Source organism: Vigna radiata, chromosome 6 (assembly GCF_000741045.1).
Source record: "Vigna radiata var. radiata cultivar VC1973A chromosome 6, Vradiata_ver6, whole genome shotgun sequence".
Classification (NCBI taxonomy): Eukaryota; Viridiplantae; Streptophyta; class Magnoliopsida; order Fabales; family Fabaceae; genus Vigna; species Vigna radiata.
In genome coordinates this window covers 32,007,754-32,151,932 of record NC_028356.1, presented here as the reverse complement: position 1 = coordinate 32,151,932, position 144,179 = coordinate 32,007,754, and the positions used below count along the sequence as shown (strand labels likewise).

General features: G+C 30.4%; 9 protein-coding genes across 13 annotated transcripts; 5 read left to right on the top strand and 4 right to left on the bottom strand.

Annotated features, from left to right (window-relative positions):
- The first annotated feature begins 41,898 nt into the window (after positions 1 to 41,898).
- LOC106763152 lies at positions 41,899 to 43,241 on the top strand. Its single transcript, XM_014647354.2, has one exon. The coding sequence runs from the start codon at positions 42,114 to 42,116 to the stop codon at positions 43,122 to 43,124; it is 1,011 nt and encodes a 336-aa protein (XP_014502840.1). The 5' UTR covers positions 41,899 to 42,113; the 3' UTR covers positions 43,125 to 43,241.
- An 11,400-nt stretch (positions 43,242 to 54,641) lies between these two features.
- On the bottom strand, positions 54,642 to 57,089 carry LOC106765307 (deSI-like protein At4g17486). The gene is made up of 3 exons (XM_014649883.2): positions 56,654 to 57,089; positions 55,847 to 56,134; positions 54,642 to 55,195 (listed from the first exon to the last, which is right to left on the bottom strand). The coding sequence occupies exons 1-3, from the start codon at positions 56,790 to 56,792 to the stop codon at positions 54,975 to 54,977; spliced, it is 648 nt and encodes a 215-aa protein (XP_014505369.1). The 5' UTR covers positions 56,793 to 57,089; the 3' UTR covers positions 54,642 to 54,974.
- A 6,603-nt stretch (positions 57,090 to 63,692) lies between these two features.
- LOC106764071 (uncharacterized protein At2g39795, mitochondrial) lies at positions 63,693 to 66,695 on the top strand. 3 transcript variants are annotated; one of them, XM_014648286.2, is made up of 4 exons: positions 63,693 to 63,960; positions 64,069 to 64,397; positions 64,894 to 65,057; positions 66,429 to 66,695. In XM_014648286.2, exons 1-3 carry the CDS (start codon positions 63,748 to 63,750, stop codon positions 65,051 to 65,053), a joined length of 702 nt encoding a protein of 233 aa, XP_014503772.1. In that variant the 5' UTR covers positions 63,693 to 63,747; the 3' UTR covers positions 65,054 to 65,057; positions 66,429 to 66,695. The 3 variants fall into 3 exon arrangements, with proteins under 3 accessions (XP_014503772.1, XP_014503773.1, XP_014503771.1); XM_014648287.2 differs by lacking the exon at positions 66,429 to 66,695 and adding an exon at positions 65,942 to 66,401; XM_014648285.2 differs by lacking the exon at positions 66,429 to 66,695 and having other exon boundaries at positions 64,894 to 65,251.
- An 11,331-nt stretch (positions 66,696 to 78,026) lies between these two features.
- On the bottom strand, positions 78,027 to 79,458 carry LOC106764173 (zinc finger protein 1). Its single transcript, XM_014648407.2, has one exon. It carries the CDS (start codon positions 79,271 to 79,273, stop codon positions 78,401 to 78,403), a length of 873 nt encoding a protein of 290 aa, XP_014503893.1. The 5' UTR covers positions 79,274 to 79,458; the 3' UTR covers positions 78,027 to 78,400.
- Positions 79,459 to 89,916: 10,458 nt separating this feature from the next.
- LOC106764220 (acidic mammalian chitinase) lies at positions 89,917 to 91,370 on the top strand. The gene is made up of 2 exons (XM_014648466.2): positions 89,917 to 91,058; positions 91,145 to 91,370. Exons 1-2 carry the CDS (start codon positions 89,936 to 89,938, stop codon positions 91,165 to 91,167), a joined length of 1,146 nt encoding a protein of 381 aa, XP_014503952.1. The 5' UTR covers positions 89,917 to 89,935; the 3' UTR covers positions 91,168 to 91,370.
- A 7,387-nt stretch (positions 91,371 to 98,757) lies between these two features.
- On the top strand, positions 98,758 to 99,425 carry LOC106763714. Its single transcript, XM_014647880.1, has 2 exons — positions 98,758 to 99,051; positions 99,225 to 99,425. Exons 1-2 carry the CDS (start codon positions 98,758 to 98,760, stop codon positions 99,423 to 99,425), a joined length of 495 nt encoding a protein of 164 aa, XP_014503366.1.
- Positions 99,426 to 103,006: 3,581 nt separating this feature from the next.
- On the top strand, positions 103,007 to 107,371 carry LOC106763713 (two-component response regulator ARR12). Of its 3 annotated transcripts, XM_022782467.1 has the most exons (8): positions 103,007 to 103,119; positions 103,519 to 103,664; positions 104,084 to 104,236; positions 104,404 to 104,799; positions 105,326 to 105,402; positions 105,489 to 106,345; positions 106,457 to 106,631; positions 106,990 to 107,371. In XM_022782467.1, exons 2-8 carry the CDS (start codon positions 103,553 to 103,555, stop codon positions 107,059 to 107,061), a joined length of 1,842 nt encoding a protein of 613 aa, XP_022638188.1. In that variant the 5' UTR covers positions 103,007 to 103,119; positions 103,519 to 103,552; the 3' UTR covers positions 107,062 to 107,371. The 3 variants fall into 3 exon arrangements, with proteins under 3 accessions (XP_022638188.1, XP_014503365.1, XP_022638187.1); XM_014647879.2 differs by having other exon boundaries at positions 105,489 to 106,631; XM_022782466.1 differs by lacking the exon at positions 103,007 to 103,119 and adding an exon at positions 103,134 to 103,286 and having other exon boundaries at positions 105,489 to 106,631.
- A 1,988-nt stretch (positions 107,372 to 109,359) lies between these two features.
- On the bottom strand, positions 109,360 to 113,660 carry LOC106764433 (brassinosteroid-related acyltransferase 1). The gene is made up of 3 exons (XM_014648719.2): positions 112,946 to 113,660; positions 111,612 to 112,073; positions 109,360 to 110,053 (listed from the first exon to the last, which is right to left on the bottom strand). The coding sequence occupies exons 1-3, from the start codon at positions 113,402 to 113,404 to the stop codon at positions 109,550 to 109,552; spliced, it is 1,425 nt and encodes a 474-aa protein (XP_014504205.1). The 5' UTR covers positions 113,405 to 113,660; the 3' UTR covers positions 109,360 to 109,549.
- Positions 113,661 to 120,690: 7,030 nt separating this feature from the next.
- LOC106764394 (CHD3-type chromatin-remodeling factor PICKLE) lies at positions 120,691 to 131,905 on the bottom strand. The gene is made up of 32 exons (XM_022782228.1): positions 131,759 to 131,905; positions 131,376 to 131,525; positions 131,081 to 131,215; positions 130,253 to 130,390; positions 130,015 to 130,169; positions 129,637 to 129,798; positions 129,078 to 129,298; positions 128,883 to 128,978; positions 128,632 to 128,768; positions 128,345 to 128,557; positions 128,118 to 128,225; positions 127,893 to 127,943; positions 127,720 to 127,819; positions 127,337 to 127,473; positions 127,098 to 127,207; positions 126,709 to 126,847; positions 126,238 to 126,407; positions 126,004 to 126,070; positions 125,807 to 125,929; positions 125,473 to 125,582; positions 125,312 to 125,393; positions 124,616 to 124,816; positions 124,368 to 124,482; positions 124,160 to 124,265; positions 123,987 to 124,061; positions 123,342 to 123,403; positions 122,929 to 123,005; positions 122,312 to 122,442; positions 121,722 to 122,076; positions 121,444 to 121,528; positions 121,265 to 121,338; positions 120,691 to 121,181 (listed from the first exon to the last, which is right to left on the bottom strand). Exons 1-32 carry the CDS (start codon positions 131,903 to 131,905, stop codon positions 121,035 to 121,037), a joined length of 4,179 nt encoding a protein of 1,392 aa, XP_022637949.1. The 3' UTR covers positions 120,691 to 121,034.
- Between the last annotated feature and the right edge of the window lie 12,274 nt (positions 131,906 to 144,179).

Below are 144,179 nucleotides of genomic sequence, written 5' to 3'. Positions count from 1 at the left end.
ATCATGGGTGATACACCCTTTATTTCCCCCCCTTAAATCTCACATCAAATTACAAAATGTTCATTTTTTTTTAATTTTATAATTATATTAATTAGTGTTAATTAAAAACATGTTTTATTTTTTAATCATGGTATGTTTGAGATAACTGTGCATGGAGTATTGATTATTATTTTTGGAATATAAGGATCATGTGTCTAGTTTAACTTACCTACTATTTAATTGTTCTAGTTCTTGGAGATGAGGTGCGTCATGCATAAATCCAAAAGGTAAAAAGGGTTTGTTGAAAGAAAAAGCAATTATGGGAAAAGTTAGTGTGACGTACTGAAAAGCTAAAATACTTTCAAGAAGCACAGTTTGGAGCATAAGAAATGTAAGGGAAAAATGGCTTAGTGGAGTGTGATGTTTTTGTTTGCTATACACAATGACAAGAACAAACCGTGTTAAACATAATTATTACACATGAATATTGGTTTAAAGTAAGCCAAAATCACATTTCTCAAATTTTCACCTCTTCATATTTTCCCATATTTGGTCGTACAATGACTTTGATTCATCATATGATCTTAAACCTCATTTTTTTTTAACATGATCAAACAAATAATCCCATTTCCCCACTCCGTTGACCAAATTACTGGATATTATAGGAAATCTCACCAAACCTAATTTCTTAGAAAATAACGAGTTGACATTAGAAGAAAAAAAAAATAAACGTCTTATATTTGTAAATATTCTTAACTTAACAATTTAATAAAATATAAAACACGCTGATAAAATCTTAACATTTGAATTTTTTTTTTTATATTTTTATAAATAATTATATAATATTTTAAGTGATTGATTCATTAAAAATCAATAATCAATTTTTTCCAAATTATTTATTGAAACAAACAATGGGATAGCAAGTCAAACTCTTAATAATGCAATGAAAAACTGCAAATAATACTTAAAGAAAGAGGACACTAGTGAAAAACGCGGTTTAACGTCAGTTATTTTGGGCTTTTAACGTCTATTCATAAACTGACGTCTAAACCGGTGACGCCAATGGGACGTCCAACATCCTAACCACAAACGTCTATAATGACGTCAGTTAGTGCTCACGAACGACGTCAATAAACGTCGGCACTGGTTTGAATGGACGTCTAAAGGCACTAATTAGACGTCGGGTAAAGCATTAACCGACATCGAAGAACACATATAGACGTCGAACATGACAAAGATCGACGTCTAAGAGCACATATAGACGTCGGTTTTTGCATTAACCAACGTCTAATACAGTGGTTGTGTTTTAGTGCAATTTTGTTCCCGTCTTTGGATAGCCTAGTAGCACAATCTCCTTTTGCTAGTTTCCCCCAAAAACAACTTGCGTCTTTTGAATTTCTTATGGTCCCTTCAACCCAAAACCGAACCTGGGTGGTTGCTTAGTTCCATTTTTCATCCGCAAGAGGAAAAAATCACGGTGAAACGAAAACTAGACAACGACCCAAGGTCGTTTTTAGGTTGAAACGATCAAAAGAAATTCAAAAGACGCCACTATTTACGGGAGCCAGCTAGCAAAGGGAGAATGTGTTACTACGTTATCCCAAGAAAGGAACAAAGTTGCACTAAAACACAACACAAAGAAAGAAAATTTTAATCAGTTGAACCATAAGATAATCGATGAAAGACTAAACAAACGGTAAGCATAAAAAAAAACACGCACCTGGGATGCAATGTCGCAAGAGAGAAAAAGAGAGGAGGAAGATGATAAAGATATCACAAACAACAATAGAATGTCACAACAAAAAGAAGACGTGCCGAAAGGGAGAAAAAAAAGAGTGTCGCGAGAGAAAAAGGAGAAGAGGAAGAGGAAGATATCAGAAACTGAATGCCGCGAAGAGTTTGTGGTCTATTTAAAATGAAATTGGGCGTCGATTTCTCCAGATAGTCGACGTCGATATGACTATAGACGTCAGTTCTGTTACTAATTCGACGTCCAAGTTAACTTTTCAATTGACCTTTTGAATCACACTAGACATCGGTAACAATGGGAACCGACGTCTAGGAAGCTGAAACGATTGACATTTGATTTCCTGTCAGGGATGTTGACGACAGTTGTGATGTAATGATGCACATCATTACTTACAGGCACATAGACGTCGGTGCCCCTTCTAGCCAACGTCTATGACCCTCGAATTTGGTGAATCTAATTAATTACAGACACGTAGACGTCACGTGCACAGATCCCCGACGTCTAAATTGAAGATATTTTATCTTCCCGCCTTCCATTCAGGCCGTAGACGTCGCCTGTTGACTAAGCGACGTCTAAGCGCCTGGGAATTAGATGAAAGCATTAATTGCAGCCTTATAGACGTCGGCCCCCCGTGAACACCGACGTCACGAGACTGTCTTCTGACCTACCTCAGGCCATTAGACGTCTGTTTGCAACAGTTGGGATGTCTACAATATCATAGACGTCGCATTGTCTGGAAACCGACATCTACGTTACCAAGCTATTTACGATAATGCCACTGTCCACTTATATACGTCGAATTATCAACAAACCGACGTCTATTGGGTGACGTGAAACAACATTTTTGCACTAGTGGGATAAGATGTTAATCATGTTATTTGTGCTTTTGTAGCATAGTCTCTATAATCTTTACACACGTTGAGTCATCATCAACAACAAGAACATGCAATCATATGTCTACCATATGGTTCTCCTAACCCTGTGTACCGTATGGTCCTCCCAAGACCACATACCATACGGTCCTCTCAAGACCGACAATCCTAGACGTCTTGCTAGGTTGTCCTTCCAGGTCATCCCTCTAAGACTTCCTCCTAGGCCATCTTCCTAGGATCGACCAACCAGGCCGTCCCCTATGCCCGATCTCCCAGGCTGGCCACCCAGGCTGTCTTCCCGGGTTGCCTACCTAGACCGTGCTTAATGGTAATGACTCATTAAGTCCCTAATGAAGAATAAGGTGTGATTGGACCGTCATTAGGCTGGCGAAAGGTAAAGGCTCATTACAACTAGTATAAATAAATGTCACAGGTATGACTTTAGATATGCATTACTTGTTATGCTAATCACTCGGTTACTTCACTAACTTGAGCATCAGAGTGTCTTTGATAGGTGTCCGCCCACCCGTTGGACAAAGAGAAGGAAAAGTGAACAGCGTAACTTGGACAACATGGAGTGCTTTGAATTAAGAAACATACACTTTCAACACCCAGAACTGTGAAAGAGTACATGAAGTGCTTTGAGTAAAGAACTTTAATCCTATACCCAAAACACTATGGAAACTTATCTATGATATAATTTATTTTATGATCCTCCACCACAATTATTTTATGCAAAAAAGGTTTCTGCTGTTAATTAGCTTGAAATTTCTATAGTTTTTCTTTATACGTATATGAAATCTGAAGTCGGAACTCCTGATAGAATCTATGAAACACAGTTATCAAGAGAAAGAAAAGAAGATTTTATAGAAGAATATCAATAACAGATAGAAGTAAGAGTTAGAGAAAGAGAGAATAATCAAAAAGTTGGTAAACATGTTTGTGAGATTATGTTATGTGCTACGTGAGAGTGTATGCAACACTTATTGAATGAGAAAAATACAGAATCTTGAACTAAATGTGTGGTGTGTGTACAGTGAAAGTTGATTTAAGGACATGAAGCATTGACCCAGTTGTATTATAGAAAATAGTGATAAACCTTCCTTTTTCCTTAGATGCTAGAAAGAACAATATAACAATCACCTATTCAAAATTTTCAGAAAAAATTCAAGCTTTGAGTACATCACAACCAAACAGAAACCTATTATACTTTCCGTCTACAAATTAGAACAAATTACAGATATGATTGTCAAAATTTTCCATGATTCTTTATGTCTTTTTATTACCCACTAAAAAATTTCTTTAACTATCTCATATACATCACATTATTTATCACAATATTTATGACATTATCTTGTAGTTTGGGGAAAATATTAGGTTAAAACTAAATATGATCGCAATTTACTCTAGATTTAAAATTATTATTCAGTTACTATTATAAATTATAAAAATTATATTATTTATGATAAAGTTACTACCTTTTATAGTAATAATGTTTTGAAGGATTATAATAATATTTAAAATATATTTAGAATTTACAAGTATTTATTAGTTGAAAGAAAACAAGATTGTCTTTAGAGAATGAATTCATCATGTTTTAGTTACTAAAATATATTATACACTATGTACATTAGGTTAAAAAACATACTATATCGATAGTAGTACTACTAAGACTAAATATGAAAAAGTAAAAAACAAAATATTTGTTATATATAATTGAAAACCGATATATATAACTAATATTAAGTTAGTAAGAAAGTAATTACTAGTGCAAAAATACTGTTTAACGTCACCCATTAGACGTCGATTTCGTGAAAAACTGACGTCTATTACTGCACGGTGGCATTATCATAAATATATTGGAAAACTAGACGTCAGTTTCGCTGTTAGGCGACGTCTATGACATCATAGACGTCGCACCTGCCAACTATCCAACGTCCAATTGCCTGAGGTATGTGATAAGACAATCAATTCGACGTCGGCTAGGAAAAGGCACCGACGTTCAAGTCACTGACAGGAAATCAAACGTCAACCGGTTCAGCTTTAGACGTTGCACAGACGTCGGATCCCCTGAAAACCTGATGTCGACTGGGCTACAATTAATGTTGTTCACTTAATTCTCAGGCGCTTAGACGTCACATAGTCCAGCGGCGACGTCTAAGGCCTGTCTGGAAGGCGGGAAGACAAAATTTCTTCAATTTAGACGTCGGCTGGGAGGGGCACCGACGTGAACTACCCTGACAGGAAATCAAATGTCAATCTTTTCAGCTTCTTTGACGTAGAATAGACGTTGAATCCCCTGAAACACCGACATCTATAGACGTCGGTTTCTGGAGCAACCGACGCCCCATTTCATTTTTAATAGACCGCAGGCTCTTATCGCCATTCAGTTTCTGATCGTGTCTTCATCTCTTCTTCTTTTTCTCTGCTTCTCCTCTTCTTTTACTCGCTTGCGCACCTCTACTTTCTATCTCTTGTGGCATTGCATTGTGGTTTCTCATAACGTCGTTGTCTTCGTCCTCTCCTTTTTTCTCTCTTGCATCCCAGGTGCATGGTTTTTTTTTTATGCTTTACCGTTTAAACTTTCTTTAGTTTTTTATCGATTATCTTGTCGTTCAACTGATTAAAATTTGGCTTTCTTTGTATTGTGTTTTAGTGCAGTTTTGATCATTTCTTTGGGTAACATAGTGTAACATTCTCCCTTTGTTGGTTTACTCACAAGAAGAGTGACGATCTTTTGAGTTTTCTATGGCTTCTCGACCCAAAATGGAACTTGGGTCCTTGTCTAGTTCTTGTCTCACCGTAATTTTTTTCTTTTGCGGTTGAATAATGGGAAGTAGTCATGGACCCAGGTTCGGTTTTGGGTTGAAATGTCATAGAAGATTCAAAAGACGCAAGCTTTTTTTGTGGGGACACTAGCGAGAGGGAAGTGTTGCACTATGCTATCAAAAGTCTGGATCAAAACTGCACTAAAACACAACGCCTTTGTTAGACGTCGGTTAGTGCATGGTCCGACATCTATAAGGAACATAGACGTCGGTTAATGTCATTTACAACTTCTATATATTCATGTTGACGTCGGTTTAAGCATAGGTGGACGTCTATATAGAGAAATTAGACGTCGGTGTGAGTATAAGCAGACGTGTATGTAAACGTCGTTAACTGATGTCTATATAGACGTCGGTTCAGAGGAATTGCGACGTCCCGTAGACGTCACCCGTATAGACGTCGGTTGTGAAAGTGACGTTAAAAATCCAAATTAACCGACGTTAAATAACGTTTCTGCACTAGTGAATATTACTTAATATTACAACATATACAATATTTATCGTATAATTCTACTTTCTTTCTTATTAAATTAGCTAAAAAGTTGACTTGATGAATAGTTTAAAAATGTCTTACAAGAAGAATAAAAAAAACTTATTGTATTTGACCTAAATCAATAAAACACACAAAAAAACTCTTTCTTTTTTTTAAAAAAAAAGGATTCTTTTTTAAATTTTTTTTCCTACCATTTAAGTAAGAAAAGAGAGGATATATTACTATTCTTATGCATTTTTTCCAAGGTCAGTTGGGTTGTTACTATTCTTGCAATGAATTTTTTCAGTTTGTTTACTGTTCAATTGAACTTGTTGTTTCTTTGCTATGCTTTCATCTCATCACATCAATGAGTGAGCTATTATTATATTATTGAATTAATCAACCAGTTGGAATATATGGTTCAATATTAATTTATCTATTTATGTAGATGCTAAGTGCAAGTAGGCTTACCCTAATATTTATTCTAATTTACAATTGTACTCGAATTCGAACCCGAACCCGAACCCACCGGATAAAATTGTATTCGAAACTCGATCCGCTACTCGTCGGGTATCTGTCTAAAAAAATCTGCGGATTTTTTTCAACCTGCGAATATCCGTTGGATATCCGTTTTCAACCCATGGATTTTTTTCAACTCGCAGATATTCGTTGGATATTTTTGAAGTTTTTAAATGAAATCCAAATTAAATTGCAAAAAAAGAAATATAAATAATGTTTAAAACATATATCCAAATAAATTCAATGGATAAGTAAATAAAAGTTAAAACATAATTCAAATTAATAAAAATTAATAGTGCAACATGTATCCAAATACAAGTAATTTTAAAAATAATTGTTCTAAAAATAAGATTCCAAGATTTATGTTTCTTCTTCCATATCTTCATTTTGACCATTTAATTCCTGAAACAAATAAATACAAAAAGACAAAAGAATAAAACCTAATTTAAGTTTATGGATAAAAATGTAATTTCAATTTTTTAGCGGGTAACGGATATCCGCGGATCGGATAGTATAATACCTGAACCCCACCCGTTTATAAGCGGGTATTAAAATACTCGCTATCCGCGAGTTTCGGATAGTAAATATCCGCGGATATCAACTATCCGTCATGGATTTTATTCGCAGATATCCGCAGACACGGATTTTTTTGTCATCCCTAATTTTATCCCGCATATCTCATGCATATGCAGATGCTATTAACTAATTTAAGTTAATTGTGAATACACTTTAATTGTGAATACAAAGTTTTGTCCTAATAAGAAATGTTAAACTTAATAAAAATATAATTTTATAATTATGATGAAAATTTTAATACCTAGTATTTCTCTGTTGATATTGATAAGTCAATTTTACAAGAAAAAATGGGTTTGGATTAAATATGGTATTGTGCATATTTGAAAATATTTATGCCTTGGATTCCCTATCATAGAGTTACCAAAGTTTCTAGTTTCGATATGAAGTTGAGTTAAATAATAAAACAAACTTTATCATACATATATATATATATATTATTGAAAAAAATACTATTATTAAAAGGTATTGTGTTATAGTTTGCTCAGCAAAAGATGGTATTAATTTTTTGGGTTTTTCTAGCAGACTAGGCTTGGCCTTTAGCCTGTTGATACAGAAAGCTACAAAGTTGCACCGCATGCTAGGCCATCTGGGCCATGAAAATGTGTATTACCATGCTCAGCACACATCTGATACTGAGTATTTCTTTTAGCACCTCTATATTTTCTTTCTACATGTAGAAAATGTTCAATATTTTTTTGGGTTGGAAACATTTTTTATTACGTAATTTGGAATACTTTTTCATAATACATAATCCAAAAATGCAGAAATATATTATCAAATTTCAAATTATATTTCAGATTATAATATAGAATATATTTCCAAATTTTATCATTTAAGCATGGGAATTTTAGACATTTCCGACATCCTATGAAGGTGTGGGAAGAAGACATGAACGTGGAAAAAATAATTACCTAGGCTATTCTATCACATGACATCGAGTTATTATCATTGGATCATTCGCATATATTTAGTTCTGTATTGGAAATTCTCATTCCCAACGTTTTTAATTTTATATTTGATATGTTTAATATTTAAAGTGAATATTCTTATCAATAACTAGTTTTAGACTCTGTTCAAACACGGACCGATGTTGTTTATGTGTTTATTAAAAGAGTTGAAGAAAAAAATAATAAATATTATTAAGTTTATAATTAAGTTTTGAATAAAATTAACTTAAAAGTAATTTATAGGTTTATAATGTTAATATATTTATAAAAATATAAATAGTAGGTTATGTAAAAATAAAAAGAATGAAATATGTGCAAACAAAGAGTGGATTCTCTAAAAGTATAAAATATATTAGAAATACGTAGAGTTGACTCACTAAAAATATAAACTAATATATGATTAAACTTATGTATTGTGAATTGCTAGACTTGTTTAATTATTGAGTTGACAAACTCGTTCAATATATGCTATTAGACTCGTCTAATTAGTATATATGGACACATTCGTCTAATGTATACGGTTAGACTCGTCTAATTAATATATAGACAAACTTGTGTTATGTATATTGCAAGACTCACCTAATCATAAAATTGTTAGATTTTTCTAATGTGTATTAATAGATTCATCTAATACGTGTATGAACATACTTTTCTAATGTATATTGTTAGACTGGTGTAATCAATGTATGAACAAACTTGTCTAATGTGTATTGCAAGACTTGACTGATGATTGTATTGACATACTTGTCTAATGTGTACTCTTAGACTCATATAATCAATGTATGGACTTGTTATACTCATCTAATTAGTATATAGACATATCCGTTAAATATGTATTATTAGACTTATATAATGTTTTTTGTTATACTCATTTAATCAATGTATAAATAAACTCATCCAATGTGTGCAAGAGAGCAATAAATAAATAGACTTGTCGAATGTCTATTAATAGACTCGTCTATTTTTTGTGTTAATAATTTTTTGTACTTGTCTAATGAACGTATAAAATGACTTGTCTAATATTTTTTGGTATACACATCTAATTATCGTATGGACAATCTCGCGCAATTTTTTTTGCTATAATTTTCTAATAAGTGTGTGGAAAGACTCGTCTAATGTGTATTATTAGACTTGTTTAATCAATACATCCATAAAATCACCTATAATATGTATTGCTAATCTTGTTTAGTCAATATATGGACACATTAATATAATGTGTATTGTTAGACTCGTCTAATAAGTGTCTATTCAGACTTGTGTAATATGTATTGCAAGACTCGTCTAATTAGTGAATAGATAAACTTATGTAATGTGCATTAATAAACTCGTCTAATTTATGCATAAGCAAACTTGTCTAATATATACGGCTAGACTTGTCTAATTAGTGTATAGATATATTCATCTAGTATTTATTGTTAGAATTGTTTAATTAATGTATGAACATAATATTCCAAGTATTTGTAGGCTTATTTTATAGTTTGCAAAGTTTAACCACAAAATAAACAAGCTTGTCTAATTTGTATTAATAGACTCATAATTTGTGTATGGAGAAACAAAGTTCTAAATACATATTGTTAGACTTATCTTATCAATGTATGGACAAATTATTTTATTGTGAATATCTAGACTCGTGTAATTATTTTTGTTAGTATAATAAATGTATGTATAAACTCTTCTAGTGTGTATATTTCTAAACTCATATAATATTTTTTGTTATATTTATTTAATGTATTGTTAGACTCATCTAATTAATATATATCTAATATATATTTGTAGATTCAAGTAATGACAATTTAAGTATATTAGTTAATTTAAGTATATTAGTTGTATATTTTAAGCAATTAGTTTGATAGTTTTATTTTTTTTTCAATCACGTTAAAGCTTTAAACTCTACATTTTTCAGTTGAAAATAGTACAAAATGAATTCAAGAAATACAAAATAAAATTTATAATATTAAAAAGTATGATGTTTTTATTATAAATATCTAATTTAAATATTTGAAGTCAATTATTAAGTATAATATTTTAATTTATCCGGTTGCAAATATAATTATTTATAATTTTATGTGAATTTTTATGTATGTACTAAAAATATGAAAAATATTCAACAATAAGAATATTTATATTAAAATAAAAAAGATAAATGTAATTTTTTTAGGATAAAATTGATATTGTCAATAAATATATATTATTTTTTAAACGATATTATTTTAAGAAATAAAATTAAAATATATTTTTCTAAATTTTAATTTATTAAATGATTTTTCTAAAAGTGAACATATATATATATAATATTTAATACTTTAAATATAAATTATTTTTATCTAATGTTAGACTTTTTTTTTAATGAATATACATAATATATAATATATACTTTTAGAATAACATAATATATTTAAAGACAATTAGTTTGTTATTTTTTGTTTTAGTCATTTGAAGTTGAAATAAAAAATGAATTCAGTAAATATAAGACCAAAGCAATTCGAATTTGAATTTGGCATTTTATTATTTTAAAATCTAAACTAATTTTAAAACCAATAAAAATTGATTAGCTTAATACTTTTCTCCTAATAAATCCCGTTCAAACTTATATCTAAACGCTCCTAACTATTTAATCGAAGAAGTTCTTTTTTCTTTATACATGGTTAAGACCTGAGTTATTTTATGCGTAAATAGTCTTTCATTTTATTGACTAAAAATTAATGTCAAGAGCCAATAGTAAAAACAATGAATATCTTTATTTTATAAAGAAAAAAACAAAGTTAAAATGTGACGAATATTTAAGAAAAATAATTAAATGCAGTATTTTTCTCTTGATGTGATCATTTTTTTCTAAAGAAAAATAAAAAGATGGTTCCTTCAATTGCCCTAACATAATCCTCCATGCATGCAATCAAACTGATCACTTGTCACACAGAAGCAAAAAATAATGAACAATTATTATTATATATGTATGTTGTCATTATCAACATTCACCACCCCAAATGGCCAATAATGTAGCCATTAATCCACCTTGAAACTTCTTGATATATATAACATAGTAGACATCGACCAATGAATGAACCAAGACAAGGTTGTCAGGTCAAAAATCATACTTACTTTTCTTCTTTCTTTCACTCTTCAATTGCCCTTTTTCTCATCCTTACCACTGCTTTTCTATTCTTCAACATTATGGATCACCTTCTACTCAAACTCCATTCATCAATGTTTTCCTATTCAAAATTCATGCTAAATCTTTTTCTAATTCTTCAAATTAAAAATAACTTTTTTAGTTTCTTAGATCTATTTAAAATACATATAACATTTTTGCTACGTATTTTTCTCAAAATCATCCTAAATTTTAGAATCTATACCATAACAAAACTCTTAATTCATTAAGACACTAATACAATTTTAGTTTTTTAAATCGGGTTATATGATTCGATTTTGAAGAAACAAAGTATATAAAAATATGGTGAAAATTTTAAATTTCTTGCAAACTTATATACTCCAGTTTCAAATGAATTGAAATCATATATACTTTTCTCCTTTAAGTCAAAAGGTGTGTCTAAATTATTTTTAAAAATTTTCAAAATTTTTGTTATTATTTTAATTATTTTATCGTAAGAAAGTTTGACTCCAATTATACAATAATCGAAGCCACACATTCTTTTTTCTTCAATTTCTCAACAATTTGAGATTGAAAGGTGAGCAAAAATTTTTAAAATTGTCAAAATCTTTACCTTTTTTTTAATTATTTTCTCAGAACAAGAGGATTTGACTTCGAGTTTCATTATAACTGAAGCATAAAGTGTTCTCTAAGGTTATTTTTAACTAAAGTTTTATGAAGGTGTTGTTGTTTTCTATCTTCCGTCATTCTGTGAATGTCATTTTGCTACAATCCTTCAATGTTTTAGCCGTCAAATGCCACCACGTCATCGCTTGACTACTGCTACCACTCTTTATTCCTCTCTTCCCTTTCCTTCCAAATCCCCAACTCTATAACTTCTACTTTACTTTCATTTTGAACTCACGAGAGAGAGGTTTACTCAACTTGTTTTTTTTCTATATTTTGATTTGAAAGATTAATACAATTAATTTTTTTCAAGTTCTTTACAGTAGACATAATTCTTTATTTTGTACTTCGAAGATTTGTGAGGCTTCTGGTTCCAATTTGTTTTGTGCTCTTAAGTTTATGAAAAATTTTAATTTTTATAAATATTTTTAATATATATATATATATATATATATATATATATATATATATATATATATATATTGTGTGTGTGTGTGTGTTAACAACACAAATAGGTTTCGTTCTTCATGGTGGAGACTTGGGTATTCAAATTAAAGAGATGAGGAATAAATTGAAATAAAGAAAAATGAACATCTTTTTCAATCAAAACAAATTTTAATTATTAATATCCATACATAATGAAGTTGTATTATTTTTCTTGTTGTTCAATAAATGGTATAGTTAGGATCCACAGTAATATTAGTATTTTTCTAGAAAACTGTCTAGGACAACATTTCATTATGAAAGTTTTAGTTTTGTTTTAAAAGTTTTAGTTTTGAAACTTTAGTGTAGTTATACATTCTCTGATAATAATAACTTTAGTTTTGATATATTGTCTTTTTTTAATATTTTCTGAACTGTGCTGAAATGTTTTTCATTTTTAAGGTTTTGGTAAATTGTAAATATAAAAAAATATTTAAAAAAATGCATCATTTGACTTCTGTTTGTGCATTAATAGACATGTTAACCCATTGACACAAATTAGACGTTTTCTATTATGATATCCGTCGTTAAAGAACATGAGACTCTAACGTGACCAATGTTTTTGTATGCATGTTTTCAACATAGACGACAATTTGACATCTCCGACTAATACATTAGAATTTCATCCGACATTAAAAGTGAAAAATAATAGACGTCAAAAGTCATTTTTCTGGTAGTGTCTATAATAACAGGAACTTTGGTGAAAGAAAATTATATTCTTTAATATTATGAATCAAATTTTCATTAAAGACACAATTTACAAACGAAAAACAAATATATTCAAAAGTAGGAAAAATGGCTAAATTATATTTCTAAACTTTATTTAATTTGTAATTTTTGATTATGCCCATTAGTTTAAAATAGATATATTAGATCGGTTTTGGAGAGCATATTACATCAGTTTCGCAATCGATTTAATGTGTCAATGTAATATGTTGAAGACTTATTAAATAAATTTTGAAACAACCAGTCTAATACATTTAAGTCGAACACCCACAGGCAGATAGTTATTCAGCAAAAGATCTCCAAAATCTAATTAAAAAGCAACCAAACATTCTAACATTCTAACCAAAATCCACCCTAACATTCTAACAACCAAACAAAAACCCTAGTTAAAGAGGAAGAAATTGTTGAAGTGAAAAAGAAAGCATGTGTGGAATCAATTACATTCGAGAAAATTGGGGAAAAAAATTGTGAAACGAAACTCTATCTTCATAAAACTATAGAACCGAAACTGAGACCATGGAAGTTGACGAGTGTAGAGAAGAAGATTGGCAATTGGAATTTGGCAAAAGAGAGAACGCAAGCGATTTGAAAAATTGGATTTGGTTTTTCAACCACTGTTTCCAGCCCTTAGATGTAATTACAAAGATGAAATTTGAAGTTAAATAAATAATAATGTCTTTAAATACAGTGGTGAGTGGCCTAGAAGAGAAGTGACCTTCGTTATTTTTTCATAAGAAAGAAAAAGAAAAAATGGAGACACGAAAGAGAAGATTAAGTTTGAAAAGTGAAAAGGGTTTTCAAGAAGAAGACATGTTTTATTAATTGTTTTTTTAACCGATCTAATATATACGTACATATCATATCAATTTTTTCTATAACCGACTAATATGTACATATTAAATCAATTCTCCTTATAATTAATTTAAAATACTTTCTGGTATTTACAAACTTGTCACTATATTTTGAATTAAATCAATTATTCTAAAATCAATTTGATATCCTATTATAATATCACCATTTTCTATTAATGTGTTCTTTCTGTATTTACTTTTTCATTTTGGTTTGTGCATATATTTAAAAATGCTCAAAGTTAATCCAATTCTTAACTTTACATGTTTTTTTTTATGTTTATTTTATCTAAAGCTTCAAACCTAACATACTCTTACTAGGAAATAATTTAATTAACTAAAATGTTAAAAGCATGTAAAATGAAGATCACAATGAAAAGAATAAACATATGAAAAGCTAATAAAATAAAGAAACTAAAACCACAAAAAAAAATTAAATACACTATAATTTATCTCAGAAAAATAAATGAGGGTGAAGTAAATCTTTGGTGTTTCGTGGAAGTTTCTGATGGAATACAGGAATATGGATGATTATCCACTCACATTTAATATGGTCTTGGTCGTAGGAAACAAAAGAGGGAACACCAAAATATTAATGAAGGAAGTGTATTGTACGTGTAAACCTAATTTGTATTTTTATGAGAAGGAAGGAACCATGTTCATATATATATAGCTGGCGATCGAAGAGGACAAACTATATCTAAAATCAAGGATCCTTTGTCTCTCTGATTGATGGATCATATGGGTGGTTCCCTTTTCACATTTGCTGAATGATTATTCAAAATTTCAAGACAAGGGTTGTTGTCATGCATGGCACCATCTGAATCCTTCACGAATTTGTGAAATGAAGGATTTGTTGATTTTCATGGTCATGTGATTATAGATAGATGTTTTTTTATGTGATCATAGTCACACTCAGACACAACTATATTACGGTCCACTTGTCTCAAAAGCTAAGGTTGTAACAGAAAAGACGATGCTGTGATTTGAATGCATGGGGTTTAGGTTTTTGCTTTTGGAAAAGTTTATGATTAACCAAAAGTGTTGTTGGAGAGTTATTGAATGATAATCACAAATTATGTATAAAGATATTATGATTATAAGAATAAGGATTAAGCATGAGATAAAAAGGGGTGTTTACTATATGAAATATGATTGGAGTTAATGGTCATTTATAGGCTATTAGTAGGTATATTAGTAGATATTAATGGGTCAGACTACCTTACACGTTACAAATACATGGTATTAATAATGAATAATGATACTTAAACAATATTTTTTTGACAACATTTGAATATTATTTGTGTCATTCTATGATTGGTCCATGGTGGTGTTTATGATTATTGATTGTGGAGTAATTTTGGATCAATCACAAAATGACACACGTAAATGATGTTCAAATGTTGTCAAAAAATTGTTGTCTAAATATCATTATTCATTAATAATTAATTATTGGATTTGATTGCTTAAAAATACACTGTGTTAATGGTTCACCAATGTGCTTAACTGTCACAAACCCTATAAATATACGATGTTCAAGTAATATAATATTAATCTATTATAATAAAATAGAAACTTCTTTATAAAATATATGAGTTGAATGTTGGAATATATTTAGTAAGTCAATCACCAATCGAGAAAGATTACTTGAAAAATTAGACGATTGGAATAAAACTAAGGAAGCACGTTCGATATCTGACCTTTCCAACCGAAATAGAGTGTATTATTAGAAAATAATTGGTTTGAATTATTAAAGTGTAAGAGTGTGTTATTGGTTGGAGTTTGCTTTTGACCTTTGTCTTACGTTGCCTGGTTGCATTCCAGGTGAGGCGTGAAGGGTGGATTTATTAGCTCACTCCATACTCATAAACAACACGCATTCAAACTCACATGCGTCAACTTTCACGACTCACTCAAACTCCTACCATTTTTAGGCAGAAAAATAAGTTATATTCATTACTAAAAAATGCGTTTATACAGTACATTTATGTCGGTTATTCTAATATCCTGTCTAAACACTAAAAACAATATATTAAAGAAGGTCAAGAGAAGATTCAAGCAAAGAAAAAGAGAATTAATTAAAGTTTTCACTACTTATTATTATTGGTTTTAAATTATTTTTTATTTTTAAATTAGAGATTAATTTAAACATTAATTTCTTGATAGATAAAATATTGGTAGCTAATACTGGAAACAAATTTAGACTTCAATTTATAAATTAATTATAAATTTTTTATAATAGAAATTATTTTAAATACTTCTTATAATTTTGTTTTTATAAAATAGTATCTAAGTTAATCTTATTAACTAATTATTATTTAATCTTTTCAGGAAGCAAATTTTCTTTTCAACATAACATTTTTGTTACTCTCTTTACCGCCACAAACCGTTTCCTGCATCTCCCAATTCCTATTTTACCCTTCATAAATATATGAATATATGTTAATTTTTTAAACGAATGTCAACATATGTACACGCATATCAACATCCGATGAAAGATAAACGAATCTCAACATTTGTTTAGGTGTATCGAGAACATCTGACACCTGAAGTTGTAGATCAACTTCATCATAACTATTAAAACTTGTTGGCCTTTCATCCTGGGATGACCTGAAACATCTTCCATTTCCAGCTCACGATCCACATCCTTTAAGATATAATGGCGCTTGTCATTTGGGTAAGGAGTCTGCTGGAGATGCATCAAATGTATCCTTACATAATTTAATTGGGATATCATCATCATATTCGTATTCATCTTCTTCAAATTCATGTGAGGATAAAAAGCCAGGCAGCTGAAATGTTGCATTACTGATACACAATATCCAAGAATATAACGTGAATCAGAAATATAATTATTATTTACAGCAACCAGAAACAAATAAACAGTTATTGGGTTTCGGATTTGCTCTGGCCTTCCTCTCGTCAATCTTGACCGTCACAGGAGTTATTGGGTTTCGAGTTTGCTCTGGTTTCTTCTTGCAGGTCTCGCGAGTCGTAGCGACGACATTGGGGTTTTAGGGTTCTTCTATGGGTTTGGTTTGGGTTCTTGAGATGGTTTTTTTGAGTTCAGGGTTGAAAATGAAGACGTGAGGGAGGAGATGATGGAGAAGAAGACGCTCGCGCAGCAGAGCGATTTAGGTTGCTGAAGGTTTAGCAATGGAGGTTTCTGGTGAAGAAGATGATCGAGACTGCTGTAGATGGTGTGACAGCGACGTAGAGTGGTTCTTGTGGTGCGGCCTGATGCGAGTAGCTCATGGAGAGGTGTTGGTGCGTTAATGGCAGAGGGGACTCGCTGAAGACTGGTGGTGAGGATGGTGGCGAAGGTAGGGTTTGGCGGTGTCAATGGAGGATTCGCGATGACGGTTGAAGATGACAACGATTTGTGGTTCTGATGGTGGTGGCCATGGAGGCTCGCGGCTGACGCCGAGGTTGATGGTGGTGGAGATAGGGTTTAGTGGCGGCAAGGTTGACGACAGCGGCGACAAGGTTAACGGTGATGGAATTAAGGTTTGTGTAGAAGGGAAAGCTTACCTCGCAGATGAGGGGGTGTAGAAAGATTTAGAATTTTAGAAAAGATAAATAAAATTAAATTAAAGTAGGGTAATTTTTGAATATAAAAAATAGTGTGGAGGTGTAGGGTGCATTTGAGGTGGTTGAGTGAGTATTACCCATAGACATTTTATGATAGAAATTTATGTTTCAGAATCATAATATAGAGAGAGAGAAAAAAAAATCATCGTTCACTTATTAATATTATAGATAAGCCAAAAATTCATTATTTGATGACTTAAAATAGTAATTTATCTCCTATTATTTGTGATAGAGAAACAAAAACAACCACAAAAGTATCAAACAAAAAGTATGTTTCCAAATTGCAAGAATATGTGTAGAGTAACAAAAAATAATGAGAATATCTGTTGAAGTTTAAGAGTATTAGAGACAGTTTTCAGATTCATAAAGAATTACAATTATTCATGAAGAGTTATAATCATTCATGAAAAGTTACAATCAAGAAATGTAACTAATCAGAAAAGTTATTATTCATGAAGAGTTACAACCATTCATGAAAAGTTACAATCAAGAAATACAACTAATAAAATCTGGTATCTCTTGGATTTGAAAGATGCCTTATCAACATCTATATAAAGAGATCTTGTGCTCTACTTAAATTCATTCGGTCATTCTCTTAACACATAAATAAATTCCTGAGAATCATATTCTTGTTTAACATTAATACTAAGAGTGAGTGTCATCGTTGTATTTCTTCTTTGTATCTTAAAAGCGAATTTCGTGATCCCCTTCACTCTTATAAGGGACGAAATATTGCTTTTAGAAAAGTGTGTATTCACGCCTAGAAGATTATATCAAGTCTACATTGTTGTTCATTTTGCTTCCCTGAGTCCTTGGAAAATTGTTCCAACATTCTAAAAGCAATATCTTCTCTAAGATGACAATAATTCGTTAGATGTATTCAAACTTTCACAAATTAGACAAGTTTGAAGGTGTTGGTTTCTGACGATGACAAAAGAGCATCCTTCTCTCGACTCTAAACGTAGCCTATGTTCTAAGTTCTCCTCAACCTAAAGAAAGCGAAACCGAGACATTGGAGGAACAACGAAAAAGGAACAAATGGGAGAATGATGATTATGTTTGTCGTTGTCACATTCTAAACGGTATGTTTGATCCTTTATTTCACATATATCAATATATGAATTTTGCAAAAGAACTTTGAAAATCAACAATTATGAATGCTCTCTTGTTTCAACTCCTATGGACCCTAGTTTAAAGATATTATCTAATGGTGGTAAAACAGTTTCACAACTGGAATATGCAAGGGTAATAGGATGTTTAATGTATGCAATGACAAGTACAAGGCCAGATATTGCTTTTGGGGTAAGCAAATTGAGTAGATATGCTAGTAACCCTAGTCTATCACATTGGCAAGCAATACGTCGAGTACTTAAGTATTTAAAGAAAACTATTATTTATGGATTAACATATAGTGGTTATCCTTCAGTTTTGGAAGGATATTTTAATGCAAGTTGGATTACAGATGCAGAAGATCACTCTTCAACTAGTGGTTAAATTTTCCTCCTTGGGGGAGGTGCAATTTCTTGGTCATCCAAGAAACAAACTTGCATTACAGATTCCATTATGACTTCAGAGTTTATAGCTCTAGCCTCGGCAGGAAAGGAAGCCGAATGGTTGAGGAATCTCATGTTTGAAATACCATTGTTACCAAAACCAATATCACTAATAGCAATACATTGTGACAATGCTACAACATTGGCAAAGGCTTATAGTAAAGTATACAATGGCAAATGAAGACATATTAGTGTGAGACATAGTTATGTCCAAGGACTCATCAAAGATGGAATTATTACAGTAGATTTCGTACAAAGAAAGTTTAATTTGGTTGATGGATTTACTAAGGCATTGGCTAAAGATTTCATTTCCAAAATGAAAATTAGAATAGGAATGGAGCCCACAATTAATCACAAGTAAGGGAATCTTAACTTAACGCTTAATATGACATTGAGTCTTAAGTTCAATAAGATTAAATCTCTTATTTGATGATTGAAAGCACAAATAATTATTTCAAGAGTGCTTTAGATTTGTGATGCTTAGGAGGTTGACTAATTCTTTATTGATTTCTTGAATTTATGTTTTGTCACATAAACATGTTTACCTAATAAATCAACCTATGTAAGTGCGAAGTTTGGTCGTTTCAAGAAGTCAAGGGGGCATGACTTTGTTGCACTTATGAATAGATATGGACGCATGAACCTATAATGTCAAGTATAATAGGAATATGTAATTTATCTTATATGCAGAGTATCTTCAAGACTTCATTATGTATTATGTTGGTTCAATCGTTTTGACACCAATAAAATACGAATTCCTGAAATGTGTATTCTACTAAGTGAAAATTCAAGTCTATGTATACTTTCATTTATGTGTATGACTGCAATTATTAAATTGATTTTTGTGTTAAGTAATTATACAATACTCTCAAGTGGTGGAGGATTGTTGGAATTTAAGAGTATTAGAGACAATTTTCAGATTCATGAAGAGTTACAATTATTCATGAAGAGTTATAATCATTCATGTGAAAAGTTACAATCAAGAAATGTAACTAGTCAGAAAAGTTATTATTCATAAAGAGTTACAATCATTCATGAAAAGTTACAATCAAGAAATGTAACTAATCATAATGTGGTATCTCTTGAATTTGAAATATGTCTGATCAACATCTATATAAAGAGATCATGTGCTCTACTGAAATTCATTCGGTCATTCTCTTAACACACAAATCAATTTCTGAGAATCATGTTCTTGTTTAAAGTTAATACAAGAGTGAGTATCATCGTTGTATTTCTTCTTTGTATCTCAAAAGCGGATTTTGTGATCCCCTTCACTCTTATAAGAAACAAATATTACTTTTAGGAAAGTACGTATTCACGCCTAAAATATTATATCAAGTCTACATTTTTGTTTTTCTATATTCTTGAAAAATTGTTCCAACAATATTAATATTTTTAATATGAAAAATATTTAGTGTGAGAAATAAAAATATCTGAAAACAAGTCGATAAATCAAGTTTCATAGTCAAATATGAATATAACAGAATCAAAGAGTACAAACAAATGCTTATAATCAATTAATATATCAAATCAATAATGTTATCAAATAACAAAAAAATATATAAAGCTAAACTAAGACTGATTTCTCTAATCTTAAATATTCAATTAAAATTCCAATTATTAAAACATATAACCTTGTGCTACAAATCTTATGTCAAAGTTTTCAGTCTAATCTATGAACAAAGCAAAAATTTCAAATTAATATACAAAAGGGAATCAGCTAATATATCAAAAACATTTCTCTTTTTTGTTCTTTTCTAAATATCGTAACTTACACATTCTTTTTACCTAAAAACTCTCTCCACTTAAGTTAGATAGTGAGAAATTAAATTAAATTCTTTTAAAGACATAGCTGAGAGTACAAATTTATCTCATTCTGTGCATAATAAGTTCATGTCCTGAAAACAGAGTTGGAAATGGCAACACAAACAAGAATACTCAGTGGAGCTTCAAAGCCAGAAAGTAAAATTTTTCAAAAATTGCGCTAAACGAAGACGCATTAAATATTTTCGAATATTATGATTATAAAAATTAAATAATTATGAAATGATATAGCGTCCGTCTCACACAGGCTTTTTTTTAATTTAATCAAATCATTCAATAAAGTAGCAATGTTTAAAATTAATTTTTAACAGAAATTAAATAATAAATTTAAAAACTAGCGTCTGACGCTATTTTTTTTTTTGTTTGAAATAATTTTTTGTTAATATTGTTAGAGGAAGCTAAATTAACGTAAATATTTTTATTTTAAAATAACTTTTATACTTTAGCGTGAGTTAGCCGTATGAATTTTATGCAATATAAAATTGAAATTTAAAATAGTTAAATCCTTTTCCGTTCGTTAAAAAAGATATTTGTGACGCATTAGAGCTTCATATATAAAATATTTTTATGTCTTTTGCCTTGGCTTGTATCTCCTATTTATGATTTTCTTTCACTCATGAAAAATTATTATATTGTCTAGCATCATATGTCAATAATTATGATCGATTTATACATAAAATATAATCAATTATTTTAATTTATGAAATTAATAATAAAATTCATAAGGTGTAGCATAAAAATTAGTGCTAGTATAAATAAACGATTGTCATTAAATCAATTTCTTTTCAGATGATTCACTTCAACTTAGGGTAATATATTTTTTTCTATTCACAAAAATATTTTATTTTACAGTGATAAGGCCTAAATTCTTTTACCAATTGTATTTATTGTATCTAAGAATTTAATATACATCTTTAAAATCTCAATCCCCTTTTAAAAGGATGAATGTAAATTTTTTCAATTTATATTTAAAAGTTTTCCAACAATTACATGTATAAAATCAATAGTAAGAATTGTATGGGTTCATACCTTATTGTATAATTGATTTACACCTAAAATTCAAATGCAAAGAAACTAGCAGTTGATGTTAATTTTGTCCTTGAAAGGTCATTCAAGTCCAATCAATGAACACCTCGAATAAATCGTAACCTGGGTATAGCTATAATTAAGCAAATAATATTATATGTGTTGAACACGATGTTTTTCCATGACTTTTTGCTTATTTTACATCACAATCCGATTTTTAATTGGTTGTCCCTTCTTTCTTATCACTTCAATCTGTTCAATCCCAATTGGACCATCTTATCGTTTCTTATAGCATCTCATCAGTTTCTGTCTTTTAATAACACTTTATTTGGTTATTTCGTTTTCATACAATAATTTCCAAGTCTTAATTTCAATACATGTACTTAGAGGTGTGATTGATAATTGTTTTATCCCTCTTATTTGGGTGAGTAAATACTAATGCACTCAATGTAAAGGTTTTCTTCTTCTTCTTTTTTTATAATTTTTATGCTAAAAGCCATTAGATAAAATATGTTTTCCATTTTTGTATGGCTTCAATAAATTTTAAGTCTTTAATATTTACTAATTAATCTTTTTAGTAATAAAAAATTATTCTAATTTTGCTTTAGATACTTCATAAATTTGATATTTTAAATTAGGGGTTTGTTAGCTTCTGTACGTTTTTTTTCAGTTGGTACATTTTAGTAATGTGTATCGGATTTTAGTAGACAAAAGTACTCTCATATATTATGAATTCTATGTTTTAAGGTTAAGGGTATTTGGATGATTTTTATTCTCAAAACTAAAAAAAAAACCAAGAAACTCCCGAACCTTTACTCTCCTTCCTCATTCTTTTCAACCATTTCTCTTTCATTTCTTTCACTCCAACCTTTTCTGTTATCTCTAACTGAAAAAATCAGAAACACTTGCCTAACTCTGATTCACATTCCTCACTTATCCAATTTGTTTCTCTCTCATCTCCATACTCTCACTCACCCACACACAGCAACCTACAACACCACAATTTGTTGTTCTTGCTTTGTTCGTTCATTTATTTTCCACTTTAATAACAAAATAATTGATGATGTTGATGTTGATTTTTGATTGGAGGGGTTGTGTTATATCTTTTTCCTTCTTGTAAACAATTTTGAATCTTTTTTTTTCTTCTCCAATCGAACTAACCCGGTTACTTGACTTCTTATATTTACAGTGATTGGTGTATCTACTTCAATGGTACTATTGTTTCGTACCATTATGGAAGAAAATTCTGGTAAAATATACACTTCTTCGGGAATGAAAAAAAATTGATCTACTTTAATTTGGTATTTTGTCTTCAATTCTTTAATTCTTGGATACTCGATTATAAAATTCTCTTTTTTAAAAATGTGATTTATATCAATAGTCTTATATTTAGTAATATCTGAGCTCTGTGTTCGGTATTGAGGATCATCGAAATAAGCAAAAATACTATTTCTATGAAAAATACCATGGATTGGTATTTCAATCGAGATACTAGAAGCTAACATTACTGCTTTTTTGTCTTGTTCTTGAATCGATTGGAATTGAAATGGAATCATGAGTCGATTTCTCTGCCTCTTTGCTAATAAATCCAGAGTATCGTGAAAAATTACAAGATGTATAAAATGACAATGATCTATACATTTGATTTGATGACAATGATCTTTACATTTGATTTGATTATTTTTTGAATAATCTGAAATCCTTCTTTCTTTTTTATAAGAAGGATTGAAAAGAAAAGATTTATGTCTTACTTTATTATTACTTGCTAAAAGGTTATAGGTATCTCTTTTTCATGTAGAAAGATAATGAATGTTCAATTATTTGGAAAAGATATAACACAGCCCTACAATCAAAAATCAACATCAACATAAATTATTTTGTTATTAAAGTGAAAAGAAAATAAACGAATAGAGCAAGAGCAATAAATTGTGGTATTACGGTGTCGAGAGCAAGAGCAATAAATTGTGGGTGAGAGAGTATGGAGATGAGAGAAAAACAAATTGGATAAGTAAAGAAGGTAGATTAAAGTTAGGCGAGTATTTCTAAAAGTTGGGGTTACCATAGGAATGATATAGAAAATGTTGGAGTGAGAGAGATGAAAGAGAAAGGGCTGAGAAGAATGAGGCAGGCGAGTAAGGGTTTGAGGGTTTCTTGTTTTTTTTTTTTTTTATAGTTTTGAGAATAAAAATTATTCAAATACCCCTACCCTTAAAACTTAGAATCATAATATATAAAAGTATTTTTGTCTACTAAAACTCGGTACACATTACTTAAAATATACCAACTAAAAGAAGAGTGTACGCAAGTTAGAAAACCCTTTTAAGTTAAATTATCTCCGAGAATTCTATTCTCAATTGTATATTAATTATTTAAAACATGAGTTATATGATTTCTAACCCTCAGAAATTTGTATGAATTAAATATCTTTTGTCATACGTATATATAAAAAAACATCAGAAAATAATATTGTAAATATTTTTATAATATATAGACAGCACTTTTCCTTAGATCTCAAATATACTCACATTCTCCATAATAATAATTTAAACTAAATATTACAATATCTTGTTATAAGAGTATACGAAAATCAAACTATCACAAAATGTGTTTAAATCCCATGAAGTTAAGTCTATTATATAGTTTTCATCAGTCATTTTATTTCATCTCTTAAGTGATGAGACTTTCAAGATGTATTTTTATCATCCCAACATGATATAAAATAAGTTAAATTTAAAAAAGAAATGTAAAACTATTTTGATGACTAATTAAAATAATTAACATAATAATAAACATGATATATATATATATATATATATATATATATATATATATATATATATATAATATTCTTCAAACACTTGAACGAAAATTTTATGATTTCTTAAATGCTCAATTTAAAATAATAAGTTATTATATATTGAAAACAAAAGTAAAATTGTGTATTGTAAATCGAAAACTTATTAAGTCTATTTATATCTTAAAATCGTACTAATAATATATAGTTTTACAAATTAACTATATAGGTATTTTTACATTCAGAATTTATGTAAATTAAACTTCATTCTTCTATTAAACTGTGTGTATAGAAGTACTTATACTGAGAAAAAAAAAAGTAAGTTTGAATTGCAGTACCGTTGATGTACCGACAGTGGGTTTATAAAAAGGTCGGAAGGAACATATTCATGTGTTCATTAAATTCTGGTCTTCACAAACTATAATATAAAAGGTAATTGTGTGTGTTTTGATACTTGGATTCTATGTTGTTAATTCTTGTAGACCCACATGAATGCAGTACAAACACCTGAGGACTATACATGGATCTCCTCGAAATGAATGATAACTGATTTCCAAGCAATATGTTTCTCGTTCGGATTAGGTCAAAGAAATTGTTAAATTCTACAATGAGTCTAATTACAGCAACACCCTTGCTTAAAAGAATTTTCTTTTTATCAGTAAACAAAATATATTATATAAATATTGGAGTTATGGGATATTTCAATCCGTACACATTTTTATACGAAATAAAAAGAAACACAACAGGGATTGAAAAAATAATTTACATTCTATGTTGGACTTTTCTAGTCTTAACATCAACCTTTACTTTAATACTCATACACTCAGTTTTTTCTACCGAAAGAAACGGCTACAAAATAGTCGGCGGATATTACAAGAAGGATAAAAATGCAAACTGTACACGATCCAGTCACAATAGACAAAACGGTCTGTTCTCCAACACCAACTTTCTTCGTGATCACATGGCTGGAAGGCATGATAAACGATCAACACACAAAGATAATAACATTAATTTTGACAAACTTAAAAGATAAATCAATTAGGTTATTATTAATAAAAAGTTGATTTTGAAATCCATAAATATAAGTTGAAAATAAGGAGGTAAGTGATTATATTTAATATAACATTAATACTTAAGTAGTTTATTTTTTACTGACTTTGATATCGAAATATCTTCTGCAGGTAATCTCTTAACTCTACAAAACAGACAATCAGTTTTATTGAATGACAATTGAAGAGTTATTGTCAATGAGTTTCACCCTATCACATAAGGTTTATGCTCTCATCGTCATATAAATCTTGGAACCGTTTAAAGACTAAGTTCTGTTGTTACTCTCACCACATAATCTATCAATCTCTATATAAGTATAGATGGATATTAGAATGTTATGATAATCTTCAATATTGAATCCTTATATCGATGCATACACTAAAGAAACTTAAGCCTAATCCACCTTTGGTCAGGGTACACCATCCTCAAAGAATTCACATACATAGAGAATTATAGTACTAACATTCTACTATCACTAAAACTACATCATAAACACAAAAATCTCATAAAATAGAATGATTGAAAAACTCTGCTAGTCCCACTCAACGAGAGCCTACACTCGCTCAACGTGTTGGTCCCACTCGCTCAACTGCTAGTCCTCACTCAAAGGATTCCAACTTTCGTCACATAGCCTAACATGCAAATAGAGATCCTACCTCTAAATTCATAGCTTAAACTCAATAATTCATTATAGTTATTCATGAATTACCTCAAAACTACATTTAATTAATTGGATAATTCAAAATAAAGTATCTAAAATTAGTTTCCTTTACTTTTTTAACAATTTAACTACTTTAATGTCAAAGTACCTCTAACTCCACAACATACTCAATCTACAAATAAAAACATCACAATGATGATGAAACCATATCATTATAATAACTTATTAGTAGAGATTCAAATGTCATATGTAAGCACAAGATACTCACTTGCAAGAAGAAAACATATTTGAACCTAGAAAAAAGATAAAAAAAATATCTTAATCAAATAGAAAAAAAGGCTTAAATGCTTACTTTGTCCCCATGTTAAGAGGTGAATTTCTGTTTAGTACCCGGTTTTAAATAAGAATCTATTGAGTCCCAAAGTTTTAAAAATTGTATAAATAAAGTCTCCTCCGTTAAATTAGCATAAACGCAGTTAAGTCCATGCTGACCTGGCTATAAAATCTGACTTTTTTTCTTCTCTCTCATCTATTCTTTCTGCAACGTTCAACTTTTTCTCTTTCTATATTAATGATTTTCATAATTTTCATAAATGAACATTTTTTTTCTTTTTCTCTTTTTGCAATGTGGTGGTGACGAGGGAGAAGTGGTCCTGGCCGGTGGTGATGAGGATGTAGAAGTGGAGGAGGAGGAATAGGGAGATGATGGGAATGGAGAGGTGTGTTGTAGGAAGTGGACCACCACAAGCCACCACCGCAACCTAGCACCACCATTGATCATCATCATCACCATCAAACCCTATTTCGCCTCACCATCAACATAGACCTGCAATCAGAAAAACCCCAATTGCGAAGCCGTCACACTCATCTTCTTCACCAAAAACCTCCATAGCTTCGCATAACCAGGACACCACCGACGCACCCCCTTCTCCATCATTCTCGTGCAACAACCTCCATTGTGAAACCTTCACCAACCTAAATCGCGCCGTTGTTCAAGCCAGACACACCACTCCCAATCTTCTGCGTGAACCAGATGCATCATCAAAGTCGCATGCCTGACACCTACAAGAAGAGAAACCAAACAATCCAGATCCAAAATCACACAACCATCACACCTTTCCTCTCCCTCATAACGCCATCAAAAACGCGAATCATCTCCATAGTAGGGTAAGCAAGTCGCGTCCTCATGACAGCCCAAGAGAAACCCTTTCTCCCTTTTAACTTTGATCTAGGGATTAAGGGTTTATTTTTGCTATTTTGTTATTTATTGTTGTGAGATCTGGTGATGGGTGTTGATGATGGAAGTGGTTGAGTCAAAAGTAATGTGTAGTTTATGGAGGGTCTGAAATTTTGATTTAGCAGGGATTGCAATATGGGCATGGGTATTGGAATTGAAAATTTGTGATGAATTAGTTGAATTAATAGCTAGGGTTGAATGTTTCAGGAAGGCTCTTTGGGTGATAGAAATACGAAGGAGAATCAAAAAAACCTTGATTGGGGAGAGAAAAAGATGGCAGCAATAGCAGAGGAAATAGAAAGAAAATGCAGCCAGGTTAATACGGACTTAACTTCGTTTATGCTAATTTAACGAATGAGACTTTATTTATACAATTTTTACAACTTTAGGACTCGATAGATTCATTTTTAAAACCGGGTACTACACAGAAACTCATCTCTTAACATGGAGATATGTAAACATTTAAGCCTAGAAAAAATGATCGGTTGAATTTGAAGAGTTCATGAGAAAGATTATTCTAACTGTCTTAGATCTTAAAAAATGAACATAAAATGAAAAAACTTGAAAATAAATTATAAAAACTCTAAAAATTTAATTTTAAAATAATAAAACTCTTTTATAAAATTTTATTCATATTTAAATATTTTAATATTAAACCAATCTATTTAAATATTTTAATATTAAATTAATAACACAGTAAGGAATTCGACAAGAGATGACGAGAATTGGAATCAAAGTGAGTTAATAAAATAATATATCTTGAATTGTGTATGCCTATATAATTGTTCCAAAATATGGAACCCATTGGATCATACGTGAGGTGTCTTTAATAAGGAACATATCCAGTGAGAATTGACCGTTATTGTAAAAAATGGAATATTCAATTATAATTATTAGATTATAATTAACAACGTAATTATAATTTTACAGAAGACAAGATAAAAACAAATACTAAACTTTACTGAGTTCAAATTTTGATTCCCTCAATTCTTGAACTGTGATTCTGATTTTTTTTCTTTTTCCATTTGTTTTGTTCGCAATTTTAAAATCTAAATTTTAAGAAAATCAGTAATTTTGGTTTAATCCTCAATCTTTTATTTTCCCCATTTTTTTATATTTTAATTAATTATATTATTTCTTAATGTTACCATAAATGAATTTTTTAGATTTAAAATTAAAATAAAAAATAAAATGTGTAAACATTGAGGATTTCTAGTGCAATTTATTTATTTTAAATAAAGTATATATACTTAAAAATGCCATCATCAAGTACATGGATCAATTAATAAAATTTAAAAAAAAAAAATGTAAGTCTTCAGAAAATTAGTTCGTGGAATAAATCGATGAAAAAAGTTTCACAATATGTTTACTTATTTCTTATTTCAATTAATATTAAGTTGATATAATTACTTTTCTACACTATCCATTAAACGAGAATGTGATCGATTCTTCTTTTTGTCTCTAAATCATGTTAATAATTATTGTGTCATCTATTATAATTAAATATTATAATATGTTAAAGTTATTATATTTTATTAGTTAATTTATTAAAGTGATCTAATGATAAATATATGACTAAATATATATATATATATATATATATATATATATATATATATATAATGTGAAAGATTAATTATGTAAAGATTTTAAACAATATTTTAATTTGATGAGAAATTAAATTAAAAATACTGAAACTTAAGAAAAAATAATCTATAAAAGTTGCATAAAGGAGTTATGGTTTTTATCTATAAACACATACGTATATTTTTATTCAAGGGAATCAAGGTGTTCTACACTTGGAAGATCAAATATATTTTGAATGTACATTGTTCTCAATACCTAATCCACTTCCATATACTATTATGGGGTATTGAAGATTGTTCATTAGTTAAGGGTTTAATTACTCATTAATTATTGATATGATTTTAGTGCATGATCCAACTCAAGAAGAAGAAATTGAGAATTTTACTACGGAATGCACACAAGCATTTAGGGTTTGAAACCCATGAGAGAGATAAAAAAGAGATTGAGGTTTCAAAAGAAAATTAAATCAAAACAAAATTAAAATAAAATAATTTGGATTTTAGAATATAAATAAAAATATATTTTGGTTTTGGTATAAATAAATATTCAAACTTTGGTTTTTGTTTATAATTTTATAGATCTATTTGAATTAAGAAATCATTAAACTGAATCTTTCTTTTTTTAGGTAGTTCATAAAAAAATTTAAATGTTTATGTGAATTTTAATCCGTCTAATGGAAGATTAATATTTGACCGGATTGCATATATATCTATAATGGTAAGCATATGATAATTATAAGGTTTTGTTTATTAATAGTAAATCAATCTAAAGATAGGTTTTTTGTTTTACATGTTTTATTATCAATGTCTGATCATTACATTAAAATACTTTTAGCAATTAATATTATTGTTCAAAAACTTAATATTGATGATGCAGTAGGTGTTTTGAGATGAGTTAGACCATTATTTAAATTTATTTATAATTATTTTTGTGATGTGAGCTTATTTATATTTCTTATGTTTTAAATACAAGAATAATTGCTTCAATATCTGTTAATCTGAATTCAGTTTCAATCCTTAATGAAAAAAAAAATTGAGGACTGGAAGAGAACATGAGAATTGTTATTGGCTGCATGGATCTTGACCTTGCATTAAGGATTGCGAAACCTTATCCTCTTATAGACTTTAATACTTCGGAAGAGAGGAAATATTATGAGAAGTAAGACCTCTCAAATTGCATGAATTTGATGATCATTAAGTATGATACTCCAAAAATCTTTAAGGGTGCTATATATGAAGACATAACAAGTGCTAGAGATTTTCTTGCTGAGATTCAAAAGCATTTCACAAAAAGTGATAAGGCATAAATAAGTGTACTTCTTAAGAGCTTGATTTCCATGAAGTATCATGACATAGGAAATGTGAGAGAATACATCATGGGAATGTCAAACATTGCTTCAAAACTTAAGGCACTAAATCTTGAGATATCAGAAAACTTACTCAAACACTTAATTTTGATCTTTCTTCCTTCAAAGTTTAGACAATTCAAGGTATCTTATAACCAACAAAAGGAGAAATGGTCTCTTAATGAGCTCATTTCCTATTGTATACAAGAATAGAAGAAGTTGAAGCAAGAAAAGACTAAAAGTATTGTTTTTTGCGAGTACCTCTAAAGACAAGGGCAAGAGGAAGATAAATGTTTCATTTGTAAAAAGGTTGGACATTTCAAGAAGATCTGCACAAAATATTACACTTTGCATGCAAAGAAAGATACAGTTATTACTTTGGTTTAACCTGAGGTCAATTTAGCTTACCAAGAAACATTTAGTTGTTAGATTCAAGTGTCACTACTAACATTAATGTTTCAATGCAAGTTTGTCTAAGCTACTGAAAGCCAATTGATTATGAAAGATGAATATATGTTAGAGATGGTAAATTGATGGATGTTGAACTTATATGGCATTTTATATTATTATTATTATTATGTGTTGGTTTTTATTTGGATTTGAAAGATACTTTCATTCATTTAGGCATAATTTTGCTCCAATTTCTTATTTAGACAAATTAAGATATTTTTGTTCATTTGAAAACAATGAATTTAGATTATCTTTAAGTTCAAATATTGTTGGAACTAATTCATTTTTGGTTCATGATAATCTATATATGCTTGATACGGTGGCTTCCTATAATGAATCCTTAAATACGAAATTGCATGGTACTAAGCATAAAGTTGACGATACTAATTCAGGGTCATTGTGGCACAAACGTCTAGGTCACATCTGTATAAATAGAGTTGATCAACTTATGCCAATTGGGATCTTGGATTCCATTGACTTCACAAACTTGGGTGCTTATGTTGAATATGTTAAAGGTAAACATACCAAAACAATGAGATCAGGTGCATATAGAGCAACAAACGTCTTAGATATGATACATACAAACATTTGTGGGTCATTCCCTATACCTTCATAGAATGGTCAACAATATTTTATATCATTCATAAATGATTCCTCTAAATTTGCATACCTATATATTATACATGAAAACTCTTAATTTCTAGATGTATTCAAATCATTTAAGGCTGAAGTTGAGAATGAACTCACCAAAAAGTTTAAGAATGTTAAGTTTGATTGTGGTTGTGAATATTATGGTAGATATGACAGATCATGTGAACAATGTCCGGGGATTTTTGTCAAGTACTTAGAGGAATGTGGAACCGTCCCACATACATTATGTCGGGTTCACCTAGCATGAATGGTGTGGCTGAAAGAAGAAATCGAACTCTTCAGGATATGATAAGAAGTATGATTTGTCATTCCACCTTACTAAAGTAAATCTGGGAAAGGCACTAAAGATTGTAGCTTACATTTTAAATATACTATTAACCAAGATATTGTCATAACACCTCATAAGCTTTGGGTTGGGCGAAAGCCTAGTCTAAAACACTTTCGTGTATGGGATGTCTAATTGAACCAAGGCCTTATAAGCCAAATGAAAAGAAATTGAACTTCTGAACAGTGAGCAACTACTTTATTGGTTATTCTGAAAGATCCATGGGCTATAAATTTTGTGATCCTAAATTAAAGACAATTTTCTAAACGAGAATTTCCACGTTCTTTTAGGATATTGAGTTTGGGGGAGAAGAATAAGGTTAGAGACTTTGTCTTCAAAGAAGAATTGGTGACAATTCCAGATCTAATGAAGCTAGTTCATAACCTCTACAAGAATAAACTCAAGATCCTCAAGAACCTATGTTTCATGAGCCAATATCTTTACAGAGATCTATGAGAGAAAGAAGAAGTGTTATTCAAACTGATTGTGTTATTTCTCCATCAAGCTATGACCTGGTCATCTTCCGTCAAGCTATGCAAGATCCTAATTCAGAAAAATAGATTGAAGTAATGAATAAGGAGTATAAGTCCATGCACGACAATATGATTTGAGAACTTGTCTCATTACCAAAAGGTGTGAAACACATTGGTTGTAAATGGATATTTAAGACCAAGAGGGATTCCAAAGGTAAAGTGGAGAGGGATTTCTTTAAAGAGAATTTCTCTCGAGTTTCATTAAAAGATTATTTTATGACAATCATGGCTCTTATTGCACTTTATGATTTGAGGCTTCATCAAACGGATTCAAGATGACATTTCTTAATGACAACATTAACGAAATGATTTATATGGTGTAACCAGAAAACTTTGTCAGGAGACCCAAAGAATATGATTTGCAAATTGACAAAATCTATTTATGGGCTAAAACAGTCATCTCGTCAATCGTACCACAAATTTCATCAAACAATTCTCTCATTTGGTTTCGAGATAAATGTTATTGATGATTGAGTCTATCACAAATTCAATAGGAGCAAGTACATTTTCCTAGTCCTATATTGTAATGACATATTATTTGTCACTAACAATATAGACATGTTATACGAAACCAAGAGATTTCTATCTAGAAATTTTAAAATGAAAGATCTTGGTGACACCTTTGTATTAAGAATTTAGATACATTGAGATCAATCTCGAGGTATTCTAGGATTATCAAAAAGAAATTATGTCGAAAAGGTGCTTAAAAGGTTTGACATACAGAATTGTAAATCTAGGGATGCTTTAGTTGCTAAGGGAGACAAGTTCGGTCTCAATCATTGTCCAAAAGGAAATTTGGAAATTCAGGAAATGTAGAAGATTATCTATGCTTTAGCTGTAGGAAATTTGATGTATGTCTAAGTATGTATGCGTCCAGATATGACATACATAATTGGGATATTAGAAAGAAACTTAAGCAATCCAAGAATGGATCATTAGAAAGAGAAAATAGTGTTGAGGTATTTACAAAGAACAAAAGGTTATATGCTCTAATACAAAAGTTCAAACCAACTAGAGATTATTGGGTATTCTAACTCAAATTTTGTGGGATGCCACGATAGTTTTAGATCCACTTCAGGTTACATTTTCAAGTTAGTTGGTGGTGCGATTTCTTGGCAAAGTGCCAAGCAAACCCTTATGGCTTAATCCACTACAACTATAGAATTTGTAGCAAGCTGTAAGACATCAAATCAAGGAATATGATCGAGGAATTCTGTCATAGGGGTTCACATTGTGAAAGTAATTGAAAGACTACTTAAGTTTTAATGTGACAACAAATATGTTGTATTGCATTCTAACAACAATAAGAGCTCGAGAAAGTCAGAACACATTGACATCAAGTTTCAGGTTGTTAAAGAAATGATACAAAGTGGAAAATTTTTCCATAAAACATCTAGGGACAAACTTCATCATAGTAGATCCTCTTACTAAGGGACTTCCACCAAAGGTCTTTCATGTGGACGTTTTATAGTTTGAGGAATCTTTGGTTTAGTGGGAGTTAATCACTTTTATGTTTTTTTTTTTATGTTCTATGTTTGATTTTATGTATGCATATTTTGGTTTTATATATATGGTTTTTGTTATTCATATATTATACTTTATATATTAAGGTTATTATATTGATCTCATTAAGATAAAATAATAACGAGTTGAAAATAATCGTGTCATTATATTTTATTAACCAATTTATTAAAGTGGTCTAATTAAGATAAACAAATCTCTCATCGTGCTACTCCAGCCTTGCATTATCTACAACACCATCTACTCCCATACAAGTACGATCATTGCAAGTGGAACCACAACCACAAAAGAAAAGGGTGAGTAACTAAGAACATGACATAGCATATAATTTCAAAGACAACATCATAACATAGACTAAAATAGTCATCACATCACAACACATCTCAGTATTCAACTCATAACTCAAATCATCACCACCCAGACTATCATATTCATAGCATTACAATACATCACAATGTTAAACTCACAACTCAAATCATTTACACAAGCTTATGTTGTTTCCTTGAATTTTGTCGTACCAAACCTGTTTCGCAAAACAGGGTGATTCGAGTCGCCTTCCATCGCAACTTCAGGCCTATCTCCCCGACTCCTCAAGGAATTACGAGTAAAAACTTCGGTTAGGCGCACCTACCGAGCACTATACTCACACAAGCTGAAGTCATTGGGTGAGACATCCAACTCTCTCTAGTTCCCGCGCACGAGGATAGGGTGACACTCGAATCTCAGTCTCCGCATAGAACTCAACACACTATCGTATCGCAATACGAACACCACCGGTTCAACAAAAATTCTAAGAAAATGACAGAACATTTACCCTCACAACTTCACCATCACAACCATACACATATCACCCGCATATACAAAGTCAACCAAAATCATTGACCAACAATTAATTAAAAATACTCAAATTTATTAAAGTGGTCTAATTAAGATAAACTTATGACTAAGGACATAGTGTTGTGAAAGATTAATCGTGTAAAGACTATATGAAGATATTACGTAAAGGAATTATGATCCCCGTGTAAGTATATATACATATTCATGTTTCTTTTTTCTTCATCCGGATTATACAGTTGAAAAGATAAAACTTTTCCATCTATTTTGTCTCCCATTACCAATTTATACACGGTTTCCTGAAGGATATCGAAATTGCTTATCAATTAAAAAGTTTAATTGCTTATCAGTTAAAAAGTTTAATTGCTTATTAATTATTAATGAGATTTAACCAATTATAATTTTTTTTACTCCTTTTTGTTTTTAGATCTTACAATTGTTAATGACAATAATAATCCAATAATGGAAAATGTTTAAGAAACTGCAATTTAAAAATGGAGAGAAACAGATTCAAGGAATTTTTTTTTCTGGAAATAATTAAGTAATTTTGGTTAATTTTTCTTAATTTATAACTTATTTTTATTTTACTTTATTTTTTAGAAAAGGAGATACTCTTAATTAACAAAAATTAAGAGAAAATAAGTCTCTACATACTTGAAATATTCAGTAAATCTTATTTATACAAATTCAGTTTACTAAATAAATCAACATTGTTATATATAAAAATTAAACAATTATAATATAAAATTATATTTACTTTCACAATATATTTTTCAATAATTTTAATTAATTACTTTTATTTCTGCCTACCAAAATTTAATTATTTATCATTAATATTCCAATTTACATCATATTGTTTATTTTTATATTCTACACAATTTCAAGGTATCACTACTACAAAATATGTTTTTAAACTTGCACAATAGACCTCTGTTTATACCAAATCGCTGCCTATCCAGACGCGGTGGCACTTCCGTAATTAAGAAGACCTTATAAGTCTCGGTTCAGATGACATCGGTGCATAACTGGGCTACCACCTCATTTAAAGAGGGAACCAGTGCCTAAACATCACTGAAAAGCTACTAAAAAGGTGATACTGCCTGCAACATTTTTCATTCGCGCTGCTTCCTTTTTCTCTCTTTTCATTCCAGCCCTCTTCGCGCCGCTGCCTTGCCTTCGCACCATTTCTCTTCATCTCTTCATTCCTCTATCATACTCATTGCTTCATTGCCACCACCGTTATTCTCTCCAAGGGCTGCCGCCACCGCAGTTGTTCTCCCCAAGCGCTGCCTTCACCACTGTTGCCGCCGAGATTCCTTCACTTTGTGGGTGTCGTCTTCGTCGCTGCCAGTCCGCTGCGATTCGTTCACTTTTTGGGTGCCGCCTTCGTCCCTGTAGTTGTCATCGTCGTCGCCCCTACTGTCGTCGTCGGCCCCGCTGCTGTTGTCGCCCCTGCTGCCCATCACGGTAAGTCATGCTTTTTGCCCTAATTGTGGAGGCCTCAATGGAGAAATGTCCTTTGACAAGCAAAAACTGAGGGTTGAGAATATGCGATTGAGAGAAGAAGTAAATAACTTTGACCCTTTGTTTCTCCTTGGAAGTTGTGGCTGTGAGATTCTGAACCAGGATGAATATCCGAGATCTTTCCCTAAGGGTAAAAATCGAAGCTTTTTAAAAATTGAAGCTTTCCCTAAGGTCCAACACCCTTAGACGTAAAAATCGAAGCTTGAAGGCATTCAACAGTTGTAATCTTGAGCATTGATGAATTCCGATCAGTTGAGATTATAAAAATTAAAAACACTCTAGTGCCTTGATTGTCTGTGAACTGAGACAGAATTCGAACCCTTTTGACTTGGTTCAAAACCCGAGACATAAAGTTTATCTTTTTTACTTCGTCTGAATATGCATCGGTTGTAGAACCAGTGCCTATAAGCAAAAAGAACCGATGCCATTTCCTTTTACTGTACTAGTGTATTCTTTCAAAAATACATTATTTTGTCTTCAATTTCAATTCTTTAATGCTCTGTTCACTTTAGAAGGATTTACTGTTGCAAATAATTAAGAAGGATGGATTTATGAGATCATGGTTGTTCACTTGGAGGGATCACCAAAGAAGAGTTTACGAAGATTTGTGGGATTTACAATTTTTCATTATCTCGCTCATTTGCTCTGATTTGAGTTGATTTGATGTAAAAATTCAACTTTACCCTCACATTTTTGTGAGTTCTTTCGTTTTTTTTTTTTTTTTTGCAGGTTGAAGATGAAGCATAATGGAGGTTGAAGATGAAGATCAGAGGTTGAAGATGAAGAACATGAAGAAGAAAGTGAGGTTCAATATGCGAAGATGAAGAATTCACTCATGGATTTGGTTCCGGGCTACGCAGTATTCGGTTCCAGTTATAAAACAAATATAACTACTAGGTGTATTCGATTCCTAGGCTCAATAGAGATACAAATCACTAGTGCAAAAACATTGTTTAACGTCACCCCTTAGACGTAGGTTAAGGGTAAGCACGACGTATATTGATGACCGGTGACATTTTCGTAAATAAGTTGGCCATATAGGCGTCAGTTAGATGTCACCCCGACGTCTATAGTATTATAGACGTTGCGGCTCTCTCATTGGACGTCTATATGTATGAAAGTTAGGTGAAAAGTCATTTCTTTCAGACATATAGACGTCCGTTAGGTGTGGGCCCCAACGTCTATATAGCGAAAACTAATGGCTATTCACCTACCTGTCAGACTATAGACGTCGGGGCACCTTCTAACAGACGCCTATATGTCTGCCATTTAGGTGAATAATCACTTTTTTCCGTCTTATAGACGTCGGATCCCGCCACAGTGTCTTCTATATACAATTATAGACGTCTATATATAACACGACTATTACTTTTTAAACCGAATGGATGTCATATTAGTGAGGCGCCCGACGTATAAGATATTATAGGCGTTGGGTTTAAGGCCAACTGACGTCTAATTTCTTGTTAAATCACCGTGCGAACCAGCAGTTTGCGAACAACAGTTTCATCGTCTTTGCCTTTTCTCTCCGCTGCAACGCATTTCCATGTGCATTTGATCTCCTTTTAACCTTTTAAAGTTGTTTTTACTCCGATTAAAGTAATTTTTCATGATTATCTTTCATTTGAACCGATTAAAATGAGTTTTCGTTGTGTTTTGGAGCGGTCTTTCTTGTGTCTTTGGGTAGCGTAGTGCACCTTCTCCCTTTGGTAGTTTCCTCGTAAGAAAAACTTACGTTTTTTAGACTTCTAATGGCATTTCAACCCAAAGACGAACTTGGGTTGTTGCCTAAGTCCATTCCGACCGCCAACAAAAAATAATGCGGTGATACGGTGAGAATACGACAAAAACTGGGTTTGTCACCGTATTCTTTTTCATTGGCGGTCGGAATGGACCTAGGCAACGACCTAGGTTCGTTTTTGAGTTGAAATGTCATTAGAAGTCCAAAAGATGTAATTTTTTCTTACGAAGAAACTAGCAGAGGAAGGAGGTGCTACTACGCTACCCAAAGACACGAGAAAATTTGTACCAAAATACAACGGCCACTTCATAGACGTTGGTTAATGTACCGACTGATGTCTATAGTGCCCTTAGACGTCGATTAATGCAATGTTTGACGGATTTATAGACGTCGGTTAGTGCAATGTCTGATGTCTTTATAGACGTTGAGATTTGCACTAAACCGACGTCTATAGCGACGTCACACTTATAGAAATTCGACGTCCCATGTAAAGACGTCGGTTATAGAGGTGACGTTAAAAGCTCAAAATAACTGACGTCTAAAGCCCTTTCTCCACTAGTGAATTGATGGTTTATTCGGTTCCAACTGATGCCGTATTCAGTTCAAGTGCATTAAAACATACAAACTTGATCTTGTATTCGGTTCCTAGTGTTCTAGATTTGGTTACACTACAACGCTTTAAAGAGGCTTGGATTCGATTCTACAGAAGACCTTGCATCCTTACCCTCTTTCTTTCCTTTTTATTTTTCCTTCATTATTTCTAATACTTATGTTCAAACTAGCAACCAATACAGCACAATATCACAACAAAAACACACTAGTACAAAAATCGCATACAACGTCGAATATTTTGGGTTTTTAACCGCGAATTCGCAAACAACGTCATATCAGGAGACGTTAAATTGGCATCGAATTTTGTCAATACGACATTAAATTAACATCGAATTTCGTCAATATACGACGTTAATCAATTTTTTTTATTTTTTCTAATTATTGTGACCTTTTCTACAACTCTACGAGACTTGAAAAACAGAAAAACAACAAATTTCAATTTTTGGTATTTTATATAGCATGAATTATGAACGTGTAGTATCAACAACAAACAACAATAACCAACAACAAACAGGTTCAATCAAACAACAATAGCAACATCAAACAAGTTCAACCAACAACAACAACAAACAATTTCAACAACAAAAAAACAAACAAGTTCAACAAACAAGTTCTTCAAAACGAAAACGAAAACGAAAACTAACCTTCAAAAGGTGGGTTCATCAGAATAAAGTGTCGTCACCCGTGAAAGAGAAAGCAGAATGCACCTATGAAGGACAAGAGCACGAAAATAATCAGTCAAAACAAACAAAAATTATACATAAAGTAGTTAATTAACATGCATTTGTATCAACTGAAAGAAAGATTACATGTGATGGTCGTCAAACTTTGTTAGAAAAAAGTTTGAGAAGAAAAAAGGGTCTCGTACGTTAAGATAAAGTGAATGAATTTTCAATCCCCTAATCAAATTTTTATTGAACTCACTAACCTTTTGACATCAAACGTTAGAACATTCAAAACTTTATATCATTTTACATCGAATCGGTCATTTTTAGCATTGATTATTCTGTGGTGGGAAGTTTAACATGTGAGGTTATTATACGCTTACACGAGTAACATAAGCGATAACTTAGGTAACCCTTCTTTTGTAAATTAATTAAAACATAGTCATTTTTCCTTTAAACTCTTAAATAGCTTCACGGTTAAAGCATTTGTTAACCTCTTCAATACATGGACGTAGACATCTCAACAGAACCACCAAGGCAATTTTTTTTCGAATAGTAAATCTCAAAAATAATACAATAGAATTTATAACATTTATCTTAAGTATTTATAATTAAAATTTTAATTTTAGATAACTAAATATTATTTTTTATTTTAGTCTTTTATTTTACTAAATTACAATTTTTTACATTTTTAAAATTAATTTTACTAATTAATTTAATTTTTTTTCTTTATAAACATTTTTACAATTAAATATATCATTAACAATTATCATTTTATATTACTTTTATAACTAGGGGTATTTTGGCAATCTTTAACTTCTACCAATTAAACAATATTTTTTATATGTAACATCCGTCAAAACCTACACTAAGTTTTACAACTTTACTTTCAAGTTCACTCTCACTCACTTCCAAATCCACTAAAAAAACAATTAATCCACCTACAAATCTTCTCAAATACATTCACTCACTCTACCTGGAATCAATCATATGAAGAGAACACACCTTAAAAGTAATTGTTTAAAAAGCTCAAAAGTCAGTTATTATTTTTTAATCAGTTTTATGAATTTCAAGTCACACTTTTAACCCTTTTTCTCCCAAAATCAATGTTTCTTTAAATCCCTTCAACTTTTCAGATTTTATAATTTTATTTTTTTATACATTTTAAAAGTCTCTTTAACTAAACAAATACTATACTATATACATGATAGAGGATACCCAATAACTATTTTACCCATTTAATTAATATCCAAATTGGTTTAGTTGTCACAATAGTAGTTTTCAATGAATTTGTCACTCTCTTGCATCCTTTTTGGCACAAAATCCATTGCAGTGACTAGACAATAGAGGAAGGTGCTTGTAAATTGATATTTTGATTTCCTTAGTCAAATTTTTTATTCATTTGGCAATACATAACAATGGTGGGGACTCCATTTTTTCTTCTCTTTGTGGTCCTTTCAACTCAATTTCACATTTTTCCCTCATTCAACCATCTTAATAATCCCTTTCAATTTTGGCAAGGGTCAGAGTCAAACTTCACAAGTCCTACTATTTTGTCATCTTTCACACCAATTTTTCACCTATTTTTTCTAATTCATCTTTTATTAAACCGTATCTTTTGTTTTATACCAAGCTCTTTTAGATATTCCAACTTTTATATATTCTTATAAACTAAAACGAATAAATAAAAACAAAATGCACAGAACAATAAGTTATTTTCAAGATTCTCAACCTCACATTTAGTAATATTTCACAAAAAGATAACCCTACAAAAATTATATCCTTCGAACTACTTTTGTTATACAAAATATTATATCGTACCATGTTATGTTGATATATACATTTATTACTAGTTGACCTAATTATATGTTATTCATAGTTAATTTCATAAAAGAAAAGTAGTATGATAGTAAACAATAGAGTGTGCTACATCAATTACTAGTTTAACTAATGTATAATATGTATGTATATATTCATTAACATATCAACTTGTGTGATACACGACAAACTAATATAATCCTCAACACATTTTTCTTCACTTTTAGTTATAGTTTTACCTTTTCTTATTAGTATTCCTAATGTTTTTCCCTTTGTCTCCTTATTCCTCTTATATCCTGGATTTTGTTTATATGTTTATAAGATTCTTTTTTTAATCCTTTTTGTATATCAAAATAGTATTATCTCTGTTCCAATAAATTCTTTGACTAATTTCATAAGGATTAAAAAAAATCTTTACTTTAATTAATAACATTAACTTTTGTAACTATTCATATTATTATTTAATAAATATTGTCATTAATTTATTAGCCAAAACAATTAAAAAAATCACATGAAATTAGTCTCTAGTTGAATGAATTTTAGTCCAATGAAATAAAGAAAACACATATATGTTTTGACTTTTTGTATTCCAAATTAATTGACACTTTAGAAATTAAAAATTGTAATGCAATAATATTTTAGATTAAAATTAAATACTCTATAAGATTTAATATGGATTGTCCTTAAAATCTATAAATATGAGAAAAAAAAAATATTGATTTATAACATTTAACGATGAATGACTATTAAAAAATTGTAATATATTTTGATAAAAAGAATTTATATTAAAAAAAGACAAACAAATAAAAAGAAAAGAAAAAGGTTGTATATATAGTGACATAATATTGTTAAGATTCTTCTCCCCCAAACAACCGAACCAATTAACTCCCTTTCATACTGCAACCACACACTTCAAATCACCAAAAACCTAACACCAAAGGAATAAACAAAAAAACCTTAAAAACAAAAACACAAACTCAAACCACACTTTCTCATCAAATGTTCTTCTCTTCCCTCTCTTCCTGCTTCCTCTCTTCCAAACCCACCACCCTCCACGACGCCACGCTCTCCACCATCCTCACCACCTTCATCTACCAAACTCGAAACGGCTCCGTTTCGCTCACATGGTCACGCTCCATGTTGGGTCGCTCCCTTCACGTCCACCTCCACAACCACTCCTCCTTCCACCTCCACCTCAAGCCCTGGAACAAAACCGGTTCCAAGAAACTCTCCCACAACACCCTCTTCCTCTGGAACCTTACCAAAGCCAGGTTCGCCTCCGGACCCGAACCTCTCTCCCGATTCTACCTCGCCCTCCTTGTTGACCACACCAACCTCACCCTCCTCGTCGGAGACCTCACCCCAAAAACCAAACCCCACAAACCTAACATCAAGACGCAACAAGTTCTCCTTCTCAAACGGGACCACGTCCACGCGGCGTCACACCGCAGCAGGGTGTACCAGACCAAGACCATACTCGGAGGTAAGGTTAGGGAAATCCAAATAGACTGCGACGCTTGCAGTAGCGAGGAGGAGAGTCTGAGGTTGGTTTTCTGTGTGGATGAGGAGAAGGTCCTGGAAGTGACGCGGTTGAAGTGGAAGTTCAGAGGGAGCGAGCGTGTGGAGGTGGATGGTGCCCACGTGCAGATCTCGTGGGACGTGCATGATTGGCTTTTCGAAAAGGATAAGGATCATGGTTATAGTAATTATGGCAGTGATGTGAGTGGCAACAGTGATGGTGGTAATGGTAAAAACGAGGGACATGCGGTTTTCGTGTTTAAGTTTGAGAATGACGAGGTAGGAGGCGGGAGTGGGAAGGAGGTGGATGTTGGGTGGTCGAGTGGGGAGTGGAAGAATGGAAAGAGTTGGTCGTCTTCTTCGCTGTCGGTTTCTTCTTCTGCTGGGTCTTTTGGAGGGAGTTCCTCTGTCATGGAATGGTCGAGCGTGGAGGAGAACGAATTGGTGGTTCCTTTTGGTTTCTCTTTGGTGGTTTATGCTTGGAGAAAGTAATGGGTTTGATGTTTTTTTCCTTCCCTGAGAAAAGCTTGAGGAATCAAAAGATGGAAATTTTATCTTATGAGAGTGTATAGAAGAATATATATATATATATATGTTGTTTAAATTGGTTATTAATTTTTTTTGAGTTTTTATTATTATTATTTGAACTGGTATGAACTATACAAATCTATCTGCATTAAAGGAAAACTTTGAGATAAAAAATAAAGCGTCTGTATGCATGGAAGAGCATCTGTTGAGAGAGATCAGAGATAAGCTCTTTAGTCAAGAGTTTGATCCTCAAAGTTTGGAAAGATGGAAGGTACTCTGAATGTCCAAAGAAGTTCTTGAAGCTGGTGGAAGATGGAAAAAAGGTTGTTGACATGCTAAATGAAACGTTCTCGATTGAAATTTATTGCGGTTGCTATTTGCACACATTCATTCAGTGAGTAATTTGGCATCGTTAACCAAAGATTAGAGTTGTTGGATGAAGGTTTGACACTTTCAAATTTTGAATGTGTTTGAAGTTTGAGTACTAATGACTAACTAGTTAGAAGTTAGAATTTAAAATTTAGAATGTGGGGTTGTCTTTGCACACTAACAGATTTGTTTGGTGGATATATAACAAGGGAATGGGAATCTATTGGTGGGTTTGTGTACGTGAGATCTAACATATTTGTTTAGAGGAAGGACTTGTTATGTTTGCAATGTAATTTTTTTTAATAATGCTCCATTTAGATTGTTGTCGATTGAATTGCTGAACAAATATGATAAATAATAGTAATAATAATATCATTATTAGTAAGATTGTTATTATTATGTGGGTGGGTATGTGTGTTTGTGATGGAAGCTTTTACTCGTGATGTGCACGCCAAATGTTCGACCAAATGACGGCATATGAGTTAGGAAATTTTCTTTTCTTTGTTTGTGCGTTTGCATTTGGCAGCTCAACAGCGTGTTGCCTAAAGCGACTGGTACAAACGGCCAATTTGGTTGACCCATTCCAACCAATAATCAATTATATGCAATCCAATGGTTCAAATTTGGTTGACGGCACAGAAATTGTGTACTTTTCTTCAAGGGTTAGTATATATCTTTATTTTTTTTCTTTAAATTCCTTTAACGAGTGAAGTTGATACTTCATATTGTTTTACCCGGTGATATTAAAATGGATTCCAACTGGTGAGGTCAATCTGATTCATCACGGATTTAAGTTGGATTGAGTTTGAAAAAAAAAATATAACTTTTTTTATGCGAGGAGAATTGTTCCCTCCACTATCCCAAGTATTCCATACACCTCTTTACTATTTTTTTATTCCAAAAATATTTTACTTTAATTTAACTTTATTTATCTTTTTTAAAATTATAAATCTCCCTACACCCCTTCTTCACTTGCTACGTTAGTTTTTCCTTCTACACAGAAGTCCTAATTCCATTACCACCAACCTTGTCACCGCTGCTACCAACCTTGCTATTGCCAAACCCTATCTCCACCACCATCAACCTCGCCGTCAGTCGCGAGCCTCCATGGCCACCACCATTAGAACCACAAAACGCCATCATCTTCAACCATCACTGTGAATCCTCCATTGACGCCACCAAACCCTAGCGTCGCCACCATCCACACCACCAGTCCTTAGCGAGCTGCCTCCTCCATTAACGCACCAACACCTCTCTATGAGCTACTCGCACCAGGCCACACCATAAGAAACATTTTGCGTCGCCATCGCACCATCTACAACGACGAGATCATCTTCTTCACCAGAAACCTCCATGTGAAACCTTCACCAACCCTGCACTCAGAAAAACCAGCCCAAGAACCCCAAATATCAAACCCAGAACAAAAACCTAAAAACCCAATGTCGTCGTTGCGACTCACAAGACCAGCAAGAAGAAACCAGAGCAAACCCAAAACTCAATCACTCCCGTGACGGTCAGGATTAACGAGAGGAAGGCCAAGGTCGGGACGTCGTTTTCGCTGTTGATGAGTGTCCCTAGCGTCGGAAAGTCGCTGAAATTAAGAGGGTCGTTGGAGAAAGAGGAGCGACCACTGAAGTTTTCTCCGACGCTAATGAAGAAGGAGATTGAGGAGGATTTCATGAAATTGAGGAGCAGACCCTTTTCCCTTGTTAGTGGTTGTCAGAGTTTAGTGCTGATTGCTACAAGGTTTCTAATGAAGTTGAGACTGGCAAGGTATGCACAATTCTTTTATAAAGTTTTTTATTTTTTGTTTGCTTTAATAACTTTGCTCATTCCATTGATTAGATTGTGATTTTTATTTTGTGTGTGGGGTCTGATTTGGCAGAGGTAGCATTGAGGTTAGCGAAAGGCATTTGGCAGCGAAGGATGCATATGAGGCTGAAGGGAGATTTTGGATGGAATTGGTGGTGTTTCCAGGAGTTGGTGGAGTATCTTAATATACTTTAATTTTCTCTGTGCATCCTCCATTCGTAAACGAATATTGACATCCGTTTGTCCTTCAACGGATGTTGATATCTATGCACGAATGTTGACATTCGCTTAAGAATCAAACGCATATTCATATCCGTTTAAATATCATTGAAGAGTAAAATAGAAATTGGGAGGTGCACGAAACAATGTGTGGTTGTGGAGAGAGTAACTCTCTTATGCGAGCTAGTTTTCAACTCAACTCGTTTAGAACCCGACTCACCAACACACCTAATTTAATTTAATTATTTATTATTTTGTATTTCAATATTATTAGTTAACATTTTGTTTATTATATTGTAAATGGTGATAAAGAAGATGTTCAAAAGAGAAAAATATTATAGATTTATCTATTCAAGACTCTAATATTATAAATGGATATGTGATATAAAAATTATCAATATTAAAAACTTATTTGTTCCTCTTTTGTACATGTTTTTATTTTGAATTGTCTTTGGAGTTTAACATTATTTTAAAGTGATGTTTATTTAGATTTGAATTAAAAAAAAATATAATTTTTTATTTAAAAAAAATTATAATTAAATGAGATAGTGAATTAACCCGTTTAATCCATCAACCGGTTCTAATTTTTTTCAGCTTGCTAATAAGTGAACCGGGTTGAGTTGATTTACTAAGTGACCAACCTGTAGTGGGTCGGGTCAGGTCGAACCAGATTACTTGTTTTAACAGCTCTAGTTTTACCCTTTAAAAACTTAAGGCTATTTAAGTTCGTTGTAAAAAAGTAAAAAAAAAAAATTACAAGATTTTACAAATAAGTAGAATATAGATTCGTGCAAAATTAGATGCTTGGTATTTTTAATTATGTTGTTTTAATATTGTTTTCTACAATTTTTTGGTTGAATTAAAGAAAATGATAAATCAATACAAGAAAATAGAAGAAGAAAAAAATGAAGGATCCTGAGAATAATTTTTGTCTATAATATCAGTTAGTTAACTTTTAAAACCTGGATTGTATAGATGCTAAAGTATTAAAAGAAAACATTGTTATGCGTGAAAACTAATTAAAAGAATAGAAATATGAACCTGTTTATACAATCATATGAGTATAAGAAACATACATAAAAACATGCTTAGACTAATGAGGAAAATAAGTGAATAGTGTTTTTTCTCATTACTGAAGTTCGATCAGGTTTCAGTATGTTATGTTTCTTTTCAACTAGAAAGCAGACGGATTTGCAATTAAAGTTGAAAATTCAATACAGAAAAGCACATAAAAAGAGACAAGTTTTTTTTTTAAAATAAACTTTATTCGCACTTATGCAAAGATTTACGGAGAAACAAGGTAAACCTAATAAAATATATACATTGTATTTTTATAATAAAATAATATAGCATAATAAAAATGATAAAATAAATATTATTATTAAATGTGTGTTTTAATTATGAAAAAGTTTTAAAAACACTATATAAATAAAATGGATAAACTTTGTAAGGAAAATTAAAGTGGTATGTGACCCCTCCCCAAAAATGGAAATTTAGGTGAGAAAAAGATGAAAATGATAATTTTGAAAAACATGAGGAAACAAAAAGACAGTGCTTGGTAGGAAACAAGGAAAAAAAGTGGCCCAATAGGCAAGAGGCTCTCTTCTTTCTACCTTACTGGGCCCATGCCTATTCAAAAAAAAAAAGTTTTCTTTTTATGTCAAATAGTTACTTTATAATTTCTTTTGAAATTTATTTTTCAATGTAATATGTTAATTAAAAAACATATCAAATATGTCAATTCAGTGTATAAATTTATTAGAAAATAATGAATCTTTGGAGTTTTCTTTTGATTATTAAAGAAAAAGAAATAAATATAATAAAGAAAATTAAAATAAAAAGTTGAATATTTGATGATAGGATAAAGATGAAAGGTGAAGTTGAGGGAACAGTACATGTACATTAACATGTCTTATCGTTGAAAACAAAATAAAAAGATGAAATAGTTTTCTTTAGAAAATCACTGTCAAATTATATTACATGATCTAACTTCTTAGATTCGCACCACTTACAAATATGAAATATCCACATTATGATTCAAACCAAGGAGACATGTAACATCTACATTTTATCATCTCATTATACGACAAAATTTTAAATATTATCTTCAAATAATTCTCTTCACCAAACACCGTAAAATAAGATAAAATGCCTAATATTTATATATATATATGATTTTTGGGATAATTTTAAAGGATAGAGTCGAATTATAGTTTCTAAATTTTCACTGGGATTTGAAGGTTGTATTGATAAATAATTCTATTGACCATAGCCTTTAAATTGATAATAACCACTTTTGGTATTCAAAAGATTTGCTTTTTCATAAAGTTTTCAGAATGGGTTATTCTAATCATAAACTCAAAAGCTTCATAAAATGAATTACATTAACTAAAAATATTATGGGTTAATTTGAACCATACAAAAGTTTTTGTTTGATTTATTTAGATGGTCTTAAATGGTTTGGTTCATAAACTAAGGAGTCAATTAATTTTAAAAAAAAATTAAATATGTTTTTATTCTTTAATTTTAAGTGAAAAATTAAAATTAGTTTCTTTTCGAAACTTTGATCTAATTTAGTTTCTCAACTTTAGAAATATATAGATTTAGTCCTTTTAATCAAATTTTGTTAAGTTTATTTGACATTTCAAACATATTTCATAATAACTTTTGAATTGTTTACACTATTTAACACATTTTTTCTTCAATATTAATTGAGAAATGCATATGAAACCTCGAATAAACTTATAAAATTTGGTTAAAAGAACTAAATTCATACAGTTTTAAAGATAAGGAATTAAATTAATCTAAAATTTTAAAAAAGGACCAATTCCAATTTTTACTGTAAGGTAAAGAACCAAAAACATATTTAACCTTTTAAAAAAATAATTATATTTAAATAATGTTATACTTTTTTCAATTTTAGTTATATGCATCAAAATATTCTATTAATCTAACTAAAAAACTTATGGCCTGTTTAAGTAAGGGACATGATAATAAATTTCTTAGGTGACCCATAAAGTGTTGTTGTGTGTTACTTTACCATTACATGTGCACACATCATATGAGTGAATAACTTTAAAATAATTTGAGAAAAAGTAGCACAACACTTTTCTTATTTTGTAGAGATCTATTTTAAACCGACAATGTAAACTAGAAAATAACAAAATTCCATATATTTGTTATTTGATTTGATTGTCGGCAAATGCTATGAGTAACACATGCGTGGTCGACAAGTACCTCTCAGTATCAACCTGAACACTAAAAAATAAAACAATCTTTTACTAACAAATTATGCACTTTGGAACATCCTAATGGATTTTTCCAACAATTCACCCAAACATAAATAAAAAATAATTCAAAAATTCATGTTCAATATTATATATATAAAAGAAAAATGGTTGAGTTAATATTGTATTTTTCTGATAATTACCTTTAAAAATTCATGAAAAAAATTATGTTACTTTGTCATTTTAATTTTATTTATTATATATCATTTAATATTTTTATTTTTATTTAATACTAAACTTAAAAGTAAACTTTTTGTTTGTGGAAGAGTTTGTTGACTGAAACTCGTTTTGTAATTGATTACAACTATATCACTACATATGGAGTCTTATCTTTTAATGACGAATGCAAACTGTTTCCAGATAATAAATTATTTAGGTATTTGACTAAAACAGTGCATGCACAGTGAATAATACTACTTGCTTTCTTCTGAAATAGTTTTTGGATAAACACTATTGAATTTAGTTTATTTTCTTCTTTTTTAGTGTCATGATTTATAGAAAATACCTGTTGATTTTATGGGTTACAATTTACAAATCTCTATTGAAAAATTTAACCACTTTAATGCATCTTTTATTATGTTCATTTATAATAGCTTCACTCAAATCAATTGTTATTTATTTATAAGTTTGCATGTTAAATATCACTTCGACTAAAATACACTTAGTATAGAAAATAATTTTATCTTAGTTTAAGAAGGAATAATAAATTTAGTATAACAAATATTGATATTTCGTTTTTAATTTACTAAAAAAAATTCATCAGGTGTATAACAAATGGTTAAAAAAATAATAAATTTAGTATTACAAATATAAAGTTAGTATAACAAAAAAATTTAATTCTTTTAATAATTAAAATATTAAATAGATCTTTAATAATTAGGTTTAATCTCTAATTAGGTTCCTATTTTGGTTCAGAATCTCAAATAGGCTTCCGTCTTGTTCGACATCTCAATTGGATCTTTATTTTTGTAAAATTGACTCAAATAAAGACTTTCTGTCAAATTGATCCAAAGTCGTGAGTGAGGGAAGTACGTGGAATAGTAACAGTGCAGATTTAATGCACATGGCATTAAAAATGTAGTTCAATTTTATTTTTTTAATTTTTGAACTACTATGTACATATCATTTTCTAATACAAAAATTAAAAAAAATAAATTGAACCACATTTTTAATGCCACGTATGTTAAATCTATATTGTCACCATACCACCTACCACCCTCACTCACAACGTTTAATTAATTTGACGGAAAATCTTTATTTGAGTCAATTTTATAAAAATAAGAATCCAATTGAGATGCTGAAGAAGATGGGAACCTATTTGAAATTCTGAACGAAAATAGGATCTAATGAGACATTAAACCTAATAATTATCATTATCAAGTGTATTTATCAACTTTAATATACAATTATCTTTAAAAGAGTATTTTTTTTATTTTTATGAATTTAAATTATTTAATGGTTTCTTCATAGATAATAATATAATAATATTAATTTATTTTAATAAATACATGTACTAATTACCATACTTTAAATACATATTTAATTATTTTAATTATTAGTAAAATTCGAATAAAATTAATGAGATTAAAAATTTTGTACTAACATTATAATTTTTTTTCTTTAATATACTGAAAATATTTTTTTTTTATTTTATTAGTAAACACTAAATATATATTTATAGTCATTGTGATGAAATATTTATCTTTAATTTTATAATATTGAGTTAACTCAATTTCAAAATTTTAAGATAAATATTTTTAATAACTATTTTTGGAGTTATTCTAACCGTTCAGAGAGATTGAATGTATAAATTTTAAGCATAATTATTGCACAAGAGTGAACAAATTCTTATATCAGCATATTAAAGTATATAGTGAAAAATAACCCTTTTCCTTGATTACGTTTTGATAAGTTAAATTAGAATCAAACCACTCATGATTAGGTTGCTTTTTGAGATGATTATAAGTGCTAGACTATTAGTTTTTACCATGTCAAATCATAATTCAACTGAAAAACTTGTAATTTTTTATTTGGCCAAGTTTCAAAAGATCACTTGACTTGGTTTTGATGATTAATCACATTAAAAAATAAAATTAAAAGTAAATATTTTATGAAAATTAGGCAATGTAATTATACAGTCATAATTTGATTCATAATAACTAATTCTTTCTTTTTTCTAAATCATAATTTATCTTGAAGGAACTAATAACTTGACATGAAATAAAATCTTATGAGAAACAATAACAATAAAAAGTTGTAGTAGTTAGTTAGTCTTAATCAAGTTAAGTAATCTCATATGAATCAAGTTATTATTAACTAGAACAAGTTTGTGTCTCTTGTAAGTAATTTTTAACACAATCACCATGAGGATCAATGTGTCTAACCCTTTAACACAATCTCCTTAGCAAGGTACATGAGAGTTCACTGTGAAACACCAAAAACAATTCAAATAATGCTTGAAAAAAAAAATCTACTTTCAAAATCTTTTTGTTAAAATAAGACATGTTTTTTTATAAAATAGCAAATAATCTAGGGTTAAATATGTTTTTATTCCTTAATTTTGAGTGAAAATTGGAATTAGTCTCTCTTCAAGACTTTGGCCTAATTTAGTTCCCCAACTTTAGAAATGTATGAATTTAGTCCTTTTAACTAAATTTTGTTAGGTTTATTTGATGTTTCAAGCATGTTTCACAATAGCATATGGGTTGTTTATAGTGTTTGACACATTGTTGCTTAAATGTTAACTGAGAAACACCTTTGAAACATGAAATAAAGTTAACAAAATTTGATTAAAAGGACTAAATTCATATACTTCTAAAGTTTGGGAACTAAATTAAGCCAAAATTTTGAAGATGGACTAATTCCAATTTTCACTAAAAGTTAAAGGACCAAAAACATATTTAATCCAATAATTTATGTATACAACTATAATCACCTTTAAAGAAGAAACTAACATGTGTATGCTCTAATCTGTCATCAACAAAATCCCTAAACTCTTTTGTATTTATGTTTGTTGAAACACTTTATCAACATGGACTGAATGATCAAGTTCCTTTGTCCACAAAAAAAAATTATAAATTAAACAGTTAGAATTATGTTATAAATGAATAGGAAAACATTTGAAAGAAATTTTACTCCAAACAAATAACATGTTCATGCATTGATGAATATCCGAGTATGTAAACTTCCACGATGGACAATTTTTCTTAGCTATATTTCATTTTTTTCAATAAATAGACATGTTCTACTTTTACAATAGACTTTCCAAATATCATTTCTAATCTAATTATACTTACATTCTTTTAGCTTCTCTAAATATAAGAGTCTATGAGATGCTTGAAGTGAAAATTATTCTTAATTTTATCCTCATCCTCTACCCTTCATAGCACCTTTCTTTTCAAAGTATAGTGAATAGATTACCGTCACTCTCAATCTACACAAATATTGTCCAAATAGACTAAGTATATTAATAATGTTGATATGCCATTATCCATATTAACAGAGAAATAATTAGACGATAAAAAGAACAATTTAAATGTTTGTTTAAAATATTTTCAATTGGGGAAATGTATTATTTTCATGCAAAAACATAGGAGGAATATTTTATACCTTATGATTGTGTGATTCAATGACACAAAGAGGTCATTACAACATCAATGAAACAAAATCAATAAAAAGCCTGAAGATGTACATATAATAACAAAATTAGATCAAATTATTTGGTACAAGAAAGATATCTTACCACAATGCTCATAATGTTTTAATCATGCTTAGAGATGTAAAAATGTGTTTCAACACATAAGCCGAATTATGTAACTTGATGTTTTATGATAGTTTTTAACTACTATTTTTATGATAATGTTTGGTAAAATCGGTGAACACTTTAATTCTACTATAAAATAATGAGATGAGTCAATTTACTTTGATTGTACGATAATAAATGTATAAAATAAATAAAAAATAAAACATTTTTAATTAGGTCAACCCATTAATCTATCAACTTGTAATGAATACAGTTATTTTACAAAATTTTACCTAACAAAAAATAAGTACCTTACTTTAACACATGTGGCTAACAAGGATAAAAATTTTTGATGATAAGGTCAAAACCAGAACCACCTGTCTCGATGGATTGATATTCCCTACCAATAACATAAATGAATTTCATCTTACATTAAGAAAGAGGTGATAGATTAACACATAAAAATATACCTTTTGGGTTTGAGTTCCACTATTAGGGTTTTATACTTTTCAATTTCAGAGCTCATGATTTTTCAGATTTAATGGAAGCTTGGTAGAATCTATTATATGAACACAAAGAAATAACCACAATACAAACATGTATTCGTAAATTTTTGAGCATTTATGAGAAACATTCTTGAAGGAGGAAGAAATGGTGTGTCTGAGACAATGGAACCCCGAAAGAGGTAAATACGGGAGAATATTTTACAAAGGTGGATTTAGAAGTTAAAAACATTAAATGAAGCACTCAGCTAATAGGTTTGCATTGTTGGATTCTTACTCGAGAAGAGTAAGAAAGGAATGAATAAAGAAGAAGGTGACATGTGAGGACATGATTTAGAAATGAAAAAGAAAGGAAAAAGGGTTGTTGGTTGTTATGCTTTCACGCAACGTTTAGCATATCATGTCATGCATGTCCAAACAAAGCATGGGAAACCGAATAATACGCTGCTTATCCTTTACACTACTCCCACACTCCCAAATACAACATGGCCTTTCCATTTTCTACTTTTTCAAGATCATTTCTTCCAATCTTCATGTCAACTTCTTTCCCATTATTTTTAAATCCTAAACCCTAATAAATCCACATACACATGTACCATGTTCGACACTTGAATACTTCTATATATACTAACTCCTTGTTCTTCATATAAATCCTCTTTAGTTATGAAATTACTTTAGAATTAAGGATGATAAATGCTTTAATATTTCATTCACTGCTTTCTTCAATTAATATATAAGAAGAAGATTAGGAAGAGAATATAGCATTGCCCCTATGCAATCATAGAGAAGATCCAAACTCTTAATATATATAATGGGGTGCCCAACTCATTATTGGTAAGCCATTTATGTCATGCCAACTCATATGTGATTATTCGCAAACTGAACATCATCAAAAGCTAACAGGCACAGAAACCAACCTCAGAGATCATACAAATTTAAACACATCATCTATTTCTCCTCGGATGCCAAGACAAATCCAGCTTTCAAAAATGGTGCCTGGAACCTAACTTTTAGCTCACTAATTTTTTAAGGAAAAAATTGTGTTCTTCATCGGTTTACTTTTGGTTAATCGTGTTATCACATTTCTTGTACTTTTTGTACACTTATGAACTTGACCCTCTTAGTGTTAAAAAAACATTTGATTTTAGTTTCTGCTAACTTTATAACACATGATTACTTCATCCAAACACATGTTTTTCAAAGTTTGATGACGAAATTTGTTGATACAAAAGTATAGGGGAATTAACCAAGTTTAGCAGAAATATAACTAAAAAGACTTCTTGTAATTTTTATTAATCACCAATCATCAACCTACAAATCCAGGCAAATTTTCTCACAACAATCGTACAAGTTAGAAAAGGTCCAATCCAAGGCCTAATTTGGATTTGAGTGTTACCAGAAAGCAAAGTTATTATCATATTTCAAGCTATTTTTTGTCTCTTCAACACATATACATCACTGTTGAAAAACATGCAGATTGTGAACCCTGATTAGATTCATCATCTATAACACAAGGTTGATAAATTTGGACTCTGTTAATGCTAGCAAGTACCTCAAACACACACCATCTCCTTTTCATTTACGGTATTTTACACATTGAACACATTTCTATGTTCTACTTCTACATCAGCAGTTAACGTAGATAAAATCTCAATAATACGTATCTCAAAAATCTAGATATGAAGACCCTTTTCTGTTCACTGAAGGAAGAATAGACAACGCAACCATTTCCTTTTTTTTTTTCATTGCCACACAATTAAAGATATACAGCAGAACAGAAAGATGGAGCAGAAGAAAAAGTTGGTTCTCTGCTCATCTTTGGTTTCTAACAGCCTATATTTCAGACATCGACGGAGGAACGTCTCGAAGCTTTCTCGAAGCTTTACTTTACTGTTATGGTTGATGAGGGAGAAGCATTAATTACAGAAGATGGAGGAAGGCAGTGTCTTCGGCTACTAGACAATGGAGGTTTGGGTGAAGCCTCGTACCTGCTGGAATGCGTTCTCACTTTCTTCTTCTCTCCGTCTTGAACCCTGTCTAATGTAACTTGGCGAACCTTTGTTTCATTTAGGCTGGGTGGAAGAACACAGTTGCAGAGAAAACCTTCATATTCAGAAGAAAAACCTACCATTAGAAATCAAGAAAATGCTTCTTTTTCACAACATGCAGCATTGGAACATATGACATTTGCATCCTCACTTTTGACAAAACAAGTACATACATACTTGCAAAAAAAAAAAAAAAAAAAAACACTCCTGTCAACTAATGCAAATGGACAATTCTCAATCAACTAAACTAAATTTTACATTTGAAGTAAATGATCATCATCCCAAAAAGGAATTCAATTGATTTATTCATATCCAACAATAAGTTAAGAGTGTAATTAGAACCCAAAAACAGAAATATAAAACAAACATTAATCAGAAACATAACACTCAAGTTTTAAGTCATAATCATGTATATCTACATATTGGTTGGTGATGTTTAATATGTGAAAAGCAAGAAGAAAATCCTCTTGTCAAGAGAGCTTATATTACTTAAATTTTGAAAGAGGATGAAAAGGGTATGTGTCATTGTAGACTCTAGAGGTTAGGTAGCATACTGATCCCTCAAAGCAAGATCTTTTTCTGATAGCAAAAGAATTCAAGACTAAATCTCTGTGTCACAAATGTTAGAACATCTGGGAAACCTCATGAACACCTGAGTGAAGAATCAACTCATACAAACATGATGAAGAAAGCAAATATCCCTTACCAAGTCTAGCAAGTCGATTCACCCAGCGAGGGGTGGACTTCCCCGTTAGTTTGACACAAACATCATCGCAGAAATGGTTGCAATTTTTCTGGATAAGGTGGTAGGTGTTGCCAGAATAGTCTTCAGCCATCCTCTCCATTAACTCACGAACATCCCTCGCCCCCATATCCGTCGATCCAATGAAAATCGATTTCCTGAAGGTGAATCCAGGACAGCGTCTAGGCTCCACTTCAAAAATCCCGGTCGTGTCACGTTCATGAGCTCCAAATCCATATTCAATCCCATGAACTACAACAACAACAACAACAAAAATTGAAGTCACTAAACCACTCTCCAACTATCCGAAACCCATCACAACAACAAAAAATACACCACCCCATGGTATCAGTACATTACAAGACAACAAAAAGAATGGACATTCATCATCAGTGTACTTTCAGTATTTTTCCCAACTCAAAATCCAGCTGTATCCACTCTTCAATAACAAAATTAACAATTAAACTAAAATTGCATGAAAAGCAGAATTCAACCAACCCAACAAGCTATATATCCTTTGATTAATTTCTCAAAAAGATAGATAAGTTCATTTGCTTAAGATCCTTAATGCAGCTATGAACAATTTTCAAATTAACATTACGCAGCCCATGTTAAATTCCATCGAAAAAATTTAATTTGTATACCAACAAACCAGCTCCACGGATCTAAATTAAAAATTGGCAATACCCAGAAACCGAATTTCCGTCCAATCCCTTTGATAGCAAAGGAAGCTGAATTGAAAAAAACAAAAGGGGTAACTGGGTCGGTTACCTTGAACGCCAGAATGGTAAACTCCGAGGCCAAGCCAATAAGCGTAACCGTTAATCGGTGTGAGATCGTAGACGTTAAGGTAAACCGGGTTCGAACCGGGTTTTTTCTTGCGCGGCACAGGAACGAGTTTACACAACATTGTGAATTCGATGTTATTGTTGTTGTGGTTGTTGTTTGTGTATGGTTATGGTGTGGGGTGGGATGGAAAATTGCAGAGAAAAATCAAGGGCAAAATGGGAAGAGAAAAAAATAGTGGCCCTTGAAATTTTCTCTGGTTCTGTTGATCCTAAATGATGTTGGTGCTTCTCGTTATCATGAGTAATTGTTTTCTTTTTCCCTTCGCTTTCGGAACACGAAGAAGGAGATGATAATGATGATGATGAAGAAGAAGAGGAATGAGAAAAAGAGAATCTTGCAGTGTGTGATTTGGTTCTCTTTCTCCGCTTTTATTCATTTTCTCGTTGCATTATTTAATGTTTCAGAAAAAAAGCTAATCATCACGAGTGAACCTTCTTGTTACAAGATTTCTTAGTAAAATATAATGAAGTTTTATTCAAACACAATTATAAATACATAATTAATTAAAAAAGTAATCAGAAATAAGAAAATAATTCGTAAAAAAAATACTCAATATTTTACTAATTTTAGAAACTACATTTAAATAAATTTAAAATCTGACAGTTAAAATGAAGCCAAAAAAGTAGGTTTTTTTTTTTTATTTAAGATATTTATTGTCTTGAGATTTATATGGGTATGTTTTGCTTTTTCACATGATTCATGAATCTTTCACTTTATCAATAGATTGTAGTAGAAAAAAAATCACCAAAAAAATGTATATGACAGATAAATAGAATTTTTTTTCTTTAAATATATCAATCAATAGTCTTAATTTGAAAGGGACCATTCCTATATACTTTGAAATTTAATAAATATAAATTATATTATTAGTGCCAATTAATAAAAATATTAAAATAAACATATATTTAATTAATATTTATTAACCTCTTTAAATTATTATAAACATAATTTTTAATTAATATTCATTAACCTCTTTTAATTATTCTGAATAAATTAATAATTATTTTAAACATAATTAATTATATTATTTTTATAATTATGATAATTACTAATATTGATTGACCATATAGGTCATACATGGCCACAAAATGGTGTACAGATTTGACTTGTTTTGACCATAAGCAACAGACGTGATTGAGTGACCACTCTCACACGTTAAAGAAACATTTAGTCTCTATTACAAATAATTATCCTCAGTAATTTATATTTTTATGAATATTAATTTTTTTAATTGCTATATTAACAATTCGTATAAAATTAAGAGAGTATACTTCAATTTGTTTCAATAAGACACTCCTTATAATTAACATGGGTTTAATTTATAAATAAGAAAACAACTCTAATATAATTTTAAAAATATCTACAACTATAGGATGCTACTTTATTTTTCACTTAATATATAATTTTTTTTTATAAATTACTATTATATTGCATATAGATATTTAAAATTACTTAACTATTTTCTACAGATCTTATAAATAAAGTGTTCTTTTGTCATTATAAGTTTTTATGGATTTGAGAAAATAAAAAGTTGAAAGTTGATAAAGTATAAATATTTCAATTAAATTAAGTTTTATAAATTAAAAATGAAATATGTTAGCATATAAGTTATTGATTGTTTAAGAAAATTCTTTGACTTTTTTATAAGATGTGAGAGAATTCTTTTTTTCAACACTCTTTTGCTTCTAAATATAGAATTTGAGTTGAGATAAATTTGAATCAAGGTCAATCATAAAAATTTCAACTAAGGTAAGTTTTTATTTATTTATTTATTTCTAGTTGATTTTTTACTTTCTTCTTTTGGAGAAACCTACCGTGAAGTATAACTTTTCATGTGAAGTTGAAGGGAAAGAGAAGCATTCATGTAAATCCAAAATTGTTTTTTGGTGTTTGTTTCTCGAAGTTTAACTTTGTAGAATGATGAGGATTATTTTATACTTCTACGAAACTTAGATTTAATTAAGACTTGGACATAACTAATGTTGCAAAATTCTTGGAAATTGATAAGTCTTACAAATTGTTACAAGTTACAAATATTTGATATTATTGTTCTTAAGAACAAAAGTGTGTGTGAATTTTTATTTTAAAGATGGAGATGAGTATAGTCAAATATTCATCTATCTTATTATTTAAATTCAATTTTAAGTGGATGAGTTATTTTTTTATCTCATATGATACAATATTATATACGAAAGGGTACGATTATTTCTGAGTTTGAATCATTTAGAAACTCAAAATAAAATAAATTATAGAATTAAGACATAGAAGAGAACGCAAGAATCTAGTATATTCATGAGTTAATAAAAATTTACTATAAAGATAAATCTTTAGTAATAACCAAAGCATGAAGACATTACAATCTAGAATATATATGAGTAATGAAGATTCGTAACAAAGAAATTTATTTTTTATAAGAATTTAAAATTTATATATTAACCAACCAAAATATCTAAATATGAATTTAATATTTTTATATATAGACATAAATATTTAAGTCACTTAAAAAACTCTAAAATAAAATTCACATACACCGAATGCAAAAATAACTTGAAAATTTAAAAATAAAAACGAAATTACAATTTTTATATTTTCTATATTGTTCTTATTTCACATATATTATTTTTATATCCATTTGAATTTTTAAAATTTTTATATACTGAACATATGACTTGTCTTAATATTTAATTGTGAAATAAATTTCTTTATATGTTTTTTAGGTTTACTATATTTTAATATTATATATACAGAGTATTTCTGTATTTGGTTTTTACATTTCGTTTTTAATTTTATCCTTAAATAAAAAAAATAAACAAAAATAATTATTTAGTTATATATAAAGGAGATTCTCCTTCTTAAAGTATACATTTTTTCTTCAATTTTATCATTTAAATAGTTTTTTTAAATCAAAATAATTATTTTATTAATTTTAGAACCTATTTTTTTATTTTTTTATTTGACATTTTTTTAATTATAAAACTACGGACAAATTAAATAAAACCATTTAAAAAAGAATTATAAATTTATATACGTTTAAAATATATCTTTGAAGGAGTCTCTATTTACAATATTTAATGTGTTTGGTTTTTTTTTATTATTTTGATTTGTTAGCATTAATATTTATAAATTATAGTAAAAATGAAAGATGTGTTAGTGGAAAAATTACAAGTGCGTCAATTATACGTAGCAAATAATTATATCATTTTTTTTATATGGACTTATGTAACATATAACAATTCTTATAATTTACAATTTAGTTAGACAACAAAGCTTAAAAAAATATTTTTTATATTTTTATCAAACAGTGTATCACAAAATATTAACATAAAGTATTTACAAATGTCAAAACTAGATTTCATCAACTTTATTTACATGCATATACAATCATCTCAATTGAATTCATGTCAATATCAACTAATAAGACTACTCAAATCCTATTCTTAGTAACTTTGAACTTGTGATAATTTATTAAGTTTCAATTCCTTGAATCCTTACTAAATAACCATGAATTAAGTTCATAAAAGTCTTAATATGGAAACATGTTCTATCACTATATACAAGCTTTATTGGTATTAAATTTCAGTTCTAAGTTCAAGAGACATTTTCTAACACTTCAAAAACGATGAATCAAGTCATGGGTGATCAAGCTACAACAAGAACTAAACATAGAAATCAAATACTAACATAGAAATGGAATAACATATCTATTAACATCAATACAAAAGATTGAGTTTATTACATCTAATCTCAGTAAAAGGTTTAACTCTCCATGGTGGAGAATCTAGGGTTTAAAAATTAAAGAGATAGAGAAGAAATTGAAGGCATAAAGAAGATGAAATACCTTTCCCAAGACACCTAGTAGCTACTTCAAGCTTTAATCGCACCTCTCCTTTGCATTTCCACTTCCAATCTATAACTTATCTTCCTCTTCTACCCCAAAAAGGAGAAAACCACCATGGATGAATAAGGAAACCCAAGGAGGAGAGGGATAGCTTCCCAACACCCCCAAGCAGTCTCTCAAAGCCTCTCCCAAGCACCCAAGGGGAACAAAAGTTATGAAGATGAGGAATGTCCCTAACCCTTGCAAGAACCATGTATAAATACCCTATTTTTTACTCATCATCATCGTCATCGTTTGACACCAGCTCGGCATCGTTGGGCGTGTTAATGCTCCAATGCAATCAATTTTTCCAATAAATATACTAGGTAGTTTGTAGTATAAGAAGTGTCATTTCCACAGGGATTTGGTAACACACAAAGTTTAGACTGGATTGATTTGAATAAAATAGTATTTAGATTATACGAAAAGTATGAAAACATGTTTGATGAATAAAAGTGTTATTTTATGGCAAGAAGGACGTACTCAAATAGTTCTGAGTAAAGGATTGGTTTCAATATGAATAAAAGTGTTTTATGGCATTAAGGAAGATTATTTTATTATTTTCTTTTTCCTTTTTTTTTTTCTTTACCCATCATTAGTTATTATTTTCTTATTCCTTAATTTTAATTATTTACTTTTCAAGACGAAATTGGGTGTTGACAATAGTCATCCTAGATAAGGCGTTCAATATAGTTTAAGTTTTCAATATGATAAATATTCTCAGGTTGTAAACAATGTTCGGTTATATTATCAGTGTTCGATCCCAACCCAAAAATGTTCGGTCTAGACCCATAGTGTTCAGTCCAACCTATTAGTATTCGGTTTAAGATAATAGTATTGAACACAAACTAATAGTGATCGACCTAAGCTCTTATTGTTCAGATTAAGTCAATAGGAATCGGTCTAAGACAATAATGGTGGTTATGAGTCATAAGTATTAGGAATAATATTCAAGTGTTCGGTTTTAGATTTAGAATTGGGTTGTTCGGATGTTCGACTTCAGAGAAGTTCGGCTCATGCTTGAGTTATTTCTCTTCATATATTATGCTAAGTTCTTTCGTTCAGTTGTATTCGACAATGATGATTAATTTACTGTTTGGTTTAATTTTACTCATGTATGTATAATGGATGAGGAAGGATGTGGATATTTCAAGTGGTATGGAAGAGAATTCCAAGGAGGGAGTTCTCAGTGATTGGTTATTAAATTGGTAAAGTGTGAATATGGATAGTGAAATTCACGGCGTTCATCCTGAAATTCTAATGATTATCAATTCTCAAGTAGAGATGAGTAAGCCATGTGGTGAGAATGGCAGGAGGCCCTAGTCTAAGTGGGAGTCCTTAGGTGAGGTATAACGGGCTAACCTCGGGTGGCAGTTGAGGGATTTCCAGTTACTACACCACCCGGGTACAAGAATGGCCAGAAACTACATATTCATACAATTTGGATGGTCGAGTCAAGTAGTCGGTCATTGTATGTATGCTATGTTGGATTTTTGTTGGAAATGAATGTTTGATGATTGTATGTTATAATGTTATGATTGAATTGATGATTATGTAATTGTTATGTTTTATGATTAATTAAATTACACTAGCTTACCCTGCATTTTTGTCTTGTCTTCTGCCGTTCGATCATCCTTTTTCTTGCAATGATCATCCTTTGGATGTGAGCAAAAGTTGAAGAGTGTTGCTGGAACAATCCCTAGAAGGCGAGAATCTCGAAGTTTAGTTTAGGACTATTCAGTTAGTAGTTATAAGCCTATCTTTTGTATAATTGTTCGGTATATCTCATCTTTGGACTACCGTTCGGTTTAAACTTAGTGGTAGAACCGTTCGATTTTGTTCATACATTTTGCAACAGACTTATGCTTCTTGTAAAGTTTTAAATTTCAAGTATTTTTAGGACATCTGTAAATATTATTTTAATTCCAATGACTGTCCTATAATATTATTAATGTTATCTCCTATTATAGTATTATGCTATAATTTTTGGGATGTTACATAATACATTTTTAAATGTTATAAATTTAAAGATGATGTTTTCAAATTCTTATATTGTTTTGATTTAAAGAATATAAAACTCTTTATAGAATGATTATTGGAAATAATCAATCTCGAAAATCACAATTTATAAAAAGGAATAAAACATATTTAGTTGATTATGTATATATAATTTTCGAAAAATTAATAGTAATTTTATACTAAACATATTATTATTTATCGCATTAAATAACCTAATAAAATAATGTGATATTTAGATCAATTAATCCTTTAAATAAACAAAATTAGATTCTCATCTTATTTATTAGAACACCTTCATGCACATAAAACCTCTAAAAGAAATGTTATTTTTTGAAAATGGTATTTTAAAAAAAAAGACTTGAAAACAATTATTTTGAACTTAAAAAATTTCCAAAATAAATTGTACGAAACACGATTAAGCTTATAACACATTGCATATGAATTAGCCTGTAAAAACCTAAAGTTAATGCATAAAACTCGTATCTAATAACAATGCTTCTTTTTCTTTTCTTACTTTATTCATACTTTGGCACCAAAGGGCTCTCTCTCTTTTCCATCTTTTTGTCCTTTTTTTTTCTTTTTTGAAGAGAAGCAATAGCCGTTTATTTCCATTGATTGTCCAACCCTATATTATAGTTTCGTGGGTGTTTCTTTCTGCAACCCTTATCTTTCACATGCATCCCCATAGGGGGTATTTAAAAGACCAAAATATCCTTTATCTTTCCGCACTCACATATCTTCAAGCTCTTGCAACTGACACAAATGGCTTCTTACGGTTCCTTCTTTGGAGGAGTTATATTTTTCATAAAAGATATTTTTAATTGCAGATTTGCATAATCTGATAGGTTTCTTGATTGATCCAGACAAAACTTTAAATTAAAGGGCAAGCTAGAGATTTTATTATTTAAGGATGTGCAGAAGAAAAGTATTGGGGTGTAAATATCCCTTTTAGTACAATAGATGTAACGTCCCAAAGTTCTAACACCGAAGTTGTATGGCAAAAGAAAAAAACGCTGCGAAACGATGTCGTATAGAAATCAGCATAGGATTAAAACCCTTCGAATTAAACTTTAAAACCCTTGAGCATTTTCCATCTTCAGCAATTTCGAAATCCGAATAAATGGCTTCTTCTCTCGTCCGAACGCTTCAAAGAGTTTGTACATTGAATCGGAACCCGAGAGCGTTAACCTCACTCGCCGCCACCTCGCGTTGTAGAGCCAGAACCTACGGCGCAGAGCCAGAACCACTGACCAAATCGCCCTTCGGTTCGAACATCATTCGAATACTCCGAAACGAAATCGAGTACCAACAGGAATACGCGCCACCACACCAGGTTAACAAATTTCCAAATAACCATACACTAATTTTATTCCATTCTATCCGTTCAATGAATCGATGTTTTCGTTAGAATTAATGTTTTTAATGCTTGTAATGTTTACAGCCTGATACTAAATTCAATTCTTTTACGGTTGAAGAGAGACGTGGCGAGCAAGTGGTTACGGTTAAAGGGAGGTTTCGGGAACGTGAGGATATTAGAATTGAGGCGACGATGTTTGATGGGTGTGAACATGTTCCTGCGTATGGGGATGATAGTTCTGGAGTGAATGTGCGTCTTCACCTTAGTTTAATTGTGGATATATCGAAGGGGGAAGGTGAAAATGAGTTAGAATTCGTGTGTTCGGCATGGCCTGACTCTTTGAATGTTGAGAAAGTTTTCGTGTTAAGGCGCGGTCGAATGGCGGCTAGGCCTTACATTGGACCTGATTTCAGGTTTGGAAAATGGCATCTACCATTTTGTTTTTGTTCATTGGTTCATTGGCCACAGGTTTCATGTTTACCAAGGTTATAAATTGCGGTCGCAGTTGCAGTTTTGTTTTGATTAGTGTGATATTGTATGAAGTTGGTGACGAATTTGGCTGATGCGGTTGATGACTCCAATAGCTGTGGTGTCGCAGATGGAATTGACTGTCTTTTGAAACTTTGATGCTTACATTTCCATGGTCCTAAGTTGTCTGTCATGATTATGATTTTGTCACGATTCTTGATGTTGAAAATTGTGGAAAAATTAGGTTGAGGTTACAGTATGGTTGCTCAGACCCCAAAAGCCTTGACGTTGCGGCTCTGGGCCTTTTTTTAAATTCTTGGTTGGTGATTACAGCTTGAATTGACGAGGAAAAATTGTGTGAAAGAGCTATATTTGAAGTTATTTGTTATCTTGAAGTTGGTTTGCTTGTGTTTCTCATGTATTTTATTTTTCTTGTTTCAGGGACCTGAGTGCTAAGGTTCAGGAGAAGTTTTACGAGTACTTGGACGAAAGGGGAGTGAATGATGAGCTTGCGGTTTTTTTGCATGAATATATGATGAACAAGGATAGGATTGAGCTTCTGCGGTGGATGGATAGTCTCAAATCTTTTGTGGAAAGATAGACAGGTAAGATTGGCATTTTCCAGCTAGGAATTGTTGTGATTATTGAGATTTGACATTGGCATTTGGCATCAATTTATTTATTTGATTCAAATGCATTAAGAATGTTTCACATTAGGAGGCAAGGGTAGGAAATAATGGAGGTTCTGTTTCCTTTTGTGGTTATATGATGAATGAATGATGACCGATTAAGAGTTGAACTTCAAGGGTGGATGGATTGTTTCAAGTCTTTTGAAAAGTAGTTTGGTAAATCTAGCTAACTAATAGTTTATGTAAACACTTCTAGTCTCGATACTGTAGAAATTAACTTCTGTAAAATTTCGTTTGATTTGTAGTGTTTGCATCATTTTCCTTATTTTCTCAAATCATGCAAGACAACCTTAAGCAATATTGACCCGCAATATGAGTCTTATATGTGCATTTTTTTTTTTCATTTTTTGGAGACTTTAGTGGAAGAAATTTAGAAAATTATCAGAACATTTAGTAACAGTTTAAATCGTTAAATTGTTTTTTAAGAAGAGCAGTGGTTGTAACGGTGATGCTTAATACACTGTAAATTGATGTCACAAACGTAGAGCTTTCATTGGATGTGATTTTATGAGTCAGATAAGATCTAAAATTAATGTTTCCTATCCTCACAAGTGTTAACCAATTTGTCTATTTCGTATTGCCCTTGCATTTATGTTCGGAATCCATAATCTGTTTTCCATTTCTATTGTGCTATGTTTGATGATAGACAGACGGTCACAAGATGACATATCTTTTAGGTGTTGCACATTTTTGTATTTGTGCACATGTGGGGCATAAAATAAACTACGCTTTTCTTAGTTTGCTAATTTTCGAAATGAAGGATGAATTATTGGTGAAATTGTATTTGTTTCATGTCTTAGGCATGATTTTCATATCTAAAACGGTGAGAACGTCTATTGTTAGATGTGAATCGGTCTGAAGCTGAATCATGTCGTATGTTGGAGTGTGGTTTAACCCAAGTTTTTCATGAACGATATGTGTCTACATTTTAAGTAGCGCTTTCTATATATGACGCTATTAGAAAAATAAAGCAGATAGTGCTTTTCCTGAGGACACTACTAAAAAAAGGACACATTGTCTGAATCAAGAAACTACATAGCGCTTGTTCTAAAGCTAGTGTTATGTCTATATATGTATATATTTTGGCAATAGTTCAAGCACAGCACTCTTCAGAGAAAGCATATTAGTGCTTAAACTTGGATAATGCTTTTCTAAACGCTTCTAAAGACTATTTTCTTCTAAACCTTTTTTTTTCGGAAGCACTATCTTGAACGTGTTATCTGAATGCATTTCTGTTGTATTGTTTTTCCTTCTCTTTTACATCTTGTTTATTCATCTGGTAACCAGGGAAGGTTCATCAACTTCATTATCTTCAATCTCGCAATAAAGTATAGATTCTTTAGTTTTTATTGCTCGGGATGAGCACATATTGAGGGGAGAGTTTTAAGGAAAGCTACGGTAAAGAAATGTTTGAACATATATTTATCATAGTTTATAATGAATTTTCTTCTGTTAGGAATGTAAACAACCATATTGACATCCGTATTTGTAACTTATTAAGGACTATTAACATTCAAGACGACAACTTATTCAGACGGTGTTTCGATTTTTTGTTTTCACATCCATCTTATACAAGACGTCTACTAGGAATGCGAATACAATATCATTTAAATAGGTTGTTTATATACTTAAGTGAAAGAAATTCATTATAATTATGATAAATATAGTTGTACCTTATTATGTTTGGTCATTTTTTATGTAATATTGTAACTTCATTTAATTATTTGTTTCGTCATGAATACTCAATTTCACTTCCATAACAAAATAATCATACCACTTAATAGTAAATTATGTTCACAAAATATTATATTTTAAAAATAATTATTTCACTTTACTTAAATACAATTTTTATTCATTTTAAAAATTAATTTTTTTTCTCCTTATAATAATTTTTACAATTATATATATTATTAACAATTATCATTTTATATTATTTTTACTATTAAGGGTATTTTAATAATCTTTAATTTTTATCAATTAAACTATTTTTTTATCTATTATATCGATTAACTCCTACATTAATTTTCAGATACTTTACTTCTAAATTTATTCTCACTAATCTTTAAATTTATTCTCACTCACCTTTAAATTTATTAAAAAAAAAAAAACCATCAACTCAGTCTTAAATTCTCTCAAATTCATCTACTTCCTCTATTCTCACTCACCTTTAAATTTATTAAAAAAAAAAAAAACCATCAACTGAGTCTTAAATTTTCTCAAATTCATCTATTCCCTCTTTCCTGAATCCATTCCATAATCTTCATCCTCAATCAACCCAAATCCAAACAACATGTGAGGATTCAAGATCTCTGCAATCCCTTAAATCTGTTCCCTTTTTAAAAGCGAACATGATAAATCTCACATGTCAATCCTTGCAAATCATCATGAACATATCTATCCATGCAAACGAACACAACGTAAATTCCATGTTTTGGGATTTACAAAAGATATATAAAAATAACTTAAGAAATTGGCTTTTATAGGCAATGATGCTAATTAAATGATGGACTTAAAATAAAGAGACTTTATTAATTTTATTATCTATTGTCCACTAAAGAAGGACATCACATCTTACACGATGAGATGTGCTTTGTGTGATGAACTCATGAAAGTATAGCCCAAGATATTCTATCAAGATTATCTGCCTTTGAGTGTGTAAAAATTTACAGTGCGCTTTGTATGAAAGATGCTTTACTGTATTTACTTTGGAAAATGCAGAACATTTTCATCATTCACGCTTTTTGCCATGTTGGTTGGACCCCTTTTAAGCAATATGAACAAACTACTGTTGAATGCAATAATAAATGGTTAAATGACCAATTTACATTGTCAATTTAGCCCTTGAAAGAATGAAAGAATGAAATCCTGATTTTAGTCCTTGAATATATAAAAGGTCCTGCAATTATACTTTATTGTTATCCGGAATTATTTTATCATTAAGCTATATTAGATATTAACTTGAAATTTTACATATTCAGCGGCTAAATTGGATTTTTTTTTTATTCTTTCAAGAACTAGATAAACAGTATCTTACACATTCAATTCAATAATTTACCCAACAAACGATGGAAAACCAATGTTTTTCGGAGAAATTTAAGACCATTTGATAATCCAGCTTAACCATAACCTGTAATAAAAGTGACCAGTTTCTTCTTGTCTTGTCTTTTAATTTGTTTCAAACTGTAAGTGCATTGCAAGAACACATCTCAACTGAAGAAAAAAGCAAACAAACAGAACGTGTCGATTGGTGTCTAATGGTTTTCTCAATTATGGAAGTTGTTGTTGAAAACCCAAATGTCAACCTTACGAACCATACAATCATTACAAGTCTAAATGGGAGACCATGGATAATGCCTTTTCAGAAGTCAACACCATAGTCAGAAGTGCGTCTTTATTGAGATAATCTGCTCTGTGAAGTTATTATTGTTGAATCTTAAAGAGATTAATTGAATAATCACTTTTAAAGAGAGAAAATTAATTTAAAACTAACTAGGATTGAATAAAAACCCATCAAATTTAAAAGTTATGTCCGATCAAATTGGCATCGTTGATTAATTAAAATTATAGGCAGCATAACTTGTAAAAGGATTGTCATAAAAAGGAAAAAATCTATCATACATAATAGTTTGTGGTTAAATAATACAACCGTTTTATATTTATAAATAAAACTTTAATTAATTTCATTTCATTCAATGACAATTTTATTTATAAAATAGCAGTGAAATTACGTACATGTGTATCAACTTTTTTATTATAATAAAAAATAATAAAATCATTATTATTTTTATTATTATAATTATAAAATTAAGTATAAATAATTTTTATAATTTTTTTTAAGTATGTTTTATTTATTTTGTAGGTGATTTTTTAATTAAAAAGCAGTTAAGATTAAAAAAACAATCAAATAAAAAAAGCGTTAAAATTAAATAAATAATCACTTAAAAGTAATATAGATAAAATAATTATTTTAATTTTAAAAACTATTCAAAAGATAAAATTATAAAACAATAGGTTGCACTGTCATATTACTAAGTACTTTTTTGTGTTTAAAGAGAGAGTAAAGAATTAATAAAATTTCTTAAAATTTAGAGATAAAAAATTAAGTCATGTTTATAGATATTATGTGAATCTATTTTTTATTGAGAATCCATGCATTGATTGGATATAAGTAATATTACAAGAATTAATAAAATTTGTGACGGAATCAATAATCTATATTTATTGACTAATTTATCGATAAGTTTTGTTTTTTCAATTATTGACAGACATATCCGTCAATAAACAAATGTATGTGTAAATATTCATTGATAAAGTATACCAACGATTGAGATCCATTGGTAAGCACTTCAGTGAAAATGATTAGGACTTGGAAAATCAATTTTTTCTCTTCTCGTAGTTTTCCCTCATATCTTTTTGTAAACCTGTTTTGGCCTCATTCTCCAGATAGGCGATCCCCATTTGCAGAGGCAAAAGCTTGTTCCTTCATTCGCAAATGTCATCTCCCTATTTGCTTAGAGTTATTCGCAAAGCCTCCATCAGACATCTACCTTCAACGCCTTGTTCTTAAATTCGTAAAGGTCGTTTTCCTCATTTCCACAAAGGCATTTGCAGAGCAGGTATGTCCATTGTTTCCTTTGTCTATCGTGCCTAAACGATATGTTTTGTGTTATGTTGGGTTGGATTTTCATAGTTGTGTTTGGTTCTATTGAACTATTGTAATTTGTTTGTTTTAATTGAGAATTTGTTTGGATACTTGAGATAATAGTGATGAAAAAATACTTGAGACATGCATTCTAACCAATTGTTACATGTCTGAAATGGAATATGGTTAAAAACTCATAAATTTCACCCCACCTTCATGTGCTTTTATGATGTCGACATGTTTGATACTTTCCTGTGTACAAAATGAATTGCAGGAGAAAGTGGTAATTTAAGAGATATTATTATTCACCATTAGAGGGTGGTAGGCATGTGTTGTAGTATATATCCTTGGTTTTTCAAGCCCTTGTCCCTTGACTCTAATTCCTTTAGTTTCCTTAACATACTCTCCTCTTTCCCTGTAAAGTTCACTCTGATTTCCTTTCCAATTTTCAAAAGCCTATTGTCCTCTACCTTCCCATCTTTTAATGAATACAACTTATTATAGTTTTGAATTGTGATATTGGAAATTGAATTAGTCAAAGTATAAATGGTTGACATGTTTAGAGTAACTTTATCTTTCCCACTTGTTTCACCTACCCATAACTCCCTGCATCATTTGATAAGTAGTGGTCAGATCCAAATCGGCGAGGTTATCCTTAGTAGCATCTAGTGGGCACATCTGACTCAATGCTTCCAAGTAAGTGTTATTCAGAGTTGGATCAACACTTCTAGTTTTGTTGAAATTGTATAATTTGTTGATGAAATTGTTGTGGTGTGCTAGTCCAAACGTACGTGTTCCTGTTCATACATTAATGCTTCATAAATAACCTAGACTTTGGAAAAAAATGATGTTAAATGGCAAGTGTAATAAGTTTAAGGTTTTAAATAGACCATGATACCAAATTTAGTTCATAAAAATATCTCAAGCATTTAACTTTCTAAATTCTCAATCTTTGTGAAAAAATATGAATTTTATTCAACAGTTCTTTATCTAGTTTTCATTTTCTGTTTACTGTATTAAACAATGAAAATTGGTGGATAAACTCCAAATTACATTCTAAACACATAATAATTATAGTCTTGATATATACAAAACTAATGTGTTTACTTTTGTTAGGTTGTCCAATTAAAGGGCATAAGTTAGTTTTTTAGTAGTTTTATGGTTTAGTAGTTAGGTTTGGGACGTCTTGGTGGCTGAATTTGTTCAATTGATGGGTAGTCTATAACAGAGAGGATATGACCACACTAAGCTCATTTAAACTAGACATGTTGCCTATTATTTCAAGGATAGTACCAAAGAGAGAATTTCTTGACACATGTAAGCAAACTCTTTTACAAACTTCAAATTTGTACTATTTTGTTCCTTTTAAACTTCTCTTTCGACTGACACTTTGCATGTTCTTTAGCAAGAAAAAAAATTCTACTAGACTCTCATAAGTCATATTGAAACAAAGATCATGCCCTCCTGATTATGCATCACAAGAAAATATCGATGAAGATGACATCATTAGGACACACTGTTGGGTGGACGTCGTTGTGAAAAAAATAAATGATGACTATATAGGATAAGACGACTTGCTTCCCATTACACTGTTAGAAGAGGTACATTGAAGTGCCAACCTTCTACATCCATCAGTGGTGACCAGGGTTATGATGAACTGAGACAACAACTACAAGCTTGTGATCAAGCTTATGATGATCTCAAACAACAATTTGAGAATCTTCAAAATTTGGTCATGATATTCTTTCCTCCAAACGCACAACCTATGGTACAACAACCTTAGTCCACCCCTACATGTCCCAACAACGACACTCTCTAGTGTAGCACATCCTAGTCCAATCACCTCCCCAACAATTCTAATAACTATGATGATTATTAGGATCTTTGTTAGTTCATGTACATTTAGTTTAACACTTCTACGTTTGTATTATTAACAATATAATTATGTTTTTAATGATACAAATTTCATTATTACTGTATTGGTTGATTAATGTTTAATATATCCGCATTCTTTGGTTTTGATTGCCTTTGATTATATTCAGATTCAATGTGATGGGTAGCAAATGTTGTCTGCTACACTTGAGCCTGTTACGCCATTTACCAACAGATGATCAGTGAATGTTGTTTGTTGATAATTACCAATAGATAATGATCATCGATAATACCGACAACCAAAGTTTGTTGGTAATAATTTTTTAAAAGGACATTAGCAAAGGATTTTAATTCGTTGATATTCCTTCGGAAAACTTTCAATTACCGATGGATTTTAGACGTTACCGATAAGATACATCTGTTGGTAATTTCAATTTTTTTTAATATAATATCCAAATTTTCAATTAGGTTTAAACTTCTTTTTGGTCCCTAAGTTATGAGCGGATGTTCAGTTTAGTTCCCGCTTTTAAAATTGTAAACCTTTGGTTCCTAAGTTATAAAAAATGTATCAAATGAGTCCCTTTTTTTACTTGAAATACTGTTTTTGGTTGTTTCTTTACTTGAAATACTGTTTTTGGTTGTTTAGATTGCTCTTTGTACTTTGACCATGAAAATAAAAAAAAGATTCATTTGATACATTTTTTATAACTTAGGAACCAAAGTTTACATTTTTAAAAGCGGGGACTAAACTGAACATCCGCTCATTACTTAGAGACCAAAAAGAGAGATTTAAACCTTTAATTAAGTATAAGGACAAGCACAGATGAGTATGCAAATACCCATCCCATCTGATTCTAATATCCCTTTTAATACTCATCTCGTCGTATTTAAATTATTAAAGTACTTACATTTTATTAGTTAACCTACCTAATTTATATATATATATATATATATATATATATATATATATATATATATATATATATATATATATATATATATATATATATTGTTATCGTAGTTTTTAAATTTATAACTCTTCTTTTTTTATTTATACATTTTTTTTTCGATCTTCTAACTGTTTAATTTATTTTATATCTATGAAACTCATTTATATTTCAAAGGTAACTTGGTTCTTATTGTAAGATCATCTTTAAATGGTGTATTATTAATTACAATCAATCAAATTATTTTATATTTTGCATCTAAATATTTTTATTTCTTTTTAATATTTTTTTTCTTATTCTTTTTCATATCAATTTCAAATGTTTAAACACAAACATTTCATTTAGGAGGTAATATAAAAAATTTATGTTTTTTATTCTGTTTAATCCTTAATTTTTGTTTTATACGAAGAACTTTTGTTTTAGTAAAAAGGTTTTTATTATCTTTTAATAGTTTGATTTTTTTATATTTGGAAAGTTTTTCCTAAATTTTTAATGTATTTTTCATCTTATCACACAATTAATTACACATTTATTTTCTTTTGTTCAATTTCACTAAATTTTGTATCAAAATATTTTTTTAAGACGCACATTTAATAATTTTTATTCTTTTTTAATATTTTTATTTGTTATTTCCTTTCAATATTTTTAATACTGTTTTTGATTATTTTATATAATTATTTTTATTTTTTAACTCTTTTTATAATTATTACTACAATTGTATAAAGATATTTTATTTACTATAATCATTTTTTATCACCATCCAACATAAATTGAAATTCAAAACACAAAAAATTTATGCTAAATTTCAATTATTATTTGTTTAATATTTATTCTTGGTTAAAAAAAATTTATTATAATTTTTATTAATATATAAAAAATATTTGATTATAATTTGGATAAAAAAATTAAAGAGATATTTAAAACATTTTTAGACGTGGATACTTATCTTTTTGTTTAAATTTTTTAAAATATTTTTTTATTTTTTTCAACTTTATTTCATTTACAAACTTAATAAATATTTTGGTTTTGAATATAAATTATTTGATATTCTATATTAAAATTTATATAATTAAAATCTTTTTCTAAATATTTTATATTAAAAAAACAAATCGTATTTTTCTCATATTAAATATTTGATAGTATCATGGTTTTTTGTCATAATTTTTTTTATTTTTTATAAAAATAATTAATTGATATTAAAATAATAAAAAATCTTTATAATTTTGGATAGAGATATAAATGAAATAAAAATATTCATTTATTTATTTTTGTTATAAGTATGAGAATGGAAGATAAATATGAGGTAATAAAAATTATTCGTGCTAACTTATTTTCTTATATTGTGAAGTTAATGAATTATTTTCCAATGTATTAATATAAATTTTTATAGTAATAATTCAATACTTTTTTTTTTGTTAATAATTTATGTAATATACGTGAATATGCGTACGGTAACCCAGCTGTACGGCATGAGAAAAGCAGGTGTCAGAGATTTAATTAAAAATTAAAAAAAGAAGTTGTGACTAACAGATAATATAGCGTAAATCAAGCAAGCTTTTTATTAAACTTCAAAGTTCAAATATGAAAATATGACAAAATTTTAAATACATTGTATACCAGCTGTTACAAAATTCTTTGCTTTAATCACTGCTTTCACATTCAAACTTCTTAAAGATACTTCCACATTATTCCTCTATGAATATATAATTAAAATATATAAAAGTTTTGTCCTTAATAAAAGTGTATATAATCATATTATTTTATTAGAATATGATTCCCATTTATTTATTTTCTCAAGGTCTTCAAATAAAGTATATAATATTTTTAAGAAATATCTTACACTCATGTTTAATCATTTATACCAGAAATTCTGCTTAAGATATCATACTATTAATTATAAAATTAATATTAAATTATGACATAAATGATTGTAAATCTCAATTTACAAGTTGCTGTAATAATTTTAAAATTCAATTAAAATCTGCTATTAAAAATGACATTAAAATATACTTTAATCAAGTTCTTTAAGTTTTGTGTTATTGATTTTTATTAGCTTCATGATTATGATGTTTCGTTCTTGTTAAGGGTTTTCGGAGAGAAATCATAAAAAAAATACAACAATTAATTTCTATTTTTATATAGTGTTCAACCTTTTTATTTCTAAATATAAAATTTAAATTTTATTTAAATTCTCAATATTTTAAGATAAAAAAGTATATTAAATTTTACATTAACTAAAAATAAAATTTATATATATATATATATATATATATATATATTTTGAGATTTATTTTTTAATATATCTTAAGATGTTGAATATTGAAATGAAAAGTATATAAAAAATATAACTTTAACTCTAAAGTAATTAGAGAGATTATACATACGGAGTCTAATTTACAAAATAATTAACATAATTTGTTTATAATGTTTAATTTTATAATGTTTGTTTTGTTGGAATAATTTTACAAGAATTTAAAAAAACAAAATGAATAATAATGTAGACTTGATATAATTTTATAGACATGAATATATACTTTTTTTAAAAGTAATATTTCGTTTTTTATAAGAATGAAAAAAGTCACATAATCCGTTTTCGAGATACAAATAGAACAATAATACTCACTCTTAGTATTACAAGTTGATTTATATATTAAGTGAATGACAAAGTGTAGATAAAAATCTCTCCTCTCAATGGAGTACAAGATTTTCTTGATTGTAAATTTTTATGAATGGTGGTAAATTATCATGAATAAATTCATAAATCTATTAGTTACATTTTTTTATTATAACGGTGGAACTATTCATGAGAAGTAACTCTTCATCGATGTGAAAACTGTGTCTAATATTGTTAAATTTGAACATGTGTAATATGAATATGACACGTGTACTATTTTGAACCTATGTAATGATGATTTAATAACATTGAGTTTTGTAAATACTATGGTGAGAAAAGAGGTTGGAATGATAAAGAGCCACGTTTGGTAATTATTATTTAAAACGAAAAGCTTTGTCGTTCTGAGATTGGAGTGGCTAAGGATTGTTTAAAATATAAAAGAGAGGAATCTTTCGTAGATATGAAGGTAGTTTTAATGAAAGAGACCATGAAGGACAAAAATGCCTTCGTATACTTTTAAGCATTTTCTTCATACACAATTCTTTACTTATATTCCACGACATTTTCAATCATATTTCACACCTATAGTCCTTTTAAGATTAATTTTACAAATCTTCTTTATTTTGTTGTATTTTTTAATGACGGCTCTTCTAAGTAGTAATTCAGTCTATAATATATTCATAATTAGAGTCACTCTTTTTACCATATCTTTTCACACTCATTTTGTTTCATTCAAACCTCAAACATTTAATCGGACCATAATAATCACATTTATTATAGTTCATTCATTGATCTTATTCACGTACCACTATATATAAAATAACAATGTGAGGTTATTTTACATTACTATACAAATAATTGAAATTAATTGATGTTTATTAAATAAACATAAATAAAAACTAAATAAAATTTTAAAACAAATAAAATTAACAATAATTAAATTTGCGTTAATCTTATTTTTTTTTGACGTCTATTTTAATTATTATCCATTAAGTTGATATTAATCTAACACTAAAACAAATATGTTCAGCAATTAAGAAAAAATTAAAAATAGTGAATGTCAACTTATATTTAACTAACATGTATGTATATGCTAGATTTGTCTTTAATCTTATTAATATTAATCATGTTCTCAAACAAATTAGGTTATAACAAATTCTAAGGGTCGAGTACCAAATTCAAATATTTTTTATCTATTGTTTATTGGGTGTTAAGTACCAAACTAAAATTCTGTTTATTTGTTGTTACCTTATGCTGAATACCAAACTCAAATATTATTTATCTGTCGCCTACTGAGTGTTGAGTATCAAAGTCAAATACTGCTTACGTGTCATCTACTGGGTGTCGAGTATCAAAGTCAATTATCGCTTACATGCAACCTACAGGGTGTTGACTACCAAAACCCAGTGTTGCCTACTAGGACCACGCCTACCTACTGAGAGCCAAGTGTCATCTATTAAGAGCTATGTGCTGCCTACTAGAATTGCATGCTGCCTTGAAGGGCTAATGATGAACTACCCAACCACAAGCCGATTTGTCTAAATGACTCTACCCAACCACAAATCAGTCTATTTGAATGACTCCACTCAGCCACAAGCTAGTATGTTTGAGTGACTCTACGTGGCCACAAGCCAATCAGTCTATATGACTCTACCTAGCCACAAGCCGGTCAGTCTCAATGATTCTACTCGGCCACAAGTCAATATGTCTGAATGACTCTATTTGACCACAAGCCAACCTGTATGAATACTTCTATTTGACAACAGGCCGGCTTGTCAGACTACTTTTACTTTGCCATAAGCTAGCGTTATAAGAACAACTACTAATTGTTTCTACTTGGCCAAAAGCCGACCTGCTTGACTGTTTCTACCCGATAACAAGCTAGTCTATATGACTACTTCTACCCAGCCATAAGTCGACTTGTATGACCATCATTACCCAGCCACAAGCTGGCTCATCCTACTACCTTTCAAATTACTAATGTTAATGAAATATTACTTTGTAGTTTAGTAGAACCTAAATCAAACAACAAACTCATGAGATTAACGGGTCATTAGACCTACTAGACCCATATAGGTGAGATCAACAAACATCATAATTACCTTATGAATAGTATAATCATTGAGGTAAATAATTTACGTTTGTATTTGTAGTATTAACTGTTATCTCATACATCCGACTAATCTTAACATCAAATGTCAGTTATAAATATACTTCTTCTTGATTTTGAAAAAAATGTGAATCTAAAACATTTAATTTGAAGTATAATATTTTTTTTTAAAAAAATTTAAAAAATCTTCACAAAATATACTGTACTATGTAAGATCATAACACAAATATTTTTATTTATTAAAAAGTTAGCGCCTAGTTAACATAGATTAAACCGACTCTATTCTTTAAGTTAAAGTTGACTTAATCAACCTATACCTTTTATATAATATAAAATCTAATTTAAAAATAATTCAATATTTTATACTTTTAAAATTTAACTTTTTAGGTTGGTCAGGTCATCACATCGAGCAACGAATCTAATATCACTAATTACTTTATTTAAGAGAGGATTTATTAAGAGAAATAAATAAATGTAATATGAATCCAACATATAACCATTCACTTAAAATTTTGAAGAGAGTAAGTTTATGAATTTTTTTATATTGAATTATGTCATATTTACTAAATGTGAATATTAAACTTACTTTTGAATTTATAACAGTAACATGGTTGTTTAAAAAGTATAAAATATATTGGTGATTTGTGCACGTGCTCACATAGCATGATGTTTCTTGAATTTGTGATGCTCAACCTATGGAGAAGGTAGCAATATCCCATATTATTTTTCCATTATTATTAAATTTGAAATTGTGATACATGAAAATGCGAATAGTGGTGCCACATACTCAATCCAATCTTGGAGAAAAAAAAAGAAGAACGTTTGGGTACATTTACTTTTATGGAAAGAAAAGGACTCATCAACAAACTCAATAAAAACACCTAACTGGAGTTCAATGATTCTCAAGTCATTTACAAGAAAAGAACTTTGATCCAAATTTACACAAATGTTATTTCACACTGGGGGAAAAATAAAATTGCCAAAATCTTAACTATACTAATCTTAACTATATATAGATATAACCCATGATGTGGTTGCTGAGAGTTCAAAAATCTTGAATTTTCACCTTCTTGTTTAGAGCTTGAGGGATAAATCAAGGTGCTTCATTTCTTCTTGATTATTACCCTTCAAACGAGTTTCAGCACCACCGATTTCCTTATTGCCTGAAGAATTCATCAGGGTGCTAGCCGTTTCAAACCTACCAACACTTGTTTGTGATGATGAAAATGCTGATTTTGTTCTGTGAAAATCAGCCACCGGTAGTTTTGCTATTCCAGGTTGTTGGTCAATGATGGGTCTTGACCAACCATGGTGGTGTGCATAAGAGTTTCCAAATCCACTCACATGATGATGATGATGATGATGATGAGAGGGCTTTTGGATCATGGAGTGTGCTTGAATTCCAAGAGGTCCTCCTCTACTATTGGTAGCACCATAAAGGGGTAGGGAAGCCATGCTCGGATAGTGGGTGTTATTATGCAGTAAGGGAAGGCCAAAGGCCATTATCTGTGATCCAAACCTGTGGCCTCTCTTTGCTATTGACCTCTCCCTCTTGTGTGCATTTTGATGCCCACCAAGTGCTTGTGAACTGTAGAACTTTCTGTGACAGTAGTTGCAAGAGAAGACTCTTGGCTCAGCAGCATCAGAAGCAAGAGGGACTTCTGAAGAAGAATTCCCACTAATGGATGATGAGCCCACATCCAAACAGGTTATGAGATTCAGTTCTAGTGCTTCTGCACTGCAAGAATCATCACCTGAAACATTTAGATCCAATATAACACCATGCTTTGACTCCTTATTTTCTTCCTCTTCTTCCTCAACAGATACCTGTTTCTTCTCATGTGGATGCTGAAGCGGAGTGCTTGGACTAGGAGGTGCCTCTGCACCACCAGAGAAGATGCTTCCTCTGTCACAAAAGTATGCCTCCTTCTTGCTTCTTCCTTCCATTGCAGTTTCCACTCCCTTTCTTTGGTTGGTTAAGGAATTTTAATTTCTTGATTCTTCATGGATAAAACTAGTATATATTGGAGAGAGAGAGAGAGAGAGAGAGACACTTGCTTTTTGCTTTTATTTTTTTTATGTTTACACTGTCATGCACACTGGCCAATCCTATTTGGATCATAAATGTTCATACTATATACCATACCATCATTAATTTTCCATCTTTTTTATTTTCAATACTCAAAATTTTAAGAAAACCAAGCACGCATCACTTAAATAAAGTAATCTCCGAAAAAAGACAAATTCTTGGTTTTGATTATTATATGTCAAATAAACATTACAACATATACAATGATAGTATTTTCATACATCTCTTTCATCCTATTTCTCTCTGTATTTTTTTATTATATCATGTTACTTGATACATCTTTCATTTTATTTATTTTTTTTGTTTTGTTGTTCTTTTTGTCTTCTTTTCTTCACCTCTTGCACTCAAAAAGGGGTCCACTAACATAATTTTTCTAATGGAGTGTTTGTGTTGTTAAAAGATAAAACGAGAAAAGCTAACGTTACAATTTAAACATGTTTGCTATTATTAATTAAAATTTATTATAAGACTAACTAAAAAGAGAAAGGAAAGAGCAACATTTGTGGCATCGTTTTTCAGGAGGAAAATTGATAGGGTTTATTCCTTTTTCTGACTTTGTTTGAAAGTCCTGTGTACAACCCATGTGGATGGATGCGTATACTCACATCCAATTGTTCTGTAATTTTAATACGGTAGGCCATGTCCTTGTGTGAAGAAATTATATCTTATGAACTATATGGTTTGAAATGAACCTAAATGGTAGATGCTCATCACAAATTGTTTTTTCTTTTCATTATTTCAAAAAATACAAAAAAGAAAGTTTAAATCTAATCCATCTTCACAAAGTTAGCTTGAAAGAGAGAAGAATTAATTATCAATAAATTAGTTTTATATATAATTGGTATAAAATTAATAATATATTATAAATTAATTTGAAAAGTGTTGAGATGAGAGAGACATGAATATTGGAAAGAATAATGTTATGGGAAGAAGGTTTTGTTGGTATATTGGAAAACAGTGATAAGTTAGCGTTTGGAGTTTGAGTTAGGGCAGAATGGAGTGACAGGATCACGCGCACCTCAAAAGTACCTTAATCATATGATATAAAACTGATTCACATAGGAGACAAAACCAAACATTGTCTTCATATTCCAAAGTCAGCAAACAAAACTTTCGTAAGTACTTGAAAGTCCATCAACAAAGACACTGTGTCCCCCAGTTGTTGCAGGATGTTTTGCTTGTAATATTATCCCTTTTTATTTTCCTCATCAATGAATTAGGTTATCCCCTTTCTATTTCTAGTTACAACTCATTTTGTATCAATTAAAAACTTTTATTTTTATGTTATTTAATTTTCTTATTTTCTACATAAAACTTTAACTCGTAGTTCAATTCTCAAGAATAAGATAGTATTTTTGTTTTTCTCTTTTGAAAGTATATATAAAATGGTCCCCATAGGGTAAAAAAATGGTATGGTGATGAGTGGTATAGTGTGGCAGAAGAGACAAAATGGCCGACAATTAAAAGAGGAAGTTGATATGGAGTTGCTCTGATGCCCTTGATAGTGGTATTTGGGATGAAGTTAATTATTAGAATTAATATTAATATTATTATTATTAAGGCGGATCTAATCTCTAAGTTAAAGTAATGGATTAGGTAGATAAGTTTGGCTTTTGCAGAGGCATATAAGACTAATTATTGTTACCATATTCGCAAGTCATTTTTGGCAACTTTGGTTAGCAAAAGTCCTAACCCCACCTTAAAGGGCAATGAGTGAGTTTGGGAATTTAAAAGAGAGTAATCCCATTGGCCAAACAACTCAATGACTTCATGTTAGTATATTGTTAGTTGTCTAATCAATGCAATGAACCAAATCTCTTTATCAGATCTCTCTGTCTCTGTAAACAGGTCCACATTTGAAAGCTCTCACACAAAAGAAAATCACAAACTTTCAATCCATCCATAAAAATAATATCTTTAGGATCCACGTGAAAGTACCACAAGCAATACAACTATCATGTTTTTTTCTCTTCTCAAATCTTCTCTTCTTCTTTATGTTTTGGATTGGATTCCATAGATTTTTAGGTAAAAAACACATTTCACTAAACTCAATCACCATTTTTTTTTAACTTATCATTCTTTCCATTCATTTTTAAATTCAAATATGAATTGATTCACTTCAGATTTTATTTTCACTATGCTTGCTATATTTAAGGACAAACTTCAAATTCAGAATAATGATGTTAGAATGGTACATAAAGATGTAGTGTATTTTTTTTAAAGGAAGTTTAAATTTCTATAGTTTAGTTATACTTATTTTGAATGTGATATATTAAATTATTAGATATTTTAGATAAATATTTTATTTTTATTTTCTTACTTTTAGTTAATTTGTTATTTTTTTTTGTATTTTGGATTTAATTTGTTTCTCTTATATTATAAATACAATATTATGTGTATATTCAACACAATGGAAGATTGATCTCATATATAGTTTTTACTATATTGAACATGATATCTAGGGTCTAAAGTTCTTTGAAAAATTTTGTGTCATTCTTGAACACTATAATCATCGTCACTACCGTCGTTATTGGAGCATTAGTTTTGACTAGTGTCGTCTCGACTAAGTGACCATAATATCGTTAAGATTACAGTCATTGGAGTCCAGACACGTTCTCGCGCGTCAATCACTATTCATTGTCACCGTTCTTTCCAATCGTGCATGGCAGCGCATGCGTCATCGTCTAGGTTGGTAAGTCATCTTTGCAAATCTTTATATGGCCTAAAATAGTCTCATAGGATCTGGGTTGGAAAATTTAGTAACGTTGTTCAACAATTTAGTATGACTTGGTGTGAGGCAAATCATTTAATTGTTTATCGTTACTCGAATGCTAGATATGTCTACTTGATAGTATATATTGATGACATCGTTCTTGCAAGCCGTGACAGTCATAACATTTTCAAATTAAACAACATCTTTGTAACTATTTTCAGACCTAAGATTTTGACAAACTTAGATATTCAAAAGAAGAATGTATCTAGAGGCATTAAGACTAAGTTCGTTAATTCAAGTGATTAGTTAGCATATATTTTCACTAAGTCTTTATGGGGGACAATAATTAATCATGTTCGTAACAAGATTGATACATGCAACTTGTATGCATTAGTTTGAGGGTTAGTGTTAGATATCTTAGATTATTCGATATCTTATTTTTATCCTTTATTTTTAGTTACTTTGCTATTATTCATTATTTGTATTTTGGGCTTAGCTCATATCTTTTCTATTATAAATATAGTACCCTATATGTATATTCAACATAAGAGGAGATTAATTCATACATAGTTTTTTACTATATTGAATAGTTGGTATGATTATGGAGTGGATGTTAATTTTTTTTTCATGCTATATATATTTTTTTCTTTGAAAAAGTTATATATTTATTTCATCCTTACAATTTATGAAAGTCATATGCTATGAAGAATGTTTTAAAACTAACTTAACTCCACAAAATTGACTTGTAAAGTAAAATTTGCATTTACTTATATATTGTGAATTGATTTTAGTCAATGTAGAAATTCTAATACACTCCTTCATTCCAAGACATATAAATCTCATACATGAAACTCTATATTAATTGGTGATTTGATAATTAGTAGAATAATAAATCCAACGAACAATAAATTTTACTATAATAGATTTTAATCCATAGTTATGATATTATGTTAAGAAATATACTTTAAACCTAACTTAAAATTGGTTTGTAAAATAAAATTTGTAATATATATATATATATATATATATATATATATATATATATATATATATATATATATATATATATATATATATATATATATATATATTATGAATTGTTTAATTAATATGAGTTTCTTATATCACGTAAATTCTTCTAGAAAAGAAATTGTTTTTCAAAATAAATTATAGTATAATCTAGTGTTTGTTTGAAAGGATATTTTACATTATTATTATAAAGTGAAGAGATGAATAGGTATATAAGATAGTTTAGGAAAAAAAACACAAATTTTCCCAAATAAATGATATTATTTAGTAACATTATTTACTAAATTATAGATGATATTTTTTTTTCTTATTTCTTATTATTATTTTTATCTAAGATTGCTTTTAAAAATAAAGTTTTAAAAACAATACCCCATTAAAAGAAAATTTTATAGTTCCATTTGTATAGTTTACATTAAATTTATGGATGTTTGTAGTAGGTTTATTTTTGGGTGAGGCAAATAGAATAAAATACACTAGGTAGAAGTAGCTAGAATATAGCAATATATTAGGTGTGTATGTACCTAGTAAAATGAAATAATGAATGATGTTTAAAATGTTTGTTTTTTTGTTTGTCTGATAACGACAAATGGAAAGATGAGTGTCACGTACACGAGTAATCAATAACCCTAACATGGCATTCGCTTTATGAGTATTAGATGCTTTTCTTTTCTTTGAAAAAAGCACTTTCTAAACCTTAGTTTGTTTAATTTTGTGCATCATCTCTTACTCATCCAAAAAGTCATTTTCCCAAAGCCCAGTTTGCTTTTCTCTGCATGCAACTTCTGTGCTACTTATGACAACATGAATGGATCTTACCAATTTCTGAAGCAGTAATTTCAACTTCAAGGTATACGTTCGTTTAAAGAAACTTCTCCACAGATCCATCCATATAAAATTAAAAATTATTATATTTTAACACTATCTATTTATGTCATGAGAAGAAAAAAAGAGATTTTGTGACAAAAGTTTACTAATAAATATAATATTTATCCCTATTCATACTTGTGACAAACTTTTTATTTATACAAATAGTATTTATAAAAACGACAAAATTAAAAAATTGTTACAATAATATATTAAAAAATTTACGCGGTTTTAGTCTTTTAGTTGCACCACTATAGGGAAAGCACTCGTTGTGGGTCTCAACTCCAGCAGAACTAGGTAACATAAATGATTATTTACACGTAAAATAAACTAATAATAATGAAATTAACGTTATCAGGATTTACAAGATTAAAATCTTGGCTGTTATGAGAATTTCTCTCCACCTCTAGTGACCATCCACTTTCATTGTTTCATCCCAACAGGTTGGTCTATCTTTCAAAATTTGGAAGCTTCATTAATTTCTTATTTTCTAATACGATTTAGATTTTAATATATGACTTTTTTTTAATTAGGTAAATATCTTACATTAGATTTTAAAATTAAGTAGCATTAAATTAAAATTAAGCATGTGTAACTAGTTTATAAGGGTGACTATTTTAGTGTTATAATTCATTGAATTTATTTTATATATGGAATTTCATTTATTTAGTTGAATCATATATTCATAACAATTTTATTTTGAGGATGTGAAATATTTATAGTGTTAATGAATGTTTCCTTAATATTTCTTACCAAATTTATGTTAGTCTTATTAAGATGTTTGTACATATAGTTTTTTTTTATAAATTAAAAACATTTAGATTTGATATAAATTAAGAGTTAATTGAATTTCTTTTATAGGTTTAAATTTTCGAATGATCTTCATATTTGTCGAAAATCTCAAGTCAATCTTTTTGTTTAAAGCAATCTCAATTGAATCTTAAATTTTGTAAAATCGTAATAATTAAGTCATTTCCGTTAAATGGTCAGAAACGACATCAAATATTCATGACGTGGTACACAATAAACATATTGAGGTGGATCATTTTATCGGGAGATTCTAGAAATTTCAAGGGTTTCCTAACAATATTGAACCGCTTTGCACGGAGAACTATCACCAAACTAGAAATCATGAGTGCGAGAGAAACCTAAACCACACCAGCCTTTGAAATCGCAAAATCTGCCATTGTCAGTGCCGTTCAAGCTCATCGTTGCACCCTCGCCATCTTCACCTTCGTCCAACCCTGTGCCACCACGAAGAACATCAAAAAGCCATCGCGTTATTTCATCTTCCACCTCCAGCAGATTGAACTCATCTTCATTATGCCATCAACCGTGACAAAACCTAAAACGCCAATCTCACAACCTCCATGCACGAACAACGCGAAATCCCAGTGCCTCGCAAGTTGCTCCTCGTCCTCCACCATTTTCGCTCCCTAATTGGACCTGCAACAAAACTAAGGAACTAGAAACTGCAATGTCCATTGCGCCTGAAAACCCTAACTTGCATAATCTTCCATAGGAACTCAAGCTAATCTAGAGAACGCGAATCACGAGTCTTCATCCTCACGCAACTATGGTGAATCCATCAACCTCCAAACAAACCATCAAACCAATTACAACAATAGAAAAAAAAAACCCTAATTGAAACCTGAAATTGCGCATCTTCCTTAATCGTCTCCCAAAAGAGGGAGATTTTGGAAATTTCAAGGGCTACCCAACAACATTGAACAGATCTAAAAAACCTGAGAAAGAGGTTTCGTATGAGATCTAAAATTACCAAAGTTGTTCGTCTCATCTTCGAATTCGAAATCCCTATAATTCCCTTTCAAAATCCCTCAATTCCCTAATTTTTTTAACTACATTGACCAATTACAGGGATTTAAATATTAATTCCACATAATAAAAACATTGACATCAGCATATTTACTATGCAACACATCAGCATCTCTTGACGTCGTTTCTGACCACTTAATGGAAATGACTTAATTGTTATGATTTTACAAAATTTAGAATCTAATTGAGACCGTTTTAAACAAGAGGACCGACTTGATTCCTCAACAAATATGAAAACTATATGAGGGTTTAAATTTTTTTTTTATAATCAAAATGAATAATTTTTTTCTAAAAGGAAAATTCATTGGTTGCCTTGGCCTATAAGGCTTTATGTGAATATTTTGATTCCATGAAATTTTTTAATAAAAACTTTTTGTTCCTGTAAATTTTGTTGATTGTAATCCATATGGGTCAAAACCAAACATGAGGTAAACCAAATTGACAAACCCAATGGATGAAATGTACGAAGAAGAAATTTCAAAAGCCAATGTACAATTAGATAAGCATTTTGAATTTGTACTAGGAAAAATCAATTTCAAGGTATAGAATGAATACGAATAAGAAAGAAAAATATAAACAGAAATTTATTTAATGTCCGTGATTAGATTACCAATAAGAGAGAATACCAATAAGAAAGAATACCAATAATAAGAAAGACTACCATTATGATTTAATTTTTTTATTTACTTTGCAGGATCAAAATCCTTGAAGATATTACTATTTGTTATTTTTTAAATACTCATTTAATGTAATTTTTGTAAAGTAGAATTAGGTATCATTTGACATGTAAACTTATTTAATGTAATTGTTGTAAGTTAGAATTAGGTATTTGACATGTACATGTTTGGATATATAGTTACATATTTTAGTTTTTGTCATTTGAAATGTAATGAATATTTTATATTTATATTTCATGTTTATTTATTTAAATTGATAGTTCTTTTTAAACTTTTTAATGTGGTTTTATCTATTTATTACATGATATTATTCATAGCAACTACTATTATCATAATTTCTAACAATAATAAATATTAAGTGTTGTGAAAATGGTTCATCTCATCTGGCCCATCACGGAGTCAACCCGACTCGACTTATTTATTAGCGAGTCGAAAAAATTCAAATTTGGTCTGGTCCAACTCACCACAAGTTGGTGGAGTAAGTGAGTTGGTTCACTTTATTAGATGTTTTTTTTTTAATAAAAGAAAATTACAATTTTTTTTAATTCAAATTTAAGTAATTTCACTCTAAAATGATGTTAAACTCCAAAAACAATTTAAAATAAAAAAATTAACATACAACTCAAATGTAATTCAAAAACAAACCTAAAAAGTGAATAAATAAGTTTATAATATTGATAATATTGTGTCATTTATCCATTTATATATAAGATTAAGTCTTGAATAGATAAATTTATAATATTTTTTCTCTCTTTAAACATCTTTTTGTTTATTCCCATTTATAATACAATAAAAAGTGTTAACTAATAATATTGAAAAACAAAATAATAAATAATTAAATAAAACTAGGTGGATTGTTGACTCAACTCGGCTTATCACAGGTTCAACCTAGATGAACCGGGTTCCAAGTGAGCTGGGTTGAAAATTAGCTTGAATACAAATTTTCATTTTTTTCAAAACCAACCCGACCAAAACCCATAGAGAGTCAAGTTGACCCGTAGGTTCCAACCTATTTTGACAACACTAATTTTAAATTAATTATCACATAAAATTTGACAATATAATAATTATTATTAGTAACAGTGACAATTAATTTACTTTTACTGACATATATTGTAACAATTTGTTATTATTACTTTTACAAAAAATATACTAATGATAAAAATTGTGGCTTAATGTTTTGGTAGGTCCCTATTTTCATCCAAAATCTCAAATAGATTCTTTTTTTTTTCGACGTCTCCTTATTTTTGTAAAATTGAATCAAATAGATGCTTGTCGTCAAATTGGACAAAAGTTGTTTAGGAGGCCCTAACGTGACATGATGTCAGTATACTTTTAATTGACGTGACATGTTGTTAGTATACTTTTATTTGACGTGGTAGTAAAAACCTAATTGTGAAGTAAAAACTTGGTGGTCGGCCTGGAGTTTGTCCTAAACGTTAGAGCCTCCTAAACGGTGTTTGCCCAATTTGACGACAAGCCTTTATTTATGTGCAATTTTACAAAAATAAAGACCCAATTGAGACGCTGAAAAAGAAAGGGATCTATTTGATATTCTAGACAAAAATAGAGATCTACCGAAAGATTAAACCTAAAATTGTCATTATTTTCTTACATATTTATCATATTTTATTATTATTATTATTATTACACAAAATTAATAGTAACAATTATTTTTATCACAATAAAATTTACTTTTAGTAACATTTAAACTTATTGTTACAATTATAATAGTGACATTAGTTTTAGTGACAGTTTTGATATAGTCACAATTACAAACATATTTTTATGTTTTAGTGATGAATATTTATATCACTACAATCAGTTTTTTTTTTTTTTTATGTAATGTGTATAAATTAAAGAAAAATATGGATGAGAAAATTTTGTAATTATGTTAAATATTTAAAGAATTCTATCATACACTATAATTCTACTAAATTTTGCTATTGGAAAATTAGAAGGTATATATTTTCTACTACTTATGGATTGTTAGTTATTAAGATTATGCTGGAAGGGTAGTGAGTTTTTGAATATCATAATTTTGTAATTTGTAAGTTGGTTTAGTAGTTTAATGCCACAAAAATTGAAACTATTGGGTATTGTTCTGTCATAAATGTAAGATTGTTATGCTTGATATATTTAAGTTGCAGAAAAATAATGTCATCAAGCAGGGTAATTTACCATTTGTCATATTAGTGTCACTTTGTTTCATTCTCCACCATACCATGTCAAATTCTTTCAACTAATTAAGGTGAAAATGTGAAGTTGAGTCAATGTTATAAACTCATATTTAATATAATGATTCAACGTTAATATTCCGGTGAAAAGTCAGTTCAAAAACACACCTTGCACATATTCCGAATCAAAGGAGCATTTTGCACATTAAGTAAAATATGTCTTATTTGAAACTAATAAAAATTGTTTTGACTAAATGATATTTTAGAATCAACATTAATTTTAGATTTTATGTAAATCTAAAAAAAGTATTTAAACCATATCCAATCTAAATTTAAGTAATTAAATTGAATTTAAAATAATAAAAATGGATTTAAATTTGAAACGAATTAATTAAAATAAACTTCAGGTAATTTTCATCATTATTTTGAATTGGAATTGAATATTTGAATTATTTTTATGCCCCAAACTAAAGAAATAATTAACATTGTATAAATAGTACGTGTGAGTAGTCCAAAACCTTCAAAAAAGGACAAAAAGTGTTGCTTTAAATTCTTCAAACCTAGGGAACTTTAGTTTTAAGCTTACAAACTAGTAAAGACAAGAATTCATATTATTTTGATAACTGAGTAGGTGAGTTTGTTGGAGATATTTTTGGTTTCTTTAATTTGGCACTGACCTACATTAGCATCACTGTTTTTCATTTGATATAATGAATCTGTGAGGACTGCAACATCAGTGCCCACACAATGAATGCAGTGAATGAAGCCAAAACCACAAAAACAATGTCATGCCTTTTCACCATAGAGACTATACTTTGTCCTAATAATAAATAATACTTAATTCAACCCACAAACTTAGACTCACAATAATATATAAATAAATTTTGTCTGATAAGTCACCTTTCACAAACGGAGAAGACAATTTGTGGTACTTACGCACTTACTTTTCTCCAATGTAACTTGAGCAATGTTGACATTATCGAACAAAACCTGGTGTTATGATTCTAGACGGTTGACCTTTATTATATTGGTTACCTTGTCAAATTTTGTTTCCATCTGTTTGATCCATTGCCCCAACCAAATATACCCACCAATTGCAAGATTCAATTCAAACTTCAACAAAACCTACCTCACTACAGTTTCAAGACAACATTCCAAAATATAAACACCCACGTCTCGATATAAAAACCTCATTCAACCATCCACACCTTCTTACGACAAAAAATGTCCCTCCAAACACTCATTTTCACACCCCTTTTGCTTCTATTCATCACTATCCATTCTCACGCTCTTCTCGACCCTTCTAATCAGAAATTTGCACCATGCAAGGGAAGTGTTAGAGCTGCGTATTGGCCTTCGGGTGATGACCTTTCACCTTCTTCCATCGACACAAACTACTACACTCACATCTACTATGCTTTCATCCAACAAGATCCTCAATTTTTCCACCTTAGCGTCACCGAATCCGAGAAAAAATGGATTCCACAATTCATCAACGGCCTCCGCCACCGTTACCCGCCTGTCAAAACTCTCTTGTCGATTGGCGGAGGTGGCAGCAACTCCACCGCCTTCTCCCTCATGGCCAGCACCCAACACAACCGACAAGTGTTCATCAACTCCACCATCCACGTGGCGCGCCAATTCGGATTCGACGGTCTCGATTTGGACTGGGAGTTCCCAGAAAACGAGGTCGACATGTCCAACCTAGGTATCTTGTTTCGTGAATGGCATCAAGCTATAACATTGGAAGCACAAGCTTGCAGAAAACCGCGTCTCCTTTTAACCGCCGCTGTTTATTACGCTTCCACCATTAAACTTATCGGTAATGGGCCAAGAACATATCCGGTTCAGGCCATTCGCGACTACTTGGATTGGGCCAGCCCAATGTGCTTTGACTACCATGGGACTTGGGACAATTTTACAGGCTTCAATGCTGCTTTGTATGATCCAAACTCCAACATCAGTACCCGGTACGGAATCGGGTCTTGGATCGGAGCGGGTGTGCCCGGGCATAAGTTGGTTATGGGTTTACCATTATACGGACGGGCATGGGCGCTCCAAGACCCGAATGTTCATGGGGTCGGAGCAGAGGCTGTTGGGGAAGCCACTGATACTGATGGTACAATGGATTATGATGAAATTCTAGTGTTCAACAAAGAAAATGGTGCCACTGTTGTGTACGATGATGTAGCCGTGGCTTTTTACTCTTATGCGGGTACTACTTGGATCGGGTATGATGATGGAGCCTCCATAAAGAGGAAGGTTCAGTTTGCTAGGGCTTGGAGCTTGAAAGGCTATTTCTTTTGGGCTCTCGGAAAGGATAAGGATTGGAGCATCTCAAGACAAGGTAACTCACCATTCTTGTTCTTGTTAGCATATATTTTCATCTTCTTTGTTTCTAATTTAGCCTAATATGTTTCTTTTTCTTTTCAGCTTCAAATGCATGGGGACATTGATGAATCCACCATAGTGTTGTTTGACTAGATAAAATTTCACATGAATCAGAATTTCATTCGATCCTCGTATTAGGATTATGGTGTTCCCTTACTTTAATAAGAATGCCATTGTAACATTTTTTAGTACTTTGATTATGTACCAACAATGAATGAAAAATATATTTCAAATTTCAACTATTTTGCATGAGTTCATCCAATGCAATTTTTTTGCATTATTTTAAAGGTTATTATCAAAATTTGTTCCTCAAAAAGATAGAACCAACCAGAATAAGAGATGGATAAAAATATTTAAAACTGATAATGCATTTTAATGTCTTAAACGGTTGATATAAAAATAAAACAAACAAAAGCATTTAATACATTCAAATCAGAATCTGAAGAGGTTTATGTTAAAATAAATAGAAAACAGTATATTTCAGTTACATTCAGACTTTGTTCAATATAAATATTGTTGTAAACAGTCATTTGAGAATAATGAAAAATTTTTGAGTATTATACAGTTATACCTGAGTGTCTCTTTGTGTGTGAGTTTAATGTTACTTATTGTGTGCGTCTTGTTCTTCGGTGAACGGTGTGTGTGGTGGCCTGAGGTTGCATATGAGTGGAACCTTAGCAGAGCGTCCAAATTACGCCCTTCTTTCTCTAAGTCTCGAACCTTCTTTCATTTGGGCAGCTTCTCTCTCTGTCACATGTGCCTACTTCTTTTAACTTCAGAAAAGGTTATTAAGGGTATTTTGACGCTTCTGCCCCTAAGTTTGAATATGGTATCAAGAGCATAGGTTGTTTTCCTGGGGTGTACTGAGGTGGGTGCTGAGTTGATATCTGGAGGTGTGTGTATCCAGAAATGCATAAAGAAGGGTTCTTTGGCTGTGTGTAGATCAAAGATTCATGTAGATTGTTGCAAGAGAGGATGGCTGGAATTGGAGGACTTCAGGGACCACAACCCATGTTTGATGGTAAGCAATTTGCTGATTGGCGGATCAAGATGTGGGTTGTGTTTGGTTTTCAGGATGTGTTGAAAGTCATTGAAGAAGGAGTGCCTGTGTTGAGTGAAAAGGCAACTCAAGAACAGAAGAAAGAACACAAGATACTCGAGAAACTGGATAGCAAGGCCATATTTTTAATGTATCAATGTGTAAGTCAAAAGATTTTCAACAAAATTTCTAATGCATGGAGTAGAGTGAAACTGTAGCTGTAACGCCCCGCCAACTTACAAGGACTGCCGACTGCCCCCACACATCAACACGAGTGTGCTTTGTCCTCACTCACACACTTTTCGAGAAAACTTCCCGGAAGGTCATCCATCCCATAATTACTCTAGGCTAAGCACGCTTAACCATGGAGTTCTTATGAGTTAGGCTACCGAAAAGCAAATGCATTTGTTGATATGAGTAGCCAAATCAATTCCTTTAAGTTATCCTTCAACTATATAGTCCCATACCTATACAGTCTCTAGATCCCTCTCATTCCGGTGTATGTTCGATTCGTCCACGTGCCACTTCCACTGGAAGTCTGCCAGGAGCCGCTCCTTGTCCATGCCTCTTGCACCGGCGATCACTCCCCATCCTCATTAGTGCCCGGGTGTCACATAGAGCCCCCATAATCAAGGTACCAAACAGTACTTTCTGGTTGTTCTTCATCAACATGAGCCATCAAAATTAATGCTTCAGAGTCTGAATTTTCCTCCTAGGCCAGATTAGCCCTCTTCTTGGATTTATTTTTAGCCCCTTCTCCATCCCAGCACTCTTTAGCATAGTGGCCATATTTCTGGCAGTTGTAACATTTGATTTTTTTTCTTGTCAAATTTCCACTCTTCATCTCCCTTCTTTGATTTCTTTTCTTTTCTAGACTCACTGGACTCTTCTCCTTACTGGTCCTGAGAGTTTTTCCCTTTCTTGCCTCCTTTACCTCCTTTCTTGAAGACCTTTTTCCCCTTCCACTGAGATCTGGCCTACAGGGCCTGTTCCTAACACTGTCTGCGTTCACTGAGGCGTAACTCATGAGCTTCTAATGAATGCAGCAACTCTTCTGTATCAATATTCTCTTTTCTTCGGGTTTCTTCAATAGCAACCACCACATTGTCAAATATGGGGGTTAGGGTCCTCGAAATTTTGTCTACAATATATTCATCTATCATCTTGTCACCACAAGTCCTCATTTTGTTCATTAACTCCTGTACTTTGTCAAAGTACTCAGTTACTGTAAGACCCTAAAAATTATAGAGCAAATTTAATTGGTGATAGTCCCTTGTTGGTTTAATGGTTGAGTTTTAATTTTTGCTTAATGAATAAATTATTTATTTGTTTTATTAATCTATTTAAATTTTTCCTGTAAGTTAGAAATTGTTGTGTTTTGCTTATTAATTATTTTATTATCATGGAGTCTGCGTGCTTAATGGAATTAAGATGTGGTGAAAAAAAAGTTATTGGTGGGGCCATTTTATTTATTTAAAATTCTGGTTAGTGAGAACGTGAAATAAACAAATAAAGGAGAATTAGTTTTTTTAGTAGTTTTATAAGTATCTTTGCCGAAAAGATAAAGGGGTGAACCGTTAAGATTAGTGGAAGTATGGACTATTAAAGTAGGGAAGTGAAGGAAGATTATATTACGTTCTGGTTATATAGTTTGAAAAAAAAAACAGAGAGAAAAGAGGGGTGCGTTGTGAGATAATGGCTAGAAAATCAAAGGAAATAGTTTGAAGTTATTTGAGGCAAGGAAGTGAGCTTGAAAGAGGTGAAAGTTTTGGCTGGTAATCTTGGGTAAAGAAAGGAACATAGGATCATCCAAGGTAAGGGAAGCTTACCAGTATTTTATGTTTGATGATTGATGTTCTTGTGTGAATCTTTGCATGATTTATATTGATATTACTTGCTGTTTAATCAAGATATGATATATCCGGTGACGAATGGTTTCGTGAATCCATATATTAATTTTGTTTGTGTACGGGGACTAACTATATTCATCAAGGTTATTGCATGCATGTACTAGTATGTTTATAAATGTTGTGCGGCTAAATTATGAATGAGTTTGGGTGTATCAGATGAGAAAACTGTTTCATATATTTCAATACTATGCTACATGCGAGGATGAAAATAGAACATGTTTGTGTGTAGTAAATGGGAGAGTCATGATTTCAGTTGAGTTTGCGTAAAGTGAATATATGCATAGATGTATATTGTATGAATTGAATGTAGGCCAATAGTTTTGTGTTCCGTTCTCAGGTTTCATTATTAAATGAATGTATGGAGTACATGGTGTATGGTGTTTTAAAAACTGTAAATGTGTTGTTGGGGTTGCAGTGGAAGGAAACTTAAGATTTCAGTTCGAGATGGGTTATCATAGTTATCATGGTTGCACTGATATAAGGTTAGTAACCCATGTGAAAAAAAAAATGCAATGGTGTGTATGGGGAGCGAAAGCTGAAGGGATGGATATTGGATAAGAGGAGGGCTAGATATAGATAATAGATGAGAGGAAGGATAGATACTGAATGAAAGAGAAATAATTTATTAGGTTTGAATCAACATTATGAGAAAAGTTTAGCTTTGAATTATATAAGGAAGAGAAGAAAGAAGAAACATAGAAAGGAAGTAGAAGTTTTCATTGTGGTTGATGGATGAAGAAAGAAATGCAGAGTGGAAATCTTGCAGAAAATTTGTATCTTGCATCGTTGAGGGATTGAGTGTATAAAGTGAGTCTGTAAAGAAAATATGGGAATGCAATGTATATAGGTGTTGAATTCATAATGGTGTCTGCAAAGTAAAATTTTATAGGACAATATTTATATGTTTTGAGTACAGTAGTATTTTACAGGTTTGGGGTGATTTTGGATGCTACCAATGTGAAAGTTAGATTTTGAAATGATTTTACTGGAAGGATTTATAGATAATATTATATTATATTAATCTGTGAATGATGATTTATTATATTAAATTATGAATTGACGTTTATGATTGAAGTTATATAATATTAGTTTAATTTTGTTATATCACAAGTTATAATTTAGTTACGATTCACGTGGTGATATATTTTAGTATAAGAATATTATATTGTGGTATTATGAGAATAATATTATGCGAATGAATAAATGATATTATATTAGAATAAAAGATAAAAGATATTTTATCCGGTGCAGAGTAGGTTAACATAAGAATTCTTTATATTTTTTTGTAAAGTATGGTTACGTGACTTGAATTTTGAAAGGATGTATGGCAGACGAGAGAAAATAAAAGCGTGGCTAAACCGATAATCTTGTTCGGCTGGTGTATGTATACGTGCATGAGTTTTCTGTATGACCAAGTAGTTTGGTATCTGTTTTTAGTTCAGTACCATATGTGAGTTATGGGCTTGGTATCTGTTTTTAGTTCAGTACCGTGAATTATGCTTATTTTCTTCTATATCATTTTAGCTATGATGGATTTGATACGAATGTATGTAAGGTGATTAAACATGTGTATAATATTTGAGCAGTATCACAAGTACTGATATATTTGAAATATGTACTCTCACCGTATTGGTGTAAAAATCGATGCAGTACCTTTCCTCTTGCGATAGGGTAGAAAGGAAGGTCTCTTCGTCTGTAAAAGGCGGTAGAAGAGACAAGGTTCGAGTGCCACTCTTTCCTCTTTCGAGAGGGTAGAAAGGGTAGGATGTCTCACTTGTAGGTTTTCCAATCGAGCTGAGTATAGTGCCCATTGTGAAAGTAGCGGAGTTTTTACTCATAAGTCTTGAGGAGCAGGGGAGATAGATCTGAAATTGCGGTGGAGGATGACTTGAACTATCCTGTTTTGGTGAACAGGTGTCTTGTTTTGGTGAACAGGTTTTATATGAGAGAGTACAAAGAGACAGTGTGTATCTTTTGTATTTATTGATTTTGGTGTACTTAATTGAATACATCATGTTAACCATATCACTTTGTTAATTAGTAATTGATGTGTTGATGTTGTATTTGAATATGGTAGCTTACCCTTATTGTTTGTGTGTGAATGTGATGATCGTATAACTCGTGTTGTTATACGGGAACAAATGTTGATACAGATGTTCCAGTTGATAATTAGAGCGGAAAGAAGTCGGGAATGGAATGGGGAAAGATTCTCTTTGTTTTTGAACATTTTCAGTTAAATTGAATTATGTTATTTTATTTTCAGTTGACTTGGAAATTACAAGTTTGTAATAAATTTCCTTTTAATGGGATTGTGATGGTTTATTATTTATTTCCTCAGTCTAAGATTTATATGAATGAATTATTTTGTTTTCGCTATCAAAAGAACATATTTTATTTTTCTCATAACTATCAGAAATGGGATGTTACACTCTACACATATGACTAGGAGAAAAGACTGGTTTGTGAAAATGAAGGAAGTGAAGCATGGGAAGATCAGGTTTGCTGACAACAGCAGCTTAAAGGTAGAGGGTTCTGGTAAAGTGGTGTTAAGAGGTGAAGATGACAAAGAAGTAATCATAGAAGAGGTACTATATGTACCTGGGTTGATGACCAATTTTCTTAGTCTGAGACAACTTTTACAAAAAGGCTACAAGATGAAGATGGAGGACAATTGCCTCAACATTTTCAATCAGAGTGGAAAAGAGGTTGTGCAGGCCCAGTTATCTCAAAACAGGACATTCAAAGTGGTGATGGAGGTAGTAAATCATCACTGTTTTACTGCAGTAGAAAGAGAAGAGGAATGGTTGTGGCATCACAGATTTAGGCACTTAAATTTTCAGGATCTATCTATGCTAAGTTAGAAGAAAATGGTGACTGGCTTATCACAGGTAGACATTCCAGGAATTGTTTGCAGAGAATGTGTTCAATGCAAGCAGACCCGAGGTAGTTTTCAGAGGTATTTACCACAGAAAGCTGTAGAGAAACTTGGAGTAGTGTATTCGGATGTATGTGACCCTATGCAAGTAAACACCTGGTGGCAGTAGGTATTTTTTACTTTTCATAGATGATTTGACCAGAAAATGTTGGGTTTTTTCTACTAAAAAGGAAAGGAAAGGTGATGCAACAGTTTCAGAAATTCAAAAATGTGGTTGAAAGACAAAGTGAAAAGAAGTTGAAAACTCTGAGAACAGATGGAGGATGAGACTATATCTCCACTGATTTCAGAGAGTATTGTAAGAAGGAGGGAATTGTTCATGAGGTTATTCCTCCCTACACGCCTCAATACAATGGGGGCAGCAGAGAGAAAATATAGAACAATCCTAAACATGGTTAGGTGTATGTTGAAGAGCAAGGGACTGCCAAAATTCCTATGGGGTAAGGCTATGATGACAACCACCTATGTGTTGAACTTGTCTACAACAAAGAGATTAAATGGATTTACACCTGAGGAGGCTTGGACTGGAGTGAAACCAGATGTTAAACATCTGAAGATTTTCGGTTCCCTATGCTACAAACATGTTCTAGAACAGTTGAGAAAAAAGCTTGGTGACAGGGGAGTTCCATTGATTTTGATAGGATACCATGTTACAGGTGGGTGTAAGCTATATGACCCTATGACAGGTGCAACTTCAGTTAGGAGGGATGTGAAAGTTGATGAAGCTGGAGAATAGAAGTGGGAGTTAGAAGAGAAAGAAGGACCAACCATTGAGTTGGAAAGTGAACCCACAACAGTTTTAGAGGCATGCAGGAAGGAGGAGAGTGTTAGGAAGTCTTCTAGAGTCACCCAGATGCCAACACATCTGAGAGACTATGATCTAGCCTATGATGCAACCATTTCATCAGAGGGAATCTTTGTTCACTTTGCTTTAATAGTAGAAGCAGAACCAGTGGAGTTTGAACAGGCTGTAAAGGATGAGAAGTGGTACAAGGCAATGCAAGAAGAACTTGGTTCAATTGAAAACAACCAGACATGGGAGCTGACAGAATTGCCTCATAACAAGAGACCAATAGCACTGAAATGGATTTGTAAGTCCAAAATAAATCCACAAGGTGTAGTGGTTAGGTACAAGGCCAGATTAGTGGCCAAAAGGTATTTGCAACAGGCTAGAATTGATTATGGAGAGGTGTTTGCACCTTTGGCTAGAATGGAAACAGTGAGATTGGTTGTTCCAATTGCTATGCAGAACAATTGGACCTTACATCAATTAGATGTAAAGTTTGTGTTTCTAAATGGAGACTTGGAAGAAGAAGTTTATGTTGTCCAGCCTCAAGGTTTTGAAGTCAAGAGACATCTTGACAAAGTGTACAGGTTGAAGAAGGCCTTATATGGGCTCAAGCAAGCTCCAATGGCGTGGAACCAGAGGATAGACGGGTTCATGAGTAGTATTGGGTTTGAGAAGTGTGCTTCTGAACATGGAGTGTATGTTCAATGGTATAAACAGAAGGGAAGAGAAGACATGTTGATTGTGTGCCTGTATGTAGATGATTTGTTGATTACAAGAAGCAGTGTTGAGAAAATTGCTAATTTCAAACTTCAAATGCTACAAAAGTTTGAAATGAGTGATCTGGGCCAGCTGAGTTATTTTCTTGGGATTGAATTCACCAAAACTGATGAAGGAATGTTGATGCATCAGTCTAGGTACGCATTGGACATGTTAACTAAGTTTAACATGTTTCGTTGCAACCCTGCTAATACTCTAGCATAAATGGGTGTTAAGCTTGAGAAAGATCCTGAAGAAGAAGCAGTTGATCCTACTGAATATAGAAGAATGGTTGGGAGCCTAAGGTACTTGTGTAATACGAGGCCATATATTAGCTATAGTGTGGGAGTGGTCAACAGATACATGCAGAATCCTAGAGTTTCTCATCTGAATGCTATTAAGAGAATCTTGATATATCTAAAAGGTACCACCAAGTATGGAATTGTGTTGCCTAAAGGTGGATCAAGAGGAGAGGTGGAGTCATTGCTTACTCAGACTCAGATTGGTGTGGAGACAAGGGTGATAGGAAGAGTACAACTGGATACGTGTTCTTTTTGGAAGGAGCACCAATTTCATGGAGCTCCACAAAGGAATCTATTGTAGCTCTGTCATCATGTGAAGCATAGTACATTATCGCGTATGAAGTCACTTGTCAAGCAGCTTGACTGGATTCATTGATGAGGGAATTGAAGATTGAAGTTGAAGGAAAGGTCAGACTGCTTGTTGACAACAAGTCAGTCATTGACCTGACTAAGCATCCTGCATCACATGGTAGGAGCAAACACATCGAGACACGTTTTCATTTCATCAGAGAACAAGTCAGCAAAGGGAAGCTAGAGTGGTATAGTGTAGATCCGAAGACCATACTGCAGATATACTCACTAAAGCGTTGAAAGGAGAACGCTTTCTAACACTTAGAAAGCAAATCAGAGTGAGAAAGCTAGAGATTGGAGCAGATCAAAAGGGAGAGGTCACGAAAACCTAGGGTTTTCGTCTTAGAGTGGAGATCGGCTCAAAGAAAGGAGTTTTCACGATTTTAATCGGTGAAAAACTTTTTCAAAGCAAAAGAAAGGGTTTTTACCGATTATTAATCAGCAGAAGAGGCAGAGGTTCGCCGGAGATGGAGTTTTTCACCGATCAATCAGTGAAAAAGAGGGTTTTCATCAAAAATTTGTTCTTTTACTGTTTTTGTTCAGGAGGAGTGTTAAAATAAAAAGAAAATAGTATATTTCAGTTACATTCAGACCTTGTTCAGTATAAATATTGTTGTAAACAGTCATTTGAGAATAATGAAAAATTTCTGAGTATTATACAGTCATACCTAAGTGCCTCTGTGTGTGTGAGTTTATTGTTGCTTCTTGTGTGCGTCTTGTTCTCCGATGAACGGTGTGTGTGGTTGCTTGAGGCTGCATCTGAGTGGAACCCTAGCAGAGCGTCCAGATTACGCCCTTCTCTCTAAGTCTCGAACCTTCTTTCATTTGGGCAGCTTCTCTCTCTGTCACTTGTGCCTACTTTTTTTAACTTCAGAAAAGGTTATTAAAAATTATTAAGAGTATTAACGCTTCTGCCCTTAAGTTTGAATAGTTTAAAACAGACACCTAAAGAATTATTTTCTCATATAATAAAATTTGAATTTAAAATTATCTTTTAAAAGTTTAGAAGGGTTGACTTTTTTAGGACTTTGACATGTTGATAAAGTTTAAAAAATCAAATTTCCAAATTTTAAAATACTTAATTATATATAAGGATGACTTATTGCCATGTAAGGATTATATGATAGGCATCTTGAGTATTCTCAAGAACTCTTGAAATAATACCAAAGTCGATGTTGCCTAAGTCTGTAAAAAATTTTCTTGTCATTCTTTCTTGTAAACTTTAAGTATGTAGCTTTTATATTTCTCCACTACAAAAATCTTTTCAAAATAATAATTTTATTATTCTAAAAAGTTAAGTAAATTATCATATTATCTAATAAACCAAACTCTAATCCCTATTGAGAAAAATTAAAAGTCTACCATAATCATAACTTAAATGTACATGTTAAATAATTAAAAATGATAATATGATACTCCTTATAAAAAGCCACACTTGAGTTAGATAATTAAATTCATAGTTTTATAATAAGTTTTATCTACGTATATTATTTTATGATAATATGATACTCCTTATAAAAAGCCACACTTGATTATAATAAGTTTTAAATAATTAAATTGTTTTATGAATCAAGAGTTTTAAAGATAGCCTTGGTTTGTTTGTGATCGTAATTTAAACTATCAGCATTGTAAAAATGCTTTGCATTATAGTAACTTGTATATTTTGTTGATGCGACATCATTGTCAATGTTATTTTTGTTAAAAAATTTCAAAATTTATGTTAATATTTACTTTCTTGTATATTTTAAAGAGTTATATTGAGTTATTGTTTTTTTTATCTATCTGAGAAATTAAATTATTTAGAGTAGTAAAAAAATTTTATGTGTAATTTATGCATTTCAAACTAATATAATGAATTTTGAAATAATGTGCTTTAATTACGAAATAAAATATGTTGAGACCAAACCATATTTGACTGAAGTTGAACCATGGTTTGTATGAATGAGCATTGCGCCAACTGTATCCTTATTTAATTAACAATTATATGAAAGAATGATTAGTATTTCAATTTTAACTTTTAACCATTTTGAATTTTATTTTACTTTGACCTCTAATTATTTTAATATTTATTTATTTAAACTTTAATATAATTATTATAATTTTTAAAATATTTTTTATTTTTATATTGGATGATGTACGAGTGGAGACATATCTATAATAAAAAATACATAATTATTTTACTATTATATCTGTTGGATATTAAATCTGTGATATTTTAAAACTATATTACAATCATTTTATAATTATAAAAGAAAATATAATATATTAAAATAAATTAGAAGTGTTTTTAGTAAATTATATATAAAATTAAAAGTAAATTATTAATTAAAAAGTAAAAATATTGTTAAACACGCTATTGTTGATAATACATTAAAATGTAAGATAAATTGTACACGTAACTACCTTATTTATATTAAAACAAAAGAAATGTTATATACTTAAAAGTAATTTAACTATTTTAACTTATATATTATATTTTGTTACTATACTTATCTTTTGTATTATTTTCATTTAGAAAAATATTTAATACAACTAAAACTAAAAAAGAGTATATTTGTCTGAATTTAAAAGTATTAGAAGTTTAAATTAATTAAGATATACTTTAAGTAAAAAGTAGTTGTATGTTGTAAAAAAAAAACTTTATAAATAAAAACATTCGATAAATTGAATTTATAGGTATATTTATATAAAAACGCATACTATATTTCTATCAACTCTTTTAATCACTTCTCGAAATCGAATTTATTATTCCAAATTAATTTGTTCTGATTTGTGCAAGTCAGCTCCCAAATATTCAAATTAGTTTCCCCTTGTGAAAACAAAAGGAACACATTTAGGTAAAAGAATATTTGTTTTCTTTTGGAATGATTTCCATAGAATCTCTAATAAATTACAAATTCACAATTTAACACAAATAATTATTGACATTTAAGAAAATGAACAATAAAATCTAAACTATATAAAGTAGAATAATAACAGATACCACAAATGCATAATTGTTGCTCAATAAAATACACTTTGATTGACATCAGCAACAAATTTTTCACTAATTTGGCAATCAATAAAACAACTTAAATGATAGGAAAAAAAAATCCTTTTTTGTGTGAAAAATAAGAAATACTTTTTTTTTTGTTTCATTGATTTTGGTCAAATTCAATATTTTTTTTATTCTTCTTGTAAAACATTTTTAAACTGCTTATCAAGTAAATACTAGCTATTAAATGAGAAAGAAAGTAGAAGGACCAGAAATATTATATGTTGTAATATTAATTAATATTACTTTATTACTAATTTATTATTAGTTATATACACCGGTTTTCAATTTTATATAACAAATTTTATATTTAGTCTTAGTATAGTACTACTATAGATATAGTATGTTTTTTCTTAACCTAATGTACATAGTACATAATAAATTTTAGTAACTAAAACATGATGAATTCACTTTCTAAAGACAATTTTGGTTTTTTTCAACCAATAAATACTCGTAAATTGTTATATACAATGATCAATAAAAATATATAATTCATTTTTATAATGTTATTCACTTAAGAAAATTTTAAATATTTTTTAACTATTATTATAATCCTATAAAACATTATTACTATAAAAGGTAGTAACTTTAGCATAAATAATATAATTTTTATAATTTATAGTAGTAACTTAATAATAATTTTAAATTTAGAGTAAATTACGATCATATTTAAATTTGGCCTAATTTTTTTCAAGACAACAAGATAATGCCATAAATAATGTAATGTATATGAGATAAGTAAGGAAATTTGTTAGTCGGTAATAAAAAGACATTAAAAATCATGAAAAATTTGGAAGATCATATCTGTAATTTGATCTAAGTTCTGGAAGGAAATATCATAGGTTTCTGTTTGGTTGGGGTTTACTGAAAGCATGGATTTTTTCTGAAAATTTTGAATAGGTGATTCTTCCTGTTCCTTTTAGTATCTAAGAAGAAAGGAAGATCCATCATTATCTTCTATAATATAATTGGATCAATGTTATGTTGTAAAATTAACTTTCACTGGCACACACCAAGTTCAAGATTCTGTATCTTTCTCATTCAACAATTGTTGCATACACTCTCATGTAGTACAACTTCACAATCAAGTTTATCAACTTTTTAATTGTTCTCTCTTTCTCTTTCATCATCACTCCTATTTTTTTCTGTCATCCATATTCTTCTATAAAATCTTCTTTTCTTTCTTTTGGGTAACTATGTTTCATAAATTCTGTCATGAGGTTTTGGTTTCAAATATGTATAAAAGAGAAAAATCTATGGAAGTTTCAAGTTAATTAACAGCAGAAGACCCTTTTGCAGAAATTGACTGTGGTGGAAGATCGTAGAGTATATAATGGATGATTTCAGAAATGAGTTTCACAAAGGATTGCATGTTCTTGCTGTTGATGATGACTCAACGTGTCTCAAGATTCTGGAGACTATGTTACAAAAGCACAAATACCATGGTTAACATCTTATACTCTTTCTTTTTAAGTTTTATTTATAGTTTTTCATTGCATTATTAAGAGTATGTGAATTCTACTCTCTGCTCCTTTTCGGTCTAGCCATTGTTATTTGTTCTGTTACTAAAGTAATTTGTTTTGTAAAGTTGAATTTTCAAATTGAGTTTGTTAATCTGATTTGTTTGGATTTTCGTTTGGCAGATCTCATCACATGATAGACCTTAAGTCTTCCAGATATGTCGGCTATTTAAAATTATTGTCAACGGAGTTATCTGATTTTCTGTTGTTATATGGTTTCAATGATGTGAAGTTTTGGTTTCATTGGATGCAATACTTTCCCATTGAATTTGGTTCTGCTTGTATCTGCAGTGTACCATTTTGTCTTTTTGTAATGATATTTACTTTGGTTATGGATTTTGCAGTAACAGCCACTAAAAATGCACAAACAGCATTGAATCTGTTGAGAGGAAACAAAAGCGGGTTTGACCTTGTTATCAGCGATGTACAAATGCCAGACATGGATGGATTTAAGTTGCTTGAGCTTGTGGGGCTTGAGATGGACCTACCTGTCATAAGTAAGAAGCCATGATCTTGATTTCAATCTTAAACAGTTCAGTTTTGTGTGCTCAATACTTGTATATATATTATTATTAGTAGTTAGATAGTTAATATTTGTTGAAATTTCAAATATTTGGATTTAATTTGCAGTTTCATGACAATGTTAAATGTATTTTTATATCAGTGATGTCGGTAGATGATGATTTTAAGATGGTGATGAAGGGAATTAAACATGGAGCTTGTGATTATCTTCTGAAACCTGTGAGACTTAAGGATGTAAAGAATATTTGGCAGCATGTTGCCAGAAGGAGGAGGATGGGTTCAAAGGAGCAGGATAGAAGCAGTAACCAAGACAAAGCTAATACTGACAGCAATGAAAGAGGTTCAGTAGCAACAGGAAATTCAGATCAAAATGTAAAGTCTTCCCGAAAGAGGAGGGATGAGGATGACTATGATAATGACGACCAAGAGAATGACCATGACAATGAGGACTCATCATGTCATAAGAAAGCTCGAGTTGTTTGGAATGCTGAACTGCACCACAAGTTTGTTTCTGCTGTTAATCAATTAGGCTTTGAAAGTATGTTCTTTAATTTATGTCTTACTCCAAATCGTCTCTATCTCATTTCCCAGAGCAAATTACACTAGCAGCTATTGTTTTGGAATTCACATGATACCCTTTTCTCTGGTTTCCACTGTTAATAGTTTGAAATACATTACACTGCCATTTCTTCATATTCATTGTGTTGTGTGAATATTATAAGGACCGTTACTGTGAGCATAAAAAAGCTAGAACATTGTGTGAATTTTGAACAACATCAATAGTTGTTTGTACAATTTACTCTGTTTCTCATCAATTGTTCTTTCCTTTATTTTTATTTTAACAAGCTTCTTATGATTATTTGAGTAGGTGATTGCAATCAAATGTTGAGGTCCTTAAGATATGGAAATTGTATTAAGCATTATTTTGAACACTTTCTGTCATGAGCTCCTTGATGGTGAATGTAATGAATGCCTTTGATCATTACTGATGTTATTCTTCTTGCCATGGAGTGTTCTATTTCTGAATAGTGACTCATGATATTGCTAACCATTTTTTTCTACAGAAGCTGTGCCTAAAAAGATTCTTGACTTGATGAATGTTGAAAAGCTTACAAGGGAGAATGTGGCCAGCCACCTTCAGGCAATTTGTGAACCTTTCTTCTTTAGTTTAATGGAACATAAACCGTTTCATAAAGGGAATCTCACTGTGTCTTTCTATGGCTGCAGAAATATAGGCTTTATCTGAAAAAGATTAACTGTGCGGCGAACCGGCAGGCTAATATGGTTGCAGCATTAGGCACTACAGATCCATCATTTCTGAGAATAGGTTCTCTGAGTGGTGTTGGACATTTGCATTCATTGACTGGTTCTCAACAGTTTCATAACAGTACTTTCAGACCCTTTGGACCTGGTGGAATGGCTGGTAGATTGAACACTTCTGTTGGTTTGAATGTGCATGAAACTCTTCAGTTTGGTCATGCACAAAATTTTTACAAATCTATGCATGATCCACTCAAGTTTCAACCTGCTATAATTGGTGGCAATCAGAATGGTATTCAGGGAGTGCCATTGTCCACTGCTGTTGATCAATTTCAACATAATAAGGGTGTTGGTATTGCTGTTAGTCCGATTCAAAGCGTTTCCCCTTTTTTTGATGTTCAACCAAATTTTTCAGTGCCAAATAAACTCCCAGATCTGATACCAACATCAACAGTAGGTTGCTCAGCCTCTCCTGTTTTGGACGTATCAAACAATGCTTTGGTATTGAAAGCTGATAGTGAAAACACACAAGGGGGTGGAGTGTTGTTTGGTCAGACTTCATTAGCCTCTCAGAATTCTCAATTCTCACTCCCTTTGCTGGATCAGGGTAGATGCAGTGATATTTGGTCAAATACTGTTCAGTCATCCGGGACAAATTCTTACCCTGCAGGTGAAACTTTTGGAGTGAGGAATCTGAATGGTGCTTCATCCATTACTTCACTGTCTAATCCATCCCATTATTCACTAAAAGATATGCATTCACAAGGAGTTCTTATTCCAAATAATTCTGGACAAATTACCAATAATGTGGTGCCATTTCAAGGGTGGGATGACAACAATGATGATAGTACTTTCCCTTCAAATATTTTTTGTAACTCAATGGACTCTCTGATTGATACTGATGGCCACACTTCTTTCAACTCAATCTACAACAGAAACACAGACTTCAGTTTCTTTGATCCCTTACTGATGAAACCTGATGGAGTTATTGAAGAAAACACATTGAAACAACAACAGGGATACATCATGAACCATACCAAGTCTCAAAACAATAGTGCCGCTAATAATCTTGGTTCCGTGGAAGAATTTGTCAGTTCAATGATGAAACAGGTGAATGTATTTGTTTGTAGTTTTGGTTTGTTATTGTAGATTTTCCCTCTGTTTGCCTATTGATTAAAACATGTATAGATCCTTTGATCAGATTGATACCAACATAGACAAGATAATATTAACTTATCCGTTTAAGCTTATTATTATGTAAAACTGTTAAAGTCTTGGAAACTTTATGCATGCTTTATATCAATTGATATATATGCATTACCTGTGATAAACATACTATGTATCAATGTCCTGCTAAATTCTCTTGACATATAATTAGTGAAATAATCATTTAATTGGTTACCCTTTAGCATTTTGCACCTGATTTTTTCCTCCAATCATAGATATCTCACATAACTATGTAATGCAGAAACAAGAGAATGTGAAATTATTGGAAGGATATTTATGCGACAACAATCTCTCAGACGGGACATCCATTTGACACCAAATTTGGCAGTATATTTAAGCATCATGTCATGCTTGTTGGCGATTTTGTGGCGTGTCAAGTCTTCTGAGTTTACCTATTAGTTTATGTGATTTTGGCATTTTTGTCTAGTTATATAGAGTACTGCTTTCAGCAAGGGCTTTTCTGATATTGTGAAAATGATTTGTTTGTGGAGAAACGCTTTAGGTCCATAAGCAATGATAACTTTTTTTAGTCACAATAAAGACTGTTTTTCACTCTTTTTATGATGAATGCAAATAATGCCCTCACGAACTAATATTCATTTATTATTTCAGCAATACAATACTTGAGTATTCTTTAATAGTTTTGCTTATCAAGTTCACTCCTCAGTGTATCAGGTGAGGTTGATTAGTGTGATTTATTAATATTTAAGTGAATTTTTATTATTATGTTATTAAGATATTATATTTAGATTTCTAATTAGGGTCTTATTTGTCTAATTACGTCATCATGTCATGCGAGGAATAAAATTCTAAAGAATATTTGTGAGATTAAAGATTGTTTAACCATAGTAAAGAAAATTTATTTTAATCTTTACAGATTTGATTTATATGGTATGAATGGATTGTTTGTTATTTTGTGAATTAAAGGTTGAATTGGTTTATTGCATCCCTTGAATTGATTGATTTGGAAAAAGAAAATTGATAAATAAGTAAATTTGTCTTTAAATGAATGAAATGGTCTTCAAGTTAAATAATATTTTTTAAATTACTGTAATTAGCATTGATACACTTGTCCGAATCAAACTAATTAAAAGTAAATTTTATTTCACATAAACTTTATTGATACTAAATTAAATAAATTTTAAAACAAAAACATATTAAGATGAAATTGACCAACGCGAAAATGCTTTAATTAAAAATTAGTAAATAATAAAAGTCGACTTAACTGATTCTAATTAGAATAAACTTTTAAAAGTCAACATAAGTGAATTAGAATACGTTGTCATCGTTGTTAAAAAATTATTAAAAAAAGTGATGTTAAAAGAATTTTTTCTAATCTAAAAATATTTTATTTTGTGTTCCTTTTTCGTTATTTTTGCCGATTTTAATAGCGTCCAAGATCAAGTCGATGCTAATATTTTGACACTAACTCTATGCTTAGCCCTTCAATATAACTGTGAAAGAAAAACATTAACGCAATATAAGAAAATTCTTAAATAATGATTAATTTTAATAACAAATTATAATTAATTATTACACTAATCAATTTAGATAAAAATTTATAAATTAAGAATTATTAACAACAAAAATAGTTTATAATAGTGAATTAGTTTCTAATCACTACCATTAAGTATCAAGATTTTGACTAAAAAAGAATTGTATCTAAATTAGTTATAATTGGAAACCAATTAATTTAATAGTCGAAACATTAATAGGTAGTGTTAATGACCAATTTTAAAATCAATTTATCATAATAACCTAAAAAATGGTTTAATAGTAATAATAGTTTTTAAAAATGATACAATAATATTTTAATAATAAAAGTTGAAATTATAAATAGGTTTTTTTATTAATTGAAGTTCATTTTATAAAATTCATTATCTCTCTAAACTTTCTTTCTAAATTTCTTTTCTATTCTCTTTTTAAATTTCTGACCCCAATGCATCATTTTGAAAATCAAAGATTGTAAAAGTGTTGCTAGGAAAGAACTCTAAATATTCACTTATCAAAGTTAAACGTAAAGTAAGTTTTCTTTTTGTTCTTTTTAAGATAGTTTTTACTCTTTGAGTTGCATCTGGACTGATAAAAGTGTTGAAATTTAAGAGTATTAGAGAAAATTTTCAGATTCATGAAGAGTTACAATTATTCATGAAAAATTATTATTCATAAAGAGTTACAATTATTCATGAAGAGTTACCATTCATGAAAAGTTAGAATCATTCATGAAGAATTACAATTATTCATGAAGAGTTGCTATTCATGAAAACTTACAACCATTCATGAAGAAATGTAACTAAATCAGAATCTGGTATCTTTTGGATTGATGTCTGATCAACATCTATATAAAGGGATTTTGTGCTCTACTGGAATTCATTCCGTCATTCTCTTAACACACAAATCAATTCTCGAGAATCATATTCTTGTTTAACGGTAATACTAAGAGTGAGTATCATCGTTGTATTTCTTCTTTGTATCTCAAAAATGGATTTCGTGATCCCCTTCACTCTTATAAGGAACGAAATATTGTTTTTAGGAAAGTGTGTATTCACGCCTAAAAGAATATATTAAGTCTACATTGTTGTTCATCTTGTTTCCTTAAGTTCGTGAAAGATTGTTCCAACAAAAAGTATACGTACAAGGTTGTATATAGGTTAAAACCACCTCAAATATTTCTACATCAAATATATTTATTGATCTAAAAGTTACAGTAGTGTGTTGTAGGTATTCTCCCATGAAATGTTGTCCTAGGAGACCTCAGCAACAGAATTATTATGATTAGATATAGATAGAGAAAAGAAGTTTCATGAGGCCATGGTTAGGAAGCAGTGATTAAAAGCAGTTATATGTTCAGCTTCCAAGCCGATTCTGATGTCGACGGCCATGTTGTGAGTAGGGCTTTGCATGAAGTATGCAACCTGTGGGATAGGAGTGGCAAGAGGGGATGCATAGGTTGCTTTTCCATGGAAGAACTGAATGTTGTGAAAAGGCATTCTTGTCCAATCGGAAACCAGAGTTAGCTCCTTAAGTGGAGGAAGAGAAGAACCTTGTTCTGCTCCTTCTAGTGCTTCAACGTAGCTTCTCACATAATCCTCGTTCACTTTGTTCTTCGCTTCTCTTATTTTCTCAATGATGCTTTCATAGCTTGCATTTTCCAATTCTCCCATTGACATCATGATCGATGCAAGAACATATGCATTTCCACTGAAACACTTTGGCAATGCTGGTTTCGTCTTGTTCCTTATGTCCACTGCAAATTGGAGGCATACTTGTTTTTCCTTTTTCACCCCTAAAGCTTTGCTCCTTGCCTATACTCAAACTCAAACAATGTCATTTATTTTATTTAACTTTTAAATTTAACTAATTAATTATATTTTTTATATTATAATTAGTAATTCTAAAAATATAAAACATATATTATTATTATTATTATTATTGTCTTTTAAAAATAATAAATATTTGAATTGAAATATTTATTCTAAAAGTACTTACAAAATTAAATTATTTAAATAAATAGTTGGTATTTTTATCAGTGAGTTTGTAAATCTTACCACCTTAATTAGTGATAACAAAATAAAAATAAATATTAATGCCTAAAATTTTTAACTAAAAGTTCACATATTAAGTATAATTATAAAACCTTGACACTAAGACTGATACTCCGAAATTCAATCATCATATATCATAAAATTGAAAGTTACAGAAATTATTCCAAGCATATTTTAAACAGATTATAATAAAAAAAATGTATAATAGTTAGAAATATATTCATAATATTATTATAATATCAATCCAATATTAATTGATAAACTTTAGTATTTATAAAAAAATTATTTTACCAAATTTAACGAAGGTTGTGATTATTTACAAAATTTAGCAGTGAATATGTGATTCATTGATAATATCACATTTTTTTTATATGTTATGGACAAATAAACATTTATTTTATGCTTTAAATTATCTAGCAAATTAAAATAGCACGATGACTTAGCTTCGTATGCTATAAAAAAGGTTGCTAATTTGTGTAAGCATAAAAAAAAGTTGCTATTTCATCTTCTAAATAAATATTTTTAAAATTAATATAATTATTTTATTAATTTTACTTTTTAATTTATAGTTTTTTTTTTAAATTTAATTATTTTTTAATTATAAAACTACCTAAAAAATAAAAATTATTTATAATAATAATACTAAAAATTTTATTATTATAAAAAATGCGAACCCATCCACGTAATGAATGTGAATGTGTTTTCACTATTATATGATGATAAAAATCATTAGTGATAGCCATTAAAATTTTAGGGTTTTGAAATTTATGAATAATTGAGTGAGTTTCTCTTTAATGAATTCTATCCCGTTTTCTTTTCGTATCTCATTTATTTACGATTATATAAAACATATTTGACATTTGTAATATATAATTTATATGACAACATAATGCATTATTTTGAAAATCATATATATAAGACTAATTTCAAATAAAATCATGACAGTACATTGATATAAATTTTGATTTCTCACACTTCAAAGTTGATCATTTATTTATGATCAGACTAACTAATTCGTTTATTACAACACTTAAACTTTGAGTCCACTTTTACTTTTGACTAATTTAAATAAAATTTATTAAGAGTATGATTGGACAATTTATTTTTCTGAGAAAATTATAGAAAAAAAAAAGTTTGGGTGAAACAAAAGTGCATGCTTAGTGTAGTTGTTTGTTCTCATATTTGTTGGCATAAGTTAGGGCAAATAAAAGGAAAAAGATCTGTGTCAGGCTGTCGTATCTTTGTCATACAATGAATTAAGAAAAGCACACAAATATACTGAAGAAAGGAAAAGGAGAAAATTGAGATATAAACTTACCTTCCAAAGGTGAGCTGCAAGAACCTCAAAGGTTGAGAAAGGAAATGAACCTCTTTGCATGGGGAAGTGTTTCCTTTTCAAGTTTTCTGTCATTGCACCTGAAACATGATAGGTTTTAAGAACACACTTCTTTGAATTAGAGGGTGTTTCAATTTGCAGAGGAAAACCCTTTTGTGCACAAGCTGTTTGCATTATAAGATGATATAAGTGATCTACTGCCATGGTCCTTGAACTTGTGTCTGAAGGAAAATTTCCAGTCTCTCTTGCTTCTTCAAGAGTACCTCTCAGAAGTATCCCTCTCTCATGCACTGGCTTTGGAACTTCATCAGATCTGCTTCTTCCTTTCACAATTTCTGAATTTGAAGCCCATGCACGCAAGAAGTCATAGGTTGCTGGCCCATCAAACAAAGAGTGGCTTGTTCCAATACCAATTGAATACCCTCCACAACCAAATTTAGTGACCTATATTTATCATGTAGTGTTGAGCAAGTTTCTCATTAATCAATCAAGTTTCTTATAGTTTCATGCCATCTGAGGAATGATCATATACACCAGTATATAAAAATGAAATGAGAGAAATGGAATATGTATAAAGCCAGATGATATGTAATGTAAATTCAGAAATTAATCTAGATTAATTTCTTGAAGGACTAAAATCTACTTAGATATATTGTCTTTTCGTAGATCAACAAATAAATCATGACAACATGTGATGAATATACACACATATATATACATGACTATGGAACCCTGAGCACATCTGATAAAATATCAGAACATGAGATAAGTATACTGCTTAAGTGGTGATGTGGGATTTGGCTGCATAATTAAGATACTTTAGGGCACAAAAGAAAGATGGTTTCTTTTTCTTCTTTCTAGTTTATAAATTTTGCAGACGCTGTGCTGTCTTAACAATGATAAGAAAGATTAGAATTAACAAAGTTTATAAGCAAATAAGTTATAGGAACAAGAAGATCATAGGATCCCTCTTATTGTCCAGTGTGAAGGGAACATGTCCCATGTTTTCATATAACGACAACGACAAACCCTAGCTTCTGCCATACTTCACATAATGGGAAAATGATTCCAAACATTTCTTATAACTATTTCTTGGGAGGAGAGAAATTCTGAGGGACCTAATGGAGTGGTATAAATTTAGAAAAAGCCAGAAATCAATTGGGTAATTAGCATGGACGAAACAAAATACACAAAACCCTAAGCAGGTAAGTTTTATTTTGTCTTATACTAATTTTACATTTACTTATTCAACTTCCAGTATTTTTTAACCTTTGTCAGCAATCAGAAATTATATTCTATATATAGATTTTTCTTACCTGAGCAACAATCAGCGGCATATTTGAGAAATTCCCATCAAAAGCTGGCTTATAAACCAGCTTCTCAAAGAATTCATTGTACTCAGAGAGGTTTCCAAGTTGTGAGATTTTAGCAGAGGTTTCAGCCTCTGCAAGAACTGCACCATGGTTGTTGCACCACAGGTTGAGCTTGCCATCACTTTGATTGGGCCAAAGCCTACCTGCAGCAGGATACCACAGAGCCAAGGTATCTTCCAAGCCAGATTTCAAGCTGCAGAACACTGAATTGAGGGACAAGTCATTCAACCTCTGGTGAGGCAGGTTATTGTAGAAGAACACCAAGTGCATGAGGTGTGGACACTGCCTGTCCAAATTTGAAAGAGTCAGAACCCTCTGAGGTTGCACGAGTTTTGGATTCACAGAAACAATCTTTGAAATAGAAACTATGCTTCTAGGATCATTAGCCTGAGTTGCAGCCATGATTAGATGAAATATATGGGATATTATTGCTCTAAATATATGTGCAACTATCTGGTTTATTTGTGATGAGTGGTGAGATGCATAGAAACTGAGGGTTACATTTATAGAGGGAGATAATTTGCAAGCTAGATTCTCATAGGAGAGAAGAAATTATTAATATAGGTTCTTGGTAATAAGCATGTTGAGAGTGGTTATATTTTAAACATTGTTAAATGACTAATGAGAATAATGTTAATGCTAATGTAGCGTTGTAGAGGCATATCTTCTTTCTGACTAGTTAATATTATGCATGGTACTGTAGTGTTGTGTAGAAAAGGAGGAATTCTGGTGTATGATCTGGCTCCCACTGTAGCTGAAAGTGACCTACTACCTGTCCCTCTATATGATGCTAACATCAACTTTCATTATCTTTTCTGTGGGACCTTAATGGACGCTCTCTAACATAATCAGCCCTGGTTTTTTGGTTTCATTTTTGCTTTTCTCTGTCATATAAAGAGGAGTGTATATTAAAACCTTTACTTATAAAATGGCTATCTGAAAAGGAAAATAAAGGCCAGGTTTCAAATTTAATCAGATGAAGTTATCATAAATGTGCTTCAAGATGAGCCTCTCATATCCCTATTGTCATTTTGTTGTTTTCATGAGTTTTAAGAATGATCATACGTACTAGGCTTCAAAATTTGAGGTATTTAATTAAGAGGTATAATATCTATTATAATACATATTTACTAACTACTTCAAATGTTGCAATACATATAATACAAGTTGTACAATGACGGTATCAAGCAAAGATTAAGGTAACAGTTTAATTAAGCTAGTGGAAACAGTTTATGATCTTTTATAAAGTGAGAGTAAAAAAAAATTATTTCATCAATATCTCTTAGTTGAGGGTTATGGTGAAAGCTCTCATGTGATTAATCTTAATATTGAGCATATCAACAAGTAGTTATACAAAATAAAATAAATATAAGGGTAAATAATTTAAGTTTATCAAATTAATTCAAATAAACTTATATACCTCAATTATTTCAGGAAGTCCCTTATTTAACCAATACCCAATGTATATTGCATTTTTAGCGAATTAAAAAAAAAAAAATATTACCTCAACTAATAGTATTGAATTCTTTCAAACTAGACCTAAGTTATAAAACCCAAGCTAGGTCTAAATTATTGAACCAAACCCTAATAAACTACAAATGTCAATTTTCCATGAATATTAGGTTAAATTACTTAGTTCCAAAATCATATTAAACTTTTCGATTGAAGTTCTAAGTATTTTTTTAATGGGGGTGTCCTTAATTGTGTAAGTTCTTGTTTACCAAGTTTCTAAAAATTTAAAATCACTGTAATTGTAATATTTTATTCAGTTTGAAGCTGCCAAAAACTAATCCTAGAAACCTACTTCTTGAAACTAGAGGAACCATTTAAGAAAGTTTAAAATAATTTACATACCAAATCAGTAACTTAATAAAAATTGTATAATATTTTTATTATTCAGGATTGTCATCATTAAAAGAAATTCTAACACATTGCATATAAATATATACGATATACGATATAAGTACTTGCACCATTTCAAGAATAGCATACAGTGGATGAAAACTGATAGGAATTTGGATGGTGTCAGAGGATAATTAACAACAGGACTTAACTCAATTTTATGAAATCAATTAATAAAATAAGATTTGTTCTCATTTACATCAGTAAATTGATTTTATTTTCAGTGAAATCATAAATTTAACAAATAATAAATTTTATTAAAATAAATTCTAAGTCAGTTTTAATATGAAAAATGATTTTTTGACACTTAAATTTTTTACATTTATTTGACACAGAGTATAAGAATAAAATGATCGTAAAAGTATTTTTGGTCTTATTAGTTTAAGTGGATGTGTAATTTGAAGGAAAATGATATTTTGACACCAATTTTTGACACTGCACACGTGTCAAATCGTGGTTGGACGATTTTACATTAAAAAAGCTGAAACAGGGACATATTTGGAAGAAAAAAACCAAAATATTTTTTTTAATTTGAAATCGTCCAACCACATTTTGACACGTGCGCAGTGTCAAAATAGTGTCAAAAAATTGGTGTCAAAATATCATTTTCCTAATTTGAACACCAAAGAGTAGTTGCCGTTATAATGAATTGAGATTATAAAGAATGGTGATGGTTGTTGATTGTGGAAGAAGTTTATATGTTGTGGTGAATGTGGGGAGTGTAAGAATTATATAAAAGAATGAGAGATGGAGATTGGAAGGGTGAGTAGGCACTTTAGGTGGTTCGTTGGAAAAAGACAGAGGTTGTATAATGTGTACACAAAGATTGATAAAGGTCACAGAAAAGAATGGCAATAAGAAAAGGGATGCAATAAAGAAAAAGGGAAGGAAAACATTGTGTTAGTGAGTCGAAAGAAAGGAAAAGGTTGGAAAACAGGTTGGCGTGTCTGAGATAGAGAGGTTTTAGGTTATGGTGAGTAGGGAAATTGCTGTTAGTAGGCAAAGCATGCGTGCATTTCAAGCCCAGGCCTTGTCTTCTTGTCCCTCACTTTAACAGCATTTCCCTCATTTCCAGCTACTTAGCTTTACACTTTCTTTTTCTTAATTTCTCTAATCTCTATCCTCTCATATGCCAACTCTTCTTTTCCCTCTCTTCCAATAATTTATATAACACTCCCATTATTCACCTTCCATGCCATGCAATCCTTTACTTTGCTATTTCAACAACCATACAACTTCACATTCACACATGCTTTCAAACTGTTATAACTTATTCTGGTTGGAAATCTCACATCGACTAGAAATAAAGACATTTATAATATATAAGTAGATGTAAACTTCACCTTACAAACCGATTTTATAGAATTAAGTTAAGTTTAAAGTTATTTTTTAACAATTCTATATACCTGGATTCACCATGCATGCATCATCTATATAATTCCTCATTTAAGATTTTGTCATGTATTGGAACATTTTGACAAAGTAAGAAAACATTGTTTTCATCTCTACTCATCAAATTAATGTTAGACAGAAACCTATGACAAATTTGGAGACAGACTTTTTAAATTAGAGAATGTATGTGACCTTTTTGGTTTTGAAAATCTATGTAGCAAACGTATTGTTGTTAGTGAGTTTAAAGTTTGAATTTTAAAAACATGATTAAAAGAAGTTTGAATTTTAGTAGCATTGTCTTTATACTTACCCTATAAACATATTGTTTTTTTCCCTGGTTTTTAGTTTTTGTTTTATAAAGTATGTACTTTTACTCATCCTTCATTTCTTTGTCATTCATATAGTTTCATCTGGCATTGCCTTGATACGTGTTTATGTACTTAATAAAATTAAATAATGTATGAAAAAGTTAAAACTAGAATAAATTTAAAATAAATATGAGATTAAATATTTATAGATTGAAATGCACTACTATGTCCTCATACATAGCCACATTTTTTATCTACAATCGTGGAATCAAAGCGTACGTTATTGATGCTTAAATCAAGTATATATTTAAATTAGCGATCCTCATAATTCTCTATTGTTATTTGGTTGTCTTATATTCTCATCATATATGCATTATAATATCCCTAGGTTTTACGAAGATGCCAAGCTAGAGGAGTAAGTTTTCATTCTTGCGTTAAGTTGAAACTACCATTATTCTTAAGCCTTAATTAATCGAACGTGTGTTCTGTTTGAATGCTGCGAATTTATTCTCTCAACATACCTTTTGGAGTCCATGCTCGTCCAAGCATACTAATATCTTTCATATATGAGTACATCACCATCACACAAGAGAATATATAGTTAGTGTTGAGATTATAGGTCAAAACTGACACTAATTATCTCATAGTTTCGGTTCTGTGTCACCCCTACAATGAACTCTAAAATTATGAAGATTATTTTATTTGTGTCAACTTTGAAAATGTTAAGACAAGATTATAATTCATCAATAGTTTTTAAATGAGCAACGGTATCATGATATATTTTTACAGTTATTTAATACAGAGTATAAGATTAAAATGATTATGAAAGTGTAAAGTTTTATATTTTTCAAGAAAGAAGAAAATAAAAAGTAAGAAAGAATAATATTGAATGTAAAATAGTTATATGCATCAAAGAATATTTTTGTGCAACCAAACAATACTAATGATTATTTTTTATTTTAATATTTATTTAATTTAACATCAATTAAATATACATTAAAATAAATTATTTTTAATATTAACTTAGTTTATATCGGTTTAGATAATGCTAATGATAATTTAAAAAAAAAATTATTGTACAATCTCTCTATCTTTGACAAAGTAAAATACATATCGAAAAGTATACAAAAGAATGTTGTGGGTGAAGGAAATAAAAAGAAAAGTATGGATAAACAAAATATATATAGATGAAAGAGATAAGTATGGATGGAAAAAAAATGAGTGTGCGTGAAGGAGATTAGTGAGAATAAAGGAAATATATGTGTAAAGGAAAGATATGAATTGAGTAAACGAGATGAATATAGATGAAAGACATTTGTATAAAAAGATTTATATAAAAAGTGAGAGAAAAATTATCATATTTAAATTTAAATATTTAGATTAAAAATAATTTATGAATCCTATTAATTGATAATTAGTATCTATTTAGTCTACACTTACATAAATAAATATAAATGCTAAAAGTAAATAAATTAACATCAATTTGGTGAAGGTTAATTACCTTATTTATATTTAACATTTATTTTAGTTAACATAAATATTTTTATTTATTAAAAAATTAAAAATAGTTGACTAAGTTGACTTTATTAATTAATGTTCAATATTAAGCGAACACTAACACAAATATATATTTATTTATTAAAAAAAATTAGTTAGCACCAATTTTTTTGGTAGGAAAAATGAATATTATAGGAACAGAGATGCTCTAATCCATTACAACCATATATACATATTATACCAAATAGAAAAAAATAAAAAGAGATTACACAGACCTCTCCACAATTTTAACCCTTATTTAAGGTGCATATGTGATACGTTTATCAAAATTGTTATGAAAATCTATCTCTTGAGTGGTAATGTTAATTTTTATTATTATTTGAGTTATCTTTTACTAGCAAAAATTATTCTATAGTGATTTGGATCAAGTTCTCACGATTTTTTTAGTATTACTCTAAAAAATCTCTTATCAATGAAGATATTTTATGTGTATATAACTCATATTCATCTCTTATTTTATACAATGTAGGACTTTGTTTGTACCTAGATAACTTATAAGTCTATTAGAGATTTTGGAAAATCAAAATGCATGAAAGTGAGATTGTGTTGAAATCTAATCCTAACGTTACCGGTCTATGTCATTTTGTACCCTTTTCCATTTTCTAAACATGATAAATTTTCAAAGTTTATCTTTATAATTTATACATAAATTTACTTTCTTGTACAAAATCAAAATTATGAAATATTATTTAGTTTAGATTAGTTATTAGTTACACGATTATTTGGTTTTAGAAAAATGATATGTAATCTTACTAATTACTACTTGTACGACTTAATATGCTTTCTAAGAAGTTAACATTGAGCTCTTTATAAAGAAGATAATAGGTGCGATAATAGTCTTGCCAACAATTGGAAATAATCCTTACATTATGTTTACATAGTTCCCTCATTCCCTACTACTTATAGGAAAGATGCTTTTAGAAATAGATTTGGCTTGTTATTAATATAAAATAACTTAAGTGTCTATTCGGCTTTTTGGTGTTTCATGAACTTTGGCCTAACCCTCCTATAATATCTTTATTATATATATATATATATATATATATATATATCTTTCTTTACTCATTTGGTATAATTAGCTTTCTTAATTATGAGAATGGGCAACATTTAAAACAAATTACCAATATCAAAAAGTCGTACACTTCATTAAAAAGTTGTATGTACCATATACCACTTCAGTAAACTGGAAGAAGTTGTGAATAATTATAATAACTTCCGCTTGATTAACATTAATCAGTAAATTAATTTATTTTCTTATTATAAAAGATGAAATTGTATTTGTGTTGACAACTTCAGCATGTGAAAAAGTCGTAAAGACTTATTTGATTTCTCTATTCTTCTACAAGTCTCTAATGCTTTATATGACTTCTTTGTTTTATTTACTTATAAGTTTTAATTTGATGTGATTACCACTAATTTTTTAAACATATTATATTAAAATAATTAAACATAAATAAATAAATTAATATGAAAAGATATTATTAAAAAAATTAAAGAGAGAAGTAACAATATTTTATTAGGAGAAAGATAAAATATATTATAAACGATGATATTAATTATAAAGTTCTACGATAAGTTGAGAAGTAATGAGATTCAATTACTTTTTAAATGAGCAATTTCCTCTGCTATCTTCACTTCTTATAATAATAAAAAAACTAATCCACTTATTAATGTTAATTAGGTTGAAGTCATCATAACCAACTAAAACTTCTTACAGTTTACTTATGTCGTATACAGCACTCGCGCACACACTATCCTCTAGTTAGTCATGTTATCAAAAATATTTTTATGAGAGCAAAATAAAAAATGAAATCAATTTATTTATTTACTATAAAATTATGGTTTTTATAGACGAGCTAGTAAATTTATAGAAACCACCATTTCGTCAAGTTCTTCGGAATATAATTTTTATTTATTTATTTCTAATAAAAATGTTTATAAAAAGAAGATTGTTCCAAACATGATATTAAACAGACATCTATTCATAATGGAGAATAGACATTCTTTGTGAAACTCTATCTACTTTATGAGCGGATGGTAACTAATGACCATAACGTTCAATGCTTCTATTTTTATAAATTATTTCATCGATGGAGAGAAAAAGATGAGACACAAACAATGTAACAAAGGGACAAGATAAGACATCTTTAAAATGAAAGACATTCCATTCAATGACCACCGACCGTATATTGACTCTCTTTTTTATAATTCTTCATTTTTTAGTCACTTTGAACTGTCAATGAGAGATTTCAATTTTATTACTTAACATAAAAAGAATTCTTAATGTTAAGTAACGAAATTGAAAATCAATATTACAATCATTTTGTGATGCATATGAAAAGGAAACATCCACACCAGCATTTTTCTTTGCACATGTATCCTGAAAAGGAATGTGATGAACTTGTAGGCTTTTGCTAAGCACTTTTTTCATCACAAAGAACATGTAAAGTTCCATAATTAGTCTTATAATGAATTATTGAATCATGTGATATCCAAAGCTTAGTTTGCTACAAAGAGTCGATGGAGTGGTGATTACAACTTTCAATCTATACTGTTGGATTAAGAGGTCTCTCTAGAACACAAGTCTATAATCAATATTTCTGCATTATGAATCCAATAAACAATGAGATCTGAGTTTTGCATGTTACAAAGTACAACAAATATCTGTCCACAAGGTGTTGTATTTTAGTCCTCAAAGAATATCACATCCTCTATACAATCAAAGTACAACAAATTTCTGTTTGGCCATTAATGTTAATACAACAATTCCTGTACAAAACTCCATAAACAAATCTTTAGCTTTGCATTTAACTTCTTCAGGGCCATCAACTCCAGTCTGTGATAATGTATTTAATCTGTTATAGAAAATTTTCTCACTCCGGTGTCTCATAACGCAGAATTTCATAGAAATCTGCACAAATGCTTTGGATTTGACCCAAGTTCTTAATAGCTTTTTGTTGTTGCTGTTCTGTTGCATTTTCTGCTAAACCGGCGGCGCTGCCCTCCACAGTCTGGCACATCTGCCAATATAAAGGAATAGATAGTTGATAACATACTCAGCATAAAACTGTTACATCACGCAGTGAAACAAATGTATTTCTACCTCATTGTAAAGAGACAGTAGTTGCATACGATCTGCATCAAAATCATATAAGTAATAATACAGTTCATCTGTATCTGCAGAAAAGTGGAAGAGCTAACATCAATTCTTTGTCTTGGGCATGCAGATAGCAGCAAGAAATTATAGTAAAAGAATTATTCCAAAACAGAATATGGACTTGCCTTTAACTATATACTTGTTCACATTAACACGCGTGGAGTTGCCTTCATCTAGTTTCTTTTTTTCCTCCTGTGCTTTGAGTTCACTCTGCAGAAGTTCATAAGGTAGTCAGAAGGCAAGAAAGTTTTTAGAATTTGGACTTAAGACTCAACTCCATCCAACACAACTAACTGATAAGCATGATCAACATAAATTTTGAGGTTGAATCCACGAAATCCAAACAGAAAGAAACTTCAGCATTAGAATATAAGTTGTGTAGCATGGAACCTAATGCACTTACAAAGCGTTCATTCTGGTACTCAGCGATGAGACCTTTTTCCAAGAGACGAAGCCTTCTCTTGATAAACTCAATATGTGCTCTCTTGATTTGTTTATTCTGATCCCTCGTGGCGGATTCATGATGTGACTGGATTTGCTTCCCACGATCACTAGAACCACACAAATCACTCTGCTTAGATTGGTTGAAGCTCGTGCTACACTCCCCATTTGTACTATTTGGACCATGGAGCATTCGTGAGTCAGACTGTACTTGAACTGCTTCATCTGCAATTGCAATATTCAACTCCTGACAGATGACCGTCTGAATCTGCAGATCCTTATCCGTAATAATATCATGCCACCTTCCATAGCCATGCCTAAACAGAAAAGAATCAAGTTAATAAAAGTTACACCATTACAGCACAGCAAAATACCTTCTTCCAAAATTCCTGTCTCACAAATCGTAAAATGAAATGGAAATACCAACATTAATGTACAATAACATGCTGTTGGAACTTGGAACATCTTTCACAATAGATTGTTTAAATTCGAATAGAGAGGCATTTCAAAGACAGATACAATGACAGGGAAAAATTATCTACTAAAACTTACTTCAACACGGCCTGCAGTAACACTAAATCATGCTCCATCTTCCAGAAATTTGTACCCTTCAAACGTGGATAGCGTATTAAGACATCAGATGAAAAAAGTTGAATTCCAGGATTTTCTGATACAAACTTCACCTGTCATCCCACATTCAAAGATAAAGAAGACATTCATCAGCTAGAGGTAAAATTATCTTCCAAAACATACTCCCCACCCTTTCCACGAAAGAGAAAACAGAAAAAGCAATGAAGTTTTAATTTAACTTTAAAAAAATAAGGAAATATGTAGAAATATTATAGTCATCACAGACTCCCATGTATGCATAGGTTTAAATGAATATACTTTTTCACATGATATTGTTCAGCAATTCATGATCAATAGGAAAAGGTGAGAAATATTAATTCTGTTATCCCGCGTCATTTCTAGAATGTGGTTGCTAGAGATTAAATCCTGACAAGTCAAGAAGTTTCATCAACAGAAAGCCTCACAACAAGACTAATTCGTGTTCCTAATCATCATAATGCTATTGAATCCGAAAACAAAAAAAATAATACCCGAATAGTATGCTAAATACAAGCAATAAAAATCTTAGAATCCGAAAAAAAAATAAAGAAAGAACTTACTTTATCTGATATCATAATCAGAAGTGAAATCCTTACAAGGACATCTTGTATTCGAAGTCCTTCCTTTGGAACGCCATCTAAAGACACGTTATAATCAGTATTTAGAGTTATAAATTACTCTGTATCATATAACTATACATGGATGGTTAAGATTATTTTTCTTCAAAAGTCATGTGATTGGTTAAAAAATTCATGTGAATAAACCTCATATGTAATCTAGTGGTAAATAAGTATTTCTCAAGTGGCAAAAAAACATTGTAAGAACTGAGCAGATATCAAATATCAAAGATTTCACAAAACTCTTAACTTTCTCATGAAATCTAACGAGCAGAGAGGGAAAATAAGTAAACTGAAAGCACACGGGAGAATACGAAAGAAACTGACAAAATATCAGAGCAATAAGAATCTAGTACCTGTGAATGTTGGTGAATCAGTAATATCTTCTGAAATATGAGACAAAAGAAGAATGCCATACCTGTTCAAAAGGTATGAGTATTTATAGACAAGTAATGAAGATTATATAAAGACAATAAATAGATTATCAAATAATGTTCAAATATGTCAAAAGTAATAAGATTATAAAAAAAACTTACGCACGTAAATTGTAAGTCAAATACTAATATGGAAGACCATAAATTTGATTGGTTGTCCTTAAGGTTCAAAATACTACTTTCTTTAACGATGAATGCTATTTTAGACAGACTGTTTTCAACGAAAACAATCACACAAGAAGGAATGCAAACACTTGATGGAATTGCATGAGAATTAATTAGCTTTGAGTGAAACTTCACATGCAGTTCACACGAGTGTTATTATGCAGAAACAATCAACTAGTAAGCAATACTATCATGTTACTGTTATTTTGTTACCTGAGTATACATATACACAATATTTTTATCATTAAATGCCAGAATTTTAGTATTCATATGGGTTCGATTGTCATATAATTCCCCCCACAAAGAAAAAGGGATACAATAAAAGCTTCAAGATCAATAGCATTGAAAACAACCACAGCATTAAATAATGCAAAAAGTAAATGGAAAATGTCAGATTAATACTCCGTGATTTCTTCATAACTCTTGTGTTTCATCCTGGGAGCAAACTGTTTCCAATCATAATCACCAACCCCAAACCTGTAATTGATTCGCCAAATCAGATTAACAACAAATATTTGTATGAAACAAGGTTAAAAGAGACTATACATGACCATAACCAACAATCAGGATATAACCTCATCAAAATTTGAAGAAAATCAGCCCTTTGATTTTGACTAAAACCAAGTACTTTCAACGATTTTCCTTGACCTTCCATTAAAGGAAGTGGCCCTGGGTTCTCTGCTGTAAATGAGTAAAAGAAAATTAACATCACAGTCAAAGACAGATATTAAAATTCCATCACTGTTAACAATCAATATTGAAAAAGTAAATACTGATATGTACCACGAACTTTCTTTCCCCTTCTAGCAGGAGTAGGAGTCTCAAATGAATTTGAATCATCTTCACTATAATTTTCATCATCTGAGCTTAAATCTCCCCAAGTACTACAACCTTCTCCCTAGAGAGAAATCATATGGGAATTGGGAAAATCATCAACAAGATATAACCTTAAATACACAACTAATTGGAATCGAAACCAGCATTAGAACAATTGAATACTTGTTAGCAGCAAAAACTCGTGCATGACTTACCAGCCATTTGGTGCGGGTTCGCTTCCCTTTGCCTAAGGCATCTAGTTCTTCAATTCTGCCCTGTTCATATCCTATTTTCAACAAGCCATCCCAGTAAGCTGATTTCTTCAAATTGGCAGCAGAGAATTGATTCTCCTCTGATTCTTTTTGTGCCACCTCCTCTGCTGGCTTAACTTCGTCTATGTATTCGAAATTTGCCACCTTCAGCATAGAATATGTTAAGTCAGTAAAGCAAAGAATCTGAAAGATTCTGAGCTATTATTTATAGATGAAAAGAACATGAAAAGTAACAGAGGTTGAATGCTCCTCCAACAAAAGACAGTTATGACTTATGTATGAGAATGTTGTGCTTTTTAATTAGACCAGTTATTAGCATCAACAGAAATAAACACAGATGACATTTATTGTTTAGTATCAGCAGACATAAGCACTTGTTTTCCACAAGTGGAAGTTATTTATGGAATAAAGAAATTCTTGAGCCTAACTCTATCAAAAGGATTTTAATTGAAAGATCACAAAAGCATAGACTACTACAAATTTATGCAAACTTATAGAGGCATAGACTGCTACCAATTTCTTTTAAATGAGATATACGTATCCAAGTTTGTCTTTGAAAGTTTTTGAAAGTGAAGCAGTTGATATAGAACAAAGAGTGGGACCACAAAAGCATATGCAAAATCATATGATAGAGTAAACCTTAAAAGCCTTAAGAAATCCATCTTCATCTTCACCATCCAAACCAGCATCTTNACCTCCATCTCCATCACGATCCAGCAATCTATTATAAAGAGGAAAATGAAATTAAATTCTTAGAAATTTAACCATACTTTACACCANGAATCAAAGCTTTTTATTACCTGTCTATAGCATCATCATCATAATGAATCTGGCGAGACTTGCTTGCTTCATCATTTTCATCAGCAAACAACTCCTCTGCGCCATATCTTACGAGATCATCTAACTCTTCCTACTCACAATAAGTTATTAATAGTTACTATCAAAACTTCATAAATACTAATTTTTAATTGGACATAGCTCAACTCATCGTCAGGAATTCAAAGTAGTCAACATTTGATGTTAATATGTTCAACAAAATGCTGTATACTTCATACTCAAAACCAAAACACTGGTATGAAATGGAATTAGTTACTTAACACTCCCCTTTCCTTTCTTTCTTTCTTTTTAATTTACCTGCTTAATGTTTTCAGCCTGTAGCCTCCCTACAACCAGGTGTTCTAACACCATTTTCTTCTTTGTCATCTGAATCATCCGTTCTTCAATGGTTCCTCTTGCTATGAGCCTGTAAATCATCACCTACAACAGAAGAACTACTGAGACCTTTCATGTCAACAATAATCAACTACATATTAATGAAAAACAACCCCAACCTTCTTTTTTTGTCCATGGCGGTGCGACCGGGCCATGGCTTGCAAGTCAGCATGAGGATTCCAATCACTGTAGTTGGCAGTCGGATCAGTAAGTCGCAGGAAAAAATTATTGAACTAAAATACACGATAAACAACACAAAACTTTCACAGATACCAAATCAGCTTAAAGAGAAAGGATAAGAACAATGAATATGTAATCTAGAAAAAGAAATGTTGAAAAATGTAAAGCTCCACCTGTCATATATAATGACTGTGTCCGCTGTAGTAAGGTTTATCCCTAATCCCCCAGCTCTTGTAGAAAGAAGAAAACAAAATCTTGAAGAATCTTCAGCATTAAACCGATCTATCCTTACTTGTCTTTCAGCTCCTCCAACCTTCCCATCTATCCTCTCAAATTGCCAACTCTAATGTTTAAAAGACAAAGAAAACAAATTCAATATCATACAAAAAACACAAACTAAACAAAATTACATGAAACTAGTTTTTCAACCTACTCAGGTAAATTAGGATACATTAGAAGATTGGAAGTAGACAGGGCTAATTATTTTTCTCTTGTAAATCGTATTCCATTTTAATAGTCTTGCTACAACCATGCATGTAAATTTCTTCAGGCCAAGTTCATTTTATTTTCCACCCACAAACAGTCTAAAAGATTTCTCTTTTATATCAGGTCATAGCATGCTGTCGTATAACTAACTGGCTTACCCTGTAACAGCAGTAATCTCCAAGCAAGTCCAGCATTTTCTGAAATTGGGAATATATAAGGACTCTATGACCTTGCTCTTTCAGTTTCACCATCATCTTGTCCAACAGTTGTAACTTCCCACAGGATTCAAGCAAATAGCTATGAAACAGAAAAGAAAGAAAATAATAGTAACAAAACCTTAATATTAACCAACAAAAAATGTCAATGTTCATAACTTTAAACACAAGAAAATTAGATAATTTTGTATTTCCTTTTCTTTTAATTGTATTAAGAATGATGCATATGATTGATACACGCAGTTATAGCTTTCTTTGTTTTGATTAAGAAAAAAAAAACAATGTTTCAAACAGATAATGGCACTCAGATAGTATATAGAATAAGAGCTTACTCAATTGGAGCTTTTTCATCGTTAATATTGAGATCAGGTTGAAGTCCATCAAACATAAAGGGATGGCAGCAGAGCTTACGCAGTTCCATAACAACGTTGATAAGAGAAATCTGAATTAAAAGGATACGAAACACATGAGAACAATATTACTGACACGTTCATTTTCATTCTTATAAAGTTTAAGTTAATATATATATATAACTTCAAAAAGTTCATGTTTATCAAAAGATGAATCTTACACCAGCTCGGCGGATTAATATCGGATAATTACGAGTCAGAATTGCCTTGTAGTATTCTTTCTGAAGGCTGGATAATTCAACACGTAAAATAAGTTCCTTTTTTGGAGGCAGTTCTGTCATCACATCTTTCTTCAATCCTGCAATGCGATAAGAAATTTGAATCCGTGTTTTAAATATTCAATTTTATAAAAAAATAACTGACTAGATCATCACATAACTGGACCATGCAAGGAACACAAAAGAGACAACAGAAAATGACATGGGAAAAAACACTGAATCAATAGAATGAATACTAGGTAACAAATGTTGAGCATAGGAAATAATCCTAACATTGAAATGATGTTAAATATGCAAATTATTGAAGAACAAGGATAGATGTATACTTCTCAAGAGATGCGGTGCCAACATTTTATGCAGTCTCAGAATCTGCTCCTCTCTATTGATATCCTTAAACTCTTCCTGAAACCCCTCTAAACTTCCAAACTACCACAACCCAAACAAAATCATTATAAAACTTCCTCATCATAATTCTTAAAATATAAATATTCCTACAAACCTTTCCAGCATCAAGGAAGTGCATCAGCATAAAAAGTTCATCCAAATTGTTCTGAAAAGCATAGAACAAGGTGTGCTGTCAAATAGGTTTCAACTTCCAATGAAAATATTCAATGCATGTACCACAACCCAAAAAATAGTAAAAGCTAGTCATGCACTTTATATAAGAATTGCTGATGCAGAACTATAACAAAAACAAAAGCAATACACAGAAGAATGGTTAAACCTGAAGAGGAGTTCCAGTCAAAAGCACACGGTGTTTGCTGGAAAGTTGGGTCAACGAAGAAAACAATTTAGAGTTCTTGTTCTTCAGACGGTGACCCTCATCAACTATCTGCATTCAGAGATAGAAATCCATTTCTCCACATTATTCACAGAAGCAAAAATCAAAACAAGAGGCATAACAAATTCATTTTTAGGGTTCTAGAACTTCAATGATGAGCAGAAGTGTACCAGGCACTCCCACTTAATGGGCTTCAGAGATGATAAATCACAATTTATCATCTCATATGATGTCAAAAGAACATCAAACTTTATTCTTCCTTGTCTGGTTTCACCAACAAGCTGTTTAGATTTCTTTCCCTGGAACCCCTTTTGGTTCTTGGGAAAGTAAAACTCATACTCTCGTATCAAATTACGAGCGTTGGCAGATCCAAAATACATAACCTGCACAAACCAACATCCACTCAGAAGAATAAACACATACATGGAAATACAACTAAGGAATCACATATACTTACAACATTCATCTGAGGTGCCCACGTTGCAAATTCACGCTCCCAGTTTCTCAACGTTGAGAGCGGAGCAATGACCAGATGTGGACAAACTTTGCTTTCAAAGAGCGATGCCAAGAAAGCAATGCTCTGAATGGTTTTTCCTGAAAAAGAAAAACTCAGCCACTAAGATGACACTGCTGTTTCAAACTCTCCAACTTAAGAATAAAGTGATGGGAGACAAATATAAGAGAAGGAAATAAACAGATATTACGTACCAAGTCCCATTTCATCAGCAAGTATAACATGGGTTTGCTTGGACCATGAAAATCGTAAGAAATTCAATCCTTCAAGTTGATATGGATGCAGTGAACCTTCATTTATGCATGAATATGAAAGTAATTGATTAAGTTAGTCCAAATCTGAATAAACAATAAGATGCATATTATTGTTGGAATAATCAAAGTACATACCCCCTGAAAGAAACCCCGGGCTGCTTTCATACTGCAGAAATTCTTTCTGCAGATTTTCTGATTCAGAAGCATCCAAAACCTTCCTTGTTCTGGACTGAAATTTGTTAAATCTTTCTATTTCTGCTTGGAAAGCAGAGATATCAGTTTCCTGCTCCCAGTGACACTCGTCGTATGGAAGGTCTTTCCATTTGACAAGATATTCATTGGTATCGTCGTTTACCCTGCACCATTTCACAACACACTCCATGACCTTGTCTAAATTTTCCAAGAAATAAATAATTTCAAAACACTCAGCCACTGAACAGCATAGATCAGTGTCGATGATCTCTCATGAGTCAACAACAAATACGTGATATTAAAATATAGGAGATAGAACATTAGTGTTAAAGCTTGGTGATGAAATAACGGCAATGTGAGGAAAACAATTAGTGACAACTAGTTTGAACCAAACCTAACCAGCACTCTTTCCTGTAAAATTATGGAATAAATTAATTTGACTCAATTTAATGTTCAATATCATGTCCACACTTCGGAAGATGGAAGTTTCTTATGGATGAACCTGGAAGCAATTATTCTGTCAACCATAGTCCATTCGGATCTAATGCCAACAAAATCTTCATTGAAATTCTTGGCTGATTCGATACGACGATGGAGGCTGTTTATTCTGATCTTTAGACCTGGCTGAGTCTTGAAAGCCTTCAAAAACTCTCCTTCCGGAACCCTATAGAGAAAAAAGTTGTAACTGGTGAAAAGCTAATAAATCAATAAGTAAATAAATTAAGATCAAATAAAAAATCAACATGCAGTTTTGAAAGAGAAATTAATGAACAAATATTCAAAATAACAACTGTAGTAGTGCAATAAGAGACTGCAGGACTGCAAGATTCAAAGAAAGGAATATAGAGTTGCCAAATAACAAAATAATCATTGAATTTACCAGGTGCAGTGCAAATATGAGAGTCCCTTCCACTTAACAAGATAGTGCTTGACAGAATTTTGTTTCGACTCCAAATTCTGTGCATCACTTTCAGCAGCCACCACAGGACGCATCTCACAATCTAATATCTTATCAATGCCACTGAGTGGGCTAACCTGCAAAAACAAATAGAAATTTTAAGTACAGTCATAAAGCCATCACTCAAGCATTCCATTTTTTTAAGGTATCATAGACTTACACATTCAGGGCACCTCCAACTGTCTGGAATGAGACTTTTAAGTGGTGAGATTATACACCTAGAATGGAAAGAATAGGTGCATGTTTCACATTTTAAAAGCTCACCTTGTTCTTCACAAGCTTGACACGAATTCTCTTTCTATTATTGGCAAGGGAAGAAATGTCAAAACATGAGATGAAAGAGTAAAACTAAAACATTTACTTGTTTTAAGTTACAACATCAAATGAGCACAGATAATACCTATTCCCAGTTAGCAAACATTTATGAAAAACATGTTTTATCCATGGGAAGAAAATCATGGCAAACTGGGTTACTACCTTGACAATTTAGGGTTGAAAAAATGTTTAGAAAGAAAAAAGAAACTAGAGTTTTCTGTAGTACTTGGCTATCCTACTAAACTTGTCATGAATTCTAATAACATGTTTTCTTCGCAAAAACATCAGTTGGCATTTCATAGTTACATAATATTCATAGTCAAGATTATATATTACATAGAATAAGCATAATGATGTGGTCTGAAATTTTAATATATATATATATATATATATATATATATATTACACGAGGTTTCTTATATATAGAAACCAGCCAAATCACTAGGCAAAGCTTTATTTAAGTGATATCTCTATAAACTAAAAACAGTCTTAAGGTACAATTAAAGCAGCATCCGAAGAGTTTGCAACTAAGGGGGCTAGTGGCCATGGTAATTAAAAGAAACTTATAGATTATTGTTCTGGTATTTTAAAATTTATTTTAATAATATCAAAGTAAAAGTATAACTTAAAGAACATTAGAATTGTCAACCAAAAAGAAAAAGAATCATCTTACCGTGTCACTTCTTTCAAATTTTATAATGTTTTCTTTGGATTTCCCATGTTTGCTAGGAAAAATTTCCAAATCTTCGTCTATATAATTTGGCTTCGTGGATCTTTCTCGAAGCCGATCAGCAAAACTATTCACATTCTGCAATGATAGAATTTTCTCATAAGCAAGCAGATCAACTTTTTGTATCAACCAACAAAAACTTAAGGGAGCAAATAGTATATCAAAAACTGTTAAACTTCTTCTATATTTATCACCAATCAAGGAAATATATTGAAATTTTAGGAAAGAAGCAACTTACTGTATCAGTTTTATCACTTTTAGCAATGTTTTTTCTCGGTCTCCCTCGTTTCCTAGGGAGAACAACTGAAACGTTTGAATCATCAATGATGTTCTTACGTTTCTTTTGACGGGAGCTTCCAGGAAGCCCTTCAACCGAACCACCAACATTCTGCTAAGATAGATTTTTCTCATAAGCATGCAGAAACATATAACACAATATATATAATACCAAGAAAAAAAGGTAAGAACTTAAAATAGCACATCAAAGAATTCTAAACATCTTTTTCATTTATCAACAACTTTACAGCAAAATATCATTAACTATCAATCACTGATTGAGCAATTCCCACAATGCCTTAAATCATATTAAAATTGGTAACAAAAAAATGTGAACTAACTTACAGTATCATCTTCATTAACTTTCACATCGTTTTCAGCAGATTTTCCATGTTCTCCATGGAAAATAACTTGATCTTCATCGTCTGACTCATCAAAATTATAATGAGGCCTGCAACTAGATCTTTCACGAAGCTGAATTGAACTACTCATTTTCTGCTAAAAAAATGTAGAATTTATGCATAATTAAGAGAGAACGTCAGAATAATTAATAGAATATTTAAAACAACTTGCTATCGTAAGAAAAATACATTTAATACATCTTATCATACCAAAACCATGATTTTTTTGAAAATAAATCCTCAGAAACACATCATATTATTTAAGGTTGTTGCACAGAAATTGGATTTTGTGTCTATTTTAAGTTGAAAACGTTAAAACTCATTTTTATTTCCTTTTACATCAAAAGTAAGATTATAGTTCATTCCTCTTAATAACGCAAGTGAAATGAGGAGGGCAAAACAATAATGATAGGTCATTTACGATAATATAATAAAAATAATAGAACACAGTAGCAGAAACAAGATAGATTCAGCATTTTGGTATCATATCAGACAAATAAATATCAGGTTCAACCATTTCAATATCGTATCAACCCTTGTATGCATTTCAACTTTCTAAAAGGAAAAATTTGTTATTTATTCTTGACAACTGAATTACATAAAAATTCTTAAAGAGAAAAGACAACAACAAATGCAGCTAGTGAAACTACAGATCTATCATAAATGCAAACACATAAAACAAAATACACCCTCCAGATAAATGCACATACACAGCTTTATACACACAATGTGTACTCCTCACAAAGGTAACAACATAAAAAGAAAACTTCTTCATTTTAGATTCAGATAAAGCCTCACAAAGAAAAAAAAAAAAAAAAAAAAAAAAAAAAAAAAAAAAAAAAAAAAAAAAAAAAAACTTCTTCAGCTTAGATTCAGATAAAGACTCAACTAGATCTGCATTCTCTACAATGATTAATAAGAAAAAAGTGCCTAGGAGAAAATAAAACAGCACATGCATCCACTGATCAATCACAAATATGTAAACACATATAACCAAATACACACACCTGATCAAATACTTTGATACACTACAGCTTAATCTACACCGAGTAAAACAATAAAAAACATCATTTCAATTTCAGATAAGCCCTTGCAAAAAAATGGTAAAACAAAGCTGCTTACACAGTTAAACAGCATTTGAGACCACATACATTCATACATTCGCATAAAACAAAAAACAGCATCAACAAACACTAGAAACAATTGAAAACAAGCAAACCAGAAGGATTTAGATAAAACTAGGAAACAACAAAAAAGTAAAATAAAAAACAAGCACATCGCAAGACCATCAAGGTGTCCATTTGAGGATTCTTGGGAAACAAGTATGCTATCTGAGGTAACAGTTCAACATTCCGGTTTCAAAAACCGCTAATGACCAGAACCTCATCAGCAGCCATGCACGGTTCAGTAATCGTGTTTTCAAGAACACAGAAAAATTCATAAAACATCAATAACAGTGGTGTTGAAAAGTTACAAAGAATAATACAAACCAAAATTACGAGAGGAAAAAACAACTGAACCGCGAGAGTACAGTAGCAAAACTAACAGCAACCAGCTAGAATGGAAAGTGAATATTAACTGGTCAGAACTTCAGAATTTGGAAAAGAAAGAGATTTGAATATAAGAGGAGCTAGAGAATGAAAGAGGCAAAGCAAGTTCACTTCTTAGTGCGAGCTTAAATGTAGTAGAAAGAGTGGAACATTGACGAGTTTAAATAGGCTGAGGCAGTCATTAGGTTATAATAAAAAAAACAATGAAATTACATTAGTATTTTTTTTATATGTGAAAAAATTATTTACAGCTCATCAATAATTTGGGTTTGGAACTAGTGACTTTATTCATGACACGTATATGATAACTCAATATATTTATTTTGAAAATAATATATATATATATATATATATATATATATATTGTATGATAATTTTTAAGAGGGTTCAATATATTTTTTATTGTAAAAATTGAAATTACTTTCTTTTCCAAATTTTATTTTAATTTAGTCTTTCAATTTTAGAAATATAGAATTTAATTCTTTTAACCAAATTTTGTTAAGTTTATTTGACATTTCATTTGCATTTTATGATACCATTTAAAATGTTTACCGTTTTTGATATTTTTTCTTTAATATTAATTGAAAAAATGCATTTAAAAATTCAAATAAACTTAACAAAATTTAGCTAAAAAAACTAAATTCAAACAATTTTAAATGAGAAACAAATTAATAATGACTAATTCTAATTTTCACTTAAAATGAAAGGACAAAAACATATTTGATCATTATTTAAAATATGATAGGCTTATGATTGTTATAGTGTAAATCCAAAAATTAAAATTAATATTCATCGTCAAAATAAAAAATTATAAATTATTATCATCATAAAATATATTACTCATTTATAGATTAAATAGTTTATTGACTAGTCTTTCATTATTATTTTTAGCTTTAAAAAACATGTTTCCTTATTTTTAAGAGAACTTTAACAGTTTAAAGTTAATTAATTATGTTCTTTCAATTTCTGATGAATTTTGAATATTTTATTACCATTATTATTATTATTATTATTATTATTATTATTATTATTATTAGAATCTACCCAACAATAATTTTGATACTGTATTCTTTTCTGAAATTTTCAAAATAATTTGTTTTAAAGACTCCAACTATTAAATTATATTTCTGATTACAACAAAACCATATATTGATGTCATAGATAATATTAATATGATATAGAAACCTAGGAACATATTAGTTAATTAAATGTAACATTAATTATATAAATTAAATTTCTAAAACCAAGGTTTGTATTTGTTTTTTAATTAAAAGAAAACAATTGAAGTATATAAAACATGTCAAAAGGAAATGGACAAGTACATTGTACTTTAAAAAATAATACTAATAATATATTTTATAGTTCTTTGTTAATAATTTCATTCTCAAAATATCTTTTTGAAAAATAAAAATTCACATTTTTAAAAGCTTACAATAATGAAAATTAATTTAATCTTCAAGAATAAAAGAAGCATAAAATATAAGTTAATATACATAATAATAAAAAATATTTAAGTGTGTTCGTGTTACCTCGTTGTTGTCAATAGGTTATTATTTAATAAGTTACCGAAAGATAGAAAATAATTAACTGTTTCGCCGCCAAATTTTCTTGTCGATTTGTGAAGCGATAAACACGTGTGTATTGGTTTTATCACCCACGTGTACTAACCCTAAAATATATTCTCATCAGCAGCTTCAAACGACTTGACCAAATCCGACAAAAGATATTACTGGTTAGAAGCCACAAACCCGACAAAATCTATTACTAGTTAGAAGCCGCAAATCAGGAAATTACACGAGGTTGGTAACAGTTGCATGTTCCCAAGATTACTAGGTTACTTAATTGTAATTTTCCTATGATTTTACTGTAATGAAAAACTTAATTTTAAAAATAATTAAATACTTAAGATTGAATTATAATAATTTTATTAAATTAAAAGTTTTAATTTTGGTAAGAAAATGAAAATTTATTAACAATATTTAATCTTATACTACAAATACATTGTAAAACATTAAGTGTTTTTTTTATTCTGCCATTTAAATTTCTTTTAGTTTAAAGATTAAATATAAATTACTCTTTAAAATTATTTATGCACATACACGCACATAGGTTAATTAGATTTAAGTTTATGTATTTAAAAATTTCATATTCACTTTGTAGTATAATTTACAATTTGTATTTCCCTTTTAAGAAGTATATAATTTTCATCCAGTATTACAAGAATATTATCATTTCAAGAAAAAAAAATCCCAATTCATAATGGTAAATAAGATTTCTTAAAAAACAATTAGACTTGTAAATACAAAACATGACCTCACACCAAAAGAGAAGATTGTGTTTGTTAATAAGTTCATGAATTCAAGCTATTAAAGAATCATTTTATTAAGTTAAAACCTCTTTTTTCATGTTTTAATTTGTTTCAATATTGATTGTCTTGAGTTTGAATAATTCTTGTAGACAAAAAATCATTGATTGGAAAATAATCATTTCCTTATATATTCATTATGAGTTTCTTTCAACAGATATAAGATATGAAATATTTTCATTAGGGCCTTGTTCACTTGAGTGAATTTGGGAGAGAATAATTGAGAGAATTATTAAGAGAATTTGAAGATAAATTTTTTTGTTGTTTATTTGAATAGATTTGGAGACAAGTGAGTGTGAATTTGAAAGTAATTTTTTTTAATCTGTCACATAAATTAAATTTTACATTAATTCTCACAAACTTTACTTCCAAATCCTCCAAATTCACTCAAATAAACAAAAAAAAAATTCAAATCCTCTCAAATCCACTCAATTACTTTCGCTCAAATCCACTCAATTACTCTCCCTCAAATCCACTCAAGTAAACAAGATCTAGAAGTATATTATTTCAAATGTCAAGGCTCAATTCAAAATTCCACAGTGACAAGCTTGAATATATTATGGTGTAAAAATTTTAATCTTGTTTTTCAAATTCAATATGATACACAGTAAAATGTATTATGAAATTGAGTTTTAATGGTAATAAAATATCAAGTAAATTTAAGTTTTTTAAACTTAAGCTACTAATAGTTTGCTTTGAAAAATGTGATTACAATATTAAACTAATATAATAAAAGAAATGTATGAAACATCAATACAAAGAGTACTTCAGTGTCAATGGTTATAAGGAAGCATATAAGGACAATAAAGATTATAATTTTTTCATGACTTTAAGTATTATAAAAAAGTAAATTTATAAGATCAAAAGAAGAAACACAATTTCTATCTGTTTTGACACTTATAAATAAGAATTGTTTTGGATGTGGGTCGGAATTACAATCAAAACATTTATTCACGTTTTTTTCTAAGCTTTCTAATATTGTTTTTGGTCTATGTTAAGATATGTCCTTAATATTCCAACTCCACACTGCATGAATGAATATTTATCAAAGACATTTCGACATTTAAGTGAATTATATGATGGATTGGTTATCACAATAAAGTATTAAATTCAAAATAAATACAATAATTTATCTTTTTATTTTATCCTTGTATTTATATTTTTTGAGATAAATTTTTAATTTGAGTTGGTCGTCCAAAGGCTTATAAATGTATTTTATTTGTAAATGTGTTCAATTTATAAATTTAATAAAGGAAAACTTTCAAGTTATTTCATCTCAAAACTTTCTATTTACAAACTTATATATCATAAAGTTCTCTCGTTTTCTTTTGAAGAGATTTATGATAGTTATGTTAAAGTTTAGTGGTAGCTATCAAGTAATCCATTAAGAATTTGGCTAATTGATTTATGTATCTAACGATTAAATAGAGTATGTGATTTAGTATTTAAAATAAAAGAGATATTAAATGGAGAATTCAAAACAAGAAACTAGAAATAAATTTTACGTCTGTTAAAATTAAAATTGAGATAATAAGTATTACTGTGAAGACTAAGTTAATGTGAAGTTATATTTCACCTTCACTCTCTCAGCATCTTCTCACTCTTGCTGCTGTGGTTATCGTGTTCTCCATATCGTTGTTTTTTTCACTGTAATCACTGATCTTTTTGTCACGGCTGTTGTAGCCCTGGTGCTGTTACTGGCCGCCACCATTTACGTCCAGCAAGGCTTGATCTTGTCCTTATGCGTGACAACGATTGAACGATTTTTCCTTTACGGAACCTCAAAAACTGTTTGGTAGCCATTGGGTACGAGAAAAAATCAATCTTGGCTTTTATGATATGATGCAGAGCGCTTGTGCTTTTTTCTATGTATGGTACAGAGCACCTTGTGGTATTGTGCAGACCACCTTGGAGCCATTGGATAAGAGACCTGCAACACAGCTACAGATAAAACAGATCAAAAGTTTGTCTCGTATGCTGCAAAGAACCTTTTTTTTCCTTATAAATGCCAAATATATCTGCGGAAAAACAATGGAATTTGAACTCTTGGAGTAAATTAAATTCCTTTTTATTAATGCAATTTTTCGAGTAATTAGTTTCAAAACACTATTTTTAGAATATATGATAAAATTATGCTTCATTCATTTCAAATTGAACACTCCCCAAAACATTTTCAAAATAATTGTGGAAGCATTTTCTTAAACATTAAACCTATTATTTTGATGTTTTTAATAATATCATAATAGTATTTATTTTATATTGTAGTTAATATTCCTTATAAATTAAAGATTTATACAATTTTTTAAATTCTATAAAAAAAAAAGGTTATCAACGGATATAAAAGAGCATATGCTCTATCCAATGATTCTTTGAAAAGTTAAAGAAGTGACATGGCATGGCCAATTAATGAACATGCAAATATACAGGTGTCTCATGGAAAGAGAAGAAGTTTATATCCTCTAAACAAGAGAAAATAAATTTACTTTTTATGAAGGGAAAATATGAAATTACCTTGGTTAATTATAGTATTATTGTTGTTATGATATAAAAAGTTGAACTTAATGATATTATATTAGAATTAATGTGTAATTAAGTTTGTTTGGTGTTGATTTAATGGTGTTAGGAAGATTTGAAAGAAGAGAATAAGCATAAGAAGAGTTAGGAAAGGAAAAGGAAGAGTTCCGACATGAAATAAAGAGTGATCACGCGACCCAACTTGAAATAAAGAGTAATCTTGATTTGCTCTTTCCAAAATGAAGCTATTTAATGATTCACGCAATCCAACTTCAACAGATAATCAGATTATGTTCTCACCTTTTCTATTTCCCAATCAGATTCACTACTTTTATTGCAATCACTATTTCCAAAGTCAAACCCTCAAACAACTAAATCTACATCAAATCTATATTTTTTACCTACCAAACCACTATGCTAAAGAATATCATTCAATAATATTTATTATTAACTCTAATATTTTTAAATAGTTTAAAACATCTTTATTAAAATAAATATTCACATATTAGATCGTTATAATAAATATTCAGAGTTTATTTATATTATAATATTGTTATAACAATTTACGGTAAAGTATAAAGTTAGTATTATTAGAAATAAACTCCTTTAATCATGGTTTTCACAATTTTTTTTTTCTAATTTTTTATTTAAAAAAATTCACGTTAATAATTTGTTTACTGAGTCATATCATTTAAAAAATTCACATACACATGTTATGTCACTATTTTTTTAACTCTTGTAGGTATATTTAAATAACATAATTAACAATTATATAATTAACTAAATATAAATATAATAAACTTAATCTAGTTAAAAATATTTAATAAAAAATATCAATTTTAATAGAAATATTTGTAAAGATTTATATACAAATTAAATTTCATTTGAATTTGAGAAGGGACAAAATTGTTTAATTTTTTTTTTAAAAAAAAAAGACTAAATTGAAGCAAAATAAAAATACAAGACCAAATTGAAACTAATGTCATGACACATGGTCTAACAATGACACATGGAAATCTTAGTGTCACTTCACACTCTTATTATCATGTGACAAAATGTTAGTTTGACTATAAAAATAATTAAAAAATATTTTAAAAAAACATGAACTGACATGTGATACCCTCTTTAAGAGTGTTAGTATAGAACTAACAACAAAGACCCGATTACTCCAATTTTTCAAACATAAAGACCCAAATGAGACAAAAAACTGAGTAAGGAACCTATTTGAGAAAAGTCACCAGAAGTAGGAACCAACTGGATGATTAAACCTTATTATTATTATTATTATTATTCATTTGGGGTAAGTCTTTATTTTATTAATATTATTTAACATCACATTACTTGTTTTATAACATGGATGCTCAGACCCAAAGACCCAATAAATACATTTCATATTCTTAAGGAATACTGATTCATACTCATACTCATTTCATATCTAACACTCCTCCTCTGCATAGAAATCGGTGTACCAAGCTTGTTACAAATATAATCAATTATCGATCCCCATAAAGGCTTAATGAAAATATCTACTTCTACACTCGAGTGATACCAACTTTTTAATAGTTTACTAAGACGACATACTAACCAAAAAGAGTCCCCCTAAGCAACAAATTTAGGAGGTTGTTTCATATTAATCTCTTCTAAATCACCATTAAAAAACACATTGTTGACATCTAGTTGATAAATATACTATTGTTAAAGAGCCACCATGACTAAAAATAAACCAACAAAATTCATATTTGCCGTTGAAAAAAAAAATATTTGGATAGGTCATATGCATCAGATATAGAAGAGTGGTCAAAAGGGACAATAACAGAAAAAGTCATGGACAAACAAGAGAAATAAACCTTAAAAATCCAAAATTTTTCAATCAAGGCACCTAAAATAGGAAAAAGAGGCAACCTCAAAACTTTAAATGACTTCTTGAGAGGAGACAGGACGCGTCACCACGCATAGTAGAAAAGGGAGCAGATCCACAACTTCGAAAGGTACTGAGAGCGCATATAAGCTTTGACGAAGGCATAGTTGATGGCATGGTGGTCGCCTAACGGAGACGATCAAAACTTTGCGATCGCCAGTCAAAAATATAACTTCGGTGATGGCGGTAGACGGTGTCGCTACCGACAACGATAGGTGTAGTGGCAAAGGCAACGATTTTTTTCCCTAAAAGAACTGTGGCCTCTAGATACCATGTTTAATATAGTAAAACTATTTATGAGATTAATCTTCCTTGTGTCGAATATACACATAGGGTACTCTATTTATAGTATAAGAAACATGGGCTATCTAATATAAATAAGGAATAATAACAAACTAGCTAAAGATAAAAGATAAAGATAATATATCTAATAATCTAATATATCTAGTAGTCACAAAGTTTATTACAAACATACTACACTAGTGCACTCGAAGAAAAAAAATACAAGGGCCTGATCTAAGGAAGTTAATTGTCCTGATTAACGGCTTGAGCAACAAACCTCCTTCGTATAGACAGTGTCATTGCAGACATTACCGAATGTAGTGGCAGAGGCAAATTTTTTTTTCCTAAAAGAACCTTAGGTTTTAGATACCATGTTCAAAATAGTAAAAATATGTATGGAATTAATCTTTGTTATGTTGAATATACACATATGGTACTTTATTTATAATAAAAGAAATATGGGTTAAACCCTAAATACAAATAGGAAATGGTAACAAGCTAGCTAAAGATAAAGATAAGATATTTAATATATCTAACAATCACAAAGTTTATTACAAAAACACTACACTAGTGCACTAGAAGAATAAATAAAATACAAGGATTTTATCTAAGGAAGGTTAGTTGTCCTGGTTAGAGCAACAACCTCCTTGGCAATAACCTCCACTTGCTCATCAACCCCCACATCGACCTTGTCCTCAAACACCACTTCCACATCGACCACAAGGGTACCTTCAACCACATCCTTGTCCACAATGAATTGTTTTAGATTCAAAAAACCAAGACTAAACTGTGACTTTCCTATTCGCCTTCTTAAACCCTATAGTGTAGGCCACCAGCCCATTGGCCATGAAGTTGGCACCCTCTTTTTGCTTTAATTGGGATTCTTGAGGTGTTAGGAAATTTAGAATCTAGACTTGAAATTGAATGCCTAATGAATGTTTGCACATAGGGATAAAACTTGGTTCATTAGTAATCTTAGACTCTCGAATTTAATGCATGATTTCACTTGTTAAGGATTCAAGGGATTGAAACCTGATGAGTGATCATAGGCTCAAAGGCTTTGGGGATAGGATTTGAGTAGGTTTGAGAGTTGATTTTAACTTGAATATAGAATTCAGATGTTTGTGAATGCATGAGAATGAAGTGGATGAAATATAATCTTGACAATTGTAAATACTTTATGTTACATTTCCTTACACACCAATTGTTTGATAAAAGTAACAAACAAAAGAGTTTCCTGTATTTTTGTACACTTTAATGTCTAATAGAGTTATAAAAGGAAGATTTGTCATGTGTTATATAAGTCTCTTGGGAGAGAATGATATAAATACTTATTATTTGCTATGTTGCAACTAGTGCACTTGTCGCTAGTTTTACAGCCAATAACGACATGACCTTCTTACCCTGCACCACTTGTTTCTTTTTCTTCTTCCTTTTTCCTTGGGGATCCCCAAAGGTGACTATGACACCCAGGCACTGACGAGGGCGGGGAGTGATCGCCGGTGCAAGAGGCATGGACAAGGAACGGCTCTTGGCAGGCTTCCAGTGGAAGGGGCACGTGGACGAATCGAATATACACCGGAATGAGAGGGATCTAGAGACTGTATAGGTATGGGACTATACAGTTGAAGGATAGCTTAAAGGAATTGATTTGGCTACTCATATCAACAAATGCATTTGCTTTTCGGTAGCCTAACTCATAAGAACTCCATGGTTAAGTGTGCTTAGCCTAGAGTAATTATGGGATAGGTGACCTTCCGGGAAGTTTTCTCGGAAAGTGTGTGAGTGAGGACAAAGCACACTGGAAAGCCTGTATCAGAGCCTAGCCTCTCCCAGTACGGTGTGGTTCGAGGACGAACCATGCGGAAGCTGGTGGGCATGTGACACCCGGGCACTGACGAGGGCGGGAAGTGATCGCCGGTGCAAGAGACATGGACAAGGAGCGACTCTTGGCAAAGGAATTGATTTGGCTACTCATATCAACAAATGCATTTACTTTTCAGTAGCCTAACTCATAAGAACTCCATGGTTAAGCGTGCTTAGCCTAGAGTAATTATGGGATGGGTGACCTTCCGGGAAGTTTTCTCGGAAAGTGTGTGAGTGAGGACAAAGCACACTAGAAAGCCTTGTGTTGATGTGCGCTTCATTTTCGCGTGTAACTCTCCACGTTTCGTTCTCTGAGTTCAACCACTAAGATGAAGCCACGTCAGCTTCGATCATAACCATTTAATGTGAATCGACGTTTAACACTGCAGGGCAATCATTAAGATGTTTTACAATAAAACCCAACAACATGAATTGCTTACCCAAGTCAACTCACGAAACAAGGTTTGCCCAAGTTAATAATACCCGACAAAGCCAACCTAAGCCGGTAGCACTAAGCCTGCCCTAGTAAGCAATACTCAAACAACTTGGTTAAATGGCCAATCCACCTACAAACCTTAAAAGTCAGCCATGGCCCGACCAAGAGATCATTCATGGCCACGACAAACACCTCTCATACTTTGATCAAACTCCCAAGACTAGAGGCTTATGTACCTACCTGACCTAATAAATGTGCTAAAGAATACAAGTCAACAAGGCCCATTAAGCCTCATTGTCTGGAATAGTCCACAATACTTCTATTAGAAGAAATATTCACATATTAACAATAATCATGACAAATCTTGTCACTAAGATACTACATTATTATTATTAGTATCATTTATTTAAGATAAATCTTTATTTTATTGTTATTATTTAATATCACGTTATCAGTTTTATAACATAGATTTAATGTCCAAAAATCCTATAAATATATCTTGTATTCTCCAGAGAATACACACTTATACTCATCCTCTCTTAATTATAAAAATTGAAACTCTCTTATTGATAGTATTTTACAAGTGAATTTTGCACAGTATTTCAATTCTAAATAATAAATGTCAAAACCTCAATAATACATATCAAAGTATTTCAATCTATTTAAATCTTATCACCTAAAGGAAGATTTACGCTCACAATCCCTAATGCATGTTGATGAAATTAAATGAGAGCAAAGTAACTAGTTTTATCATCATCTCCCTTTTCAATTAAAAATTAAATAAAACCTTAAAAGTTGGATTTTGTTGAATATGGGCTTTTAGACTCAATTTCGGCAATAACAAGCTTAAGTACCACAGAAAATCCAGGTTTTCTCTAGTGTGGTTGTAATTCGACATGAACTAAATCTAAACAAATTTGAAATTAAAAATATAAAAGAAATAAGAATGCACACAAGCAAATATATATAACCTTTAAATATAAATTTTTTTCAAATACAAAATATATTAAAATTTAAAAATTTAACTTAAATTACGTAATATATATATATATATATATATATATATATATATATATATATATAATAGAAACATTTTTTGAATTTACTTTTATTTATAAATCAAGATATGGATAATCAATAAAATGGCTGTATAAGAGTTAATTAATTTTTAGCTTTAGAAATTAAAATGAGTCATATTTGAATAAAATGAATGTATTTTTGTTAATTTAGTAAACATTATTTATGTGGACTAATGACTTAAAAATTAGTTTAAACTTAAAATAAAACAAATGAATAAATAAAATTAAAAATAATACTTTATGTTAGTTTTCACTTTCTTATGTTTTCTTATTTCTTTTCCGGATAAAAATTATGCAAATTCTCATATCAGTACATACATTGTTTTCTGTATACGTTACAATGAAATGGGATACT

Coding starts and splice junctions, on each gene's coding strand:
- LOC106763152 (XM_014647354.2), top strand. CDS start 42,114: ATGTTCTTCTCTTCCCTCTCTTCCTGCTTCCTCTCTTCCAAACCCACC.
- LOC106765307 (XM_014649883.2), bottom strand. CDS start 56,792: ATGTTGTGTAAACTCGTTCCTGTGCCGCGCAAGAAAAAACCCGGTTCG. Junction 56,135..56,653: donor TTACCATTCTGGCGTTCAAG/GTAACCGACCCA, acceptor TTGTTGTTGTAG/TTCATGGGATTGAATATGGA. Junction 55,196..55,846: donor GAATCGACTTGCTAGACTTG/GTAAGGGATATT, acceptor CTGAATATGAAG/GTTTTCTCTGCAACTGTGTT.
- LOC106764071 (XM_014648286.2), top strand. CDS start 63,748: ATGGCTTCTTCTCTCGTCCGAACGCTTCAAAGAGTTTGTACATTGAAT. Junction 63,961..64,068: donor AATACGCGCCACCACACCAG/GTTAACAAATTT, acceptor TAATGTTTACAG/CCTGATACTAAATTCAATTC. Junction 64,398..64,893: donor TACATTGGACCTGATTTCAG/GTTTGGAAAATG, acceptor TTCTTGTTTCAG/GGACCTGAGTGCTAAGGTTC.
- LOC106764173 (XM_014648407.2), bottom strand. CDS start 79,273: ATGGAAGGAAGAAGCAAGAAGGAGGCATACTTTTGTGACAGAGGAAGC.
- LOC106764220 (XM_014648466.2), top strand. CDS start 89,936: ATGTCCCTCCAAACACTCATTTTCACACCCCTTTTGCTTCTATTCATC. Junction 91,059..91,144: donor TTGGAGCATCTCAAGACAAG/GTAACTCACCAT, acceptor TTTTCTTTTCAG/CTTCAAATGCATGGGGACAT.
- LOC106763714 (XM_014647880.1), top strand. CDS start 98,758: ATGGGTGTTAAGCTTGAGAAAGATCCTGAAGAAGAAGCAGTTGATCCT. Junction 99,052..99,224: donor AGATTGGTGTGGAGACAAGG/GTGATAGGAAGA, acceptor AGGGAATTGAAG/ATTGAAGTTGAAGGAAAGGT.
- LOC106763713 (XM_014647879.2), top strand. CDS start 103,553: ATGGATGATTTCAGAAATGAGTTTCACAAAGGATTGCATGTTCTTGCT. Junction 103,665..104,083: donor ACAAAAGCACAAATACCATG/GTTAACATCTTA, acceptor TGGATTTTGCAG/TAACAGCCACTAAAAATGCA. Junction 104,800..105,325: donor TAATCAATTAGGCTTTGAAA/GTATGTTCTTTA, acceptor TTTTTTCTACAG/AAGCTGTGCCTAAAAAGATT.
- LOC106764433 (XM_014648719.2), bottom strand. CDS start 113,404: ATGGCTGCAACTCAGGCTAATGATCCTAGAAGCATAGTTTCTATTTCA. Junction 112,074..112,945: donor TGCCGCTGATTGTTGCTCAG/GTAAGAAAAATC, acceptor TGATAAATATAG/GTCACTAAATTTGGTTGTGG. Junction 110,054..111,611: donor TTGCAGCTCACCTTTGGAAG/GTAAGTTTATAT, acceptor GTTTGAGTATAG/GCAAGGAGCAAAGCTTTAGG.